At 35.6% G+C, this 143,421-nt stretch overlaps 7 protein-coding genes across 21 annotated transcripts in view; 4 read left to right on the top strand and 3 right to left on the bottom strand.

The window, feature by feature from the left end:
* The window catches only part of LOC144978189 (uncharacterized), a 17,457-nt gene extending 248 nt beyond the window's left edge, over window positions 1-17,209 (top strand). The window contains exons 2-10 of the mRNA XM_078923929.1: window positions 3,042-3,374; window positions 8,512-8,757; window positions 9,856-9,996; window positions 10,886-11,060; window positions 12,154-12,298; window positions 13,256-13,440; window positions 14,632-14,743; window positions 15,236-15,302; window positions 16,972-17,209. Of these exons, the coding sequence (XP_078780055.1) occupies window positions 3,042-3,374; window positions 8,512-8,757; window positions 9,856-9,996; window positions 10,886-11,060; window positions 12,154-12,298; window positions 13,256-13,440; window positions 14,632-14,743; window positions 15,236-15,302; window positions 16,972-17,063 (1,496 nt within the window). The 3' untranslated portion in view covers window positions 17,064-17,209. The remainder of the gene's footprint in view (window positions 1-3,041; window positions 3,375-8,511; window positions 8,758-9,855; window positions 9,997-10,885; window positions 11,061-12,153; window positions 12,299-13,255; window positions 13,441-14,631; window positions 14,744-15,235; window positions 15,303-16,971) is intronic.
* Window positions 17,210-24,286: 7,077 nt separating this feature from the next.
* LOC144978188 (protein arginine N-methyltransferase 1-like) lies at window positions 24,287-50,024 on the top strand. 2 transcript variants are annotated; one of them, XR_013646479.1, is made up of 11 exons: window positions 24,287-24,358; window positions 37,585-37,746; window positions 39,984-40,139; window positions 40,409-40,472; window positions 41,254-41,402; window positions 41,924-42,011; window positions 42,953-43,068; window positions 43,985-44,135; window positions 44,604-44,728; window positions 46,016-47,396; window positions 48,352-50,024. XR_013646479.1 is itself a non-coding variant. In XM_078923928.1 (10 exons), exons 1-10 carry the CDS (start codon window positions 24,341-24,343, stop codon window positions 46,100-46,102), a joined length of 1,116 nt encoding a protein of 371 aa, XP_078780054.1. In that variant the 5' UTR covers window positions 24,287-24,340; the 3' UTR covers window positions 46,103-50,024. The 2 variants fall into 2 exon arrangements, 1 of the variants encoding a protein (XP_078780054.1); XM_078923928.1 differs by having other exon boundaries at window positions 46,016-50,024.
* LOC144977914 (uncharacterized) lies at window positions 27,672-32,316 on the bottom strand. The gene is made up of 4 exons (XM_078923328.1): window positions 32,227-32,316; window positions 29,989-31,473; window positions 29,335-29,499; window positions 27,672-28,879 (listed from the first exon to the last, which is right to left on the bottom strand). The coding sequence occupies exons 2-4, from the start codon at window positions 31,458-31,460 to the stop codon at window positions 27,808-27,810; spliced, it is 2,709 nt and encodes a 902-aa protein (XP_078779454.1). The 5' UTR covers window positions 31,461-31,473; window positions 32,227-32,316; the 3' UTR covers window positions 27,672-27,807.
* An 8,084-nt stretch (window positions 50,025-58,108) lies between the features above and the next one.
* LOC144978187 (tetraspanin-18B-like) lies at window positions 58,109-88,576 on the top strand. 7 transcript variants are annotated; one of them, XM_078923926.1, is made up of 7 exons: window positions 58,109-58,272; window positions 75,851-75,991; window positions 76,452-76,832; window positions 78,763-78,828; window positions 80,084-80,173; window positions 82,021-82,104; window positions 83,720-88,576. In XM_078923926.1, the coding sequence occupies exons 2-7, from the start codon at window positions 75,932-75,934 to the stop codon at window positions 83,783-83,785; spliced, it is 747 nt and encodes a 248-aa protein (XP_078780052.1). In that variant the 5' UTR covers window positions 58,109-58,272; window positions 75,851-75,931; the 3' UTR covers window positions 83,786-88,576. The 7 variants fall into 7 exon arrangements, with proteins under 7 accessions (XP_078780052.1, XP_078780047.1, XP_078780046.1 ...); XM_078923921.1 differs by lacking the exon at window positions 58,109-58,272 and adding an exon at window positions 59,604-60,378 and having other exon boundaries at window positions 75,894-75,991; XM_078923920.1 differs by lacking the exon at window positions 58,109-58,272 and adding an exon at window positions 67,870-68,097 and having other exon boundaries at window positions 75,894-75,991.
* Window positions 88,577-96,039: 7,463 nt separating this feature from the next.
* Window positions 96,040-108,975, bottom strand: LOC144978185 (ferredoxin-fold anticodon-binding domain-containing protein 1 homolog). Of its 7 annotated transcripts, none has more exons than XM_078923918.1 (6): window positions 108,897-108,975; window positions 105,885-106,141; window positions 103,999-104,152; window positions 101,775-101,978; window positions 100,304-100,459; window positions 96,040-98,033 (listed from the first exon to the last, which is right to left on the bottom strand). In XM_078923918.1, the coding sequence occupies exons 2-6, from the start codon at window positions 106,072-106,074 to the stop codon at window positions 96,332-96,334; spliced, it is 2,406 nt and encodes an 801-aa protein (XP_078780044.1). In that variant the 5' UTR covers window positions 106,075-106,141; window positions 108,897-108,975; the 3' UTR covers window positions 96,040-96,331. The 7 variants fall into 7 exon arrangements, with proteins under 7 accessions (XP_078780044.1, XP_078780040.1, XP_078780038.1 ...); XM_078923914.1 differs by lacking the exon at window positions 108,897-108,975 and adding an exon at window positions 108,366-108,515; XM_078923912.1 differs by lacking the exon at window positions 108,897-108,975 and adding an exon at window positions 108,415-108,515.
* LOC144978186 (uncharacterized) lies at window positions 108,796-119,999 on the top strand. The gene is made up of 3 exons (XM_078923919.1): window positions 108,796-108,967; window positions 116,583-119,253; window positions 119,371-119,999. The coding sequence occupies exon 2, from the start codon at window positions 116,665-116,667 to the stop codon at window positions 117,796-117,798; it is 1,134 nt and encodes a 377-aa protein (XP_078780045.1). The 5' UTR covers window positions 108,796-108,967; window positions 116,583-116,664; the 3' UTR covers window positions 117,799-119,253; window positions 119,371-119,999.
* Window positions 120,000-136,576: 16,577 nt separating this feature from the next.
* LOC144978183 (SH3 domain-containing YSC84-like protein 1) overlaps window positions 136,577-143,421 on the bottom strand; it is a 9,316-nt gene continuing 2,471 nt past the window's right edge. Inside the window, exons 4-8 of one of the 2 annotated variants that reach the window (XM_078923905.1) lie at window positions 142,754-142,818; window positions 141,410-141,651; window positions 139,771-140,267; window positions 139,067-139,222; window positions 136,577-138,447 (exon numbers count right to left, since the gene is read on the bottom strand). In XM_078923905.1, coding sequence (XP_078780031.1) covers window positions 138,329-138,447; window positions 139,067-139,222; window positions 139,771-140,267; window positions 141,410-141,651; window positions 142,754-142,818 — 1,079 coding nt within the window. In that variant the 3' untranslated portion in view covers window positions 136,577-138,328. The remainder of the gene's footprint in view (window positions 138,448-139,066; window positions 139,223-139,770; window positions 140,268-141,409; window positions 141,652-142,753; window positions 142,819-143,421) is intronic. The other variant, XM_078923907.1, reaches the window with a different exon arrangement.

Genomic DNA, 143,421 nt, shown 5'->3' with positions numbered 1-143,421 from the left:
GCTGGGGGAATGTAGAATGGGAAGGAATTGATGAATAGACTATAGACTTAGCTTACTTAGACGGTCTAGATTTAGTTTATGATTTATATTTTTTCAAACATAAAAATTAATAATTATTCACGTTAATTATACATAGACAGATAGGTCAAAATATGATACCTTACTTTTTTAAACTATTCCAAAGTTATAATGATTTTACTACTCAACCTACTGACTACTGACTATTGCTGCATTGCCATTTCAATTCAGAATGCTAAAAATCAAAATCTGTGACTGGGAATTCCCCCACTGGACAGCCTCCCGATAAGCTGACTACAGATTGAAACATGACTTTATCATGGAGAAAAGAGGATTGGTCAATGGCGGTCAAAATTAAACATACTTACTACTGCACTGTCTTCAATCTTGATTAAATTTGGCATAGGTAGACATAGATAGATGATGCCTTTTTCTTTTCTTTTCTTTTTTTTTTCTCCTCATTTGCTCTCTCAAAAATATTACAAATGTTTTAAAATTTCGTCATTTTTATCAAATTATACGTTTTTGACTTTGACATAAATTGTCTTCATTGATTTCAATCACGTAGTTAAAGTAAGTGTATATAAATCCTGATCTCTGCTTTTTAAAATGATAACAGAGCCATTCAGTCATTCAGATGATACTGTGGCTGTGAAAAATAATGACAATGATTATGTGAAATTCTGTTTTTCATATTTTAACCCAAACTAGCACTTTACTTTTCCAATGGCTAATCGGCACCTGTCTATAGGCTGGAATCAGATTACCTAGTAGTAGTAGAAAAGAGAAGCTAGAGTCGAGTCACAGTGGACATATTACTTATTTACTTTACAATTAATTATAATTTTAATTTATACAAGTCTTAACTTCCGAACGCAATTATGAGCTTGATTGGGGAAAATTCTGTAAGCTCCTCGGGGTATCATATCTTTCAATTACTATTTTCACTGTGGATCTTTTGTCAGGCGTTTATTTAGATTTAATCGATTTGTCAATATATAGTAGCATTTTAAAAGGAAGTGTCTAAGGAGATCAAGATTTTGGTTTCACTAGCCAAAATTGGCCAGTTTGTCTAGAGAGACCAAGATTTTGTAACTGAATGTCTAGAGAGACCAAGATTTTGTAAATGAAACAAGAGAGATTGTAAGAATTGTCTCGTTTTGTCTTGTTTTTTTAAAAAGAATTGGTCCCTTCAGAGTGACGCAATCTTGGTGTTTTTAGAGTTATTTTCATTGGAGCAGGGGAGAAGAAAAAAATAGGTGGGGTATTTTATTATTTGTTTCATGGAGAGAAAACAATTGCAGAATTGCATGATATCTAATTGCTTCCCTTTTATTTTTTGGCAATGTGTAAAAACCATATAATATAGTCCTTTTGATATTGGCTTTTATATAACTTGACTTTCCTCTTTGGCAACTTAAAGCATCCGGCTAGCAAATCATATGTAAAATAATGTAACTTGGCAGGGAACAGTTCTTTTCTTAAGTGCTGAACACTAAACTCTGGTCTGGGTCCACTACTCTGCACTCTGCCCCTATAGTATCGTAGTAATATAAAAATATATGAAAGATGACATTAGGCTGTTATTTGCAAATGGTTGGAAATAATTTGGTCCACCCTAGCTGTTAAGAGGGGAGGGGGGCTATTTCGAAAAATATTCTGTCAAATGACGCAATCTTTCCCAGAACCAGTTTGCTGAATTGAATGATTGTGGGAAGAGAAAAAAGTGGGAAAGTTTGTTTTTTAAATTTTTGTTTTATTTTAATAAGACGAGGACTCAAAATTTTTATTACATCTAGGAGAATGAGCATTTTATATGACTGAGAAGTCATTGTTTGGGGGACATTTCTATGATAAGATTCTGGGTGGTTAAGGATTATCGGGGCATTGGGGGGATGGGGGGAGGGTCAGGCGTCTCCTCTCTGGAAAATCAAGTAAAGAATGAATGGCCATTCTTTCTTGGCAGCATGTATAAATTTCTTTTGTGATTTATTTTTGATATTGGCTCTCTTATTTTCTTTAGCTAAATAACCCATCTAGCTAACAAAGGCAAAGGTTGTGTCACTCAACAGAGACCAATTGTTTCATAAGGTATTTTAAAGGGCACCAAATGAGCAGTCCCAGCTGTCTCCATCCATTTCAAATGCGAATGATGCTGCCTTTTTGTAATTAAAAGCTCTTTAAGGATAAGTCTTTAAGTTATGCTGCAAAGATTTTGTTAAAAGTAATAAACAAAAATAAATATAACAGCTTAAAAAAAAAGAACAAAATACTTTGTTGAAAATTTGTTATTCATATTTTGATGCTTTTCCACCCTTCCAAAAATACTAATACACTGGTCACTGAAGCACTCTGGTTTTAAACACGCCCGAAACTGATTGGTTTACTACTAATAATAAACATATTTATATAGCACCTTTCGTCAAAACCTCAAAGCGTTTTTTAAAAATTCAAATACAATTCAACCAAAGTATCAAGACAATTAAGAACATAAAAGGTCATCAATACATCATCAATATAAATGTCACATACAATACATTTAAAATTCAATTTAGAAAATATTTTCTGAAAAGATATACTACATAAATTTATCCCCTTATAAAATAAGCATGTCCACCTGAAAAGATGCACTCACTATTATAACCATGTTTTGAAAAATGGTATGTAGCTTAAATTCCTGAAATAAAAAGCAAACTGACAAAAATAGTGTGGGTAATAGTAATAGAAAATGAAATAAAATGCCATGCATCTAATTCTCTCCATTTATTTTCTTATCTTATCATTATCTAATACTTATTTCAAACATTTGACTTCGTTGTGTATAGTTTACAATGTAAGATTAGATCTGTAACATTTATACTTTTGGATGTATTTGATGGACTGAGACAAGGATGCCATTGGAATCTGAATCAATTAATGTGAATACTTCCCTCTTCCAAAGAAAAATAAAAATGAATGTGAGTTTCTGTCATTTGATTTTGTGTTACTTAAACAGCTTTTTTTTTTTTAAATCTCACTCAAAGGAGGATTCAACTTCACACCAACTGCATCGTCAACTGGAAATGCCCCTGCCACAGGTTTCTCATTTGGAGCTCCAAACACAACAGGAACGTCAGGAGCTCCAACGACAGGATTTTCATTTGGTGCTCCTGCTGCCACAACAGCAGCTGCCACAGCGCCTGGTGCTGGTGGTGGATTCTCTTTTGGAGGTATTGGCAATGCTGCTGGTAGCACTGGTGGAGGGTTGGGTGGTTTCGGATTGTTAGGCTCTGCTCCAGCATCGACAATAACAACAGCAGCTCCAGCAACTGGTGGATTGTCTGGATTCAATGTTGGTGCCACCGCAGGCAGTAAACGTGAGTAAAAACACATATTACTTGTCTTTATATAAATGGTGATGGTCCTAATAGTAGTAATAGCTCAGTTGGTAGAGCACTTGCTTCACATGCAAAAGGACAGATCGATCCCGGGTGGTGCAGTCAAGATGTTTTTCCTAACCCCTCTGTCCATCCAGCAGGGATGGCGTCATTAGTTATTTTAGATCTAGTGAAAAGTACTTTGCAATAGATATGCATCCTATCCAAAGGGTAGCAAGAAATTGCAATTGTCCATTTCACACTATAGATACTGGGATAATATCCAACTATAATTGGTGGGGCATTTTTTTTCCCACATTAGTTTTAATCAATTTTCATTCAGTTGAGCTTTGTTTCCATTCATATAACTAGCTAAACAGTCTCTCGATGTTAAGGGGGGATTTGTTACATGATGATTTTAGAGAGGAAATAATAATAGTAATAATATTTGTTTTTTATATAGTGCCTCGCCCCATATCTTAACAAGCTCAAAGCCTTTAAGAGCAATTTAACAATCACAAGCATGCCCACCATCCCAGAATTTCCGGATTTGTCCCAGAAATTTGAAAAAAATTCAACTATTATACTATCACCACATCATCATCCCTACCACCACTACAACAACTACCACTGCATCATCATCCCTACCACCATTACAATAAATACCGCCACATCATCATCCCTATCACAACTACTACAACTACTACTACCACATCATCATCTCTACCACCCCTATACTACAACTTCTACCACATCATCATTCCTACCACCACTACTACAACAACTCATCATCCCTGCCACCACTACCATAACAACTACCACCACATCATTCCTACCACCACTACTACAACTACAACAACCACCACATCATCATTCCTACCACCACTACTACAACTACAACAACCACCACATCACCATTCCTACCACCACTACCACAACCATCAGCACCGCCACACCATCACCCAACCACCACTACTACAACCACCCTCACCACCAGATCATCATCCATCAACAAACCATGTAATTTGGAAATTGTAAGCTATTCTCTCTCACACTGCTTGGAGAAAAATGTCCTCCTTTTTTTTGTGGTCAGTCATTCTCACCAGTGTTGGTGTTATTTTGATGAGTTATCCAAGTACTATTAGTATTCTCATCTCATGTAGTTCCATATCTGAAGCAGACGTCGGAGGTCATCTTCCGCCAAGCTGATCTATCTCTTGCCAATTCTATTAAAGCAGCGCCACCTTTCTCAGCTTCACCTGTCCAAGTTCTTATCCCTTTCAAATACGTTATTCTTTGTCTTCCTCTTATTCTTTTTCCATTCATCTTTCCAGTCAAGGCGAGTATTTCCAAACCAGGGTGGCGGATAATGTGTCCTAAAAATTCCATTTGGCGTTTGATGATTTTTGTTATCAGTGATCTTTTTCTGTTTGCCATTTCTAAAATTTCTTCATTTCTTTTCCTTTCCATCCATGACACCCTCATCATTCTTCTGTAAAACCACATTTCCACTGCCTCCAGTCTTTTAACCATGGTCTTGTTTATGGTCCAGCTCTCACAACCATATAGCAGCACAGACAGTACATAGCAATCCAGGACTTTGATTTTTGTTTTCATGCTAATATTCCTGTTTTTCATAATTGTATGCAGCTGGTTGAATGCATTCTTCGCCATACCTATTCTTTTCTTTATTTCACAATCTGATTTTCCATTGGATGTTACATTGAAGCCTAAATATTTGAAACATTCAACTTGTTGTATTGTTTGTCCTCTGCTTGTTATTACACAGGCTGGTGGGTTATTATTTTTAGATACCGTCATACATTCTGTTTTAGATATATTCAGTTCCAGTCCCATATTTTCACTACTCCTGACTACAACATCCAGTAATTCTTGTAGTTCATGTTCAGATTCTGCCAGTAGAACCGTATCATCTGCATACCTCAGATTTGTTACATTTTTTCCTCCAATACACACCCCCTTCTTATGTTCGATATCTCTTAATATCATTTCACTATAGAGGTTGAATAAATCTGGAGACAAAACACACCCCTGCCTAACTCCTCTTCTAATAGGTGTAAAACTGCTTAGTTCGTTGTCAACACGCATTGCTGCTTCTTGTTCCCAGTACAAATTCCGTAATATTCTTAAATCTTTACCATCAATGTCCAAGGATGATAGAATTTTGAATAGTTTTTCGTGTTGTACTTTATCAAAGGCTTTTGAATAGTCGATGAAACACATATACAGATCTTTATTTACTTCAATACATCTTTCCATCAGCATTGATAATGTGAATATTCCATTTCTGGTACCCTTGTCCTCAACAAAACCAAATTGCATCTCCCCAATTTCAGGTCGTATTTTATTTCTTATTCTTAGTAAAATTATCTTCAAAAGAATTTTTGTGAGGTGGCTCATTAGGCTAATAGTTCTGTGTTGTTTCACAATCAACTGCCCCTGGCTTTTTTGGTAGTGCTATAAAAATGGATCGTTTCATATCAGTTGGCATTTTTCCTGTGTCATACACTTGATTTAGAAGGTTTGTGATGAATTCAATCCCCCATTCACCCAGGCCAGTCAAGGCTTCAATTGTTATGGCATCAGGTCCTGCAGCTTTTCCATTTTTCATGCTTTTCATGACGTTCCTAACTTCATCTTTCATTATAGAAGGCCCTTCCAGTTCTTTTATCATAGGCATTTCTCCTCGATTATCAAAAAAAGTTCTTCAATATATTCTGACCATCTGTTTAGAATGCAGTCTTTGTCCATGATGGTGTTTCCACGCTTGTCTTTGATGCATCCACTTTTAGCACCTGATTTAGTTTTGTTTGTCACTTCTTTGATTTTCTGATGGAAGAATTTGCCATTTTTTTCTTTGCAGGACATTATATAGTGACATTGTTCATTTATCCAGTCTTCTTTAGCTTCGTTGCATTTTCTTTTTATCTGCCTGTTCAGAGTCTTGTATTTTTCTTCCTGATTTTTGGCCTTTCTTCTCTCATTCATTAGTTCTAATATCTCTGGAGTAATCCATTTCTTCTTCTGCAACTTAAGTGTGGTTGGAACATTTTCTTCTAATGATGCAGCAACACTGTCTTTAAACTGCTCATATTTCTCTTCTATATCTGTTAGTTCTCCAAGCACTTCAAACTTGTTTCTTACTGATAGTTCAAATTTTTCTTGTATCTTCTGTTCCTCCCGGAGAATGTCTAGTTGGTATTTAGGTTTAGCCTTTGCTCTTTTGCAGATTTTCAATTTAACTCGTATGGGGCATAGCACAGGTATATGATCGCTGTTACAGTCAGCCCCCGGCATAGCACAGGTATATGATGGCTGTTACAGTCAGCCCCCGGCATAGATTTGGCATACAAAACTGAGTTTCGGAAACGTTTGCTGATGAGTATGTAATCTATTTGGTTTATCACTCCATCTCCAGGACTTTTCCATGTCCACTTCCTTCTATTGTGGTTTGTTGACCAAGTATTTGTGATTGTCAGATCATGTTGACGGCACCATTGAATAAGACGATCACCTCTGTCATTTTTGTCTCCCAGACCATGTGGGCCCACAATATCTTCTATTCTTTCTCGGCCCACCTTGGCATTAAAATCGCCCATGATGAGTTTTATGTCTGAAGACTTAAACTGATGCATTGCTTTATCTATTTGTTGATAGAAATTTTCCACTTCTTCATCATCGTGACTGGTGGTTGGGGCGTATATTTGTAAAATATCAAAATCAAAAGGTTTTGCTTGTAGTTTGATTGCCATTACTCTGTCTGATATGGGCCAGAATCCTTTGACTGCTCGCGCCGTTTTATTATCTAGTATAATTCCAACTCCCCTTTGGTGTTCTCCTCCTCCTGAGTATATAATTTTACAGTCATCATAATTAAGTTCTCCTGCTCCTTTCCATCTAACTTCTGATAATCCTAAAACATTGATATTCAATCTCTTCATTTCCATAACTACATTTGCTAATTTTCCTTTCTGGTACAGACTTCTTACATTCCATGTTGCTGTTCGTAATGTTTGGTGGTGCACAGTAGCTGGATGACGGTCGAGAGTCACCTGTTCACCTGCATGACTATCTCTACCGGACGAGGCTGTAATACTATTAGTATTATATTATTAAAACAGTGAATGAAGATACCCTTTTTGTTGCAAGCAGATTAGTAACTACACCATATCTACTACTAATAACCTCTAGCACCATTGTAACCATTTATGCTCTTGATATCAGATGCCTGACTGTCTTTTAAGACATTACTATTGTGCATCGTATTGTTACTGAAATTTGAGGTTTTATCTGTAAAATGGCCCTTAAACTTGAAATTGAGGATAGTCATGCCTGCAATCAATCGTGCAGTCAGTCAAACATACAGCATAAAACAAAGCAATGTAATTAATTATACAGTGTTACTTATTAAAAGGAAACATTTTAAGATGTTATTTAAAGACTTCTATATAATAATAATAATACTCTTATAGTTATAGAGCGCACGGTATCCTCAACAATGACGCTCTTGGCATTTATCATCACTGCCTCTGATATGTCCTGGAATGGAGTCCCAGATATGGGATGCTAAATATTCAAGCGTATGCTCGTCGATTTTGCGAGTCATTTTGGCTTCAGATTTTGATCTCAGGTTTCTGGCTGGGACGTAAAATGTAAGCATTTCATTAATGTATCCAGGACAATCAGGATGCAATGATTTAAAAACAATAGTACAGATCTTGTAGTCTATACTTTTCTCTACAGGGAGCCCGTGGAGTTCTCTTAGCAAACTCGATGCAGATTGATTTTTCCTCTTTCCATAAACAATCCCGGCAGCATCATTCTGGGCTACCTTAAGGGATTTTATCTTGTCTTTATTTATGGAAGAGAGTAGCCAATTACAATTTTCTAGCTTTGACAGAATGAGTCAATTGATTAACAAGGTTGAGATTTCCCTTGTAATGAGATGTCTAACACTACGTATAATTGTCACCCGATGAGATGAATTATATTATAAAATTTTACATCTAAAAGGAGGGATGAACTGTAGTTAAAATATAAACAAAGACAGGACAGGATCAATCTCAAATGCATTTCTGCAATAAAATGTTGTTTTTTTGTTTTTATTCATTAATAGCAACCACTATGGCAACAGGAGGTGCTCCAGCTGCTGGATTCAATCTTGGCACTTCGACAACAACAGCAGCAGCAGCTCCTGCAGCAGGTACAGGATTCAATTTTGGTGGAGGGACAGGCTCCTCAGGGTTTACTGGACTTGGTGGTAATGTCAGCGCCAATGCCAAAACGACAACATTACCTGGTGTTACCCCTGCTGCTAGCACTGCCCCTGGAGGGATCAATTTTGGAAGCACCGCTGCAAAATGTAAATAATTACCTTTTTTTTTTTCTTTCAAAATTATCTCTAGCAGACTGGAAATTGGTATTATGACAATGCATAATTTATAATGGAGTTTGTAATGGAAGTCTCTGTCGCTCTCCCTTTTTTTTTTTTTTTGTTAAATTCTCTTCCCTTTTTTGTTGTTGTTTTAAGTAATTTCTACTTTACAGGTTAGGGGATTCCTTTAGCTCAGGAGAGGATTCACTCACAATCAAAGGGACCAGTGGTGGAAGTTAATAGTGTCACATCTGAAGGGTCTTCTTGTTCTTTAACGCAGGTCCGTGTTGGATGTGACCTCAAACTCCTTTCTGGATTTTGACTGTGCCATGTGTTACGTGTGGTATCTTTGACAATGCATTTACCGCATGCTTAGTCATCGGCCTTACCCCCAATCTAAGAATAGCACTGAGTCAACTTAGTTGACAATGAACTAATGTGTGTGTTAAGTCGCATATTAAAGTTATCTGTATTTTTACCATCATCTCCATTCATTTATTTATTTGTTGTTCACTATTATATGGTAAACAGAAAGAACCCGATACATAACGTAACACCATGTATCCTTTATATGTGGTTGTTCTTCCCATCCAAAATGTTATGTCTTGAAACCACCTTCTACTTAGCCTCCCTCTGCTCCTCTTGTCCAAGCAGGTATCTTCCATGCAGATCTCTTAGGGTTTCTATCATCGTGTGGTCAAAGGTCAAAAGATTAGATGGAGAAAAAAAATTGATATAGAGTATACTAGACACAGGTCGGTTTCAGTCAATACAAAGTCCTAATATTTCTCTAATACTGTTGATAAAAAATACGGAGAGGCCAATAGTAATATGCACATGTTTTTTCATCCACTTCTCAAAAGATTTTGGCCGTGCCATCTGAAGAAGAGCAATAATTATTATTGTCGGATTTACACCATTGAAGTACAGAGAAACCCTGGCTCCATGGGCCCGATGACTTTGAAGGACTTTTTAAAAATGTTTACTTGTGCGTTGATGTTTGCTAAATCGGTAGAAATGCGCTATGTAAATCATGTTTTTTTTGGTTTTTTTTTGTTTTTTAAAAATTCATTTTGTTTTATGCAGCCACTGCAGCAGCGGCACCATTGTTGGGTGGATTATTGAACAGTACGCAGCCCTCGACCCTGTCCATTGCCAGCACCACCGCAGCCCCTGCTGGGTTCTCACTGGGTGGCACATCCACGGGCGGCACTGCTGCTCCAACTGGTAAGAATGATGTGTTTCCTGTTTGTGGATTAGGGGTAAATTAGGGAGATTTCAAAGTGAAAAAAAACAACTTTTGCTTGACAATACAGAAAAGAGAAAAAAGGAATAGAACAAGTCACATATGTCACTCATCCTCTCAAATAAGTACCGAGTTGGTGTGGAACACAAACCCAACCAAAAATTTGAATTTAGTGTTAAGTTAATCAACAATTTGAGATTATAGTTTGTTTTTTTGGGGTTTTTTTTGTTTTGTTTTTTTTTTTTTTTGGTTTTTAGTTTTTACCTTTTAAAATTATGAACTAATCCTCCTTCTCATTAAAAAAATGAAAACTTTGCCAAGTCTTATATTTTAAACAATAAATTCAAATAGTCGCGTCTCACCAATCCGAACACCTCCGTTCCCAGCATTTTGTCCCGATTACAGAGACATCAGGTTTGTGGAATCAGTCTCTAGTGTACCAAAAAGAAGGAAATACCCATAATGTGTCTAGTGGTTTGACATTCGCTTTCAGATAGGAAGGTCCTGTGTTCAAGCCTTGCTCAGCGCATAATTAAGTCCTTTGAAAAGGCTCGTTACTCACATTCTCTCACCATACTCGGGTGTAAAATGAGTACCTGGCCATTAACAGCATTGTCTCTGTCCAAAAATAAATTATAATATCGCCTAACAGACATAATGTCTCGTCGTGTTAAGTGTTGCTGTTGGCCAGGGACTCCTTGTGAAGCGCTTTGAGCACATTTAGTGGATATTGCGCTATATAGATCTTTTTTTTTATGCAGTATATTCTTCATGAATGAGAGGTCAGTCCTTTTATGTCTCTTCCTTTATTTATTTATTTATTTATTTATGTGTTTATTTATTTATTTTGTCTTGTTGTTTTCCTTCCAGGCTTTTCATTTGGACCACCATCAGTCAGCCAGCCACCATCCACAGCCGCAACAACGGCGGCTACCAGTTTGGGTGGGGGTTTAGGCTTGAGTGGATTTGCAGCAACTACATCAACAACTACCAGCGTGGCTGGCACGACGACAACAGCTCCTGGTGCAGGCCTTTCCTTGCCAGGGTAGGGAGAATATAAATGACAAATTATAGTGGAGAGCCAACTTATATTGAGGACACTTGTAACAAACAGTGTCTAGATTGTATTATGTGTTTTGGTTGCGTTTTTTTCTTTCTTATTATTTCATTAAAATTAAAACACATACAGTGAACAAGTTATAATGTAATTTAATTCATGGCTATGCCCACTATGTTGGGTTTTTTTTTTTGGTTTGTTTTGTTTTAAGTTAGGGGAGAGGGGAGAAATGGATAAAGAAAAGAAAATTCATCCATTTAAATTTCATCTAATTGACTGTAAGAAAATAAAACCTTACTTTACACTAATGAAATATTACGAATCCTTTGAACCATCTGAAAAGCATTATGTATTTGGGTGTTCAAATCTGTGTTCAGTTTGATTTTTCAGTTCTTGTATTTTTTTTTCTTCCCACTCAGTTTCATTCGCTCAATTGTGATTGTGTAGTTGGGTCTTATTTTGATCAATCAAAAGTATTTCTGAACAGACCATTATCCTAACTAAAGAGTACCAATTAATTGTCACTGTCGATTTCACTCTACAGGGTTAATCTCTCCCTCTCTCTCTCTCTCTCTCTCTCTCTCTCTCTCTCTCTCTCTCTCTCTCTCTCTCTCTCTCTCTCTCTCTCTCTCTCTCTCTCTCTCTCTCTCTCTCTATCTATCTCTTTCTCAGCCCCCCCCCCCACTACCCCATGGGTTTCATGGCCGTATAGACAACCATTCTCTTTTTAAAGCTTGGAACAGAGGGGAAAAAAAACATATTAAATATTTTGTCTATTTCTTTCAGGGACTGATTACAAAGGCTGACCTGCCACTTGAATTTCTTTTATAAAATATTATAGGACTTTCAAGATTTTCTTCTACAAAGAGGACCTACCAAAATGTCTCTGTCGTCGATCTGGAATTTAGAAATGTATTTATGTCTTTATTAGGTTTTTTTTTGTTTTTTTTGGCTGAAGAAGGGTTTTGAGCCCGAAACGTTCCATGTTTGGTATTTTCTTCTTTGTTTTGGAGCTGTTATATTCATTTTTGTTTATAAATGTTTGTTTGACGTCGTTTTGATTATTTCCTTTTTCTTGCAGTGGACAGAAGCAAATGACATTTCGTCAGCTGGAGGACACCATAAATAAATGGACAACAGAACTGGAAGAGCAAGAGAAATGTTTTCTGGACCAGGCTACTCAAGTCAATGCTTGGGATAGGATTGTCATGGAGAATGGAGAGAAGGTGGGTGGGATCAGTAAAAGAAGGATGCAGTCATTTTAGCATTGGTTTTATTGATATTAAAAGCTTTTTACTGGGTGGGGTTCCTGACCTCCCATAGTGGGCAGGGGGGTACATAGTGTGTCTTCCATCCCCTTATAACAGTTTTTCAACATGCTTTCTGTCTTTGTCTTGGAATGAGATTACTTTTTTTTTTTTTCAAGGCCCTGGCCGGAGTCCTGGCTGGGAGGGAAAGTCAAATGCATAGTTATTGTTTTGGGAGATGATATTTTTTTTCCTTGTAAATCATCTCTCTGTTATGATTATATTTATTTTCAATGTATAATGTAAGCATTTTGAGTGTATTCCTCCTTGTTGGATTTTGTACCTTTGTCTGGATGAGACTTATAGGTGATCTCAAACTAAGTACATTGGTGGTATGCTCTTGGAATCTACATCTGATCCGTATTTGTTCCCAGTTCCCCTTTGTCTTACTTTTTTCTTGGATGCTTTAATTGTATTTCTAGAACTTTTTACTATCCCATTTTCATCCTTTTTACTGGCGCTGATATAACCTAAATGTGTTGCAAGCGCCGTAAAACCCTTAAAAACAAAAACAAACAAAAGCTTTTTATCAAGTCGCCCACTTATGCAGTTTAACTGGTGTATGCCTAATGTTGTGGTCGCCAAAAATGGTCAAATTCTGATTATTATATTTTCTTCAACTTCGCATTTTTAAATCAAAAGTTTAGGAGAGAATGAAAAGTGAAAATAATATTTTTGTAAGATATGAATGTATGTTCAACTTTAACTACACAACACATAGGCGAGATAGAAGATGTGGTGACTCAAACTGAGTCCAAATTTCAGTAAAAATGCATTTTATTTATCTCAATTATGGGCAATTCCCTCGCCCCCTTTTTTTTTTCATCAGCCTGTAAATGATAAACCCAGACAACAAAATTCTTGAAATTGTTTCAGATTATTCAACTTAACAAAGACCTGGAGCGGGTCAAACTCGACCAGCAGAAGCTTGACCATGAACTGGACTTTGTCCACAGTCAGCAAAGGGAGCTAGAAGAACTCCTCACTCCACTGGAGTCAGCTCTTGATGAATTGCCTCCAATAAGCCACACACAGCACGCACAACTTGAGAGGGAACATACGTAAGTTCCATCTTGCAAGCAAACTTGTCTCTGACAATCCTAGTTGATCTAAGATCCTTCTGTTCAATAGTCACATGTTTTTGTTTTTTTTGGGGGGGGGGGGGGGGGTTGGGTTGTTTTGTTTATTTTTTTTTTTGGGGGGGGGGGGGCTATAGAATTTTTATCCATGGTTCCTGCTCCATTTTAGGAAGCTCATTTGAGATTTTATTGTTGAATTTTGTTGTACAGATTTAATCGGAATATCCTGATTATTTCAAACTATACACATTTTATATTGACACGTGTACAAGTAATTTAACAGAATACTTAAATGCTTTAAATAAATAGGTCAAGTATGCCCAAAATGCATTTGGTTTGCATTGGATTTTTTTTTTTTTTAGCTCATTCTTGAGAAATAAATCCATAGAGTCTCATTATTTCCTTTTTTATTTTTTTATTTACTTTTTTTAAGAATATAATTAAGGTTAGAGTTAGGGTTAGGGTTATTAGATGGTTCTAGATTGTTTTCTTAATTTTTAATTTAAGACTGTTTCCTTAAATTAAAATCAGAGTTGGTAACTCTGGTGGTTTAAAAATTGATTGCTACTGCTATTTTAGCATCGATGTCATCTGATAAGGGCACAATCTCTGTTCAGCCACATCCAGAAGTTGACTGATTCTCCATCTGTTGTAAGTTAATTTGAGATGCATCGTAAATACTTAAGTCAGTGCAACTTGCGTTGTCTTTTGTATAAATCTCTCAATGCCGTGTTTGTCTTATTGGTATGATAACTGGTTGGTGTCTTCTGACCTTCCATGGTGGGCAAAGAGGTCACCTTTGCCTTTCTGTGACTACTATCCCCATGTTGCTCTTAAGTTAAATAATTGGACTGTTTATGTGTATGGAAATGACTCTTGCATGACCCAGGATTGTCCCTTTTTGTTTAGCAAATTAAAGCAAGGAATAGAAAAAGCTCTAAATCTATATTATTTCATAGATTAGTCAAAATATACTGTTGTTTGGGTCATGGCTGTATTGTGAGTAAGAGTGTTTGTTTTAGCTCTTTGAAAAGTTGGCCGCTATGGAATAGTGTTGCAAAACGCCTAAAAGCATTGAAAAGCAAAAACATAAGCATGATAAGCCTCCTTGGTTATCCAGATCTTGTCATCATTGCATTTCATTCCTTTGAACTTTTATTTTCCTCTATGCAGATACACCCTTGCTGAGAGCTTGGATTCCCAGCTGAAACGGATGAGCCAGGACTTGAAAGAAATAGTGGAAAGGCTCAACTCAACCAATATCAAACCTGATGACAATGATCCTGTGAGCATTTTTATCTTGATGTGTGTTTTATCTATCTTCTTCTTTGAAGTCTCATGTTTCTGGGTGGGGTTTCTGACCTCCCATAGTGGCACTTACTGTGTCTTCTATCCCCCTATATCTGTTTTCCAACTTTCTTTCTGTCTTTGTCCTGGCCCTGGTCCATGCCTTGATTATTTTTTTTCTTTCTGATTTTGTGCTGTTTACTCACGTAATATGACTAATTGATGGATGTTAAGTGTTGTTTATAGCTTATTTCTATTGGACTTCAATAAAAAGACTTGCAGTTCTTAATGTTTTATTATTTTAATGGGCCTGATTAGATTAAAAGTTTTTGGGCTTTTGGCCACGAGGAAAATAAAAGGTTTTTTTGCTTATGGCTTCGGGGGGGGGGGGGTCTGATTTTTATTTAAATCTTATCCTGTTTTACAGGAAGATAGATGTTTTAAAATGTTTAGATGTTTATTATTTGATCCTTTCCTGATTTTCTTCCAGCTTCAACAGATTACCAAGATCCTCAATGCTCATGTTGTTTCTCTGATGTGGGTGGATCGCAATTCATGTAAGACCTGACAAATTTATGATAATAATAATAATAATACCATTTCTAAAGCGCATAACCGTGATGATGTCGTGCTCTATGCACTTTACATTGGTATGCACTTTACATTTGCAATGATATATTATAACATAAAATCAAACATTTGTAATGATAATCTAATAACACACATACTATCAATTGACACATTCAAATAAACTAAGATAATACAATACAATACAAGGCACAATTCAAGATATTTGTTATAAAATAAGGGATGTTTCAATCTAGATTTTAAAATGGTGATGTTTGGTGCATGTCTTGCAGTTTTGGGGAGAGAATTCCAAACTTTAGGCCCTGATTTATATAATGATCTTTCTCTACACGTTTTAAATCGTTGTTTATTGGTACAGAGTTTAGAATTTAGAAGTATCCATTTGTGAAATTATATAATGAGTGAGATTCACTTTGATTGAAGGAGACACAATAATGTTCATACAGCACTGTCAAAATTGACAGGGGATTAAATGCTTCAAGTACACAACAGTAAGGAAATATAAAATTCCTTCATTAAGGAGAGAAACTTATAATTCTTATCGTGTCGTTTAATAGCTAATAGGCTTTAGAAGTCTTTAAATGCTCTTTCTTTGTATCTTAAATACATTGATAATATTTTTCAAATTTTTAAAAACAACATTCACTTGTAAATTCGACAAATTTTGGTCCATATCGCTGTTTCAAATTATGAAATATCAAACACGCAATCAAGATCAAGAATCGTTGTACAGTTTTCCCATATCAATACTCATTTGGCATGTCAACTTTCATTAATATGCAAAATGCAAATAATATCCAATGTCATGATACAGTATTACCAAATGCCTTAGTCATAAACATGAGTGTATAGCAGAGTGTCATTGTTTTGTTTTTAAAAATAGTATTATGAATTTAATCTTCAAAATGGAATGAAATTATCTTTGATGATTTGACTAATGAAATGGATTGCATGATAAACGACTTACAAAGCAATTGTTTCAAATACAAAGAAAATGAACAGAATAATGAGATAAATACTCCCTTCTATTGATTTTTTATGAGTTGTCAGATGGTTTTATTTTTGGTAACAAAAAACCCTTTCGCAGTTATTGATGAATTCCATGTCAATAAGGAAACATGACCAACTTTCATTTCTTGCACTGACTTCATAATAAATCAAAGCTAACATTGTTGCCTATTATTGTTTGGAAGTTTTCATAGTAAAAGTTAATTTTAATTATCTGACATGTTAAATGTACAAATCACTTCTGACTAGGATCTTCCAAACCATGCTATGTTTGCAGACTTGTCAGCTTGAAATGTTAAAAATTTGCAGACGTCACAAAACCCAACTTTGGAATTACCATTTTTGCCCTCTGTGAGCTTCATGTAACTGATAAAGGTCATGGAAATATGTGTATTTTGGCATCATATTTTCCTTTCATTTAATTAGAGAGGCTAATATGTGTCGGTAACTGGAGAAGAAAATTTGTACTCCTCCTCTTATTAAGCTTATTCTTATTGAGTTTTTACCATAGCGCAATATCCACTAAACATGCTCAAAGCGCTTTTCTCCTCCTCTGCCTCCATCTTCTTTTTTTTTTTTGGACACGATATGAATTCAATCTGATTTCCAAATTTATTTATTTATTTGCAGCCAATCTTCAACGCCGAGCAGAAGAGATTGCCAAAATGATGGATTTAGAGAAAAAAGAACAAGAAAGAAATTTCAGAATGGCTTATAGTTGATGCAATTGTTTGACAAAGCATTTCGTATAATTCATGCATACGTCATTTTTGAATTGTTTTGTTTATTTTTTAAAAATCTACAATGTATAAAATACATCAATTACAATGTTGTGTTCATGCCAAGATTAAAGATGAATCAGTCTTTATATTGATTGCTTCTGTTTTGTTACTTATTTTTTATACACATTCACCATTTCCCTATGTGCACATATAGCAGGTCTGGTTACTAGAGCTGTGACTATTGTCCACTCAGAACCGGTTATCCGCGGATAAAACCTGGATGACTGCTTAACGGATAAAACAGACCCGTTCAACAGAAAATCATTTTTATTCATGCAACGAATAATCATCATGAATGAATCATTGAATCACTGATCCACTGATCACTCAGCTGAGTTGGGTTGTTTTGCGTCGTCGTGTGTCGTGTGATGACGTAGACCTAGACGGTGTTGGCGACACTGATGATGTTGTGGCGGTGTAATCAGAGGGTTATTGCGTTGCTTACAGTTGCCAATTGTAGTATTTTGAAAAATAAAAATTAGATTTAAAAATTTAATGACCATTTATTATACGATCTCATTTCCATAGGTGTGTATTACTTTGAAAAATTTCAAGTTGGCTTCCCCCAACTCTCACTAATGTTATTATTATTATCCTATCCCGATGAGCAGTCTATGCTTCCAACTGTTACTATATTACTATTACTAGATTGTTTGAGGATTATCCATTTATCCATGGATAATTTTGATGATTATTCATTAATTTGATGGTCAGCAAATGTACGGATAAGATCCAAGTGAACTGATTAAGGAAAGTATTATTATGAATTGTTTTAACATTGTTGCAATGGATAATATTTATTGTTGGTTTAAGAGTGTTACCATTATAACAATTTAGGTTATTAAAAAAAAAAATTCTCGATTAATAAATAATAAAAGATAATATAAAAAGTTTATCCCCTACAGAATAGTAGAAATTACTTCTCAAGGTAGGTGAAGGATTTGCATACCTGCCAACCCGTCCGCTTTTGGTGGAATCATTCCTATTTTCATTCTTCCTTTTCCTCAATTCCGCCATTGTCTCTGAAATTAATGATGATGGGTAAGAGTAAGAAGAAAAAAATGGAGGGGGAGCGGGGTTAAAAAGGTGAATTTTTAAATACAAGAACTAGAAGTAGAAGGGAGCTAAGTAGGAAACTTTCCAAGATTTTTCTACAAGAGAAGACCTACCAGTTATCTCTGTCGTCTATCTGGAATTTAGTAATTTATTTATGTCTTTATAATTTATGATGATCCAAAAATGCTCCAAAGTCCTTTTAAAACAATCCAAGGAACTACACTTTCCTTTTTAAAAAGATTTATTGAGGCAAATGCAGTCCTGTAGCTGGAGCCAAAATTCGTATTTCTACGAATCTTTTGTAGTACTAGGCAGGTATGGATAATAGAGAGGCTTGGGATGGGAACATTATAGGAACATTCTTTAGAATACACAGATGGCATCTTAACAAATCAATGAAGGCGATTGGTTCAGAATGTTTTATTGTCCCTTGGTTACTATTAGTCCATGAACTGCAATCGCAGGTGATTGGTTGGTAACTGAATCAATTAATGTTAAAAATCAGATACACGATCCTGTGGCAGTATTCAGTGGCGTGGCATGCTTACAGTATAAGGTGGTGCCAGAACCAACCCAAAAAAAAATGACTTAAAACATGCTATATTTGTAAATACTAAAGAAAGAACAAAAATTAAAGAAAAGACTTAGACCTACTCAAATAATTAAGAGGCGATATATAGGTACAATTTCTCAGTTTAATTTTTTTTTTTTTAATGCTGTAATCCATTTATAAAATAGGGATGTGGTTCCAGGCACCAAATCAAACAATACAGCCACGCCCCTGGCAGTATCAATATCTATCTCTTTTTTTTTTTTTTTTACAACTTTGGGATGCATCATAGGCACCCATAGAAAATGTTAGAAGAAATGGGCTTTAATAAAGTGTATTTTACAACTTTGGGATGCATCATAGGCACCCATAGAAAATGTTAGAAGAAATGGGCTTTAATAAAGTGTAACATCCACAAATTCCACAACAACAGCAACAAAACAAAGACAAACAAACAACAAAAAAAAAAAGATTGTAAATTAAATAGATCCACGTGTTTTTGTATTAGTATTAGGTTTGATGATTAAATATTTATAACGCTCCGCAGTGACTAGTGGCTAAGACCGGTCCATCGGACGGCTATTTTGGATACACCATTTAATCTTGTATGGCTATGTAGTCTTGTGGTATGACACTCGCCTTCGGAACAATAACAACAACAAAAAACAGCACGGCCGAGGAAGCGTCTCCCTTTTGGGAGCCCGTGACGTGGGCTGGTGAAAGTCTTTTGGAAGCCAGTGCGCCGACGACCAACGGGAACATCAGAACCATACTCGAGTCGGGCAAGAGCCCAAATGAACAGGGAGATGCATATAAATATATATAATCTAAAGATACTGGACTTGTGTGAGACAAGATGGACAGGAACAGGCCGTACAAGTCTCACAAGTAGAGACACCATAATACATTCTGGGCGGGAGGAAGGTCAAAGTCAACTGCATTACATGTATGCAAGGAGTGGCATTGCTGATGTCACTTTGGACAACGTGTGGGATTATTGTTGGCACCTGACGTTTGTTACACGGGTTATCTACATACCACTAAGCGTCTCAACCCTAGATAGCTCTTCATTGAATGCCCTGCGGAATTTCCAAATTTATATTTTTATTTTTACACGAGATATGAGCATTTTTATGGCTCAGATGGTGGTCTTGTTGGATGACCTGTGCGGCTATGTGGTCTAGGGGTATGACTCACCTTCAGATCGGAAATTCCATGGTTCGAGACCCGCTCTGAGCTGCATATATTTGAGTCCTTTTCAGGTGTAAAATGAGTACCTGGTCGTTAACAGTGTTGTCTCTGTCGGAAGAAAAAAACTGTAATGTCACCTAACAGGCGTCATGGCTCTTCTTACATGTTGAGTGTTGCTGTTGGCGAGAGACTGTGTAAAGCGCTTATCCCAGATAATTTTTTTTTTAAAGGGCGTTGATAGTCAACTCAGCGGCATAAATCCAATTTTCTTAAAATATCGTTGTGTTCCGAATTTATCATCTAAGGCTCAGGAAATCACATTTTCTTGCACCAAAAAAGAGGACTGATGATGACTGGTAGTGAAAGATGATAGAATAATACTGTTTTGTGCGGCTACGTGGTCTAGTGGTATGACACTCGCTTTCGGATCGGAAGGTCCTGAGTTCGAGCCTCTCGCTCGGCGCATAGTTGAGTCCTTGGAAAAGGCTTTTTACTCTTTTTCTCTCACCGTACTTAGGTGTAAAATGAGTACCTGGCCGTTAACAGCGCTGTCTTTGTCCGAAAAATGGTAATATCGCCTAACAGGCGTTATGATGTCCTACATGTTAAATGTTGCTGTTGACCAGGGACCCCTTGTAAAGCGCTTTGAGCACTTTTAGTGGATATTGCGCTATATAAAGCTCAATTTTTTTAATTATTTTAATTTAATTTTTTTGTCTAGTCATGGAGAGAGAGACTACTTCTACTACTACTGTCAATATTACAGTAAGACATCAGTGTTCGAAATAAGGGGCGCATTAAAAACAAGGAGAAAGAGAGAGAGAGGTGGGGGGGGGGGGGGGGGGGGGGGGGGGGGACTGAATATTTTATTGAAAAGGACAATGGCCCGAATCAATATAAAGCAAAATGAACAACAATCAAGAATGACTAGAAAATAACGCATGGAAAACTATTGATGCTATGCGTTTAGGTCAAATACTCACGACATACGCCAGCGTACTTAGGTGTAAAATGAGTACCTGGCCGTTAACAGCGCTGTCTTTGTCCGAAAAATGGTAATATCGCCTAACAGGCGTTATGATGTCCTACATGTTAAATGTTGCTGTTGACCAGGGACCCCTTGTAAAGCGCTTTGAGCACTTTTAGTGGATATTGCGCTATATAAAGCTCAATTTTTTTTATTATTTTAATTTAATTTTTTTGTCTAGTCATGGAGGAGAGAGACTACTTCTACTACTACTGTCAATATTACAGTAAGACATCAGTGTTCGAAATAAGGGGCGCATTAAAAACAAGGAGAAAGAGAGAGAGAGGGGGGGGGGGGGGGGGGGGGGGGGACTGAATATTTTATTGAAAAGGACAATGGCCCGAATCAATATAAAGCAAAATGAACAACAATCAAGAATGACTAGAAAATAACGCATGGAAAACTATTGATGCTATGCGTTTAGGTCAAATACTCACGACATACGCCAGCACATCTTATCAATTTAACATATCAAGACACAAAACTGTGTGTAACCTTACACGTTATTGTCTGCTGGTAACTTATCCGTAACAGACTGTTTAAAAATGGTAACTCAGAGCGAGTGACGTCAAAACAATGTTCGACAGAAATATTTAACAATTATAACTATATTAGTGGTCGTCGTCGTCGTCGTCGTCGTCGTCGTCGTAGTAGTAGTAGTAGTAGTAGTAGTAGTAGTAGTAGTAGTAGTAGTAGTAGTAGTAGTAGTAGTAGTAGTAGTAGTAGAATGATAACTATATTAGTGGTCGTCGTCGTTGTCGTCGTCGTCGTCGTCGTCGTAGTAGTAGTAGTAGTAGTAGTAGTAGTAGTAGTAGTAGTAGTAGTAGTAGTAGTAGTAGTAGTAGTAGTAGTAGTGGTAGTACCTAGTAGTAGTAGTAGTAGTAGTAGTTGTTGTTGTAGTAGTAGTAGTAGTAGTAGTAGTAGTAGTAGTAGTAGTAGTAGTAGTAGTAGTAGTAGTAGTTGTAGTAGTAGAAGTAGTAGTAGTAGTAGTAGTAGTAGTAGTAGTAGTAGTAGTAGTAGTTGTAGTTGTAGTAGTAGTAGTAGTACTAGTAGTAGTAGTAGTAGTAGTAGTAGTAGTAGTAGTAGTAGTAGTAGTACCTAGTAGTAGTAGTAGTAGTTGTTGTTGTAGTAGTAGTAGTAGTAGTAGTAGTAGTAGTAGTAGTAGTAGTAGTAGTAGTAGTAGTAGTACCTAGTAGTAGTTGTAGTAGTAGTTGTTGTAGTAGTAGTAGTAGTAGTAGTAGTAGTAGTAGTAGTAGTAGTAGTAGTAGTAGTAGTAGTAGTAGTAGTAGTACCTAGTAGTAGTTGTAGTAGTAGTAGTAGTTGTTGTTGTAGTAGTAGTAGTAGTAGTAGTAGTAGTAGTAGTAGTAGTAGTAGTAGTAGTAGTAGTAGTAGTAGTAGTAGAAGAAGAAGTAGTAGAAGTAGTAGTAGTAGGAGTACTAGTAGTAGTAGTGGTAGTAGTAGTAGTAGTAGTAGTAGTAGTAGTAGTAGTAGTAGTAGTAGTAGTAGTAGTAGTAGTAGTAGTAGTAGTAGTAGTAGAATGATAACTATATTAGTCGTCGTCGTAATAGTAGTAGTAGTAGTAGTAGTAGTAGTAGTAGTAGTAGTAGTAGTAGTAGTAGTAGTAGTAGTAGTAGTAGTAGTAGTAGAATGAGCATGTATTAGCAGCAGGTCTGATAACTGAATTCATTATGCGCTCATTGTTGTAATGGAAATCTAAAAAAGTGACGCAAAATATTAGGCTATCCTCCATTACAACAATGTTAAGTTAGGCCCATAATTAGGTTCGGATATCAGACCTGTATATATATATATATAGTAGTAGTAGTAGTAGTAGTAGTAGTAGTAGTAGTAGTAGTAGTAGTAGTAGTAGTAGTAGTAGTAGTTTAGTAGTAGTAGTAGTAGTAGTAGTAGTAGTAGTAGTAGTAGTAGTAGTAGTAGTAGTAGTAGTAGTAGTAGTAGTGGAAGAAGAAGAAAGAAGAGTCATTAATTCCTCAAAATTTGTTTGTTACGCAGAGAAAGTTTGAAAGAGTTTTTAAATAGGAACTGTGTTTTCCGTCCTCCAGTGGGCAGAATACACAGTTGTGTTTTCCGTCCACCAGTGGACTGAATACACAGCTGTGTATTCAGTACACCAGAAGAGATTTTAAGGGCTAAACTGTTTGACAGAGAGCGAAAAGGCGAAGTGGCCGGCTGTTTTTGCACAGCGTAACTGTAACCGGTATAAATTGGTACATAGGATAGATATATATATATATATATATATATATATATATATATATATATATATATATATATATATATATATATATATATATAGCTTAAAGAAGTAGACAACTTTTTCTTTCTGTTGATGTTGTACATGCCTTTATTTAATCGTACCTTATTAAATACTTGATTTATATAATTATAGATCACCCATGTCTTATTTACTAAGAGCGCTTTAGAGCATGAATTCATGGAAGTTGCACGCTATACAAATGATTTATTATTATTATCATTATTCAATGACGCAAATGAGAAGTAGCAGCGGACCGCCAAACAGGTCGATATAAAAGGTACATGTTGTAAATACGTACCAAAAGTATTCGGATAATATTTATTCCACATAAGCGTTGCTCCGTAATTGCCACACCACATATTCACTCTCCGTGAGCAGATTTTGAAATATCACAAACCCGTAATTCAGACCAAAGCGGACACTTTTGCACAAAGTTGCTCGACTGAGGTGAACACATGAACTCCAGGCCTTGCATTAGAATATGGGTTGGCATTTTTGTTTACAGACAAATTGCTTTTTTAAGTGGATTCCAGAGACAAACAGACTTCGTGCTATCGATGTTAAGGTGAATGTTTCAAAGACGAAACCATAAGTGAAATGAAAAATCGAGAATATGGATATGTAATGGTGTGGGGAGTGGTGGTTGGTGGCAGAAAAACTGATCTAATAGGAATTAACCAATGACTCAGCTCAGCGATATTCCTGGACTAATTATTCTCCCGTCTATTCGGATTGTGCAATTAATTGGTGTTTTTTTTTTAAGTAAAGAAGATTTCCCATCTTTAAATTATGTCAGATTGAATTAGAACAGAAAGAAAGAAAATATTATGCCTAGAAAGGAGCTCGAACCCCAAATTCACCCCTCCCTGGTTACAGTTACGCTGTGCTAAAACAGCCGGCCACATCGCCTTCTCGCTCTCGGTAAAACAGTTTAGCCATTATAATCTCTTCCGGTGTATTGAATACACAGCTGTGTAGCCTATTCAGTCCACTGGTCGACGGGAAACACAGCTGTGTATTCAGTCCATTGGTGGACGGAAAACACAGTTCCTTTTAAATACCATGCGGGAATCTCTTTCTTTCTTTCTCCCAAGCACTTCCTGTTTCTCATCAACATGGCCGATCAACTGGAGGTAAAAGCATGGGAATTTAATTTTTATTAAATGGTTGATTTATTGTAGTTTTGAAATTAAGTTTTGATTGGAGTAGATGAAGACGGATCTGTTTATTTTCTCAAAAAGATTCATTATCATACATACTTTGATTAAGATTGTCTGAGAATGCATGCGCTCCCTTTTTTTTTTTTTGCGAGTCGAGTGAAGAGAGGAGCGTGAATTAAGAAAACGAAGTTGCGGCGGGCATTTAGAGACCCGACACCAACTGGAAAGTATGTCAAAGAAAAAAAAAGGAACCAAGTGAAGCTATTCTTTCAATATTTTTGTGATATTTTTAACATTGACATTTTTAATTAGGTAAAATTAACATTAAAATTAGGTTAAAATACATTGTTTCAGTCACGACTTGCACCCCCCACTCCCATTCTCACACTCACTCTCACTCTCTTTCACACTACACCGCCCTACGCCAGGGCTGTTTTTCCGCAAGTTCCCAACACTGACTTCGATTTGTTATTTAGTTTTACTTATGATTAATATTATATTATTTATATCAAGGACGGAATTCGGTAAGAGGGGGGGGGGGGGGGGCTTTTACTTTTTGTATTTTTTTCCATTGCCAATGAAATGGCACAGGTAGGTAGTTGCATGAAAATTTGAGATTGCAGCAATTGTTTTCAAAACAGTCTCATGCTATTCTGCAAGAAATACACTTTTCAATGGTACCAAAATTATGACAATGTGACAATTAGAACCAAAGTTACGGGATTATTAGTCCGCAAAAGTGGACCAAAATACTTAATATAATTTAAGAGGAAAAAAGAAACTAAAACTGTGACCAGAGAGCAACCGAAAAGCGGGGGGAAATGGAAAATCATGGTTATTTGGGGTGGAATACATATAAAACCATATATCAAAATGATCGCAAAGGAAAGACGAAGCATATTTTTTAAAAATTAAATGATTATTATGCAATATTATGCAACGTCATGCAATTACATAACCCTAGAAAATGAAAAAAAAGGCGCGAGGAACGGATAATAACTTTAAAAACAGGTTTGAGGGTGGTCTTCTTCCAGAGCATGCTTACAATACTATGGCTATGATTAATTTTGAACACAAAATTTGTTAAAACAAGAGGAAAGGAGCGTAAACGTATGAATTTAGACACTAAAGTTGTGTCCTTGGGGAAGGCACTTAATATTTGGCATTGGCAAATGAGCAACAGACGAAAGATGACTGGTATTCGGAGAGAAGAAAAAAAACAAAAAAACAATGAACAGGGCTAGAAATAAAGTTGAACAAGTGTCAGTAAATGCAACTTGCAAATTTACTGCCCAATGTTTTTGCATCCTTGGACAAGACATTTGGGCACCAACAGTACTCGGGAGAAACAACAAGCTTGCCGCTTTATATATGCAAACATGGTCAGTGATAAAAATGCAAAATTAAAAACAAGAACTACATAAGAGTGGTAGAGAAAACTTAACCTGAAAATGCAAAATTGAATATTACGTAACATATTACATAATAACAAACAATAAGCCGATAAATACCGACACTTTGCAAACTTTCTGCAACATAGGCATGTCATATATCAAACTGAACATCTCGAAGAGATGTATCATATGACTAACTATTAAACTACATTAAAATTGAAATGAACTTTAGAAAATATGATAATTGCTTTGCATTCAACATCACTAAGAGAACAGATAATTAAAGGGTACTCACGTACTGACTCGCTTAAATCCATAAGATGGCTGAGATGTGGCAAAAGACAGAAGACAACAAAATCTAGACACTCTGGGTTGTTGGCTGCATGGAATGTAGACACAGGCAATATCCAGGTAATGATACTGAATAAATACATCGAAGTCCAAGCAATGATACAGAAGTAGTTGGGGAGACTGACGATCAAATTCATGTTGTTACTTCAATTTCATATTTAAAAATACAAGGCAGATTATTGGAGCTGGAGGCGGCAGACGACGGGAGTTGGAGGTGGCAGACAATCAAATTCAAGTTGTTATTACAATTTCATATTTAAAAATACAAGACAGACGACTGGAGTTCGAGGTGGCAGACGACTGGAGTTGGAGGTGGCAGACGATCAAATTCATGTTGTTATTTCAATTTCATATTTAAAAATACAAGGCAGATTATTGGAGCTGGAGGAGGCAGACGACGGGAGTTGGAGGTGGCAGACAATCAAATTCATGTTGTTATTTCAATCTCATATTTAAAAATACAAGACAGACGACTGGAGTTGGAGGCGGCAGACGACTGGAGTTGGAGGCGGCAGACAATCAAATTCATGTTGTTATTTCAATTTCATATTTAAAAATACAAGGCAGATTATTGGAGCTGGAGGAGGCAGATGACGGGAGTTGGAGGTGGCAGACAATCAAATTCATGTTGTTATTTCAATCTCATATATAAAAATACAAGACAGACGACTGGAGTTGGAGGCGGCAGACGACTGGAGTTGGAGGTGGCAGACAATCAAATTCATGTTGTTATTACAATTTCATATTTAAAAATACAAGGCAGATTATTGGAGCTGGAGGCGGCAGACGACGGGAGTTGGAGGTGGCAGACAATCAAATTCAAGTTGTTATTACAATTTCATATATTCAAAAATACAAGGCAGATCATAGGAGCTGGAGGTGGCAGACAATCAAATTCATGTTGTTATTTCAATCTCATATTTAAAAATACAAGACAGACGACTGGAGTTGGAGGTGGCAGACAATCAAATTCATGTTGTTATTTCAATTTCATATTTAAAAATACAAGGCAGATTATTGGAGCTGGAGGAGGCAGATGACGGGAGTTGGAGGTGGCAGACAATCAAATTCATGTTGTTATTTCAATCTCATATTTAAAAATACAAGACAGACGACTGGAGTTCGAGGCGGTAGACGACTGGAGTTGGAGGTGGCAGACAATCAAATTCATGTTGTTATTTCAATTTCATATTTAAAAATACAAGGCAGATTATTGGAGCTGGAGGAGGCAGATGACGGGAGTTGGAGGTGGCAGACAATCAAATTCATGTTGTTATTTCAATTTCATATTTAAAAATACAAGGCAGATTATTGGAGCTGGAGGAGGCAGATGACGGGAGTTGGAGGTGGCAGACAATCAAATTCATGTTGTTATTTCAATTTCATATTTAAAAATACAAGACAGACGACTGGAGTTCGAGGCGGCAGACGACTGGAGTTGGAGGTGGCAGACGATCAAATTCATGCTGTTATTTCAATTTCATAGTTAAAAATACATTTCAAACGACTGGATATCGAGTCGGCAGACGACTGGAGTTGGAAGTGGCAGACGATAAAATTCATGTTGTTATTTCAATCTCATATTTAAAAATACAAGACAGACGAACAAATTCACAAGGTGAGTACAATACCAAACTTGAAAACATCAAATAAAAAGGAATCAATAAACATATCCAATCAAAAAAATGAAAGGTCAGCTGTGACCATGTCAGCCAGTACAGCACTCACGTCCATGTCATAGTCCTCAGAAGAGGACTCGGCAGCATCCAAGTCCCAATAACCTAACGTGAACTTTGATGGTCGAGACTTGGTAGCAGGAATGACTGCACGAATCCTCCCCCAGTAAGTTACATCAACTCCCTCTTCCGATTCCCAAGTATGTTGAAAAAGGGAGCCGAGAACATCCTCGCGGTGAATTATTTTATTTATAAAGCCCTTCTGTGTCAAGCTGAGTCCCTCATATATTGAATTTGTAGGATCCTGCTTTATGAGGGACTCCTTGACTTCTTTCTCCAGTGCCCGCCTCATCTTCTTGTCTCGTGCCTGCCCCACCAACAACTGCCTCTCCTGCTTAGCAGCACCAATGTTTTTGGACCACCTAGAATGAGCTGCCCTTAAATAAGAGCCCCTCTTGACAGCATACTTTATTAGTCGTTCCTGTGTGTTGCTGTCATGAGTGTCAAGCCAAGGAAGGGTCCTGTTGGTTCTTGCCTTGACTTTTGCATCCAGGAACCCTAATGAAGCATTTGGGGCACGCCTCCATAAAGCATCTGTCATCCCCAAACTCCTCTCTGCCCAAATATTATTTGGTGAAGCAGACTTCGTTGACTGAAGGTCAGCATCTGATGGCATCGATAATATGCCAGTAATGTATTTTCCCAGCTGATTGCAGGTCACCTTCTTAAATGCTGCAAGAATGGCAGTTAGATATTTCTGCAACAAAGCTGGGTCCTCTGTGTTTCGCAGGGATGTCAATACATTACTCGCAGGAACAGCATTATCAAATACATCCGAAGATGAGGTGAGCATATTTAGAGGTTGCTCAATGAAGGCTGTCAAGTTCTTATCAAAGAGCCTGATATACTCACCCATCTCCAGATTGCTCAGTCTATGGCTATTCCCATAAAAGAGGGTCATCCAAGGGCCTGTTATCAACTTCCCACACAGTCCAAGAGCTTGGAACTGGGCAACCATTCGATTGTCATTCAAATCCCTGAGCAAGGTCCGACGGGCTTCAAGTCGACAAAATCTGTTGACAAAAATGGGTAAAGGTAAACTTGTTTGTCAATTGGTTATCAATCACCACAAAGGCAGATAAGATAATTAACTCAAACACACAAACAATAGGTCTATTAGAAAAAATAAAGAATTGAAGCGAAACAGCTTTTAAAAGACAAAAACTATTTAGGCTTCTTCAAAGCACTATAAATTATAAATTTAAAAAATGTGGTGAGAAAATGTGAGTCAAGAGCCTTTTGCACGGACTAAACTTTGTCATCCACAGTGGTACTCAAAACAGGGATATACCGTCGGAAGGCCAGCGAGCTACCATAAGACCACGAAGCCGTACAAATAGTATAATTTGATTTATCTGGGATCTTACTATTATTAAAATGAATGTGAATCATTACAGAGAGAGAAAAAAGTTTGTAATGGACATAGGCTTAAAAAAAAATGAAATACAAGATAAAAAGAGTAAAGTACCTCTCAAGGTATTCAAGTAGTTCTGATTTGTACGCTACTATGCTGCCAGCCATTCTGAACATTACATGCAGTCTGTTGCCCACATAACGGACAAATACATCCGAGGGGATGTCCTTTCTTGCCATGAAAGACTTGAACCCAGACGGATCCCCAGTCTGCTTGTATCTGTAGAGGATCAAAAATGAATGTAAAAATAAATATGATTTGTTAAAGAACCAAGGTGACAAACAAGTGATAGTGTCCTGAAAAAAAGGATGGTAAATAAATTTCGCAAGCAAGTTCAAAATGTAAAGAGCCATTAAATTGTATATATTTTTTCCCCTCAAATATATTAAATTCTCTTTAACACCTCTCTTCATAAACTGTAACACTATTTCCTTGTTTCCTCATCAAGAATATGTGCATTGGAAATTCACTTTAAAAATAGGAGCAACGATGAAATCAACAATGAAAACTGTCATCAGCCGATTTATGATCAGATATGGCCCTTCGTTATTTAAAACAATGCAATGATTCAAATTTGAACCTTTTGATCCAAAGGCAAGTGTCTTGCCACTTAGACCTAAAGCCTAGAAGTAATAGAAGAGATAATATTTGTACAAAACAAGTGCATTAAATCTGACAATGAAACTAGGGGAAAAAAATCATGCCTACCTGATCTTAGAAATGGCATAGATGAAGTTGGCAGCACAGCTGTCACCTCGACCATTGCTTGGAAGCCCGTTTTCCTTGTCCAGAGCTGAACGTGTGTGGGAAGCAAAGCCATCCAGGGGATGAACATTACAATTCAGCTCCATAATGTCCACCTCCAACTCCTCTTTCAACTGTTCCACAACACAGTGGTTGACTGGAGCACGATCACTCACTGTGCTGGAAATCTTAGACAGGAAATCATTCTTTATTGAAATGAAGTCCTGTCCACTGTAGATGGAATAGCTTGTGGCTATCTCATCGATAACCGAGATGATGTGACGAGTGTAATCCTTTGCTGATCCACTAGCCAACTCGGCTATCGATAAAGTAAAAGTTGCACTCTCTGTTGAGATGTGAATTTGATTGGCATGCTGAGCTGCATAGGTTGTTGCATCCCAACAAAGAGTGGCACATTCACATTTAAGTACAGCCTCAGCAACCTGAAGATGTGACAGAGCAGATAATTCATAAGCCATCCTGGCAACAGTAGACTTATGAGGCACCTTCACCTCATTTGAATTCCCAAGCTCCTGTAAAACATAACTCACAACGCCTCCAGAATGAGCTACAGGAACCTGAGAAATCAAAGTTTTATATATCACCTTCCTCATTTTAGAAGAATAATGCCTCCCTCCTACAGGCTCAAAATCATCCACCTCCTCAGCTTCCTCAGTTGAACTTACAAGATAGTCATTTGCTATCTGTAAGTTCTTTACCTCCTGACTTAGGTTTGTCAGCTCCTTGTTCACAGCATTCAATTGGTCATCCAACTCTCCAACTGTTTGTTGTTTCCCATCCAATGCCCGCCTCAACCTACGGTTTTCTTTCTCCAGCTCAGTAGTTGAGGGTCTGGCCTCCAATGATCTAATTTTTCGTTTTAAAAAACGCCGCTCTCTCCTCAGGACTTTCTCAGTGCTGCACTTTCTGGCAAGCGCCTGAGAAAGACGTTTGTTTTTCAGGGAAAATGTTCGTGCCCGTCGAACCTCAGCTCTCAAGCGTCGACATTTAGACAATGCCTCCTCCAACTCAACTCTCTTCTGTCTACAGCGGTCACAGTCCTTTCGTAGATTTATTGAATGGCAGACTGATGTTGTAGTAGTAGTAGTAGTAGTGGTAGAAGTAGTCGTAGAAGTAGTCGGCAGCACATAAGGTGTCTGCATCAAATCCTCTGCCTTCCTCCAGACTCTCTCATACTTAAGACTTTTTACACAATTTTTCATTGTGTTCAGCAATTTCCCTAGATGAACTTGGAGAGCAGCTTTGTTTAGGGCTGCCTCCATTTCCAGAAAAAAAGAAATTGTCTTGGGTATGCTTTTCCCATTCTTCTGGAAAGCATATAGTAAATGCCCATTCTTCAGTGATGTACTGTTGAATGAGCAAAAGTTTTGAAATATAAAGCTATTGAGCTCATTGATGTTTCTTGGAGTAGACATTCTGGAGTATGATCTGTCAGTTAAAAAAAAAAGGGGTGGAAGAGACAAAAAAATAATAATTACAACAATATCCTAGAAAAAGGAAATGAAACATGAAAATGTGGTGTCATAATGAACGTCTGACTCTGAAAACAAAAAAAGTACTTCGATTATGATTAAATCAACAAAATTAAAAGTTATATAATAATTTTTGTTGTGGTAGTAAAGAGTAAAGTAATGAATGAAATATACTTTCACTTGAATTGACTCTATCATGCTATTCTGTATTATTTGTATTGAAATTAACCACATTAAATTAAACCAACACTTAACCTGCAGAACAAACAAAAATAAAAGATAAAAAATAATATCAATGGAACATCATAATTTTTAGTTGTCCGGTATCATCCCAGTTAAAAAGTCATTTCAGTTTCAACATTCATTCATAAAATAAAACTAAAATTATGGATGGGACTATTTTCAGTCTTTTTACAGCAATTATTCAGCTTGAAATTATTTATACAAGTCACAAAAGCAAACGCAGTCGATAGTTTACAGACTGCACTGTACACAGGAGACTCGGGGATACATCGAGAGGCAATCCTGGTTGGCCGTCGCCAACTTCATGAACACGCGTCGTATTTAAAGTCACTAAAAGACGCTTTCGCCAGCATCAATCACCACCAAAATTCACACAAATAGAGAAAAATGGTTGGCGAATAATATAACATTAATTAAAAATAGGTAATATAATGAAAAATGTATTTAAAATGAAGTTAAAACTTACCAAATTTTCAAACAGCTGGCATCAGAACAAAGAATGAACGGATTAAAAATCTGAAAACGCCGCCTGACGCGCTGGCTTCTCCTCTTTAAAATGAGACCGGAAGTGACGAAATTAGTGCACAGGAAGCGATTCCACGGCAATGGAAGTAAAACTATGTTCACCGGTTAACACAATTTTCACTCCAGAGCCGTAACATCGATATCGGGGCTCGATCAGCGGCTCAGCCACGGGCGATGCGACTACCTACACAGGCTCAGGACTAGGACCTTTACTTTTACTTTTGCTATTCACCTTCAGTGGCCTTTAATGTAAATGTAAAGGAACTTGTGGGAAAGACTCCCAAAATTTTATGCCGAACTTGCCTTCAGAATCAGAAATTGCCCTCGTGCTGAAACCCCGTCTAAAAATATTTTAAAATTTATAACGCAGCAGTGGATGTTCTTTTTTCAGCTCAGTCTCAGATTCATGAAGCCGATGGTTTTACTAATTACTAAAACTAAAATAATAGGGTTTTCAGCCTAGCTCGGTACCTGGGTGGGGTTCCTGACCTCCCATAGCGGGCAGGGAGGTACATACTGTGTCCTCTATCCCCTTATATCTGTTTTCCAACATGCTTTCTGTCTGTGTCTCAGAATGAGATTACTTGGTTTTGTCCTGGCACTGGCCGGAGTCCTAGGGGAGGGAAACAGTCGAATGCATAGTTATTGTTTTGGGAGATGATATTTTTTTCCTTGTAAATCATTTCTCTGTTATAAGTTATGTATTATTATTTTTATTTTGAATGTATAATGTAAGCATTTGAGTGTGTTCCTCTTTGTTGGGATTTGTGCTTGTGTCTGGATGAGACTTATAGGTGATCTCAAACTAAGTACATTGGTGTAGGCACTTTGATAAAATTTTCAAACTCAAAATATCTTGATTTGACTCAGTCAGGGGGATGGGACTTGAAAAAACATAAAATTTGATACCTTATTTGTTTCTCTACGACCTACGGTTCCAGAGTTATTTATATTTTTCTACTGAAATTGTTTGCCAATTTTACAGAGAGAATCTGTGATCTCACTGCTGCCTCAAAACCAGCATCTCGCGGCTATCGGGAAATTTTGAGTCTTGCAGTCAACATGGCCCACTTATTGTTTTCAGTGATTTTGTTTCAATTAAAAAATAAATGGCAAGTGTTAGATAGCATTTTAAAGTTTAAAGGTCAGAAAAATAAGCTTTATTTTCATATAAATCATTTTCATGTATGGATAGTATGGAAAAAATTAAGGATAAATGAAAATGGAAAAAAATATGAGGTTTTTGTCCTAAAAGTGGGGTTGGTAGCGGGAAAAATAAAATAATGAGCGAGTGTATTAATTTTGATGAAATTTGGCAGATATTCTTCAATTAATTGTCTATCGATGTATAGGGAAATTCCACAGGTAACGGACTGACAAATCAGACCAAAAATGCTTACATTTCGTGCTCTGAAATGCAATGTATTTATTGTATGGAGCTAATATTTCCCATGGACATGTATCATGTCCGTCCTTATCATATATCAAAAGGATAAAGATGAATCTTTATCAACTTGAATTTTTTTGACATTATAATGTTGGTAACGGACTGACATCAGAAAATCCATCTTTTTCAATTTGATATGTAGATGGATCAAACTTTCTGAAGTTAAACCTTCCAGTAACAAATAAGTTCTTTTACAGTAACCACGAGATGTTGTTCTACAACCCACTAGCAATATTTAAAAGATTGTCCAAAATTTGAATCTGCAGTCTTTGAAAAAGTGTCGGTAACGGACTGACAAATGGATGGTAACGGACTGACACCTCTGAATTTTATTACCCAGAATAACGGTTACTACATAAAATCCAGAGCAAAGAACACATTATGTAATTATGAGCAACACTGAATACCCAGTGTGATTGATCAAACCAATACTCTTCTTTATATGGATGTCAAGCTACATTGGGCATGATGAGTAACTCGATGGGTGACATCTGATTACCTCAATCCCAACTTTGCTTTTGAAAAAATTAAATAATGAAATAATGATTCGTGGAGCTGAAATCTATTCTGTCAAAGTCAAACAGGAATTTTATTTCAACTATGAAATTAAATTATCCAAAAAAAAAAATGTAGATAAGAAAGGACTTTAAAACTGGGGAAGGTTTAACATTCTTATGGTACTTATTTTTGAAGCTTAACTTTTATTCTGTATTTCATCTTGATTCCTCAAGATTAGGAATTGTCAATAGGCCATGACCGTCACTGCAAACTGGTCGATAGTATTGGCAGTCAATCTCTTCCTCATCTGCACTTGACCAGAAAGCCAGTTATAAGATCTGAGAAAGATCTTCAAAAATTTCATTTGGACCATTTTATCCTTGATTGTTACAATTTTCCTATGCAGATTGTGGGATTTCTCTTAGAAGTACATTCTGAGATTCTGGGGGAGCAAAATAATCTTAAGCCAATTTTGATTCCTGGATGTAATTCACTAACAATCGACAACCTCTTTTTCAGGGTTTTTTACAGGAAACCTTTTTTGAATTTTCGTCCTCTCTTTTTTCATCTCTCACAATTATGAAATCTTTTTCCCTTGGTGCTCGCCAAGAGTACTTCTTGTCCAAATAGAAATTTTCGATCAACTTATTTTATTTCATCTTGAAACCCCATTTCCATGATAAAAACATTTCAAAAACCTTTGGCTGATGTATTGGGTGCCCTTAGCAGTACAGGCATAGTTTAATATTTTTTTTTTAATTTTTGGGAGGATTGTAGACACTCAAAGTTGAATTCAGTATTTTACTTTCCTGTGCTGAAATGTGAGGCAAATGTGGATTAACGTGTGCTTGGTTTACACTTTCTTTTGGAGTTGAAGATTGATCGGCTTTTCTCTTCTTTTTTTTTCCATTTTGCTTGAAAAATCCTGTTATTTCTTTTAAGCGTCCTTTACAATCACTTTCAAGTTTTCTTTGAGACTCCTGCTTTTGTTGCCTATCTTTTTCCTAAACAATGTAATGCCCATCAGTTTTCAGTCTTTCTTGATTATTTGAACCATGGATAGAGTAGGCATCTTGAACCTGTGAATAAAGAAATTGAGCGAAATTACATCATAAGCTATGAAAGTCAAATCGGAATAAAAAGCAAATCTTGTTTTCAATATAGCAAAACTAAGAAAATAAAACTCATTTCTAACTTGTATCACATTACTTTGTAACAACTAAAATATTGACATTATACACAGCTAAACAGCTTGCTGACCCACTACATTTAAAGCCTCAGTGACTCAAAAGTTTTTTCCACATTAATTTAAATGTTTGATTTTTTTTTTTTTTCTCCCAGGGCTTCTTGCCCCTTTAACAGAAGACTACTACTGGCTCCATTGTCATAAGGATATTATAGAACAATAAACAGTGTTTTTCCCTCAATTCAAACATAGCAAAAATCTTCAAGTGATCAAAAGATTCATAAGCTTTAAAAGATTCAACTTACCTATTGCAAAATAGCAGGCTTGATGTTGAAGACCAGTGTTTGAAATTTTATGATCCAAATGTTTATAAAATGGCTGCCTCATCAGGTGAAACACATTGGAGTGGACATTACTCCTGAGACTTAAAAAACAACTTTTATATATTGTTTTTGAATTAAAATAGAATTAGTCTGTTACTGTCAGTCCGTCACCCTAAAAAATGTCAGTCCGTTACCCAACAAAAGTACCTTAAATGATAAATTTCTTGAAAAATTATCTTACAGTGCTAAAGCCATTCATGTAAGAACAGAAAATCTGAAATAGTGAGTCTGTACAACAATGACATCTTTCGTAGATGAAAAAATACTGTTTTAATGGTAATGGACTGACATACAATTTCCCAAGGTCATTAAAACAACCGATGAGGACAACATTTCATTAAAATCGTAAATTTGAATGTTTATATAGGTTCCTGATACTTATAATTGTTTTAATATCAATAAACAACAGCAAAGGTGACTATAATTTTGTAGAAGTTGCAAGATTTATAATATTGAGAAAATATTCTTTTCGTTCTTCAAATAGGGGATACCCTTATATAAAGCTATAACAAGCATCCTGTATCACAAATATGCACGAAATATCCTTATATTCATAACCCTGAATGATTTTCCAACAAATTGGTACCAAATTTTAATATGTTCTTAAGAATTTGTAAAACACCCCTTCGGTTGACATTTTCGTGGAATTTCCCTATAATTAAAATGTATCCATAATTTAAAAAGTTCTTGTAATTCAAAAATTTATAAATCTTTATTACATAAGCTTTCTGAGAAATACAATCAGGAATTAAGAATGAAATACACCGTTAGAAAGCTTGTTTTGTGCCCTTTATAATGATACCAAAATTAGTCACATAGGTTCACAAATAACGCCATGGTGACCAACACAGTAAAGGGTCAAAAATAAAGTTCCAAAAAACGAGTTTCACCTTACAGTGAGCCTATCGGCGGCCACTGGACTGGAGTTATCAAAGTGCCTACATTGGTGGTATGCTCTTGGCATCTACATCTGATCCCTATTTGTTCTCAGTTCCCCTTTGTCTTACTTTTTCTTGGGCGCTTTAATTGTAATTCTATAACTTTTTACTATCCGATTTTCTTCCTTTTTACTGGCGCTGATATAACCTAAATGTGTTGCAAGCGCCGTAAAACCCTTAAAAACATTTAAAAAAACATAAACAACTATCTCTGTACGTCTTTGGAAAAGGCTCATTACTCACATTCTCTCACCTTACTTGGGTGTAAAATGAGTTCCTGGTCGTTAACCGCATTAACAGGCGGGCGTGTCTTATTCTACGTGTTACGAGTTGCTGTTGGTCATGGACCATTTGTAAAGCACTTTGAGCACTTCGTTTGTGGATACTGTACTATATTTTAAAAAAGCTGAAGTACTCTATTGATATGCTTTACTGTTACTGTAATGAAAATGAAAACTATAGGAGAAAAGATTGGCCCCATTTTATCTTCTGCTTGACTTTATTGATCTTATGTGACCAAGCATTTCATTTATACAACTAAAATGACTGCTGTGTATGTAGGTTAGAAAGAAAAAAAATATATATATATATCTGGCAAACACATGTCTTTGGAGGTGTTTGCAAGTAATGATTTTCTTCGTTTCATTTTTTCCCCTGTTTAGATCTATAGAAAAGAAACCTCATTTTACCCAGAAAAAAAACTGCTGTACATAGCTAAATCAACATCAATTATTCCTATTTCTTTACTCTTGGTTGGTTCAGGCCACCACACAAATGTTGATTTGAGAGGAGATAGAATTCCTTGTAGAATATTCAGTTGACCTGTCTTCCAATTTTTAAATTTCAGTCCACACCAAGCAGTTCTACAATGGCGATGGAAAACAAAAATATGAACAATGCACAGACAGCCAGTGCTCCTGCTGTAAATGGACACCAAGAGACAAATCCAGCTGAAATGACATCTAAAGATTATTACTTTGATTCCTACGCTCATTTTGGTATCCATGAGGTAATTTTTCATTTTCTTTTTTAAAAAACAATGCGATGCTTTAAAAGATATGCTGTTGATGATTTAGAGTCCTTCTCGTGACTGCAGCTGATGCCTGTTTTATTTCAATATTCCCCAGGAATAGACTAAATAATAATTTTATCTTGAGTTAAGAATATAAAGTTTTTGTTTTTTTATGGGTTATGGTGTAAAATTTAGAATTTTAATCCAATTTTTTTTTTGTTATTTAGGGTAATTTCCTATGCATTTACAGTCGTTTCAATTGATTTTGCCACCTCTCATCGAAGCCATGGTCTTCATGATAGGAGTCTTGTGGTCAAAGTTGAGGCAACATTAATTTGGCATATGACGGTCGCATCTTTTTCTGTGGTGGGAAAGCTGCATACAAATCTGTGCCAACATTTGTATGATGACAATTTAAAAAAAAAAATCTAAGTTAAACTTATGGTACATATATTATACATCATTCTATGGTCTTTGTCTCCGAATTTTGTCATTTTCAAGACATCACAAAATCTCACATCACATCATTCATTGTTTAGCACCTTCATGCCCATGGAACGCATTTAATTTGATTCACCATTCTTTATTATTTGAATTACCGGCCATTTGCCATTCATTGAATCGTCTACTGAAAGTGCTTTTAAGTTCATTTTGTGCCATGGTAATAAAATCAGCCAAACAGCATACCAGAATAAAACACGAGTTTGGGAGGAGTTTATTCCTCTCTTCATCTCATGTGTCTTGTTATATATTGGAAAGAGTTATGGCCCATGCTCCAATTGTGTATTTATCAGAGATTGTTTTCTGGTAATATAATGACATTTATTGTCATAGGGTTATATATTTTATGCTTAAGTGTAAATTTTCTATGCTGGTGGGTATATTGTAGTTTGAATTAACAATGGATTATCGCCATTTTATGTAAAATTATACTTATTAATTTATACTAGGCTTTATTGAAATTGAAACTGCCTCATATCGAAGCCACTTCTTCTTAAATTATAAGTTATTGTGGTCAATCATGAGGCAAAATAAATTTGCATATGACGGTCGCATCTTTTTCTTTCATGAGAAAGTTGCATACAATTATATGTAGACATAGTTGTCAGACCAAGTGTAGACATGCCAACTTTCTTGAGAAATTCCAGAGTTGTTGGATTGTTTGTTTTTATTCTTTACTGTTCCAGAGAAGAAAAAAATCATTATTATTATCTTTATTTTCATTATCTTATTGGTGCAAGATTTTCGGCTTTTTAAAACATGGATTTTACTTTATATTCAGTTCTGAATCATCTCAACTTATTACCAATAGATCACATTTCAAAATAAGTTTCAGGCTTTTTAAAATTTGTTAGTAGAAGTGGATTTCAGGCTTTTTTCACCTTACCCACTTGCACCCGTGCTATCGTGTCTTCAATATATCTCGAGATTTGGCCAAGAATTTTCCATTGTTGGCAGGTCCTGCTGAAAGCATGTGACATTGTTTTGTTCCATCTTTTTTTATTTTTTTTATTTTGCCAGCGGCCTTTTAGATCCACAGGGCTCATGGAGCAAGAGTTTATCCCTGTTTCTTTAACAAAATATTTGTTACTATTTAGGTAGGCCGTTTGTCTATTGCAAAGTCTTTTCTGTCCAGCTTTCACTAATAGGTGGGACAGAGGGGTCAGGAAAAAACCTAGACTGCAAATGAGACTGATGACAGCCTCTTTGCTTGTGAGTTGAGTACTCCGTCAATTGAGTTAACAAGACCCTTGCTTCCATAAATTTAATGGCAATTTGTGTTATTTTAACAGCTTTTGGTTGACTCAAATTTAATATTTGAACATCTGAATGTTTTAAATTCCAGATTATTGACTTTCCTCAGACTTGGAGGGAACTATCTTTTGTGATGCAATGTCTCAATTTTTAAAAGTAGAAAAGTTTTCAACCTCATATCGAAGCCATGTCTTCTTTTGTTATAAGAGCATCGTGGTCAAAATTGAGGTGACATTAAATGGTATACGACGGTCGCACCTTTTTCTCTGTGGAAAAGTTGCATACAAATCTATACCAACAGGTTATTTGCATTTTAAAATTAGTAATTTTTTTTTTTTAATTACTTCATTTATTGGGATTAATTTCTCTAGTCATTTTTATTTAAAAAATTAAAACAAATTTTTATGTGTCATCTGAATTTTGTTGATTCTTTGGTTCATCCATTTTATAATTGTCTTTTGTTTTTTACTATTTACCAGGAAATGTTGAAGGACGAGGTAAGGACTTTGACCTACAGAAATTCAATGTACTACAACAAACATTTGTTTAAAGACAAAGTAGTCCTTGATGTTGGATGTGGAACCGGCATTCTTTGCATGTTTGCTGCCAAAGCAGGGGCCAAAAGAGTTATTGGGGTGAGTTATCAATGTGCAAGTGACAAAGAGTCTCGTTTTCTATGCATTTGTTTATTTGCTTTGTCTATGTGTATGTAAATGATTGTAGTATTATATATTTTTTAATGCTTAAGGTTAAAGTTTATATCTATAATTAGTTCATTTTATTACTCAAATTGCCTGTTGTTTGGTAGATATATGAAAATGATTTAGGAATTGCTTGTATTTCAAATTCAATTTTGATCATTGAATCGTGTTGCATTTGAATAATATATTTTTCTTTTCCACAGATTGAATGTTCCAGTATCATTGAGTATGCAGAGAAAATTACTAAAGCAAATAACTTTGATAATGGTAAGAAGCCTTGACGTTATCCTTTATGCTTTACTTATAAAACTTTACGTTACTTTGGGCACTTGAATCATTTTTATTTAAAAGGCTTGTTCTTTGACAGTTGACCACATCAAGTATAATTTCTCTTCAAGTTGGTATGATTATGCAAGTAAAATCAGTACCTTGAACATTTTCTCTCCAATGGATTGGGATGATCAATTTAAGATTAGTTTTCCATTTGTGTCACCGGTTGATCCTCAGATTTTTTATCAACCTTTTTTGTTCCGGTCCATGTAATTTTATTCTGCTCTTGCAATTCGAAGTTACTTCCCTACTTACAGTCATATAGAGATATAAAAAGTGATTTTAGTTTATCTTTTGTAGAAAAAATTTCGGCTATTTGTTTGAATCGAGTCTCTCTGCAAATGTTTTTAGAGGGTCGACCAGACACTTGGAATAGTTTTTTCTTGGGATCAACTTCTTTTCACTGAACTCAAGCCTTTGTGTCTTTGCATTGTTATTATTATTTTATCTTGTTATCCTCTCCCTTTAAAAAATCTAGTCTTTGTCTGTGCTTTTTGGGAGGGAAACAATGCAAAAACTCAAAATACAGGCTATATTTTATCTTGAAAAAAATGTTCTCTTCGGTTTGTTCCATTTCTTTGTCATATAGGTTTTTAAGATTTTTTGACTCCAGCCACAGAGTTGCATTCGCCTCTTTGACTCAGTAAATCTTTTTAAAAAGTAAGATTTAGTTCCTTAGTTCAGTACAATAAATGTGTTACACGTTGTTTTGTTTCAGTGATTACTCTTGTCCGCGGCAAAGTTGAAGAGGTTGAGTTACCTCCAGATATCGGCAAAGTAGATATCATCATCTCAGAGTGGATGGGATACTGCTTGTTTTACGAGTCAATGCTTAACACAATCATCTTTGCCCGAGACAAATGGCTGGTAAGTGAAGTCATCCTTTTTAAAATTTTAATAAATTTTTTTGTCTGTTATTACAGCCAAGTATTTATTATGGGACCCTGGCACTTTTAAGTAGATAATTTTTCATATTTTAAAATATCTATTACCTATAAGGAATTTTGTGTCGTTGTAGCAGAGTATGGTGAACATTTTATATTAACTGCATAACTGCCAACCCTCTCAGAACCTGCAGGTGTCTCCCGGAAATTTATAGATTAAAATTTTGTTGAAAATTCAGTTTCAGCATTAGGATGGGACATTACAAGCAGGAGATTGATAGTGCTGGCTATAAAGTAATCATGCATTGGCGCTATAGATGCTTTCCTGAAAAAGTATTGGCCTAAAATTGATATGAGAACTTGTTTTTGCATGCTTGTGTATATATTTGGTTATCTGTTGTTTTTTTTTATTGTTGGGATTGTATTTATTATTTACAATTAATCCAGTCCAATCCATACTGAAATTGGACTCGACATAATATTGGATGTTTTTTGCCATTCCAGGCTCCAGGGGGTCTCATTTTCCCAGACAGAGCTACCCTATACATCACTGCTATAGAAGACAGACAATACAAAGATGAGAAGATCAATTGTGAGTGTTTTTTTATATTTTTTTTTAATTATTATTTTTTGTTGTGTGTTTTTTTTTGTTTGTTTGATTTTAAATATATTTTTTAAAAACCAGAATTCTTTTTCAATCATTGGAAGTTGCAGCTTCGCTTAGTGCAGATAATCACAAGTTGATGTCTTGTTGTTTTTTACAAGACGAATATAGGCATACACACAGACATACAATCGCTCTCACACAAACCCTATTTTTAAAGACTCACATTCACCTTTTTCTCTTTCATTGTATTAAAACATATATTAATTTGTGGCTTTTTAAAAATGTGTCATCGTTGGTGTATTATATTTTACTTCAATATTGATTGAGTGGTGCTCGGGGGATAGCACTAATAGTGAAAATTGTCTTTATGTTGTTAGACATGCTTAAACATGTTTAAGTATGAGGTCACCAGATCATTGGATTATTTGACTCATTCTAGATTGTAGCTGTACACCATCATAATGTTTGGAAAAGAAAAACGTATTGGTGATCATAAATTACATAGAGAAATTTATAATTTCATTGGCCTCAGTCTTATTACTATATATATTGTTTCGTTTTTTGGGGTTTTTTTGTTCTTTTTTTATTAAGTTGTGAAATAGTTACGCAGATCTTGGATCCTTAAGCGTTTAATTGTACTTGATGTTGATGGTGGACACGCTAAAACATGTTTGAGTGTCGGGTCACCAGATGAATAAAGAGGAAGAGGAAAAATATAAGGAGAAGGAGAAGAGTATTATACAACATTAAAATCCTTGCGTGATAATTATTTGATGTTGGGTTTTTATAGTATAATTCAGTTGATCCCCTTTTTTATTTATTTATTTTTGGTTTATCTTGTCATGGACATCTGGGATTTTAGAATAGCTAGGATAGTATAAATTAAGAGATAAAGCATTTTTTTAAAAATCTCTTACACCTTTCAGGGTGGGACAATGTGTACGGCTTTGACATGAGTTGTATACGAGATGTAGCCATCAGAGAACCCCTAGTCGATGTTGTGGATCCTAAACAAGTTGTCACCAATTCTGTTTTGGTCAAGGTAATTAAAATATCTCTCTTTCTCCTTCTGCCCCCCCCCCCCCCCCCCCCCCAACCTGCCAATCCTTTCAATGAAAGTAATGAGTGCACGTGTGGGCCACCATATGATTAGCATGCACAGTCCCCTGATCTATGATTGGTTATTGATCAAAGCCATACAGCACAAAATGTGTGACTCAACTAGCTATAATTTGGTTACCTGGGTGAGGTTTAGGGTCTTTAAATTATTCTGCCAGGATATTTCATCTTCGGCATATTCCTAATGTAGAAATGTTTTACGCTGCTCAGATTGATATGTTATTTTGTCAATGACATCGATTGGATTGAATAACAAAGACTTTTTGATCTTAATGTACCATTGTTTAAGTGATTGAGATATGATTATCGATCTCACATGAAAGTGTTTATAGTATTATTCCTTCAATTTGAGTATAATATGAAAATTTAGCTGTTTAATATTTACATTAAGATGTGATTATCAAACTCATTAAAGCATTTATACTATTGTTTCTCAAAAGTAAAATGAAAATTATATATTGAACTTAACAGGGCTGCCAAGTGCCCCGCATTTGGGACTACTGTCCTGCTGTCCCATATCACAACCTCATGTCCCGCATTTCAGCCTAGTTGATAGTTATTAGTGTTAGGAGAATATGTTATTTTATGTGTTTATGTGCGTGTGTGCATTTATCTAGAGGCAGAAATACCGGATAAAATATGCAAAATGGAAAAATATGTTTGAATAGTTTAAGTTATGGTCTATTTTGTTATCATCTATGATGGTCAATCAATACACATGTGTGTCTGATTAATCCCTTTGAATTGTTTGAAGTTGATGTTACGTATTATATTTGGGGGGGGGGGGGGTCAATGGCCGGGGTATTAATATCTACAGTCTACAATTCTTGTTTTATTAGGAGGTGGATATGTACACAGTCAAAGAAGATGACATTGCCTTCAGTTGTCCATTCCGTCTGACTTGCAGGCGTAATGATTATGTCCACGCTTTGGTCACTTTCTTCAACATTGAGTTCACCAAATGTCACAAACGCACAGGTTTCTCCACATGTAAGTATTTAGAATATAAATATAATATAGAGTTGAACATTTATATAATGTGGTTAGTTAAAATGAAATTAGAATTCAAATCAATCTTTCAAAATGGAGCAATGGAATGTGCAACAGGTTTTGCCAAACAAATTTTATTTTGTTTACATTTGGTTGACTGCTTTAGAATCCCAGATTTGATTACACTATGCTGGGCATTTTAAAGTGATGTTTCATGGAAGTGATGGAAGAAATTGCGCATTTTCATTTAGGTTATTGTAGATTTTTATTTTAAGATTTAGAATTATTTATTGATGTATATATTTATATTTTTTGTTTTTGCTTGTGACCGTTGTCCATTGTTTGTTACATAAACATTTCATCTGATTTTTTTCTTCTTTTTTGGTCAAAATATTGCTACAATGCCTGGAGACCTATGAATAGTTTTCGTTGTTTTGATTAGTTTTTCTGAATTCTCTTTGTCAACAGCTCCAGATGCCCCATACACACATTGGAAACAGACAGTATTTTATTTGGGGGATAATGACCTCACTGTCAAGAAAGGTGAAGAAGTTGACGGCGTTCTCACCATGACACCAAATAAGTCGAATAAGGTAAGTTGTAGTTTTAACATGTTTTTTATGTTGCGATGGAAAGTATGTTTACTAAGGTCTTAGAAGCGTTTTCAGTCCAGCAGAGAGCAAAATAGATTAGTTTATATCGGCAATTACTTGTTCCCTTGAAACTCGTTATTTTTAGAATTTTAAACAGGCTTTTTGTTTTAGTCGCTTATATCAAAGCCCTGCTCCACCACCGAGTGAAAATCAGTTTTGAATTTTGAAAATCCATTCGTAAATAAAGAAAAGTTGTGCAGTTTCAAAGGTGTCATTTATTTGGATGACCCCAAAGGGAGGGAAAAAATGGAAAATATGGGACGTCTTTTCTGCATTATTATTTTTTTTTTCTAGTTTGTGGCTGTATCTCGTTTAATACATGGAATTAGAGATTGACACTTGGCAATTTTATGGCATTTTTACCAGAAAATATGGTGGAGACATCAGAAGAGTTCTAACTTGTATAATTTTGTATGGCTAGGGTCAACTGTAATTTGTTTTAAAATATACATACTGATCATTTGGAACATTTCCGAAGTGTAATTGTGTGTCTACAACCCATACATATGATATGAAAAATGCCTGCTAAATTATTATCAATCAAAAACGTCCTGTGAGACCATGACTTCTGTTATTTTTTGGTATTTATTTGAGAGAGTGTGTGTCAAATCTACTGTGAAGAAAAGAGAAATTGGAAAATTATATTTCAAAGGGGAAAGAGTTAAAAAGTCAAATTATCAACTGATTTTTAAAACAAAATGCGATAGCTGACAAGGTCAGCACTATGACGTAACAATGAAAAAAAAATACCTTGAAAAGCGTGCAAGAGTTTGTGTCCTCGGATTTTCGCACACACGACTGCCAATTTTGTTGGGGGGGGGGGGGGGGTTTGCTTAAATTTTATTCATTGTTTTTCTTTCTCGGTGACATTAATCCAATTCTGTTCAATTTTTGTTTGTTTGTTAAATTCAATTAGTTTTTTAAGGGGGTCAGTGGTGAAAGCCATGTGAGTTTCTATTCAGCCACTTTTGAAGATGAATTTGGTCAGGTGGGAAGTCTGGCCATCTGGCACCCTTGCCTCGCTGACGTCATTTTCGTGTAGAGCGATCTGTCTCCTCTTCTCACTCATTGAAGTGCAAATTGGGTTGATGTTTTGTGATAATACATGCCTTGAATTTGAGCCATTTCGGGACCCAAATTGAGGCCCAAGGATTTCCGTAAGATCGACATTGCTAGATAATGAGCTTTTATTGTCATTCAATATTGTTTACTTTCTCCTTTTTCCAGAGAGATTTGGACTTCACCATCAGTGTTGATTTCAAAGGGGAAGTGTGTGAAGTTTCAGACACCCTGCTGACTTACAAGATGAGATAATCAGGAGGTTTTTGAAGTCTTGTTGATTACATTTTTTTTTGTTAATTTTTTTTTTTTTTTTTTGTTAACATTTTTTTATTACACAATTATCAATGAAATGTTTTAAGAAGGCTAGCTTGGAGGTTGGTGTTTTTATACAAAGTGGGTGTTCAATTCGCTAATTGTACAGGATTGTCTTCCTCTGTTACATGTGAATGTTAGGAAGGCAGTCTCTTGCTGAGTGGAACTGACGGGGCTCCTGGCCAAGAAACTTAACAATTTTCTCGGGGCTGGATGAACCCACATAAAACTTCTATTGACATTCACATGAAATATGATCATGTCTTTGTATTAATAGTGTATCGTGTGGTTAGCTGGAACAGTGTTTGTCTCAATATAAGTCTATAGTTATATATCTTGGGGTTATTTTTAAAATATCAGTTTATGCTTGAATCTTGGGGGGGGGGGGGGAGAGGTTGTCATTTCCTTTACTCCATCAATGTTTACTTATGTGTAACTCACACAGGGGAAAAGCATAAAGAGGATAAATTTGTGTGGAACTTTTCTCCCCCTCCCTCTAATGTTGAATTTCCCTAGACTTGCTTGAGATAGATGCATGTTTCAGTTGCCTTCATGTGGCAAAAAGCCCAAGTTTTAATTGTAAGCTTGTTACCATCGTGTTTGGTTACATCTGAGAAGGGAAGGGTATGTTGTTGTGAACCGTTGGATTAAAAATGTATTGTAAGGATAGAATTAACAGATTGAAATCAAAGCATACTCTCAAATAAATTTTTCTAGTTTTCAATGCTGTCTCCCATAGCATTAGCAAAGGCAAATTTTGTTTCTACACAGAAAAATATGATTCTATTTGAGGGTATTCGAGGTTGTGACAGAGGATTTTTAAATTAACAATCCTACACCAAAGGACAAAAGAATAATGTTAAAATCGAAAAAACAATCAGATTCACGGGATTAAATTATATAAAATGCCTTAAAATGTGCGGGCAACTTTCTGTAAATTTTTAAGACACTTCCTGCTATTATTCCGTCATTTTCTTTTAAGTAAATTTTAAATTATTTGACCCAAAGAAATTGGTGAAGTTTCATCAATTATATAAATCTTGTATCGATATGTTATGTTACAGGCCCTCTGACAAAGTCTCATTTATTGGTTTGTGCAAAGAAAAATTCAATTTTTTTAAAATTTTTTTTTTAAGCTGGGATTATCGGTAGACCTGCCACTCTTACAGCTTTTTTCGATGTTTATCGGGATCTAAAATTTGCAAAGTTCTGATTTTTTTCTCTCTCTCTCTCAGTGGGGTATTTTTTTTTTTTTAATGGATAGGTTTTCAAATTGAACCAAACTGCATCAACTTTAAATCATTTCAAATCAACAATTCATATAATTAAGATTGGAAATCCTGCATTTTGTTGTCATTTCCTTTACTCCATCAATGTTTACTTATGTGTAGCTCACACAAGGGAAAAGCATAAAGAGGATAAATTTGTGTGGAACTTTTCTCCCCCTCCCTCTAATGTTGAATTTCCCTAGACTTGCTTGAGATAGATGCATGTTTCAGTTGCCTTCATGTGGCAAAAAGCCCAAGTTTTAATTGTAAGCTTGTTACCATCGTGTTTGGTTACATCTGAGAAGGGAAGGGTATGTTGTTGTGAACCGTTGGATTAAAAATGTATTGTAAGGATAGAATTAACAGATTGAAATCAAAGCATACTCTCAAATAAATTTTTCTAGTTTTCAATGCTGTCTCCCATAGCATTAGCAAAGGCAAATTTTGTTTCTACACAGAAAAATATGATTCTATTTGAGGGTATTCGAGGTTGTGACAGAGGATTTTTAAATTAACAATCCTACACCAAAGGACAAAAGAATAATGTTAAAATCGAAAAACAATCAGATTCACGGGATTAAATTATATAAAATGCCTTAAAATGTGCGGGCAACTTTCTGTAAATTTTTAAGACACTTCCTGCTATTATTCCGTCATTTTCTTTTAAGTAAATTTTAAATTATTTGACCCAAAGAAATTGGTGAAGTTTCATCAATTATATAAATCTTGTATCGATATGTTATGTTACAGGCCCTCTGACAAAGTCTCATTTATTGGTTTGTGCAAAGAAAAATTCAATTTTTTTTAAATTTTTTTTTTAAGCTGGGATTATCGGTAGACCTGCCACTCTTACAGCTTTTTTCGATGTTTATCGGGATCTAAAATTTGCAAAGTTCTGATTTTTTTCTCTCTCTCTCTCAGTGGGGTATTTTTTTTTTAATGGATAGGTTATCAAATTGAACCAAACTGCATCAACTTTAAATCATTTCAAATCAACAATTCATATAATTAAGATTGGAAATCCTGCATTTTTTATCAATGCAGATTTTTTTCATTAAATGTTAGATTTTAGCCCATATAAGATTGTTTTTGTTTTTGTTTTTTTCTTTGTATAGCAGGTCGTCTTCTTGACAAGAGGTTAAATTTTTTGTTGTTGCCATGACACAAGATCGTCATCATCCATCGGTTGCTTTGTACATAGATAATGATCTGTTGTTTTTTTTTCTGGAGATGACGATATGTTGTGTATTCTTTATCTTCAATGTTACTTCTACTAGATGGCTGGTTAAGGTTGATATTGTATAAATTAATGCTCAGCATCGTCCATAATTTAGTCCAAGTTATTGTATAGATCATCTTGTTGGCTTCATGTTATATTTTATCTAGGTTTTTTTGTTTGTTTGTTTTTTTTGCTTAATAAGCTTTCTTTTTTTAAAGGATCATCCCAAAGGGAGGCACTTACTGTGTCTTCTATCTCCCTATATCTGTTTTCCAACATGCTTTCTGTCTTTGTCTTGGAATGAGATTACTCGGTTTTGTCCTGGCCCTGGCCGGATACCCTAACTGGGAGGGAAACAGTCGAATGTTTAGTTATGGTTTTGGGAGATGATTTTTTTTTTTCCTTGTTAAACATCTCTGTTGCTTACTGTAATTTTTAAAATTTAATATTTTTTAAAATTTAAACATTTGAATTTGGGTGTATTCTTCTTAGTGGGGATCTGTGCTTTTGTCAGCTATACACAATGGGAGTATACTCTTGGAATCTACATCTGTTCTGTTCTATATTTGAACCCTTCCCCTTTGTCTTACCTTTCTTGTGTGCTTTCATTTGTAAATCTATAACCTTTTTGACTATCATTTTCTTCCTGGTGCTGAAATGACGCAAATGTATCGCAAGCGCCGTAAAACCCTTAAAAACAAACAAAAAAAATTTTTTTTTAAGGGTCAAATTTTTTTTTTTTTAAATTTTTGGATGATTGTCAGGATTTATATAGAGTGTAAGTTATTTTATTTCATTGTTTAAAAGTTCGATTATCTAAAGATCAGTGTTTTCACATTCATCCTTAAATATTCATCTTTCAATGTTTTTACCAGCCGAAAGAGACAGTCGTCTATTGTTTTTGTTTTAATTTTTGGCTTACTGCTGAATGAATTCAATAGTATAGAGCCCTTTATATGTCTTGTGTGTAGATTGGGGGGCAAGGGAAGAATTGAAACGAAGAAGAAATAATATTTTGGGGGGAGGGGGTTGGGGTCGTGCGGTTAGGGCAGCATACATTTACAATTATAAAGAGATATTTAGAAATATTGCAATTGTGTAATGTGATTTGAACATCAAATTGTAATATAAAAGCGTAATTTTTATTATAGATTGAGATATTGTTTTGCAAAACTTCAATCATTATCATTATCATCATCATCATCGTCATTCATCAATGCATGCTTGTCCTTAAGCCCTCTGTTCGTTGAGTTATATGAATTCTGTTCTGAAAAACCAGTTTTGTACATTCATGCATATTATTGATCATTTCTGTTGCACATACAAAATGATTGAATTTGGAAAACAAAATAAAAAAATGATTTGTATTATTTTACATTGAGAGTTTGTTTTTTTAACTTAAATTTATCCCAGAAGCAGATCTGCCTCCTATTGCGAAAATTTAGTCGAATTACGACATTTTTGCTCCAATTTTCGAACTTCATGAGCTTCTCTAAGTCATAGAAAGCTTATTGAATATGAAAGTTGATGTCAGACAACATAATTTTATGGATTTTGAAGGGTTATTTAATCATTGTGAGGGTAAATTGTTGATCATTAAAGTTAACTGCAGCGCCTACAATTTTTTATCCCCCAAAAATTACGAATTTTCAAATAGGCAGGTCTGAAGAAGTAGAGTTTATGTATTTGTGATGGTTATCAACGGTTGATAAATTGGATTTCTGGATGGGGTTCCTCGCCTCCCATAGTGGGCAGGGAGATACTTACTGTATTGTCTGTTGTCCAACTTTTCTGTCTTTGTCTTGGGACCAGGTTTCGTCCTGGCTGTAAGGTGGGTGGGGTTCCTGACCTCCCATAGTGGGCAGGGAGGTACATACTGTGTCTTATATTCCCCTATATCTGTTTTCCAACATACTTTCTGTCTTTGTCTTGGAATGAGATTACTTGGTTTTGTCCTGGCCTTGGCTGGGAGGGAAACAGTCAAATGTATAGTTTGTTTCGGGAGATGATATTTTTTTCCTTGTAAATCCTCTCTGTTATGTGATGTATTATTTTTCCTTTTACATATGTATGATTTGTAAACAATTGTGTTCCTCTTGGTGGAGACCTGTGCTTATGTCTAGATGAGACATTTAGTGATCTCAAACTAAGTACACTGGTAGTGTGCTCTTGGAATCTACATCTGTTCCCGATTTGAACCAATTCCCCTTTGCCTTATTCTTGGATGCTTGAATTTGGTTTTGCTCAGGCACAGGCAGGGGACTTCTGTGAGACGTATAGTCAGACGTGAGTGTTTGTTTTTTTTTCTATGGGAGTATTAGCGAGAATTCCATGCCTTTGTCTATGAAAGTATTAAGAACTATTTTGAAGATTGTATGAAAGTACAGTGAAACTCGGATACAATGGGATAGTGAGAAGAGCAAAAGATCCCTGTTATGGCCGAGTCCCTTATATATTCATATTCAGGCATATGGTAATTCAAAGGAGGCAATATTGGAAGATTTTAATGCAAGGAACACTTTTCGTGTTATCTCCCTTGGTAAATAGATCAAATGACAGACTGTGACTTCCATTCCTTTAATTCCCACCCCTCACCATTAACATCCTTCACTCCCGGTTATACCAGTTACTTCAGAACAAAAGATGAGTTGGAACAATCCCAACGGCTAAACTCTACCATCCTATTTTTCTCTGCTTTCCCTGGGTGGGGTTCCTGATCTCCCATAGTGGGCAGGGAGGCACTTACTGTCTTCTATCCCCCTATGTTTTCCAACATGCTCTCTGTCTTTGACTTGGAATGAGATTACTTGGTTTTGTCCTGGCCCTGGCTGGGAGGGAAAGTCAGATGTATGTTGTTAAGAGTTATGGGAGATATTTTCTGTCTTGTAAATCATCTCTCTGTTATGCTCTGTATTGTTTTGTTTACATATATATGATTTGTAAACATTTGAGTGTATCCCTCTTACTTGGGACCTGTGCTTGTGTCTGGATCTCAAACTATAAGTACTTTGATAGTGTGCTCTTTGAATCTACATCTGTTTCCTATTTGGACAAATTCCCCTTTGTCTTACCTTTTCTTGAGTGCTTTAATTGTAATTCTATAACTTTTTACTATCCCATTTTCTTCCTTTTACTTGCGCTGATATGACCTTAATGTGTTGCAAGCGCCGTAAAACCATTAAAAAACAAACAACCCTTAAAAACTTCACATCTATCCAACACAAAAATCGAATTTTCTTCCTCAAATAGAAAACCAACAAGTGCATTTTATACACTGTAGCTACATAATATTGTTTAGCAAAATGAGCTCTACAATACAATGTCAAGTTTTTATAGTTATAACAACTACAAGAAATTCTTGAAATTTTGTGATGTACAAAAGAAATGAGAATGATACAATCGTTGGTGACACCGTGAACAAATGTGACGATTTTCCTATGGTTGGTAAGGATAGGGTTAAATTAACATTTTATTGAAATAAAAATAAAATTTAAACAAAAAAAAAACAAACAAAAAAAAAAAAAGGGGGGGGGGGGGGGGGGGGGGGGGGGGGGGGGCATGGACAAGCGTTCTTGATACCTGCAGAATCCTCCAGTTAAAAAATAAATAAATAATCGTTGGGTGATTTAATGCCATGGCACTGACCAGTAACCTCCCAATAAAAGTCAAAGCAAAGACCTACCGAAGACGATGATGAAAAACAGAACAAAACTGACAGTTCCAAACCCGGTAAGTATGTATTACATGGTCTCATAATCATAAGTATATTATAAGCAATACAGAACAGAAGAAGCAAGATTGCATGTTCCTCTTTAACAAACATACACACATAAAAAAAAAACTGAAATTGTACTAGAGATAGCAGAAAAGAAAACAAAAATACAAGTGTTGTGCGGCTATTTGGTGTGGTATGACACTCGCTTTCGGATCGGAAGGTCCTGAGTTCGAGCCTCGATCGGGGCATAGTTGAGTCCTTGGAAAAGCTCTTTACTCACACTTTCTCATCGTACTCCGGTGTAAAATGAGTACATGACCTTAACAGTGTTGTCTCTGTTTGAAAAATTGTAATATCGCCTAACAGGCGTCATGTCCCGTCCTACATGTTAAATGTTGCTGTTGGCCAGGACCCCTTGTAAAGCGCTTTGAGCACATTTTGTGGATATTGCGCTATATAAAAGCTCAAAAAAAGTAAAAAGCCTTACAAAAAACAATCAGCCTGTCTCGACCGGGGATCGAACCCCAGACCTCCTGCGTGCTACCATTACATCACACTGGTACTGGTACTCTTGTATTTTTTAGTGCCGCGCTGAGGACCGGACCGAGGACCGGTCCCACGGTCTTTTAGCTGTGAACCGTGGTCCAGTCCCAAAGAGGAAGACCGCCGGCGGTCCTCACTTCTTATCACATTTCAACGGTCTCGCGCCATACTACTTCCCCAGCGATTCGTTGCCTCGGTCCTTTGCCTATCTTCCACCAATCACCACCCATCCCACTTAATTAATCGCACCCACCCCCCTTTGCCATACACTAAACGACACAGACGACCATAGAGGCAGACGACCACCTCCCTCCACTCCGCAAACCGCCCTTTCGTGTGTGAGATGGGGGGGAACAGGAGGCGCACGCCTTGGACGATTCCATTATACGGGGTAAATTTCAAAATTTACTACACCATAATGATCGCAATGACAATGATCTATGATGAAGGCATGACCCCTCTTCTCTAATGGGTTATTGTTTGAAATGTATGTGACTACTAAAGATGTGTGTGTGTGTGTGTGTGTGTGTGTGTGTGTGTGTGTCGAACCTAGCAAGTTGCAAGTCTGATTTTTTGTTTTCTTTTGTCCATCTCTTGTCGCCACTCCTTTCTATCGCATTGTTGTCATTTAAAATAATACAATAATATTAAAATTTCGTTTGGTGTTTTAACTAATCAAGTAATATGAGTTTCATTAGTTTCTTCCGTCCAAAAAAACCAGTTATAACGTCTGTATTTTTAAAAGGTCCAATAGAATATTTGGGGACCCCGATAGCTCAGTTGATAGAGCACTCTCTTTCTACGCAAAGGGCCAGAGATCGATCCGGGTGCAGTCGATTTTTTTCTGAATCCCTGTCTACTCAGCAATGAATGGGTAGCTGAGTTTGTTAGATCTGGCGAAAAGTCACCATCGACCCCTCTTATCACCTAATCCACCCCCTCTTATTATAACTTCACGTCTCTCTCTTACTCTTCAATGCTCGCTGCCCTCTAATGTGTGTGTGTGTGTGGGGGGGGGGGGGAGGGGGGGGTAGGAGTTGCGTGTGTGTATCAACGCCACGAACAACTCGATCAACGCCTTGGGCGATGCCATTATCTCCGTTAATGGGGATAAATTTCAAATTTTATTAAATTATCGAAGTAACAATGAAGTACGGTGAGCAAATAAAGAAGGCATCACCCCTCTTCTCTAATTAGGTTACAATTTGAAATGAGTGTGACTACTCCGTGTGTTTTACTCCTGTAGGCCACGGTTTTCATCGTGTAGCGGTCTTTAACGGTTCAAGAATGAACGGACCGGTCTAGAGACCGGTCCTTGCGGTCTTCATTTCCCAAGGACCGTAGGACCGTGGTCCTTAAGCTTGCCAAGGACCGCCCCGCACTAGTATTTTTCTTTCTGCTTTGTCTGGCACTGTTTCATACACACTTTGTCCAGATCTTTATCTTATACCATTGCCTGCTCCATAATTTGTCACTCTACCATTGCGTGACAATGTTATGTATCCCGCAAATATTCGTTATGCCTATTGGTAGGTACTATGATATCATCATCATCATCATTGCCTTTTTCACCCTGGGTCAGGGTATAGGCCACAGACAAACAGTTTCCATCCTTCTCTATCCTTAGCTAACTTTTTTTTTTTAATCTCATTCCATGTCTTACCACTTCTCTGTATATCAGCTTCTTTAATTCTTCTCCATGTTCCTCGTGGCCTTTCCCTTGATCTTCTGCCCTGAGGGTTCCAGTCCAATACTTTCTTTGTTATACTATGATATACCGTTGTAATATTCTATTGCAGGAAAAACAAGTAACAGTGCAAAGTTACACATACGAGCATGAGCTTTAAAAAGAAAAATCGTACTTATTTTCTACTCCGGTTTAGTCTGCCCCAAAAGCACAGAACGTTATTGCTTCGAAAAAGAACAAAATACAAAACACAGACCGTTTCGGGCCCAAAACCCATTTTCAGCCAATCACAAATAAATAAATCAAACCAAAAAAATAAATAAAAACAAAACCCCAAAACATATACATCACTTAAAATCCAGACAGGGGGGTCAAAAAAATTTTTTTTTTTATCTCGCTTGCACCCGGGACCGATCTCGTCTCCCTTCGATTGCGAAGCCAGTGGTCTACCACTACCAACTGAGCTATCGGGACCCTCGAGTAGGGATTGGGGTGGCTGGATCTGTTAGATCTAGCGGAAAGTACTTTGCGATAGACTAGCGTCCAATATAAAGGATAGCAAGCAATTGCTATTGTCCGTTTCAGGCTCTAGAAACCGGGATTTAAAAAATAAAAAATAACAAAATTCCGGGTCCGTGGGCCAAATAGCTCTGAAGCACAACTTTTTTTTATATATATATAATCCAGATAGATGGCCGGGAAAGTCATGGTACGATCTCCGGGTCTGTGCTTCGTACCAGAAAGGTACCGAGTTCGATCACCTGCAGCTGCGCTGTGTGGCCTTGAGCAAGTCACCTCGTCTTAGCTCAATTTGCGGCGCTTGGAATAGACCCGAGAGACACATTTCCACTATGGGCTGAATAAAGGGAATTTTTATTATTTTCGTTTTAAATCTCGAAATGTCGACAAGACTTGCCAAATACTTTCCTGCGGTCTGCCTGGAATTTAAGTGATGCATTCATTATTGTTTTTATTATGCGGCTATGTGGTCCAGTGGTATGACACTGGCTTTTGGATCGGAAGGTCCTGGGTTCGAGTCACTTTCGGCGCATAGTTGAGTCCTTTGAAAAGGCTCTTTACTCACATTCTCTCACCGTAGGTACTCAGGTGTAAAATGATAACCTGGCCATTAACAGCGTTGTCTCTGTCCGAAAAATTTAAAAAAAAAAAAAATTGCAATATCGCCTAATTGGCGTCATGTATCGTTCTATATGTTACGTGTTGCTGTTGGTCAGGGGGGGGGGGGGGGGGGGGGGGGGGGGGGTAATAGAGTGTTTTGAGCACGTCTAGTGGATATTGATCTATATATATGACCAAGTTTTAAAAAATTGTTTTAGCTATTGTCTGAAGAAGCGTTTGAGTCCGAAAAGTTCCGAGTTTGTTTTGTTTTTTTAATTGAGCTTTATAGCGCAATATCCACTAAATGTGCTCAAAGCACTTTATAAGGGGTCCCTGGTCAACAGCAACATTTAACATGTAGGATGGAACATAACGCCTGTTAGGCGATATTACAATATTTCGGACAAAGACAGCGCTGTTAACGGCCATGTACTCATTTTACACCTGAGTACGGTGAGAGAAAGTGAGTAAAGAGCCTTTTCCAAGGACTCAACTATGTGCCGAGTGCGAGGCTCGAACCCAGGACCTTCCAATCCGAAAGCGAGTGTCATACCACTAGACCACATTTGGGATTGTTTATTTTTGTCGAAGCTGTTATGATTCGTGTTTTGAGAATGAATTTTTACACTCCACATCTTCTATCAGTAGCAGCCTTGTGTTAATTACTCTACACTAATGTTGGGGTTTTTTTTCAGTTGGAGTCTCTACTGTTATGTTAATAACTAAATTTGTTTTGATGAGGAAGGGTCAGTAACCGAAACGCTCAGTAAGTAGTCCTTCAGAGTCATAGGCCCATAGATAGAGCCGGAGTTTATCTCGGTTTCCATAGCGTGAAACGGACGATAGCAATTGCTTGCTATCCTTTGGATAAAGTAAAAAGTACTTTCCGTCAGATCTGTCAGAAAAAAATCTAGACTGCACCCGGGATCGAAATCGGCTCCTTCGGTTGGTGAAGCGAGTGCTCTACCAATTGAACTATCGGGACCCCCGAAACGCTCAGTAACTTACTTATTTAAAAAAAAAATCCTCATAGCCGCTTGGCTTTTTATCATCGGATTCATTTGGAAATTTACTCGCCAAGTTCACTATTGTGGTACATAATGTACTTAAGGTTTGTTTGTTTGTTTTTAAGGGTTTTACGGCGCTTGCAACGCATTAAGATCATATCAGCGCCAGTAAAAAGGAAGAAAATGGGATAGTAAAAAGTTCTAGAATTACAATTAAAACCATATTTTCATACTTGGGGGCCAAAAAGACCCCAGGGTGTGTTTTTAATTCATAAAACACTCAATTTTTTGACACAGAGACCTGAAATTTGGTGACTTTTCCTAAAATGATGAGGTCCATGACCATGCCAAATTTCATGCTTGTCACGTGCATAGTTTACTCACATTGAGCATGCTCATCTCATCATTTGAGATTTTCTGATCTGGGGGCCAAATGGCCCCCATGACTTTCAAAGAGAAAAATACAGAAAGTTCGATTTTCTGATTTGGGGGTCATTTGGCCCCCATGACTTTATAGAGAAAACTGAGTGATATTTTTTTGTCAGTACTGACCCACGAGCGCTGGCACTGGCACTTGTTGGTGGTTTTCCCATGCCAGGGACGAGTATGAGACCAATGCACATTTGACCCGTGATTCCTCGAAGTCTTGGGCTAGGGACTTGAAGTTTATCTATGGTTGTCATTCGTATTATAGGGTGGGAATGGGAGGGGGGGGGGGGGTCAATCTTGTTGTTTATTCTATCCCCCTTGTTGTCCTTTTTAAGCTCTGCTCTCAACTTGTTAGTTCTCTCATGTTAAAATCCACTCGACATCTATCATCTTTTGTCATTTGTTTTTCTGGCACGAAATATTTAAAACTGATCTATGGGAACACTTTCTGTCAAGATTTTAGGATGAACTAGAACTGGAAGGAGAGGGGGAGTTGGTCCCTGTGCTAAATGAATATCCACCTATCGTGTGATAGTGATAATATGTCGTTGCAATATATATTGGTGGTGGAGGCAGTAATGAGAAGTACAGAAAGTATAGTTGCGATCGTAATAGGGCAGAGAAATGGTGACTTCACATCTTCTACTCTTCCGGTTCCAAACTCCTGGGATTTGACCAGTCCTTTGGAGGACTTATAATGAAAAGGTTACATATTGAATCATAAGGTGCATAACTTTATTAATTTCAGTTAGTAGCAGGATGTATATCGTAGGCAGATTCTTAAGATTATGGGACGTATAAGAGCGAGGAAAGAGGACCTTTGATAGACGACCAGCATTTATTTAGACTAGAAAATAAGATGCCATCAATCTGAAACCAGAAGATCAATTCCACAAGGCATCCAGTCCTTCGGAAGACTGGTTTTACACTTGCATTGAGATCGGAACCAGTTTTTTTTAACATCACACCTGTGTTTCCTCTAATGATGATGTAGTTGTGGTGATGATGAAGAGATCAAATGTTAGTGACGGGAATAGATGCTGTGCGATTGGCTAAGAAGCTCACAAGATCGCCATCCGGAAATAAAACGGACCAACACACAAAACTATGTGTAACCTTGAACGTAGACAGTGGGTAAACTTCAAGAATAATGATAGTTACTAGTTCATCTCACGTCATAGAATCTAGGATCAACCCCGGCTTATTGACCCGTATGGCTTTTAGAACTTGATTCAAGAACTGTAACTCATAACAAACAGTTTATCTCATCTTACCAATGCTTTGATTCTAATTTGTCCAGATCAAAATTCAAAATCTCTGGTCTTAGTTACAACAATCTTGTTTCCAAGACAAAGTCAATAAATTCAATCCTAACTTCAATTGCCCAAAATATAGTAAACTAAAAGCTTGTCTGTCGCTCCCATTTGTCGAAAATCTGTGGTACTGGTCAAGGATAAATGAAGACGTGTATAAACCAGGAAGTTCGAGCGATGTGTAGGTCGCCATGCTCTCCAAACTGTGCGTGATATTATTATCATTATTATGTCGTCTCCAAACCATAACAATCTATATTCGCGGAACCCAATTCATAACATTACCAAACGATTCATGTCTAAGCCGTTCTGCCCTCCAAACTATAGATAGTTCGAAGATAACGTCACTCAGGTGTTATTGTTTTTTGCCATCCGCGTTTATGAGTAATGCTCACTGAACTGTATTAACCAGACTATAAACTATAGATAGAATGCGCTTGGCCAAGGAGTTCACAACATTGCCATCCGGAAGTATAACGAACCTACACACAAACTCTGTGTTACCATGAACTTTTATAGTCTGATTAATACAGTTTAGTGAGAACAACTCACAAACGCGGATGGCAAAAACAATAACAAAGGCCTGAGTGACGTCATCTGCATACTATCTATAGATAGTTCGAAGATGACGTCACTCAGGTCTTTGTTGATGTTTTTTGCCATCCGCGTTTATGAGTACTTCTCACTAAACTGTATTAACCAGACTATAAACGTTCATGGTTACACACAGTTTTGTGTGTTGGTCCGTTATACTTCCGGATGGCAATGTTATGAGCTTCTTAGCCAAGCGCATACTATCTATACAAGATATTATCGTATCCAAACCGCAACCATCGATATTCTGGGAACTCTTTTCACAACATATGTCACCTATAACTTCCAAACGGTATTATATCTGAATTATCCAAATAGCAAAATGGATTTAACAGTAAAACGATTGGTCATTAGGTTGTGAAATTATAGATTTTGTCAGTTTAACCAATTTTAATCATTCTCTTTAATAAAACACAAAAACTCAACATAAGTTTTATAGATTTTGTGCATAAAATCGATTTTGAACATGTTCAATCAGCCCGATATGAGGAAATAAGTAACACATTTTCATGACTTTCAAACCGGATGTTTTTCTTACGCTTGAACTATTGTCATTGTGTTCCCTAACTCTTATGTATAGATTCAAAATCTTCACTCCTCACGGATTCTTTTACAGTAATTCATTCCAAATAGACGATTCTGGGAAATTGTCGAGACATGCCAATACCAGTGTTAGAATAATTTACAATAATGTCATAAAATAATAAATCTGCTCTGCTCTTTCTTGGGTCGTCACAGTTTTGATTATGAATTGGATTCCATAGCCTGATGTCACGTCGCCCAGCAACGGCGGCCATAATGGTTCTAAACAAAAAAAATCCGTACTTTTTATTCTTCATGCTGGCTAGAACTTTTCATATGTCTTGTGTAAAAGTAAAAACATGATCAGATTTATATTGTTTTTTCCTTTTTTTACTCTGGATACGCTTTTAGCTCGGAGGAGAAATATTTCATAAGGCTGTCTGCCATTGTTCCGATAGTTTAGAGCCAGTTACTCCCTGAGGACAGAAACAAGGGGCAATTCTAAGAAACTTTTCACACAAAGGGCCAGACTGGATGTGCGCAAGCATAGTTTCGGTGTTAGAGTGGTTCAAGTGTGGAACAGTCTACCAGAGAAAGTTGTCAGTGCTGATTCAATTAACACATTCAACAACAGACTGGATAGCTATTGGAAAAACCAAGAAATCTACTATGATTACAAGGCTAGCATCACATTCTGTCTTCACGGTAATCGGCAACCGGAAGAAACAAAGATGACACCTGAGTCCAGCGAAGAGGATCTTTGAGAACCTGTGCTGGAAATCATCTCTAAGTATCTCTAAGTAAGTATAAGTTACTATGCGTCATAATGAGGGAAGTGACGTTACGACTGTTGAAGCGTATTTAGAACTGAAACCAGCAATAAGCTGGCGTGGGCTGAATGAGCAAACAAAAAAAAAACAAATAAAAAAACAACGAAAAACTAAAAAACAAACAAAAAAACAAACAAAAAAACAAAAACAAAAAACAAAAACAAAACCAAAAAACCAAACGAATACATAAATACAATGGACAACATAAAATAATAATAATCTTATGGCGGCATTAAACAACGAGAGTCAATCCGTTGCCCCACGCGTTAAACTTAAATCAAATTTGTCTAAGTGTTACTAACAGTCATGGGATAAGCTGGCTTGGGGTTTTTAATATAATTTTATTACTAATGAAATAATCCAGTAGTGACCAATAAGTTCGAAAAGGTCTTTGTCAGCCCTTACGAACAGGCCTTGAATTCGTCAGTACTGATCAATGCCGATGGCACTTCTTATTTAGTACTGACCAACAGGCGCTGGTACTTATTGGTCAGTACTGACCAATAGCCCTAGCCTAGAGAAAAATACTAAAGATTTCAACAGAGGAAGCTCTTTCTTTCATTTCATTTCACAATTTTCAATAATAATAATAATAATAATAATAATAATAATAATAATAATAATAATAATAATAATAATAATAATAATAATAATAATAATAATAATAATAAAAAAAAAAAATAATAATAATAATAATAATAATAATAATAATAATAATAATAATAATAATAACAATGATAATAATAATAATAATAATAATAATAATAATAATAATAATAATAATAATAATAATAATAATAATAATGATAATGATAATAATAATAATAATAATAATAATAATAATAATAATAATAATATAATAATAATAATAATAATAATAATAATAATAATAATGATAATAATAATAGTTTTTATTAGGTCCAATGCAGTATAATTTAGACCACACAACGGATGGCTGATTTTAAAAAAACAAACATACAAACTATTTAGTTAGCAAATTCATTACAATATGACTGAGACATAATGTAGACATTCGAAATATTAATTTAGTTCACCTAGAGATTGAAAAACAGTACGAGAAAATAAATCACTTTTCATATAAGAAGTTACAAACAAATATGTGGGAAGGATTTATATATGACTAATGATGCTTGTTTGTACTGCTGTTGACATGCCTTTCAATCTTGTATGTAAATATCATGCATTGTTATCTTATTATGGTCATCTTCTATATGTATGGATGTATGTATGTAAATTTTAAAATTTAAGTATGGATTTTCCAAAGTCGAACATAGTTTTAAACTGCTATTTGTTTACAGCCATATTGGAAACTTTATTCACTGTGCTATATTTTACAACTTTTAACAACTACCGTGTACATCGATCTATTTATAATACTAATTTTGTGAACAGACTCAGAGGGGGTAGACGAAAACAACGCCCTATAACCACCGTCATTGGTCATCGGCCAACCCCACGCCCCTACGACCTCGATCCTCGCTTCAATTTATCAACACTCGTCCCCCATCCAATCTAATCACTTCAATGAGTAATCCTCACCGTTCCTTGTCAAATGTCAACACTGTCCGTGACAGTCAGTATGAAATTAACGACCACCATGACAACAACTCGCAGCAACAGCACCGTCTTGAGCAACAACAACAACAACAACAACAACAACAACAACAACAACAACCTGCACGTAGTGATCATACCAGTTTAAAAATTGGATTACTAAATGTTAGATCGTGTCGTAATAAAACTCAAGACATAATCGACATTATTGAAGATCATAAAATTAATATTTTTGTCATCTTGGAAACATGGCTTAATCATTCATATGATGATCCAATTATGAAAGCAATTACACCCGAAGGCTTTTGTATTAAATCATTTCCACGCATTGGGAGGAAAGGAGGTGGTATTGCAATTATTTACAACTTGTCACTCTTTGACAAGATATCATTTCACCATGATAATTTTAGAAGTTTTGAATACGCTGGATTTGCCATTCATGAAAATAATTTTAAAAAGTCGTTTCACTGTGTCTACCGCCCACCACCAAGCCAACAAAACAAAATATCAACAATTGATTTTTTATCTGAGTTCGGAGAATTTATGTCTATGCAATCCATTAACAAAAAGCATAATATTTTTATGGGTGATTTTAACATTGATTATTTCGGAAACAAAAATGAATCGAAAGTATTTCGGGAGATTATTGACACAAACAACTATATTCAACTTGTAAGCGGTCCTACAAACAACCATGGCCACACAATAGATCATGTCATTACAGACATTGAACATTCTCTCTCTTCACCTGTCTCAAATATTGATAAATTAATCTCTGACCATCATTTAATTGTGTTTTGCGTTTTATTTCCAATGAAGCACGAAGTAAAAAAGATGATAACATCTCGTAATTTGAAGAATATAAACATGAACATTTTTAAACAAGACCTTGACCATAACGTTAAAAATAAACATGATGCGAATGGTCTCCACGAGTCAATTGTTGGTACGGTGGACAAGCATGCTCCCTTAACAACTAGAGCAGTAAAAGTGAGACGTCAAGCACCCTGGTATAATACCGAAATAAAATTGAATGGATTAGCCAGGAGGAGGGCAGAAAGAAAATGGCTCAAGTCCAGGATGCTGTCGATAAGAAGCGATACATCGCGGCTAGAAATGATGCAAAAGCCGTCAATTTCAGGGCCAAAAAGAAATTCTATGAAGAAAGCCTCAAAAACGTGGGACGTTCGAGACAATTCTTTGCCTTGACCAAGGAACTGCTGGGACAACAGACGCAACCAGCTCTCCCATCTTTAATCGATCGTGCATATCTACCAACTCGCTTTGGTCAATATTTTAAAGAAAAAACGGATACCATCAGGAAGGAACTCTCGTCTGAATCGATCCCTACAACATTTGACAAGTTTCATGGTGATTCGTTAACACATTTTTCAAAGATTACTGAAGCTGACTTACGTGATTGCATTATGTCGTCTCCAACTAAAAGTTGTGATTTAGACCCCTTAAATACTGCCATTAAAAAAAAAATGCATAGATGTAATTTTAACACCATTTACATGTATTGTTAATAATTCGTTGCAGTCAGGTGCTGTACCAGACATTTACAAAGTTGCTCATGTCAAACCCCTTTTGAAAAAACCTGATCTCGATAAAGAGAACTTAAAAAACTATCGCCCTGTCTCTAATCTTCCTTTTCTCTCTAAGATCTTAGAAAAGCTTGTTTTGAAACAATTACTGTCTCATCTTAAAAATAATTGTCTTGAAGAAAAATTTCAGTCTGCTTATAGGCAACATCATTCGACGGAAACCGCACTTGTTAGGGTTGTTAATGATCTCCTCTCTGTTATAGACAATGGTTCATGTTCTTTGCTGAATTTGCTTGACCTATCGTCTGCTTTTGATACTATTGATCACAATCTTCTTCTCAAACGTCTTGAAATTACTTATGGCGTGTCTGGTGCAGCGCTTGGTTGGTTTAGGTCATATTTGTTTAATCGTAAACAGATTATTACGGTGGATGAATATAGATCGGAGGAAATCTTTCTTGATTGTGGGGTTCCCCAGGGTTCAGTACTTGGACCCGTTCTTTTTGTTTTGTACGTTGGCCCTCTGTCTAAAATCATCAGAAGTTTTGGTCTGTCTTACCATCAATACGCTGATGATACGCAATTGTACTGCGTTTCCAATATGAGAAATTTACAAGAAGTATCAGCCAATAGTAAAAATTGTATCCAAAGTGTTAAGAAATGGATGAATGAGAACAGACTGAAACTGAATGATGATAAGACGGAGATGCTGTATGTGGGGAACAGGAAGTGGAAAAGTGAAACAGATTTGAAGTTGGGGGATGCCTCTATTCAAATTGTTGACAAAGTGAAAAACCTTGGCACATTCTTAGACTCTGGACTGTCGATGGAGCATCAGGTTAATAATTTGGTTAGATCTCTCTTTTTCCAACTAAAAAAGATTGCTTCCATTAGACGGTTCATATCTGAGGATGTGACCAAGCACCTGGTTGTGTCCCTCGTACTATCGAAATTGGATTATTGTAATGCTCTGTTGTTTGGCGTTTCGCAATACAATCTGAAACGTCTTCAGATTGTCCAAAACAGCGCTGCCAGACTAGTATTTATGAAGCGTAGGTGCGACTCTGCCGGACCTCTACTTCATGACCTGCATTGGCTGCCTGTTGAGAAAAGAATTAAATTCAAAGCTTGTGTTTTAGTGTATCGTTGTCTTGAAGGTACTGCCCCTTCCTACCTTTCAGAACTAATTGAAAGATATTCAAAACCCCGCCCCTTACGTTCGGCCAGTGATTCCACAAAACTAGTTGTCCCTCGAATTCGGAAAAATGCTGGAATGAGATCCTTTTCTCATTTCGGACCCTCTATTTGGAACGCCTTACCGCAGAGCATTCGTGAAAAAGAATCTTTGTCTATTTTTAAACGTTCGCTTAAAACATATTTGTTTCGATTTTAGTAGATGGTATGAGAAGCAAGATAGGTTTGGTTTGTGTTGTGTGTTGTGTTGTGTGTGTATGTGTGTGTGTGTGTGTGTGTGTGTGCTTGTGTGTGTGAATGAGTATGTTTCAGCCAAAGTAATTTGTAATTTAAGCGCTTAGAGTCTGGTGTCTCGGAGTTATAGCGCTATATAAGTTTTCAGCATTATTATTATTATTATTATGTGTGTGTGTGTGTGTGTGTGTGTGTGTGTGTGTTTTGCATGTCAAGGTTAAAGGTATATATTTGTACATCACACATACATGAGTGCAATTAAGTTGTTATACTATCTTTACCGCGTGTATCATTATTGTAATCTTTCAATCAATTAATATTAAGGGCATTCAAGGGATTTTATCCTATTTTGCCCTATACCAATATATAGGTTGTGTTAAGATAGGGTACACACAATAAGAAAAGATAAGCAAGACACGAAAGTAAGGCAAGTATTGGAAGAAACATTAAATTGAATATTATCTGGTTCATATATCCATTATTGTTTCATAATTTCATATTTGGCGATTCATTCTAGCTAGTACTACAATCATAACATTAATGATACCATCAATTCATTTTTATTACATAGGATAAGCATAAGAATCACCTTCATTCGTAACATTTCTAATGAAAAAAAAGTAAAGAATTGATACTTAATTGGATGTTTATTGAATAGAGTTGATGAAAAAGTAGGTAACTGAAACTGACGCCCATCATATTGGACAGCAAACAGGAAACAAAATTGCCTAAGTCAATTATTGTAGATGCCAACTACCAGTAAGTTGTGGATCATAATATTGACACGATTATGTCACTAAATAAATAGACGTAATGATGTAAAATCAAAAACAACAAAATGATTTAACCCCATACATTTAATGAGAAAATAATATTTTAACTGAATTTTCCATAGTAAAATCATGGGGGTCAAATGGCCCCCCAAATAAGAAAATAGGACTTTCTAGTATTTTTCTCTTTGCAAGTCATGGGGGCCAAATGGACCCCAAATCAGGAAATAGGACTTTCTATTTTAGTATGAAAATAGGGTTAAAGCACCCAAGAAAAGGTAAGACAAAGGGGAATTGGTTCAAATAGGGAACAGATGTACAGATGTAGATTCCAAGAGCACACCGTCAAAGTACTTAGTCTGAGATCACCTGCCTAAAAGTCTCATCCAGACACAAGCACAGGTCCCAACTAAGAGGAATACACTCAAATGTTTACAAATAATATAATATAATATGTAAACGAAACGTAATACAATGCATAACAGAGAGATTATTTACAAGGAAAAAAATATCATCTCCCAAAACTATAACTATACATTCGACTGTTTCCCTCCAAGCCAAGGACTCCGGCCAGGGTCAGGACAAAACTAAGTAATCTTTCACCAAGACAACGACAGGAAACGGGTATGGGGAGACAGAAGACACAGCATGTACCTCCCTGCCCACTATGGGAGGTCAGGATCCCCACCCAGTACTTAAGGTTAAAATTAAAATGAAAACAATACCCCTCCCACCGCAAAAAGACAACCCCCCCCCCCCCCCCCAAAAAAAAAAAAAATAAAAAAAAACAAAAAAATAAAAAAAAAAAAAAAAACAAAAAAAAAAAAAAAAAACTGTTCTCTTCGCAAAAGAAACAAGTACGTGTAGTTATTTTAAAGGGCGTTGGAAAGTATATTAAAATCCTTTAACTTTAAAGGAGTGCCAAGGCACACTCGGGTGCCAATAATTTGCCAATGTGTACAAGTAATCCTGTTTACACCCTCATTGCTTCATGCATGAATGGATGAATGAAACTTTTATGGGCGTGGTTACTTTATGACATAATACAAATACAAGTGTGTGTCGTCGAACACTCGGTTCCTAAATTAAACATTCGTTAAAAAAAATCAGCTCCTGACATCATCACACCAGGAGAAGTAATTACTTATTATATTATGTAGTCTATTTCTTTTGAAAATGAAGCTCTATCGGCAAGAGAAATGCTTGTTTGTAAAGAAAATCAACTTGCCTGTGTCGCAAGCGCAAATATTTTATTCTCTATTGTCTTCTGGCACTTTTCTATTCACTTCATGTCTTGTTGTTACCAACATAGGTGCCTGCTCCACTCACTTTTCTGAATTGGAAATTCACCCCATACACCGGAGCATACTCGATGTCTCAATCGTTTCTATGTTATATGTTTGTGTTGAGAATGTTGGCTATTAAGCTTAACTGCTGGTCAAAATTATTCGCGATGGTGGTGTACGAATGAATCGGTGGTCTCAAGAAGTGGGTGAGAGAGGGATCTGGTAATGACTTTGAGTTTGAAGCGAATATTTTGTGTTCGTGGATAGCTCACACGGTAGAGCCACGCTCTCACCTGCCAGGCGGAGTTGTCGTACCAATAAGGTCGCAGGTTCAAACCCCACCACCGCCGCGAACAAATTTTTATTCTCTATTGTCTTCTGGCACTTTTCTATTCACTTCATATCTTGTTGTTACCAACATAAGTGCCTGCTCCACTCACTTTTCTGAATTAAAAATTCACCCCATACACCGGAGCATACTCGATGTCTCAATCGTTTCTATGTTATATGTTTGTGTTGAGAATGTTGGCTATTAAGCTTAACTGCTGGTCAAAATTATTCGCGATGGTGGTGTACGAATGAATCGGTGGTCTCAAGAAGTGGGTGAGAGAGGGATCTAGTAATGACTTTGAGTTTGAAACGAATATTTTGTGTTCGTGGATAGCTCACACGGTAGAGCCACGCTCTCACCTGCCAGGCGGAGTTGTCGTACCAATAAGGTCGCAGGTTCAAACCCCACCACCGCCGCGAATAAATTTTTAAAAAATTTTTAAAAAATTTTTATTCTCTATTGTCTTCTGGCACTTTTCTATTCACTTCATATCTTGTTGCTAAATATTTTATCTACTACGTCAGCGATCGGTAGGATACCTCCTGATTATTCTAAAATTAGATACAAAGTAGTTTCTAGACACCAGCCAATGGAAAGGCTGAAAATATAAATATTCTCCAATCAAAAGCAACATTGTAGCAGGTGGCGCTCATGTCAGGTCAAAAATGTTTTGTTGTAGACCAACTTGATGCTTCCGGATTAATTGGTGGTTTGCCGAATTTCCTGATCTTCTTTCGTCGATCACTTAACAGGTAAATATAGTTATCAGTTATTGAATCCTCGTGTTTTTTTTTTTTTTACTCATTGCATCTTTAACTGGATGCACATATACAGAGATTGCTCATTTCTATATAGTATAGACGTATAGACCAAGGGTAGTTTGGATCAATGGAATCGAGAACGCTAAGAAGATGCAGCGAATCGTATTATTATTGAACAGTAGGACAACCAGTGGTGATAACGAGTTAGGCACCTCACAGCCAGTAGCCCAACACCTTAGCCTTACGAGTAATTAGACAGGCAAAAGACAAAAGTAAAAGGTGTGGTGACGTTTTCATTTCTGGTTGGAAGCAATACTGTTTCATTTCTTTACACCCTTTGTAACTTTGTTTTGCACCTCAGAAGAAACTGGATAGGAGGAGGATAGTGAGATAGTGATTGACAGCAGTGAGTGAGAGTGTGAGCAAATGAAATGTGTGCAATGAAAATATCTGTTGAAAATGAAAAAAAATATGTCCCAACAGTCAGTAAGGTCATATAATATAATGTGATGTGTGTTACCAAGATGAGCTTGGAGTGGAGGCTTGACATTCCATAAAATCGATAGAATCAATATGAAAAATAATCAATAAATGATGTCGGATGTCGGCACCGATATTAATTTCTTTGCATTGACACTTTAAATTTAGAGAGCCTACAAATACAAAGGTATTATTTATCTAGACGTCTAGCATTTGTATTGGAAAATTATGATGGTAAGAGATTTATTATTATTATTATTATTATTATTATTATTATTATTATTATTATTATTATTATTATTATTATTATTATTATTATTATTGTTGCTGTTGTTGTTGTTGTTGTTGTTGTTGTTATTATTATTATCTACTCATTTTTTAAACTCTCGGGTCTTAGACTTTGTATTATTCCCTAGTTCTAGAGTTGATAGATAGATGTAGTTATAGTTATAGACCTTGTATTGTATATATAGATGTAGTTATAGTTATAGACCTTGTATTGTATTTTGTACCTTTAGAAACGGCTTCATAAGCTTTTAGAAAGTTAAAAATTTTGAGAAAACGAGTGGGAGATGCCTGGCCATTGAAAAGTCCACAACGATTTTTAAAGTGAGTTGTCCTTTACAGTACAGCCATGTTGTTGTTTCCTTTTTACCACTTATATATTATTCTTTTCCTTATCCTTATTCTTATAGTGTACATTTTGAATTTGTAACGTTGGCAACGAACCGCTTTTTCCAATTAAAAAAAAACAACAACAGTTAACTAGAACTGCCATATCCCAACCTCTTGCCCCCAAACAACTTAAAATTATCTTTTTGGCAGGGAACAATAAATGATTGGAGCAACAGCTCTAAAGAAGTTTCATCCTCAATTACTTTCTATTCTTTCATAAAGCCTGTCATTTACTTCAAGTTCTAAGTAGTTCACAATTTTATGAGAGGTTTTTTATTTTATTTAATTTTTTAAAAATTCAAAGCAGGCACATTTTATTGCAGTCTTCAAGAGTGAAGATTGACATTAAAGGGAAGAAGAAAAAGAAAAAAAATTGATAAATCCTGTTTGTGGTCTGCTCTTTTCTTTTTATGGCAACCGCTCCATAGAAATAGGGGCAGCCTTGCTCAGTAGTATGATCTTTGCTTGGACCCAAAAGGTACAGAGTTCAACCACTTATTGCGATGTGAAGCCTTGAGCAAATCATCTTGCCCTAGCTCACTTTGTGGTGCTGCATTGCAGCTGATGCCTTGGTTTAATCTCCAGTATTCCCTCAGAAGACAATTTTCCCTTTGGGGATGAATAAAGACAATTTGAAAAAGTGAGTGGGGGCATATCTTATTTACACCCATTTTTATTGATACAGGATACAGGGGAATATATTATAAAATATGGCTCGATTGTCAGGCCATTGATTCCCTAAATTAGGGACACTGGGTGGGGTTCCTGACCTCCCATAGTGGAGTGGGCAGGGAGGTACATTACATACTGTGTCTTCTATCCCCCTATATCTGTTTTCCAATTGCTTTTTTTCTTTGACTTGGAATGAGATTATTTGGTTTTGTCCTGGCCGTGGTTGGATACCCTAGCTGGGAGGGAAACAGTCAAATGTATAGTTATTGTTTTGGGAGATAATATAAATCTACCTTTGAAAGTGACCAATTTACCCTCCAGCAAAATTGGATAACGTTTTTAAGTCCTTATACTCGGCGATTTTTTTTTTAGCCATTTTACATTTTTGACATAGTTTTATTGAATTTGATTAGGCTTATTTTGCTCAGCAGATGGAACCAAAATTTGTAGTTTTACGAATTTTTTGTAGAAGAAGGCAGTTCTTCACACGAAATACTAAGTGTTGTAACAAAATGTAATAAATCAGAGGATGTTTTGAATAACAATACAGCTACTACTACTACTATAGACATATATGTCGACATGATAGGTTGTTCCAATCATTGAGGCCACTCATGAAATCACTTGATTGGAACATCTCTTAATTGGAAAGATTTCTGCGTTATGCAAATAGTTTGCACTGTTCCTTTATTTAGTGCTCTTCCTAGGTTTTGCTCATTGCGCTTAACACTTCAACTTTGATTTTTAAAGTGGACCTTATTAAACCACTTTTTTATATGATACAGTACATGCAGCCTGTTAGGCACGCCTTCTGTACAAGCAATCAGACATTACCAATATCTGTCACTGTCAATGCCCAAAGCCACTTAAGTTGAGTAGGTCAGTAAATGGTTTTAATCACTGAGTTCAATTCAATGCTACTTGGCTTTGTTACTAGACGAAACAAAGTACTGGCCTGACATTCTCTGAATAGCAGTTTCTTATAAAATGTAAAACTCAGGTCTGAATATGCTTGTGCAAATGGTTAACCAGTTAAGATATTAACCAACTAGGATGATTTTATTTTGACTTGTTTATGATTTTTTATCTATCCAATATATATATATATATATATATATATATATATATATAATATATATATATATATATATATATATATATATATATATATAAAACATTTCAAGTATAATTATGATCAACTTCTACAATATTGTTTCAAGCGTTAGCTCTCATATACATCCATACATACATACATATATCCTCGAGCCAGATGGCCAGTGGAGCTTAAATTTATCTTGATTTAATTAGTTTAAATGGCCTGGATCAGAACTAATCTACACAGCTATCCACTAGTCAGTGTTATTGTTAGATGGACAGAAGAGGGATGGGGATGGGGGTATGGAAACCTCCCATTTCATCCAAGACTGACATTGGTCCTTTTGCTTGTAGGACAAGTGCTCTACTACTTTACTACTGAGCTTTTGGGATGCATTTATTAGATATATTTTGATAAAAGTTTATAATCCTATCTCCATAGTTTTTTTATTAACCCTCTCCTTACCAACAATAGGAAAATCATCACATTCGTTACGATACAACCAACATTTGTCTTATTCAAATTGCTCTTGTAAAATTTAAATACAATGAACAGTGTGTTATAGAGCATGTCTTGCTAAAGACATTTATCACAAGATATTTTTTGCTATTGTGTTTGAGTGATAAAAAATCTATTTTTGTGTTAGTTGGGTGTGGTGTGAAGTTTTGGGGAAAATCCTGAAAATGGCTGGTAAGGAGAGAGTTAAAACAAGCAATCTTTTGGTGTATCACGAAAACAAACTTCCAGGTAAACCCCCCCCCCCCCCCCCTTTCAAAAACCAAAAAACCATAGCTTGAAATAATTTTAATCTCTTATTTTTTCATTTTAAACATTTTTATTGTAACTGTGTTTCATGACCAACTTTGCGTGAAGCAACAGCCTGTGATTTTATCTTTATTAATCTGGTCAGGTTTTTTTCCTCATAATCAATATTGTGACAGATGTTCTTTGTGAACGCTGTCATCACCAGGTAAAATGTATCTCTACAATTACAAACAGTTATCAGGATATTGACTAGGGATGGTCACAAACAGTACGTCATGGAGTGAATATTGGAAAAGCCAATTTCAAAAATTAATAGCGATCAAAATAGATCTTAATATAGAAATGAAGAAGACAAACAAACCCCACCTTGGCTTGTTGCCAGACTTGAAACATAACTACTTTATTTACAAACAGATTATGTACTAGATCGCACAATGTTAAATAGATGAAATACGTCATAGCTTCTTCTCCTTTACCCTGATGTCATGCAGATACCAATACGTCTTTCTTTTTCTTTTTTCTTTGGTTTGATTTTTTTTCGCGTGCTCTTTGACATGTGTGCTAAAGATTTAACTGCTAATGTGTGGATGTGCCTGGGTCTGTGTGAAAGATCTTGAATAAAATGATGACGGTCCTAATTTGGATTGAGTTGTGTAAATAATAATATTGGAACAATAAAGGTTTATAATAGTATTCAAATTCGTTTATCTCTTTGATACTTATTTGCTCAAAGTTATTATGTAAATAGTCAAAAGTAACAGTGGTGCTTACACTGCATTATACTGACAAATCGGTTTGTCTTTGTTATTAATTACAATATAAGGGAGTGTAGGGGGAGGGGAACGAATACAAAATTAACAATTTTTTCAGCTTACAGCTATATTTGTCCGACTAAGCTTGGGGGAGTGTCTCTAATCCTGTATTTTGATTGGTCAAATATCTACTGGATAGCATTCTATAGTTTTTCCCCATCTCCCTCCCATCTCTCTTGTGTTTTTTGTTTTGTTTTGTTGTTATTTTTACAATACTAATGATAAAAACAGACAAAAATCGTTTCTATTTTACTGTTACCTGTCACTTTCTCGCATTAATTTAGTTTGGCCTATTAAATAGGAAATTAAGATTGTTGGATTGATTACGATAAGGGGAGTGGTTGCTTGTGTATAAAAACTAAATAAAACTTGTATTGATCCTATCATGTGTATGTAACTGGAAGCGGATGTGAATGATATGCCATGTCAATGTCTCTCTATCCAATGTGTGTCAAATCTAACCGTCAATCAACACCCGGATGAAATCTGATTCCTGTGTCATAATACTCTGTATTGCACGAATTGCCAACCCTGTATGAATAAGCTTTTCAACATTAGAATTCGAGGATATGATGCCGGTTTGAAGCGATGGGTAACATTTAGGCAAGGGTAGCTGAACTTGTTTTTATATGCTCCAGTAAGACAGCAGAAGGGATAAAAGATTTATTTAAATGTAAATTTAGTAAATTACAGTTCCATTGATTTCACAAGTTAACTTTAACCCTAAACGCCTTCTAAGCCATAGCGTTATATCATGCCTTGAGACTGGGCGTTAACACATTTCTTTTTTTCTAAAGATGACAGCTGAATAATGCTTTCTTTCAGGTAATTTTTTTTTGGTCTCTAGTACAATAGGTACATGAGTTCATGGTTGGCTTGTGTTGTGTGTGTAACATTGAAAAATAAAAAGCCAACAAAATCTTTGCTTTCCACAATCAGTACTCAGGTGTGTAAGAGATCCTTGATTAGTACCATAAGAATAAAGGGGAGAAGAGAGAGAGAGAGAGAGAGAGAGAGAGAGAGAGAGAGAGAGAGAGAGAGAGAGAGAGAGAGAGAGAGAGAGAGAGAGAGAGAGAGAGAGAGAGAGAGTGTGTGTGTGTGTGTCTGAGTGGATGGGTGGGTTGGTGGGTTGGTGGGTTGGTTGTATGTTTGTGTGGGTATGTGTGTGTGTGTGCTGTGGACCGTTGCCATATGCATCAGTGGATGCTGTCTCCATTCTTTTCTTTTCTTTTCTTTTTTTTTCTGTGTGTGTGTGTGTTGGGGGACGGGTTGACGTGGATGGTAAGTTGTTTCTTTGCGAGATGTTTTTTGACTGTAGAAGAAGGTTCAAAATTAACATTTATCTATGTATGTCAAATTATTCGTGTCAAGCTTAACAATAGGAGGATGGATGAATAATATTTGATATTTAGGTAGCTAAACAGTATAGGGTTGTAAATGGGTAGGCGTGCTGTCTATATGTCAGTATATGGGTATATTGTGTGTGTGTGTCAGAGAGAGAGAGAGAGAGGGGGGGGGGGGGGGGCTTTGTTTAATTTAATAACTACCATCATCAAAATTAGTATCATTCATCATATATTATGCTATATTCATCATCTGTTTGCATTGTATTGCAAGGATAAGTCCCCCCCCCCCCCCCCCCCCAAAAAAAAAAAAAACCTTTTTGCACCTTGTCCTCTTAAAACGAACTGGAGTTAAATATTCAACTCATTTTTTTTCCTGCTTCAACTTCAAGTCTTTTTCTATCAATATTACACACACACACACACAAACCCCTCAATCCACCCCAGCCCCCCCCCCCCCCTCCCCCTGAACAAAACAAACAACACACATTGAAAGTGTGTAATTATTACTGTCAGTATAAAAAAAACCCCAACCTAGCTTTTTAACAGGCTTGGCACATGTTTTCTATTTCAATATTTTCTTAGACAGATCTTCAGTAATCCAGCTACAATTCATTGAGAAACGTTCAGAGTGTGGTGTTTTTTAGTTGTCAGAATACCCTAAGGATATTGGCTGTATCAGTTAATTTTATCACCAGTAAGCGAGAAGGGCTGAGCAGGTCTGTCTCCAACTCAGAAAATATCATAAAAATTGACCTTTTTTTTTTGTGTGGTCGAAATTTGCCAAATTCAGATTTTCCGAACCAGAATTGTAGAAAATAGAAATAATTAAATTAATTTACATCCACGAGTGCTTGATTTTTATTTGAAAAGGCTCTTTATGCTCTCTTGCCAAAATGTACTGGAGGGACAAAACAAATTGTTTTTTTTTTTTTTTTTTGCGACTATGTGGTCTTGTGGTATGACGCTCACTTTCGAATGGATCGGAAGGCCCTTGGTTTGAGCCTCGCTCAGCGCATAGTTGAGCCCGTGGAAAAGGCTCTTTACTCACATTCTCTCACCATACTTGGGTGTAAAATGAGCACCTGGCCATTGACAACGTTGACTCTGTCGGAAAAAAAATTGTATTATCGCCTAACAGCGGCGTGTCTCGTTCTTTATGTTACCTGTCGCTGTTGGTCAGGGACCCTTTGTAAAATGCTTTGAGCATGTTTGTGGATATTGCGCTATATAAAAGCTCAATTTTTTTTTTTCTTATGGAAGGCCCAATTGGATCATTTACTAAATCAGAAACGAGTCTTGTGTTGAGTGTACAAAAATAAAAAGTGTAAAGACTTAGAGCACAACTTTTACTGTTTATTATTATTATTATTAATAACAAGAAATGAAGTGAGTAGGAGAGTGCCAGAAGACAACAGAGAATAAAAACTTTGGTCGTGGATAGCTCATACGGTAGAGTCAGGCGGAGTTGTCATACCAGTAAGGTCGCGGGTTCGAGCCCCCATCGCCGATGCGAAGTTTTTATTCTCTGTTGTCTTCTGGCACTTTCCTACTCACCTCATTTCTTGTTATTATCAACATAAATGCTTGCTCCAATCACTTTTCTGACTTATTATTATTGATCAGTGCTTATGATAAAAGAGATGGCTGGTTTGATAACTTGAAAGTAGATTTTATTCCAAGAACGTGTGCAATACCACTTTTATTTATATTATGTTTATGAATGTATCATCGCGGGCATTTTATACGTCTGTAAAAAAAAATATCCTTTTTGGATGAATAAAGTGCGTTATTATTATTATTATTATTATTATTATTATTATTATTATTATTATTATTATTATTATTATTATTATTATTATTATTATTATTATTATTATTATTATTATTATTTAATATAGACTTTTGTTTAAAGTTTTCTTCAATATTCTTCTGTATTTTCAGATAGTTTTGCTTTAAGATAATCTCAGACAACAGTCACAATGGGTTGCTGTACAGGGTTTGCTAGGCTTTTGCTCATCATTTTCAACTTCGTCTTTTGGGTAAGTCTTATTTTAAAAGACTATTCTAATTGATGTTATCATCATCTTCATCATTGTCATTGCCATTATTATCATCATCATCCCTCATCGTCGTCACCATTGCTTGCTGTTTGGAAGGCAACACTTTCAATCCTTTATCAAAGAGAATAAATGACATAATAACGGGGTTCCCTGTTGTTTCAGCAATGATCTTTGTTACTATTTTAATACGTAGGTGATACTAATCTGCTAGAAACTGTGGACTTAAAAACAAAAATGAATATAACAGCATCAAAAAATAACAAAATACCAAACACAGAACATTTCAGGCTCAAAACCTTTCTTCAGCAAAAAAAAAAAAAAAAATAATCAATGACAGCAAATATATTACTAAAAAACCTGGATTCTACTTGTTTTCATTGGTTTCTGTTGTTATGTTATATTATCATCAGCTACATTATCCCTCGTTTTTTCCCCCCAGCTTTCAGGAGCTGCCCTTCTTGGAATCGGCATTTGGATATTGGTAGACCCCGAAATCGAAGATTACCAGAAAGTTCTTGAGGATGCTTCTGCTGATGGCGACTTCCTCAAAACGGCTGCCTACATTCTCATTGGATTCGGCGTTCTCGTTCTCCTCGTCGGTTTCAGCGGCTGCTGTGGTGCCATCAGGAAGTCCAAATGCCTGCTGGGATTCTACATTTTCTTCCTGGTCATCGTCTTTGCTGGAGAGCTCGCTGCTGTGATTTATGTGGCTATCAACAAATCGGAGGTTGAGGATGATCTGACCAAAGGTTTGAAGGAGTCCATTGAGAAGCATTACAATGAAGGTCTTGGAGCCGCTTGGGATAAAGTCCAAGAAGGGGTCAGTCTATTTTTTGTTTTTGATTTTGAAAACAGATTTATATATATAATGGGTGTGTTTGTGTGTCAGTGGATGACATAATCAGTCGGGAAGTGAACAGTTTGGATATTTTAATCTGTAGTTGAAGTAAATCGGGTGATTTTTCATGAAATTATGGTCAGATGTATGGGAAAGGTATCCAGCAACTTTTCTTAAATTTCATACTTTTTCAATTTGACTATCTGTAAAATAATATTTAGAAGTGAAATTGAGCTTTGATATTTCCCAAAGATGTACAAATAGGGTTGATTTAATTATATATGACAAGAACTCAGTTTTGAAAAAAAATTGACCTTCTAACTAAAAATGGTAATATCTCAGTTCAAACCTTTTCTCCATCTGACTGATTATGTCATTCACTGTAACATATACACATATATTATGAATATGTGTATTTCCTTTATAACTATAGGGGGTCCCGATCGCTCAATTGGTAGAGCACTCACTTCACACCTAAAAAAGGGACCAAGTAATAACTTAGAGTTGCCCAAATGAGTCAATAAAATGGAGATAAAGGGAGTAAACTGGATTCATGAATGAACAACACAAAACAAGCGACGTTTCGGCCTTTGGCCTTTTTCAAGTAAACACAAAAAATACATATATATTTATAAATAATTATAAATATATATATGTATTTTGTGTTTACTTGAAAAAGGCCAGAGGCTGCTGAAACGTCGCATGTTTTGTGTTGTTCATTCATGAGTCAGATTAACTCCCTTTATATTTATCTCCATCTCCACAGAGGGACCAAGGTCTATCTCGGGTGCAATCGAGATTTTTCTGACACCCCCCCCCCCCCCCCCCCCCCCCCGCTGGCCACTCAACAGTGAATGGGTAGCTGAGTCTGTTAGATTTGGCAGAGAGACCAGGGTCCTATCCAAAGGATAGCAAGCAATTGCTGTTGTCTATAATTTCACGCTATGGAAATCAGTATAAATTCCAGTTCCATGGGCTCAATGGCTCTGAAGAACTACTTTTTTTAATTCTTTTTTTTTTTTTTTGTAATACTATAACGACCATGGAGCCAGAGTTTAAAATTAACTCTTTATCAACTCTCTCTCATATTCATATGAATGGGCTATTTAAGAAATTTGTTAAATTTTCATTTAAGTTGAACAAGAGAGAGTTTGGGGGGCAGCGTGGTTCAGCAGTCCAGTCTTTGCTTCGTACCCAAAGGTACCGAGGTCGATTACCCTCTACGCTGTGCGGCCTTGCAAGTCACCTTGCCCTAGCTCAATTTGCAGCGCTGTACTGCGGCTGACACCAGTCTTCACCTTGGAAAAGACCAGAGAGACAAATTTCCCCTAAGGGATGAAGAAAGGGAATTTTATTTTATTTATTTTTTAAATTATTGCGTATTGTAAGTCATGTGGTTTCAGGAATTGGTCTTATTTTATTTTCTCATTTTTGTCAATGTCTATAAAGTTGGCATCCCACTGTATCCTCTATCACTACATCTCAAAAGGTGCTCATTCATACATTGTAAACGCTCTGATAACAATATGCAATATTTTGCACAGAGATATATGCTAATTGTTGGGTCCCAATAGCTCAGTTGGTAGAGCACTCGCTTCACAATAAAGGGACTGAGATCAATCCCGGGTGCAGTCGAGATTTTTTTCTGACCCCCCTGTCCACCCAAGTGATTGGGTAGCTGGGTCGGTTAGATTTGGCAGAAAGTACTTTGTTATTGACTAGGGTTCTATCTGAAGGGTAGGAAGCAATTGCTATTGTCCGTTTCACTCTACAGAAACCGGGATAAATCCGAATGGCTCTGAAGGACTTTATTATTTTTTTTTTAATATGCTAATTAGATTTGGAAAATGTCTTCAATTTTACAGTAATATCTGCCAATGTAACTAATCATTAATTCCTTTTATTTCCATAGTTGGACTGTTGTGGTGGAACTGGTCCCAGTGACTATGACGGGAGCACTTGGGCCACTGCCAACCCAGTGAGTATTTCATTGTGATTGTGTCTGTTGTCCTCATTTGATTGTTATCCAACTTTTTTGCATATAAAAAAAAATCCCCAAAAAGCAAATCTTAATCCCATTATCATAAGATCATCTTTATTTATATTTATCATTATTGTCATCGTAATTTTATTTTTATTAATATTTATAATTATTTGTGCGGCTATGTGGTCTAGTGGTATGACACTCACTTTCGGATCGGGAGGTTCTGGGTTGGAGCCTCGTTTCCGGCGCAGAGTTGAGTCCTTGGAAAAGGCTCTTTATTCACATTCTCTCAACGTACTCAGGTGTAAAATGAGTACCTGGTCGTTAACAGCGTTGTCTCTCTCGGGGAAAAAAATGTAATATCGCCTAACAAACGTCGTGCCTTGTTATACATAAATGTTACGTGTTGCTGTTGGTCAGGGACCCCTTGTAAATGCATGTTTAGTGGATATTGCGGTATATAAAAGCTCAGGCTCAAGAATTTTCCGACATCATGTTTTGTTTTGTCCCATTCCTTACAGCATCTTTCAGATGTCACGTCTCGTCCTACATGTTAAATGTCGCTGTTGGTTTGATACCCATTGTAAAGTACCTTGGAGGGGAGATTGTGTGGTATAAAAATAAAACTTTTAAGTTTTAAAGAAAAAGCTAAATCCTTTTTTTTTATTTATTTATTTATTTATTTTTTTTTTTTCCAGAAATTATCACATGTTTTCTTCTTGACTGGTCAATTATTTGTTTTATTTTTAGTTCTCATTTACCGATTATCACTTTTCATATTATTTAGCAAAATATTAGGCTGCTCGAAGCTGTGGACTGTAAAGAGTAATAAACGAAAATTTATATAACAGATTAAAAAAAGAACAAAGTACCAAACACGGAATGTTTCAGGTGCAAAACCCTTTGTCAGCCAACAACATAAAACAATCAAGACATAAATACATTACTAAATTCCAGATAGACGACTCAGGTGTAAAACGAGTACCTGACCGTCAACAGCGTTGTCTCTGTCGGAAAAATTGTAATATCGCCTAACAGGCGTCATGTCTCGTTCTTCATGTTACGTGTTGCTGTTGGTCAGGGTCCCCATGTAAAGCGCTTTGAGCACATTTAGTGGATATTGCGCTATATAAAAGCTCTATTTACGACAGAGATATTTTGTAGGTCTTCTCCGTAGAAAAATCTTGGAAATATTTGTTTAAATGGGTTACACTAAAAAAATTTTTTTTTCTCTCTTCAATAATTACAGGGGAAGAAAATTCCTACAAGTTGCTGTAGCTCATCTGGGACTGCAGAAATTACAGCTTGTCAAGCCATGACAGATCACTACCACACAAAGGTAAGTGTGTCTTTGTGTGTGTGTGTGTGTGTGAGAGAGAGTGTGCGTGTGTGCTTGTGTCCCTGTGTGTGTGTCCATGTGTTAGAGAGTGTTGGACTTTATGAGATAGTGTACATAGGGATGTGTGTGTTTTTTTTAATTTTTTTTTTTTTTGTTTTTTTTTGTTTGTATGCGAGGGTGTATGTGTGCCTGTTTGTGCGTGAGATAGTACAATGTATGGGTATATTATGTGGATATGTTGTTTATTTTGCATGTGTACATGTGTGCTGCATACTTTTATATTTTTGTGTATGTTTTGTGTCAGTGGTTATGTCTTTCAGAGGATAAAAAGAAGGTGGTCCTTTTGATCAATAGGAAAACTTATGGAGCTGGAGTTTATTCCAGTGTCTGTCATGTTAGTAGTAGCGTATGGCTACTCCTCCAAATGTATTTCGTCAACCCAGCTTCTAAAGTCTTCCTCTGCCCTAAGGATGGTTTCGTAGCCACCTTCAAGTTTAGTGACTGGACAGTGGAGGACGATGTGATCGCTGGTCTCTGGGGCTGCCTGTTAAATGGACATTAACAATTGTGTGCTACTTTATAGATAAGATTCTTGTATAACACAAGCACTTTTTGCCAGGTGGAGTAGACCCAGCAACCTAGTCTCTATAGATGGTGGGTTTAGAAAAATTAAAACATGAAATATAAAAAAAAAAAGTGAACCTGGATTGAAATCAGGATCAATGATGGTCCCTTTGCTTGTACAGGAGTTTTTGAGACTCCTACATGTTGCATTATGTATTTCTACTACTATTGCCACTACTACTACTACTACTACTACTACTACTACTACTACTACTACTACTACTACTACTACTACTACTACTACTACTACCACTACTACCACTACTACTACTACTACTACTACTACTACTACTACTACTACTACTACTACTACTGCCACTACTACTACAACTACTACTACTACTACTACTACTACTATCAAACAATCTGCTTTATTTCCCTGCACGGCACAAACTTCTTTAATTACGCATTTGTTGATAATTTCGTATAAAAGTTTAATGCAAGTTGGAATGACTATTATTTTGTATTACAGTTTAATGCAGTTTGTAAGGTATTTTGTGATCCACTGCCCCACTGTATTACGTTAGGATGATTGACATGCTAAAAATAGAATTTATAATTTAAAATGCATAACATGCATATAATAATAATAATAATAATATAATAATAATGTAATGAATTTATATAGCGCCTAATTCCAATTAAGAATTGCTCACTGGCGCTTTACATCAACACATCGTGTATCATACACAAATATAGAACTGGTATGTTAAAAACCATATAAATTCGATTATAACATAATATATTATAATAAAATATACGTCATATGGCTTATTGAAGACATTACATCTAGTTTCTTAAAGTGACAATAATTGAATATAGTTGAACGTTTATGTTCATTTTCATTTCAACATCGGTTTTTTGGCACTTGGGTAAAAAATTTAAAAAGAGCCATTCGGCTCATGAAGCCGGAGTTTATCCTGGTTTATATAGTGTAAAACAGACAATAGGACGATAGATAGTCTATCACAGAGTACTTTCCACTAGCTCTAACAGACCCAGTTACCCATGCATGGCTGGGTAGACAAGGGGATCAGAAAAAAATCTCGACTGCACCAGGGATCGATCTCTGCCCTTTTGGGTGTGAAGCGAGTGCTCTACCAACTGAGCGATTTGGACCCCGGCACTTGGGTAACTCAGACTTGAAATTATTTTGAGATGATGGGTCATGTACATACATATATGGAGAATGAATTTATATTGTTGCTATTTTTATATTTCAGGGTTGTAAAACAGCGTTGTCTGATTGGATTGACGACAATGGCTATGTGGTCATTGGGGTTGGTGCCGGTATCGCTGCTCTGCAGGTCAGTAAGATAATTGCAAGTTAAAGGATTACGTTCACAACCTACAATGATCAATCAATGATGTGGAAGAAAATGAAGATCTGACCTACGACTTTGAGGACAGATCTTTGGGTTGTTTTTTTTCTCGACATCTTGCTAGTAACATGTTTGCCTGATAAAAATAAGATAAAATGACACTTTGTTCAACCTTTCTTTAGATTCTGTCGCTAGAAAACAGTGGGATCTTTTGACCTCCCAAAGTGGGCTGAGAGATCACTATTGCGGTGTCTTCTACTTCCCGATGTCTATTTTCCTTTTCCAGGTTGCTTTTTTTCTCTGTCATGGAATTAGATTACTTGGTGTTATCCTGGCTCTGGTCGGAGTCCATAAACTGAGAAGGAGATAATCAAAATGTCTTTTGAGAGATGATAATTTTTTCCCCAGTAAACCATCTCTATCTCTCTTGTGTTCTGTTAAATAGTTTTTGCTTTAAATGTATTTGTAAACATTTGTGTGTAATCCTCTTAGTTGGGTCTTGTGCCTGTGTCTGGATGAGACTTTTTTTGTGATCTCAAACTGTATGCTCATTGAAATCTTTTCTGTTCCATATTTAAGCCAGTTTGTTACTTTTTCTTGGATGCTTTTAATCGTAAATTTGGAATTTTATTGATTATACCATTTTTTTTTTTGCTGGTGCTGATTTGACCTAAATGTGTGGTAAGTGCTGTAAAACCTTTAAAATACCAAAACAAAACAAAAAAAACAATACCCAGGTATCAGCTGCAATGCAGGCAGCTCTGCAAAATGAGCAATATGGGCGAAACTTCTCGTTCCAAGAACCCGCCTGGTGGCCTTGTCACAACACGCTTGACTAGATGCTCTGCGGTTTCAGGTTCTCATCCACCCAGTGCCTCCTCCTTGCTGGTACAGAACCCTGGCGACTTCTCTCCCAGTTTTAATGATTATATGTCCCCACCCGGCACGAGAGACCGAATTTGTCCAAGTCGACTTCCCTCTCATTATTGGTTTTGCAGTCAGAAGAATGTGTTTTTGCAAAATTGATTTTTTCCTGTCCGTCTCTGAGAATGTAAATACGTCTGATCCATAACCCCCTTCAGTCCGTTCCTATCAGCTGGATCAGGTGGCCTTTCAGTTTATGAGCACTGAGCAAAATGTCTTGCTTGATACAGTAATGCTTGAAATTGCTTCGTAACACAGTACAATCCTGCGTATTTTTAAGTCACTTAGTGGAGGGCTCACAATGAAAATGCCCTTTGACACAGTACAATGCTGTGTATTTTTAACTCACTTAGTGGAGGACTCACAGTGAAATTGCCCTGTGACACAGTACAATGCTGTGCAATTTTAACTCAAAGGAAAAAAGAAAATATATATTCTTATTGTTAACGGTAGCTGAATGAAATGTGTTGAAAATTAGACACCAGGGTCTAACTAAACAAGTACTGTTGAGAACTTCATTCTCATGATCTAAACTCTACTAGACAGTAAGGGTCCATCACAAGGTTAGCTAGGATGGTAGCCATTTGAATTTAGAGGCTGGGTTAACAAAAAATGTCTGCCTTTGTTTATTTAAAATATTTAAATATTTTGTCTTCATTGTCTTATCTATTTTCAGATCATTGTTTTCATCTGCGCCATCTGTTTCTGCCGTCATATGGATGATGAGAAATATACCAACTAGAGTAACTTCCCCATGTTTTCAGCCAGAGGGATAAATTATTTTTTTTACCGCACTTAAGATTGTAGGATTTCGACTTTTCAAAACATCTACGTATTTATTGAAGCAGGAGACTTGAATTTTGAAACTGTTCTCTGGTTAATTTTAGGTGTTCAGAATTTTTATCAATTACTTCCTTGCTTCTCACCCTTTTCCTTTTTTTTATGTCAGAAAATTTTTAAGACCTCAAAAAGTTGGTAATACTTTTACACTAAATTTCTTAAAAGTAAAGAAAATTGTTAATATAGATAAAAGCATATGAATATAAATACAGAAAAATCATGAGATAATTGATCTGCTACCACTTTAACTCACTCAATCCTAGAGAATTTTGGTACTTTACAAAATTGGAAAAGAAAAATGTTTAAAAAATCAAGCATGTACATAGATAGAGGTCAAGTTTTATTCAACTACCATTAACATGTAAACATTAAAAACATTAGCCTTGATATTATGCATAAATTTTTTCTCAGAAAAAATGTATAAAAAGGCATGGGGGTAAAAGTAACCCGGGTAAACCACGGATATAGTCAGTGTTAGGGTTGAGTGAGTTAAACTGATATATTCTTATTATATTCCTACTTGTGGATCATCCATTTCGAAGACATTATTTTTTTTCCACCCATTCATCCATTGAAAAATAAAATGTCTTTTTTTTTGTTGTGAATATAAATTTTCTGTCTACACCAAGATAGTTTTGTGGTTTTCTATAACGAATCTCTAGATTTGTCTTTTAAAAAATTTTATTTTATTTATTTTCTTTTGTTAATTCATGTTTGACAGCTTCATTTATAAAAATTTATAAAACATTGGTATTTAGGATTCACCTGTGCAATTTTCCGTTGCTTCAGATATGTTTTGAGATGGTTTGATTTTTTTTCTTTTCTTTATCTCATGACATTATTTGAAGTGGTGCTTTTTTATTTTTTTTTTCTTTCTTCGTCATAATGTTTATCTGTACTTTTCTTTAATTAATTTTTTTTCTCAATTTATTGTTAATGAATGGAAAGATGATAGTTTTTATTCTTAGTGTCACAATACTTTACAAGAAACAACCAATATCAATTTTTAAATTTATTTTTTGTGTGTGTAAACTTTGCTTCCTTATTTCCATCTCAGTAGATTTTTTAAATTATTGAACAAAATTGTTCATTCTATAGGCAGCTGTACACTGCTAACGCCGCTAACACACTTTGTCAATTTTATCAGTCACAGTTTTAAAACTCGAGCTCAGATCTGCCAATTCCTCTTAAATAAGAAATTTTTCTCTCTCTGTTTTAATACACAGAAAGAGGTTTTTTGTTGAAATTCCAGGATTCAGACACCTGGTCTTATCACAAGATCGTTGGACTACATGTTTAAAATGTGTTTTAAGAAATTTATTTATATATTTTTTTTTCTCTCAAGACTTTCACTATATTTCATCATTTTACCAAAGTGATTTGATGTTATACCTGGACATAGCCTTTGACACCATCACCAAAACATTTAAAGAGGCTCTTAATAAGGTTTTAAATTACTTCCTTGACAAAAATCATGTTGTCTTGAAAGCGAATATGACGAGGCTTGGTGGGTTTTCTTGTCTGTTGATTTCATCGTTATATTATTGATTAATCTTAAATGGCATCTAACTCTACTTGGCAAGCGAGGGCAAAAACTATTACTACAAAATCTGATTTCACTTTTGAAAAAGATAAAAGAATATCTTAAAAGAAAAAAAATAATTTATGTGTATTCCTTTGCGATATCCGATATCCGTAATGCTTTGTATTCAAAGTTAATTCATACCTTAAGGTACATTAAAAATCATATGATATTCTTATTTTATGCTAAAAGCCTTATATGCGTCGCATATTTATGACCATTCGTCTCAAGCTGGTATTATGTCAAGGTGAATTTGTTTGGCTTGGAAAATGGAAATTTAGTAGAATTTGAATTAAAAGGATTGCTTTTATTGCACAGACTGAATGAAGTTTGCTTAACCTCAGAATCTGTATCTCTCAAAATTTTTACTGTATAGAGTTTAAATTGAATTCCTTCTATCTGAATTATTTCGATATAATACCAGATTGATTTTGTTGGTCACATTTTGTAAATTCAGACTAGAAAGTTATGGGTTTTTACAGTATAAATTTTTTTGTGTGACTTATTACAAATTTGATATCTTTGATGTATTTTTAGAACGAATCTCTACTTACTCTCTACTTTAGCTAAATATCTATGTACCGTCAACTGGGGTGACTTTTCTGCTATGAATTTGGATCATTTTGAGTCATCTCAGCTTGATGGTAGTAATTCTCCTAGTTAAATGACTTGACTTTTTATTAAAGGAAAAAATTACCACAAAACGAAATATAGAATATTAACAATATTGAAGGAGCAAAGTTTCCCCTTAAGGCAAAGTTATCCCAGTTGACGGTAAATGAAATGAAATCTCTTGTCTAGTTTTGAATGTTATGATGTTGACTATGAATGCCATAATTTTTCTCTATTTTTTTTTCCCATGGAACTTACTTACTTACTGTTGTTGGTGTTTTATATATTTGATAATCATAAAATACTATACTATGTACATCTATGTCATATATTTGTGTATGGTTTAGTTTTTAGACATTTCCATGCTTCGTTATTTATGCATGTTTACATATTTATTAAAAAATAATTTTCCCCCCATAATTTTTTTACAAAACAAATTGATGTGTCACAAGAGTTGTTTAAAAACAAAAAACAAATCCTTTATGGTTAGTGTTATTAATTTTCTCACTTTCATTTTAAGGAAAGCGCAAAACAAAAAGGACAAGCCCAAAGGTATATGAAATTGAGTTTCAGTATTCGATTGGTGCTGTCTTAGTTTAATTTATTTTGGACAAATGAACGTATTGGGATTGGGGGCGAACTTGTCCTCGGTAAACAAAATATCAAACACTGATATCATAGCCCAAAATTGAGGATCATCATTTAGTCTTTAATAAAAATAGATGGTATTTGCATAATTTTGTTTTGTTACCGTTCTGGCCCGTACAACTTGCTCTCTCACATGATTGAAAACTGTTGTGTTCGTGATTAAACAAAATCCTAAAAACAAGCTACCTGCTTCGACTTATATTCTTATTCTGGATTCTCGTATATAATACTGTACCCTTTTACATCAGTTGTCAGGGTTTGAATATGTAATCAAAATATTCAACTTAAAAACAAAAAGGCCTGAACAACTAACTGTATTTTTGTTTACTCTCCGTCTCCCCTCCTTTTCTATTCAAGCTTCTGGTCTTTTATCTCAAGAAATAATACTCTAAAATATTCAGTAAATTGCAGCTTTTTCCCAGAAGTGTTAACTGTTTCAGTTTCATTGGTTTGTATATGCAACGCTGTCACAGACATATATAGACCGCTGAATTGCCTTTTGTGAAGTAAAACAATTAACAATTTTGGCCAGACAACTTGGCCTCCAAATATTGATCAATTAAAATGTCCATCATATTGTAAAAAAATCTCGAAACATGGGACTTTCCTGGGTTTTTTTTTTTACAAGACTTTTACAAAATTTGATCGATAAATGAAGGAAACATTTTCTGGCCAAAATTTTTAATTAATTTTTTTTTTCAGAGTACGGCTGCATACTTGATACTCATATGACATTGATGAGGTGAAATGGGAAGAAAAGATATTGTGAAATCACAATCAATTGCGTCTGCACTCGGCTTTGTATGGACAGGATATCAATATGAAATTTGGTCTGTAAAAGGCATGAGTAACAGCAATTATTGTGTATTTGTTTCTTGACAAGTTATATTACCAGATTTTGTTTACACACACATACACTTGCAATCATACAAACACAAAAGAAAATATGAAATATTTCCTGCTATTTTATACTTGGCACACACACAAGTGGAAAGCATTTGTATGATTTATATTTTTACCTACACAATGGAAATAATAAATTTATTAAACACAGGACTAAATCTTGGTATAGTTTTCTATGATTAAGATAGAACAATAGAAATGATCATGGTTTTTATTTTCTTGTGCTCTGGCACAATGCTTAAACAACAAAATATTAATGTTCCCCTCTCCCCAAACAGAATTCGAAAGTGGAGTAGGATAATTCTAACAGGGGATTCTTGCGATTTCTCTTGATCAACAAGAAATGAATTAGACTTTGAGCTTTGAGAAAGTTAGGAAACAATGGATGGTGGTGATTTGTGTCCATTAGATGAAAATTCCTTTCTACAGTTAAATGTTGCTGCTTTGGCTTCTCCACTTCATCAATTGATGAGGACGTTGACAAATTCATTGTTTTAAGTTCGGTCATACTGAAACCAATCTGGGTTGTGAGTTTATGTAACCTTGTTTCAAAGTACATAGATGGCAGCAAGACAGCATAATTCTTGCATTTTTTCTCTCCAATTTTCTAGCATCGTTCTGTAGTTATTGTGTTGAGACCTTTGTAAACACTGTACAGATGGTGCTTTACTTATGTTTACTTTCAGTTGCTCTTTCGGACTCTCTTTTATCAAAAGAATAAAATATAATTAAAGGCTTTTGCGTTTATATATAGTTCAATTGCTGGTCTTCATGGAAATATTATGAGAACAACGTGTCAGTGTCCGTGTTTTATTACTGTTGTTACTGTATATTTATTGGACTTATCTATTCTTGCATGTTTAAATATAACTGTAGATTACAAAAAAAGTGTCTTTTGATTCATATATTTTATTTCCTGTTTTCATATTAAAAACCAGAGGAAAGGTTTTATCGTGTTCTGTTGTAATTCTTTATCTTTATTGTGGTTTTTAATTTGTCTCTGATCTTTTTTATTGCGTGTATGAAAGAAAACATTGCAAGTGAAATCTCAGGGGAGGATTATTGTGCTTTACCTGGAGTGATGGAATATTCAAGTTTCCTCACTCAGAACAGCGCAGCGTTTTTTCTAGATTTTTGCCATAACAGCATGTCATAACAGTACAATCAGGATGAATTTTGAACCCTATGCGTCTAACTCTTTTTAAAAAAGATAACATCTATTCATTTCTGAGATAAGTTTATGACCCCTATTTTAAAAAATACGTTTGGGGTAACGTTTGAAACAATCGTCAAGATATAATAAGATAATTTTTGTTACCTGATCCTTGAGATTTTGTCCAAGTAGACTGCAGTGTACACACATAAAGAAACAAAAACTAGAGGTGCCTAAATAAGCAAATAAGATGGAGAGAAAGATAAAATGAGTAAATGTGACTCGTATATAAGGGAACAACACAAAACAAACGACGTTTCGGCCTTTGGCCTTCTTCAGGTAAATATATATTTACCTGAAGAAGGCTAAAGGCCGAAATGTAAATTGTTTGATGTTGTTCCTTTATATATGAGTCACATTTACTCATTTTATCTCCATAAAGAAACTAGATTTTAAGTTGTTATTTTTTCATTTGAAAATTTACAAAAATGATGGTTGAGCTGTTTTATTTTGTTTTAAACAATCCTAGGGTTTGAATCTCACGTCACATAACAGGCCGAAATGCATCATATAAAATGTGCAGAATTGGATGGTAAAAAAAGTAAGATAAGCTGTACTACCTTTAACCATTCGCTATGCTTTGTATTGTCCATCACTTTCTCACTGCAAAATCAATTGATTGAGAGCGGGTGGTTGGATGGGAGCATCACCCTTGAATCATATACCTATGATGTTCGCATGGGTGTACGATCCGATAGTGATGTCGTTTCTTCTTCTCTTTACTAGCCTATCCTGCTTCTTTGGTTTGTGATTGTATTTTTGACAGGGGATATTTTTTTTCCTGTAAATCCTCTGCCTGTTTGTTCTTGGTTATTTATAATTTAGCTTATGATATCTTTAGGTTATGATTTTGATTGACATTTGTACTATTTTTGTTAGATTGCTTGTTTTTTTGTTTCAGCGGTCTCTCATATAACCTCAATTGTGTTGGAAGAGACCTAAAGCAACAAACAAACAAAAAAAAAAAATTGATTGAGAAATGTTTTCAGCAAGCAAACAGCAGCTATAGTTGTCGAATATTTTCTCCAATATTACATGCTTTTTTTCGTGATTTAGAATAATCAAATGTTCTATTTTAACGTGTGTTAATTAACATTAACTGTGACACTTTCACTGTTTTGTTTTTTTTCTTTTTGGCAATCAAGTTTTTATGTATTTGTATTTTGTAAAAAATAAAACAATTGTCATATTCAAAATGCTTGTGATATAGGGTAACAGGGCCAGCGTATTTACATATATCGTGTTATCTATTTCATGTCCACAAGTTATAAATCTTATGATAAATTTGTATAGATATCATTCCATACTCTTTTAATTTTTGTGTTATTTTCACAGTCATTAACTTGAAAACATATAACTTAATTATAATTCACATTGTCAACTGCCTCATTACATTTTTACCTCACATTATATTATTACGAATAACGTCTTTTCTACATCCAAATTGTTTCATAAATAAGAATCTCTTTTTATCAACTAAAAAGCTCTACTAATACGCTTTAAAAAAACAAAACAAACATATATATATATATATATATATATATATATATATATATATATATATATATATATATATATATATATATATATATATATATATATATATATATATATATATATATATATATATATACACACACGCACACATAAAAATTGCCCTTTTTCTTATTTGGCATCGCTCTGACTAAATGCCATTTGTATTCAAACCTGTGCTTACATTTATGTGACCAGTTGGTATCATTTTATAATATTAAAAGCTTTTGAGATTATTAGCGCTTAATATTTGACAAGTTTGTTTGCAAAGCAACACTAAAAATGTGAATGAATAAAGATAAGGATTTGAATTACTTTTCTAACTTCATAATCAGCGTCAGTTGCAGAAAACTAATCCAGCTTAATTTCAGTTTTGTTCGACAATTTTCGCAAATTCTTTTGGTTTATTTCCAGAAGAATGACATTATGTTCATCTTACTTTGCAGACAAACTCTTCATCGGATCTTTAAAGAATTCCAGTTTAGTCTATTGTAACAATCATGACACATTATAATGGACGTTTAAACTCTTATACTTAAATTTTTACATGTTGACAACGCGCATAATGGCTTGATAGCTTTAAACAGTCAATTTAAAGGAACTGCATATTAGTTTTTAGTAGTTTACATTATAATAGTGAAGATACCATAATTATATTAAACAGTGTAAAATAGATGATTAATACAGATTTATATATAAACTCTTGCCAACTCCAAAAACCCCCCAAAAAACGTTAAATGTTACAATCACAACTTTTTGAAGTTTTAAAATATATCAGGGCTGAGGCTGTTTCCCTTTAAAGGGAGAAATCCACTTAAAAATCCAATTTCATCTCATTAACAGAAGAGACCTGAAATCATTTACAATAATGTCTTATTATAAATCAGTATCATTGTTATCCCCAAATATACGCCCTAAGGCTTAGATCAAGATTGAAAAAAAAAAGAATATGTATGCCAGTATGGATTAATTTGTAGGTGAAATCACAATATTTCTTAAAATACAGCCTGAAACCTAGAGGCCTATTCCTCACCATCATAATTGCTGACACAGAAAGATTTGGATTAGAATGAAATGAATTACATTTGATAATCATCATTATTATCAACAAAGAATTTTAAAAAAATTATTTTTGAAAGTTATCATGTAAAACTAACTTTTAAGATAAGAATGGGAAAATAATTTATGGATGAGGAAAATTAATCGGGTTGTTACGCTCTTCTTTGTGTGTATTCTTGTGGAACCCAATTTCGATACCTTATAGCTAAATATACCTTTTTTTGTGACCTACTGTTTCAAAGCAGTATTATGTCAGGGTAAACCATGTGATAAAAATAGAATTTACAGCGACTAATACGAATCTCAGGGTTAATTTCGATATGGCGGAGAGTAAATATACAATTTAATACTTTGTAGAGAGCACAAAGTTCGTATTTGTTGATATTTTGATTCAAAATTCAATTTTAGGAGTCCGTTTTTGAGATATTGGGTCTCATTTTATAACATAAAGATATTTGTACTAAAAAAACCCCCAAAAAACAAAAACAAACGGAAAAAAAATAAATTACGTGTTGGAAGATTGTGGTACATTCATATTATATTGTATTCAAATGGTATTTGTGATTGTTCTGGCAACTGTTTTCTTTGTGCTAAATAAACATCTCGCTTCATTAAAATTTCCAACCTTTTTATTTCTGTTTTATTTGTCTCAGAGAATTTGGAGATGTCAATAAAAAATTTAAAAAATAGACATTAGAAGCAGTTGAGACATCAAGAGTTCTCATTTTCAAACGGTTTTCAGGTGTGAAAGTTTGCTTGTGATTCTTTTTCTGACTCATTTGTCCAGCATGGCTGGGCAGCTGTGTCTTATTCAATAGTAAATAAGCAATTGTTACTTTCCGTTGAAAACCCCAACAGAAATCGGAATAAAACTCACTCCATGAGCCTCCTGGATCAGTACAGTTCATCACCAAGAAACATGGATGTGGTGAGAATCAAGAGATTATATATGAGATGAGGTTATTAGTGAATAGTTATATCTACAATTTATGCATAATGAATATAACGACATCATCAGGGCCGGTGGTTTTATGTCGTTATAATCAAATGTCGCCGTGTCTAATACTAATACACAGAAAATAAAGAGTGAGGGTAAAATGCAAGGCAATACATGGCAATGGAAGGCAGTCGATCAAGAGATTTTGCTGGTCCCTAAAAGAGCCATTTTAAAGACACAAGTTTTTGGTTGCCACTAAAAGAGACGTTAGCCATTAAATGAGCCGCTGTAGAGCCTCTTGTTTTTCATTGCCCTTTAAAGAGCTGTTTTAGAGACACAAATTTTTGGTGGACATTAAAGGAGCCGCTATAGAGACGGGAGTTTTTGGTGGCCATTAAAAGAGCCGCTATAGAGATGAGAGTTTTTGGTGGCCATTAAAAGAGCTGCTATAGAGATGAGAGTTTTTGGTGGCAATTAAAAGAGCCGCTATAGAGACGCGAGATTTGGTGGCCATTCGAAGAGCCGCGATAGAGATGCAAGTTTTTGGTGGCCATTATAAGGCTGTTTTAGAGGCTAGGACCTGTAATGCTGGTGATGACATTAAGTTGATGATGTGAATAAATCCTTAATTATGGACTGTCTTTTTATTGACCATTATGTCAAACATCTCGGCTTGAGCAATGACGTCAAACAATGCTTCTCCATTCGTGTGCAACTCTGAAACTGAAAAGCGCCAAGTACAATGTTTCAATGGCTGCTTTTGCTTTGATGCTGGAATCCAATGGAATTGACACAATTTTATCATCATCGTCATCCTCAGTTAAGGCATCTCTCTCACATCCAAATGCCTCTGGTGAAATAACACAAGCTTTCCTTTTCACATAACAGCAGAGTCCATACATTGAGGCAACATTACTTATAACTGTACTGAGATGAAATTATACTTTTGCCCGGATTTTATTTTTGCTTTTTGTGTGGGTGTGTTAAGGATTAAACGGCGCTTGTGACCCATTTTGGGACATTTCAGCGTCAGTGAAAAGAAAAGAAAATGGGATAGACAAAAAAAAAAAAATAATCTAGATTTACAATTAAAGCAAACAAGTAAGAGTAAGACAAAGGGGGATGTTTCAAATAGGGAACAGATGTAGATTCCCCGAGCACGCTTTCATTGTTTTGTTGTTTTTAATGGTTTTACGGCGCTTGCAACACATTCAGGTCATATCAGTGCCAGTAAAAAAGGAAGAAAATGGGATTGTACTAGTTCTCGAATTACAATTAAAGCACCCAAGAAAAGGTAAGACAAAGGGGAATTGGTTCAAATAGGAAACGGGTGTAGATTCTAAGAAAGTACTTTGAGATCACCTAAATGTCTCATCCTGACACAAGGACAGGGTCCCCACTAAGAGCAACATATTCAATGTTTACAAATCATATATAAAATGTAAACAAAACATAATACAGTGCATAACAGAAAGATAATTTACAAGACAAAAAATATCATCTCCCAAAACTTTACATTTGACTGTATCCCTCCCAGATAGGGTATCCGACCAGGGCCAGGATAAAACCAAGTACTGTAATCTCATTCCAAGACAAAGACAGAAAGCATGTTGGAAAACATAGAGGGATAGAAGACAATAAATGCCTCCCTGCCATTATGGGAGGTCAAGGAACCCCACCCAAATCCAAATTGTGGTCAAGAGCAAACATTTATGACTCAATCAAAAACAAGGACAGAGAGCTAACTGGAAGGGGACTGCAGATATTTAAAAGCTACAAGTTTGTTTTTATGTTTTATGTTTTTAAGGGTTTTACGGCGCTTGCAACACATTTAATCATTTAGGTCATATCAGCGCCAGTAAAAAGGAAGAAAATTGGATTGTGGAAAGATTCTAGATGTATAGTATAATAAAAAGGATTTGGGGGAAAAAAGTAAGACAAATGGGAGTGCTTCAAATAGGGAACAGATGTAGATTCCAAGAGCACACCATCAATGCACTTTGTTTGAGATCACCTAAATGTCCCACCCATACACCAGCGCAAGATTCCACCAAGAGGAATACAATCAAATGCTTACATTATACATTCAAAATAACAATACATAACAGAGAGATGATTTACAAGGAAAAAAAAAAATCATATCCCAAAACAATTAACTATGCATTTGACTGTTTCCCTCCCAACTAAGCACTACGGCCAGGGCCAGGACAAAACCAAGTAATCTCATTCCAAGACAAAGACAGAAAGCAAATTGGAAAACAGATATACGGGGATAGAAGACACAGTAAGTGCCACCCTGCCCACTATGGGAAGCCAGGAACCCCAACCAGGCTACCAGTTTCACTCCTATCAAGCCTTTTAAATTGATACCGATTTTTTTCTTTTCAAATTATAAATGATTCCGTTACTTATCTGGTTACAATTAACAACAATCGTTTTTACTGACAGAGCAGTATCTTATGTGACTTCCCGTAACTCGTGACTTCATTAAGGCCCAAGTCACATCTTTGTTATTATTGGTCTGTTGGTGAAAATTGGCGCTTGGGAACAACTTAAGGTCATTTCAGCGCCAGTAAAAACAAAAAAACTAGAGCTTTTATATAGCGCAATATCCACTAAATGTGCTCAAAGCCCTTTACAAAGGGTCCCTGACCAACAGCAACACAAGAGACAATTCATGTTAAGCGATATTACATTTTTTCCCCTGACAGAGAGAACGCTGTTGACGGCCAGGTACTCATTTTACACCTGAGTACGGTGAGAGAATGAGTAAAGAGTGTATTCTAAGGACTGAGCAAGGCTCGAACCCAGGACCTTCCGATCTGAAAGTGAGTGTTATACCACTAGACCACATAGCCGTACAAATGGGGAAGTCGTCATAAAGTTCCAGATTTACAAACAAAAGCACAAAAGGAAAATAAGACAAAGGTTAATGGTATTTGTTTGTTTGTTGCTTTAGGTCTCTTCCAACACAATTGAGGTTATATGAGAGACCGCTGAAACAAAAAAAACAAGCAATCTAACAAAAATAGTACAAATGTAAATCAAAATCGTAACCTAAAGATATCATAAGCTAAATTATAAATAACCAAGAAAAAACAGGCAGAAGATTTACAGGAAAAAAAATATCCCCTGTCAAAAATACAATCACAAACCAAAGAAGCAGGATAGGCTAGTAAAGAGAAGAAACGACATCACTATCGGATCGTACACCCATGCGAAGTTAATGGTACAAATAGGGAACATATGTAGATTTCAAGAGCGCACTATCATTGTGCATAGTTTGAGATCACCTAAAAGTCTCATCCAAACACAAGCACAGGATCCCACTGAGGAACACACTCGAATATTTACACCATACATTCCAAACAACAAATATAACAATATATAACAGAGAGATGATTTACATACAAGGAAAAAAACATCATCTTCCAAAACTATACATTTGACTGTTTCCCTCTCAGCCGAGGACTCTGACAAGGGAAAGGACAAAACCAAGAAATCCCATTCCAAGACAAAAACATAAAGCAACTCAGAAAACAGATATAAGGGGATAGAAGACATAGCAAGTGACCTCTTGCACCATGGGAGGTCTAAGGACCCCGTCCAGATATTGAAACAAACAATGTCACGAAAAAATGTTCAATTGACACAAGATTTCTCAAACAATTTTGGTACAAATGTGAAAAAATTAATTTATTTATAACTTTATTCCATTGTAACATTTAAGAGATTCGTTCTGATATCAGCATGATTATTTTTCTTGTTCCTCTAACACTGAAATCACCACTGATCAATCCTACTAAACAAAATATCATGTATTGATAGATTGTAAATATGTCAACGGATCAAGCTATTGCATATTATTATTATATCCAGTTACTAATATATCAAATACATTTTGAATTTTAACAAAGTTTGCAACTGATATGCATTAGCAAGGGTTATTATTAGCCGTAGTCTACCTTAGCTGAACACCTAAACTCCTGGCTACTTCCATTCTGATCTTACTCTGAATCTTCCAGGAGGTGACATAAGGCAGGCATTTATCAGATGACAGAAAGTGAAGACGGTAACAACGACTCCTTTGCTTCGTTTCAGGATCTTCATAAACATCGATCAAGGAGACATTGATGACTAAATCCCCTGCTATAGTACGTATGGCTTCGTACAAGGCATAAATGTCGAAAGTGGAGACTGATTCTTCGCCTATTTTCTGCTTCTGTTCCCAAAAACTGAGATCGTGCACAAATTTCATCGGGTAAAGGCTAAAAGGATGAAATTGACAAAGGGAAAATTCTGTAGTGGTAGTAGTTGATTGAAATTGTTTAAGAAATTTGTCGTTAACAGACCACAGAAGTCTCCAGTCATCAATCTTACACAACCGACACACTATTGCTTGTAAATCGATGACAGTTACATGAAAAGAGCAGTGTTCTAATTCAGCATAGAGTACAAATCCTACAACATCAGAATAACTGTAGATGTTATCATTCGGAACTGTATCCGATTCGTTTACTGAGTTTGTCAGATAAATTTGTCCAACCACAGTTGGGTCATTGATCCCTTCAATTTTAACACAAAATGATGGAGAATCCTGAGGCATTTTTGCAAGTGAGAGGCTACCGGGTAGGGAGGCATGCAGAGGTTGAAGAAGGGAAATGACCTTGGAAGAAATTAAATCAAAATGAGATTTGTTCAACTCTGCTGAAGCTGAGTTTTTCACCTGAGTTGTCGATTGAGCAGAGCTAGTTTGGGTATTGTCAATTTTATGAAGGATGAGCATTTCATGTTTCATTGGACTTGAGTTGTGAAGAGTGTGACGCGGTCGCATACACTGACCAGATGTCAGAATACAGGGGAAGGAAATCTGCTGAGGGTGAGGGTTCTGAGACCCAGAGACATGCCTGCCCAATTCAGATTTTGGAACATTCTCCACATCAACTGCTTTTAACATTGAACCAGATTCATTTGAATTACTGCCTTTCATTATCCCAGAGTTATCAGTGATCACTCTGCATAGATATGGTAAATTTTCAAGCAAAGATGTCCGACAATGATAAATGGATGAGGATGATTCAGTAGCATCACCGGCAAAGCTCATCAATGATGCCTGTGAACACATTTGAAATCCATCACCTTCATTTTTATTTTCCAAATCACTACAATCACGGGGCGAATCATAAGGTTTGGGAGCAGAATTACTTTCTGCTTTTTCACTGCAATCAAATTTCATTTCTTCTTCACCTCTGCCAGGTTTTGTAGTTTCCACAGAATCTTTTGATTTCACTAGAATGTATACGTTGTCTTTGTTATCTGGGAGAAAACAAGAGCCATCATTTCCAGAGCAAATGGAGCCCTCTGCCTTCATCTCACTAACCCCCGACATAACTCCATGAGCCAGTTGAGTTTTGGCCATTCTTTTCAAGTTCTCATTGTTTTTTCGAGCCTTCTCTGACATCATTTCTGGTGGACAAGTGGAATCATCAGTTAAGCTTGAGTCTACTATTTCAGCATCTTCATTACAAATATATGCCATTGACTTGTGAGAGGGAATAATCGGACTGCAAGTACTTTCACATGTAGTGCTATTATTCTTGAATCTCTCTTCCAAGTTTTGTTTCAAAATACAGAGAGGGTTTCTTGGTTCCTCCAACAGGTTACTGAAAAAGAATTAAAACAGTAGAAAGGCTAAAAATTAAATGAAGACTTAATCACTACATAAAGACATTATATACAGCACTGAATGTGTAATGAAAACTCAGGGTGCAATCATCAATTAAAGGTCTACCACAAACATTCAATTTCAATGCATAATGCATTTATCAACTCAAGGAGAAAAAAATAAGGAATAGATATTACAAATTAGAACTGACTGTGATGGTCAGGTCCATAATATGTTTCATATTGTAATGTAATCATGGGGGTCCTTATAGCTCAGTTGATAGAATACACGCTTCAGACGCAGAGACTGGAATCGATCCTGTGTGAAGTCGAGATTTTTTCTGAACCCCCTTGTCCACCCAGTGGTGATTGAGTAACTGACTCTCATTGACCTGGTGTAAAAGTACTTTGCAATAGACTAGCATCATATTAAAAGGGTAGCAAGCAATTCTTATTGTCAGCTTAATGTTATAGAAACCGGGATAAACTCTGGTACCATGGTCTTATGGCTTTGAAAGACTTGTTTTTGGTGATAATGAGAAATAAGGGTATAGAGATATGCCAGATGAAGACAAGGTAATGATGAGAAATAAGGGTATAGAGAAGTGCCAGATGAAGACAAGGTAATGATGAGAAATAAGAGTATAGAGAAGTGGCAGATGAAGACAAGGTAATGATGAGAAATAAGGGTATAGAGAAGTGCCAGATGAAGACAAGGTAATGATGAGAAATAAGGGTATAGAGAAGTGCCAGATGAAGACAAGGTAATGATGAGAAATAAGGGTATAGAGAAGTGCCAGATGAAGACAAGGTAATGATGAGAAATAAGGGTATAGAGAAGTGCCAGATGAAGACAAGGTAATGATGAGAAATAAGGGGTATAGAGAAGTGGCAGATGAAGACAAGGTAATGATGAGAAATAAGGGGTATAAAGAGGCAGATGAAAACAAGGTAATGATGAGAAATAAGGGGTATAGAGAAGTGTCAGATGAAAACAAGGTAATGATGAGAAATAAGGGTATAGAGAAGTGCCAGATGAAAACAAAGTAATGATGAGAAATAAGGGTATAGAGAAGTGCCAGATGAAAACAAGGTAATGATGAGAAATAAGGGGTATAGAGAATGCCAGATGAAAAAAAGGTAATGATGAGAAATAAGGGGTATAGAGAAGTGGCAGATGAAAAAAAGGTAATGATGAGAAATAAGGGGTATAGAGAAGTGCCAGATGAAAACAAGGTAATGATGAGAAATAAGGGTATAGAGAAGTGCAGATGAAAAGGTAATGATGAGAAATAAGGTGTATAGAGAAGTGCCAGATGAAAACAAGGTAATGATCAGAAATAAGGGGTATAAAGAATGCCAGATGAAAACAAGGTAATGATGAGAATAAGGGTATAGAAAAGTGCCAGATGAAGAGCAGAGGTAATGATGAGAAATAAGGGTATAGAGAAGTGCCAGATGAAGACAGAGAATAAAAATATCCCAGTGTCTGAGAGACAAACTTGTCATCCTATTGATATGACAACCTCCGTCTGGCAGAGAGAGAGAGAGAGAGAGAGAGAGAGAGAGAGAGAGAGAGAGAGAGAGAGCGAGAGAGAGAGAGAGAGAGAGAGAGAGAGCGAGAGAGAGAGAGAGAGAGAGAGAGAGAGAGAGAGAGAGAGAAGATTGGCAAACAGTCAATTGCGTTCAATATGGAAAAATCAGAACATCTAGTGGAGCACTGCATGGTGATGCAGCTTGACGTGAATATCAAGACTGTATGTGAATGTTGTGAATCAGATTTTATGTGTGGAGGAATCATCCTCATTTCATTGTGTAAACCAACAGAACCTCCTCCTCCTTCTAAAACCCTCGACACTGGCTAAAAGAGAACTCTGGAACTTTCTCTTACATTCAAGGCAAACAAGATGTGTTACCACTTCACAAAAGTGATAGGGAGTCTGTATAGCTCAGTTGGTAGAGCACTCGCTTCACATGGAATGAGACAAAGCTCAAATTGGGTAAAATCAAGATTTTTTTCTGATCCTCCTGTCTATCCAGCAGTGATTGAGTAGCTGGGTCTGTAAGATCTGGTGGAAAGTACTTTGCGATAGATTAGTGCCCTATCCATAGAGTAGCAAGCAATTGCTATTGTCCGTCTCATGTTATAGAAACCAGAATAAATTCCAACTCCATTGGCTTTATGGCTCTGAAGGACTAATTATTATTATTTTTTTTTCACAACAGTGGTATCTATTTCAATCTAAATACTGAAGATCAATCAACATACCGTTTAAGATGTGATGCTACATAACTGCTGCATGAATAAGATATCCCATCTCTGAGCACCACGCCCCTTATCTTGACATCTCCGTCCTCGACTAAAGTTCCTTCCTCGAATACATGCGTCAATGCACCTGTTACATTAAAGCTTTTGTCCTGAAATCTGAAGAAATAAAGACAATTTTTTAAGGGATAATAATATTGTTTAAAACTGAAAAGGTGAGAATGAAAAAGAAAAGTTCTTTTGCAATGTTGTTGATTGTTAGGATGATTTACTCTTTGTTAATAACAAAAATATAAGAAACCCCCCCCCCCCCCCCCCCCCCAAAAAAAAAAAAGCTTGCCTCAAGTTGGGATCAAACCTCAGACCTCCTACTTACTAGTCAGGCATGATACTATCACACCAAAGGAACTTGATAGGACAATTTAATCCATATTTTCTTCAAAAGAGTAAACGTTTTTACTGATTTTTTGGGATAATTTTTTTTTTCTTGTATGTTTATTTTTGCTTTGTCTGGCTCTATTTCATTAACATCTTTTCAGATTTTTATCTTTACTCTTTGTCAAGTAAAAAGTTTTCTCAGATAAAATATGCTGCAAATTATTTTCATTGTGATATTTATAAATAAGGTTATTCTCCTGGGCTATTTTTGTCAACTCTGCTCTGAAATTTTTTTTAGTGTTTTCAATATTGTGCAGCGGTTCTTCAATATTGCAAGCTCTAAACGGTTTACAATTTTATTGCACTATAGATGGTCCTCCTCTTAGTGTCTTTCTCTAAATGCTTCTTCAGATTTGACCAGAAAAAAAAAAAGGATGAAATGGTATTATTTGCTTGGATGTTTTTGTCTTATCTTGATTGAGTAGTGTTGAATGTTGAGCAGAGCAGTCTCTCATCTTGTAAGAAAAGTCAAACAGTATTGGTCATGACCAATGAATGGACAAGTATTTCAAAATGGTGACCCCGATGCTATGTTCTTCAGAAAAACACTTTAGACATATCGGTCCTTTAGACTAAGGTTTAGATAAGTACATAAGCAATGACAGATATTTCAGGAGTGCTAATACAAAAAGGTGGGGATCCCAATAGCTCAGTTGGTAGAGCACTCGCTTCACGCACAAAGGAACCAAGATCGAAAACGGATGCAGTCGAAATTTTTTTCTGACCCCCCCCCCCCCCTGTCCTCCCAGCAGTAAATGGGTAGCTGGGTCTGTAAAGTCTGGTGGAAAATACTTTGCGATAGACTACTATCCAAAGGGTAGCAAGCAATTGCTATTGTCCATTTCATACTATAAAAACCAGGATAAACTCTGGCTCCTATGAGTCTAAAGGCTCTGAAAGACTACTTTTTAAATACAAAATGTAAGCTTAACAAGCTTTGTAGTAATTAAAAAACAAATCAAACCAAGTACAGTTGTATACGAGAGAGGTGCTCAGGGCCCCCAGCCATAAGAGAAAAGAGACATAAAAAACCTACCTGAATCCAACACTGTGGTACTCTGGAAAATCAGCTGGATCGAACGGTAACACCTCACGTAACAGGAAACTGGCATTGGTTGCCATAGCGACAACCTGCCAACTATCATGCCATGATCTTATTGGTTGATCAGCTGGTGTTCCTCCTTGACCCTTGCACAGAGTCACTAGCACACAACCCCCAGGAGCTAGAATCGACCGACAGCTGAATTCGTATGTGAGATAGACAGTAGAGAGACAAATGAATAAATTTAGTGGTAAATTTTAAAAGGCTGTAATCAAGGCCTCTTTCCCTTTATTCTTCAAATGCGAGGGTGTAGGCATTTTTTATAACAATCTGAATAACAAATTGAATAAAAATACCCTAGATTTAATCACAGTAAAGCCTCTCGTTAAATACGTAATAATAATAATAACGATGATGATGATATTACTATTACAACTCCTACTACTACTACTACTACTACTACTTATAATAATAATAATAATAATAATAATAATAATAATAATAATAATAATAATAATAATAATAATAATCATAATAATAATAATAACAATAATAATAATAATATCACAATGACAAGAAACAATCAATAAGACTTTTATAACAAAACATTTATCAAAGCATACTTAATGCCCTAAGGGGACTTTACAATATACCAATTCAGATTCACACCAAAACAATGTTACAAATTACAAATGATCTCAATCTGATAGCCACATACTCAGTACAGTGTAACCTCATCACACACCCACTACTCGTTACATAGTTGGAGAACGGACTGGATCACTTTCGCAATAAATCTTGAGTTTATCACGCATTTGCCATACTGCGATTTTGCTCAGGTCAAAAGTGTGGCTGTATAACAAGTTTTCACTATAATTACGTAATGTGTAAAAACAAAGGACCAATTCTCGTATTGGCTTTATTTTAGAAATGTTTGAATAACATTATAATATGATTTATATATATATATATATATATATATATATTATATATATATATATATATATATATATATATACAGTAGAACATGAAAGTAACGTACTCGGAAATAGCGAGAACTCGGAAATAGCGAGTAAAATCTAAATCCCCGTTTTTTTCTCTTATTTGAGTCAATAAAATTAACATGAAAGTAGCGAGTATGAAAAAGAGGTCAACTCGGAAATAACGAGCATTTCCTGCCCCAGCCTAGGACTTCGAACGAAGTAAAGCAAAACAACAGACAAGGGTGATTTAAATATTTTTTGCCTAGCTTCTTTCCTTTTTTATTTCTCGTTACGAGTAATATTACATAGTAGCCTAGTCTGTAGTAGTACATAGGAGGAGAAACAAATTTGGGTGGGGGTTGGGTGCGTGTGTTTGTGTGCGTGTGTGTGTATTGGGGGTGGGGGTCAATTATTCACTCAATGTGGTGCCACGCGACGCGCGAGGTAAGCACAGGCAGCCAACATGTCAACATGCCTCACTTAGCAGCATCGGTCAGCGACGAACGACAAGATCAGCGAGAGAAGGGAGCGTGGAACCATCATTTCAGTGGGTCAGTGATTGAGTGATGCGCTTGATTACCTCATCAAACATGCCTAGTGCATACAAACACTCGCACACACACACACACACACACACACACACACACACACACACACACACATGAAATCTTGATGGAAATGGAAGGGGTGGGTTTTAGGGGTGGATCAACTTCAACCCGTGGCCATCATTACGTAGTTAACGAAGGCCGTGTTCAACCCCACCCCCACCCCACTTTATCCACACACAGTCATTTGCGGTACACACGCACAAACACACATACACACACACACACACACACATTGTCTTTCCATCTTTTTGTACGGCCGAGTGACCTTTTCTGGCAACTCGGGAATAGCGAGAACTAGGAAATAGCGAGTAATCAGGAGTGAACCCGTCGAACTCGCTATTTCCGAGTTCTACTGTATATATATATAGAGGGTGATATATATATATAATATATTATGACTAAATTTCCTCAGACATTTAAGCCACAAAATAAAACAATTTGAAACTGAAGTGAAAATATCTGAATTTGTCCAGATCAGATTGGAAAAATATTGAATGCAAGACAAGTCTTCTTATGTATCTTTTTCTCTTTATCTGTATTTCTAAGATAAGAAAAAAAAAAGCCAACCCCCCTCCTATAAAATAACAAAATCGGCCAACCCAAATTTAACAAAAAGGCAAATCTTACCTGGAAAAGAAATCAGCAAGAAGTGATCTATTCTTTTTAATGTTATGTCTGTCAGCAAGGGGAAAGTTGAATATGACTCGTTCAAAACTTTCTTTACTGATTAGAGGGTGATTGTGGAAATCTGTTGCATCGGTTTCTAAGAAAACAGATACACCTGCAAAAAGAGCAACAAAAATGCTTTCCATAAAATTCCTTGAATTGCCTAAAATATCAACAAACAAAACACTTTTTTTTTCTCTTTTTATTCTCCAAGCAAGCCATATGAAATCTAACTTTCCCATGGAGAACAAGCCATCTATTATGCATCATCACAGGCACTCTTCAGTAACCTCTCACAGCCCTTAGCCAGGTATTCATTCATACTCGAGATGATCAGGATAATATTCCTACAGTGTCTGACATGAAGACCAGGCCAGGGCCTAAGATTTAAATTTGTATTTAGATTAATCCTCTTCTGGCCTTGAGGCACATAGGGCATCCACTTGGTCACATGACTCAGTCAATGCCACCTTGTTCTTTTTATGTGGCTCTCAATGCTAGTTCAGTCAGTCTTATTTAAAGAACCACTGTTTTTATTTTTGTTGGCCAAAATATGTTGAAAATTCTTTTTATACACTTGTTTTGAAAGGTTTCTAATTTCTGTATTATGGAAAATGTCATTTTCCAGCTTTCACTTCCGTAAAGCAGTACACATAAGACATTGCTTTTGTATATTTTCAGTTTAGTCTTTCTCATAATTTGCCTCGATTCACAAAAGTTTTTCATCATGCCGAAAGCCTGGTTTGCCTTTTATATTCTGTGCTTGATGTCATGTTCTGGTTTCCTGTCATTTGGTATTTTGGATCCAAGGCAGGAGAACTCTGTTATCTCATCAATTACATGCTCATCTATCTTCATTTCACTATCATGGGCCTATAATTTTCGACAAATTGTCTGCAATCCAATCTATACAGTCACAGCTTAAACAATGAAGACAAATGCAACATAAATGTGGTGTGGGATGGTGTGAATGCATTCACCGACCACATTTACCACTGCTTGACTTTTACTTGTCCTCTTATGATTAAGTGATTAAGAATTATTTTTCTTTTCCTTTTTTTTTTTATGGAGTCAGGATAAAAGACAATATTGCCACAAATTTAAGGTCATTACCCCCCTTCATCTTTACAAATAGAAGTATAATCGCCTTCATATAATTGATTTCAAACTTATCAAGGTGGCTTTTTATATTCCAAGAATGCTATCCACAAAACTGAAGGGTTAATAAATATTGTGCTGCTATTTTTGGCAGCAGCCAATAATCGTTTGCACTATACAATTTAAAAAAAAAAGAAACAAAAAAAGAGAAGAAAAATCACCAACAAAAAAGACAAAACAACAATACTACTAAAATGTTGTGATGACAAACTATGCATTCAGCAAAAGGAAATCCATCCCCGTGTGCTATCTGAAATATGTCAAGACCGTGTCACAATGCAGCCTTGACACTTTGTCTTTAGAAACACATTTTCTACATTACCCTCATAATAATTTTAAGCTTGAAGACTGCAAAGGAAAAGTGAATAATAAGCTTGGGCATAATCTATATTAGATATGTATGAAAAACTAGCTGGGAAAAGTCAGTGATAAATATAGACATAAGCATAACAAATATGACAACCAGTGATTTCTTTTCTAGGAGATAGGATTTTGGTCTATATAGTTTGCTAGAAAATACAATGCACAATTCAGGCGCTTTCAAATTGTCTCTCCACGTTTCTTACAAAGGAAAATTCTTGTACAAATGGAAGAGAGTTGGGGGGTGGCCGAACTCTTGCTTTATTTTTTTCTCTTCTTGTATTTTTTTTCAAAATAGAATACCGTGCATATATAGAATGAATCCGTACCTAAAGCTTTCAAGCTCCTCATGTTGTCTGATGCCTGTGCATGGTGTAAAATTGAGGTTTCTGTTTCAAGATTTGAGGTGAAGACCTGTCCAGGTACCACATCCGAATGTTTGACAAGGGAAACAGTAAAAGAGAAGTCACCATCGCCAACAATCAGGATGTTACCACCACATATGATTGTCGATTTCATCTAGCTTGATTTATGCGTCCCAGTCACAGCAAGTGAAGCCCTTCACGAGTTAAATAAATTGTTTCACCTATGGAAAGAAGAGGAAAAGGGAATGAAATTGTCTTAATTATCTAGGGATGGTGTAAAATGAACCTCGCCTACAGCGAACACTAACTTAATCTGTAAACAGATTTTTAATACAATGCTTAGTACTGAGTACTCTCGATTTTGTATCCACCTTTTGTGGATGTACATCCATCAGTCAATTCAGATTAAAAATAGCCCTTCAGAGCAATTAAAGCCCAAGGTAGATGGGTCTGTTATATCTGGTGGAAAGTACTTTGTAATAGAGTAGCAAGCAATTGTTATTGTCAGTTTCACATAGAAACCGGGGTAACCTCCAGCCCCGTGGGTCTAATGGCTCTGAAGGACTACATATTTATTCTCTATCCGATCTCTAATATGGGGAAGCAAAAAGCCCCATCTTTTAACAAGGGAAAACTTATTGGCCCTCATCACCAGACAAAATTCACACATCAAATTCAAGCCAAAACATAACCCATTAACCTCTTTATAAAAACATTACTTGTCTTTTGAAGCCATGAAGTCGAATTTTAGTCTGGTTTCTGTAGCATTAAAAGGGCAGGAAAAATTGCTTGCTACCCTTACAGGATAGGATGCTAATCTATCGCAATGAATGTACCCAATCAAAGCTGGGTGAACAGATGCATGCAAGATGCCCTTCTTGAAAGCAAACTATCAATACTATCAAGGTGTCAAACCTGATCCAACTCTTGGATCTTATTTAGTTATAGGCATACATCTTATTTCCAAGCAAAACTGTAGACTACACGTGTGTGGACAAGAACTATGTGTGAGAATTCTATGATTATGTGCGGCGATGTATGACACTCGCTTTTGGATCAGAAGGTCCTGGGTTCGAGCCTCGCTCAGCGCATAGTTGAGTCCTTGGAAAAGGATCTTTACTCACATTCTCTCACTGTACTTAGGTGTAAAATGAGTACCTGGCCGTTAACAGTGTTGTGTCTGACCGAAAAAAATTGTAATATTGCCTAACAAGCATCATGTCTCGTTCTTCATGTTACAAGTTGCTGTTGGTCAGGACCCTTTGTAAAGTGCTTTGAGCATGTTTAGTGGATATTGCACTCTCAATATAAACTCAAGTTTTTATTAGCTCCAAACTGATGAAACAAGAATATCATGAGATAAAGGCAAGAATCAGAAAGACCACGGATTGAAAAAGATGAGGTCAGACAAGCTTTCAAGTGAAACTAGAACTGTGTAAGTCACTAGTTTTGTCTAGATTAATATACTGTACAGCTTTGTTGGCTTGCTGTATGGCATTTTGATTTTTTTCCCCGATGACTACGATGTGACTAGTGTGCATCTGTGTGAGTGTGTCTATGTCAATATTGTATTGTTATAAATGTGTAACCAAATGACAAATTGCCACTTTTTGAGGACAATAAAGATTTATTATTATTATTATTATTATTTGCTTTCAGACAAATAGGTCCCTGGTTCAAGTCCCACTCTAGGTGGTGCAAATTAAGTCCTTGAATATATAAGTAAGGCTATTAATTGTATTCTTTTAGTATACTTAGACTTAGGTGTAAAATGTACCTAATAAGTACTGACTGGTTACAGCATTGAGTTGTAAGCATTTGATTATCATCAGTATTCGTTAACCACATTTTTTTGTCGTTTTTAACAAACTTTGTATTATGTTTTACTTTTACAAAACTTCTATTTTAAATTTAAAAAAATATTTATCTATCTATTTATATTTTTGGTCATTGTGTACCGTGATCTTTTAAAATTATTATTTAATTACTATCATAATATGAAGTTCACCGGCAATCGCAAAACAGTGTGATAAACTCTATTCTAGACTCTACAATTACATTACAATCTAAAACTCATATTCATGGACGTTAATTGTCTTTTCACAGAAATAAAAACAGAAGAGAAGCCTCTATTTCTGTGGGTCTACTTTTACACCGCACGTCTACACTCACATGGCGGTGCATAAAAACGGCGTGTTAACCTGCACCTCCAACGGAGGTGCATAAAAATGGTGTTATTTTAGGCCTTACACCTCGAACGGAACGGAGGCGGTGGTGCATAAAAACTTCACCCGTTGTTGACAAAACATAATGGATTTTTATAACGGGAAACTGAATACTGTCTGTCAGTCAGCGTGTAAGACCTCAATGCTGTCTGTTCACCTTCAATCAATCAGTGTTATGAGAAGTCAAAGACCAAAAGCATTTTACTGTTTTTAGATGCACTTATTTTAATTTGCCAATTTGTATGTCCCTGTCCCTTTTTCCCCCTCACTCTCGCCTCGCACTCTGTGGCCTCAGTAGGGGTGTACCTAGCTTCAGAGAGTCTGGTAGCCTCAATGAAAGAATTCCTATTTCGGCACGATTTCCGAGAAGAGTTTTACTTTTACTTTCAATGTTCAGTTAGCTGGTGTATTAGATAATTTCAACTATTTTTGTTTCTCTCAACCAAACTTATTTTTGAAAAGGACAACATATTCTACCATCAGGAAATTTTAGCTGCAATACGATCACAAATATATTATATGATTTTGGTATATGTATTTATAATAAATCAACATTTAACACCAAATTACATAAATATATATTATGATTACAATCACTTTTACAATCTGACAAATTGTATGAACTTTTTCATAGCTGGTCAAGGCCATTTGGACATTTTCCATATTTTTTACGTTAGACATTAGCACTCATCTACGATCCTGCCTTTGGTGCGAAATAAGTGGAGCAAGATATAATTATATAATTAACTACCCAGGAAGGCGATATGAACGATGGCATTTTGACAAGCTAACGACTAACGGACCTTCCACTACAGTGTCAACGTGAGTGTGTTTAAATGAAAAGATTTAATGAGGAAGTTGGTCTATAATTGTCATAATACTCAAATTGCTCATACTCATACTCATTTTTTTTTTTACATCCTATTTATAACTTAACTTCTAGATAGATTAAAAGTACCAATTTTCTCTCCTTAACTTGTGATGGAAATCGTGTGACTAATTGATTTATGATGGTCCGCGTGCACAACTTAACTAGAAAATCCGTCGTACCTATTTTTAATCCATATGGCCTTTGCCTTTATTACTTTATTTATGAGACAAATAAGTATGAGTGAGGTGATTTATTTTATTTCATTTTTAATTACTTAGAGTTTTAGTAGATTGTTCATTGGGATACATTGTTTTATTGTAGTAGCACTTGTTATTTTGCAACTATTATTGTGACTGAATGAATTGCGTTTGAATTGAAAAATAGATGGATAGGTAGAGAATAAGTTGGTTGACTTCACTAAAAGGGAAACAAAATTAAAGAGTTTGTGTGACTGCCAGTTTATTAGTATTAGTATTAGATACATACAAAATAAGGATAAAGACTTTTAGGTGAGTCAGTGGATATACTTTCTTGTTTAGCTATCTTATTTTGTGTGTGTATGCATGCAGGTGTATTACAGTGAATCGCTTGCCAGTCAGAAAAAAGGGAAACGGTAAGCTGTTTAACAAAAAAAAAAAAAAAAAGACCCCAACAATTTAACTTTTCAAAGGCAATATTCAATCTTACTTATACTCGGAAGTAATAGACGATCTTACGGTTTTCATCAAATGACAAGTAACAGCAATGCAATTATAGTTTAATTGAAGCCCAAGTCACGATATTCTTACTGCTCTCATGGTGGAAATGGTTTATTCTGCATTAGAAATAATATAAAGGGAAACTATTATTTGAAAACAAAATATATGTGTGATTGTTAAGGGGTTAAATTACTGCATCCTCTGTGACACTTCTACCTGGAACCTGTCTTTCATCTACATAGGATCGTCGCCATAAATTATTAACTTATATTTATACATTTTTATGCATGCCATGTCGGTACTGTAAACGAATTTCCATTTTTTGGTGAATAAAATAAAATATATTATATTATTATTATTATTATTATTATTATTATTATTATTATTATTATTATTATTATTATTATTATTATTATTATTGTTATTATTATTATTTTATTATTTGTACGTCTGTCTTTAGATGACCCACCGTTTCTTTTATCTTCCCTTCATGCCCTCTCCTTTGCACATTAACTAATCTAACTCATGGTAAAATGAAAACTTCCTGTTCAGTTGGTGAATTATTTCAATTTCTCGTTCAATTTCAATTCAAACCAAGACATCAGGAAATTGAGTGTCTTAGTCTTATGCGAAACGAAACATGTGCCGTGAAATGAATAGACTCATAGAAGCAAGTGTTTGATGAAAATCGATACACAACAAATGGCACTGTATCATAGATAAGTGTCCATTGAGCAATATGTGTTATAAGAATGGCTAGCATAATAATTGGAGTATTAGTAGTAGTAGTAGTAAGCCTTGTAGTCGGAATGATGCTTGCTGAGAATTGTGTGATTCAGTCATAGTCGATGAGTATATCTGCTCTCTCCATACATGTTGTTAATTGTTTCCATTGGTCACGGTCCTGGGCAAGAGTTTTGAGGCTGTCGAGATCTTGTTGTGGAGTATTAGTCACAATTAATTGTTTTAAACTTTAGGCAAAGCAGGCATTTTCAATGTTGATAGGTTATAAGCTTTATTTTGTTGTTTACTTTTTGTTTGAAAGTGATACAGTTCAATTCAATACTCTGTGTATCGTTTTGCAGCAAGGGTGTCATGGACACTGAGCTGTCCCGGTGTCCAGTTAAATGTCTACTTTTAACTAGGTGTAGCAAAGATTTGCTGTGCTCTCACCACAGGTCAAAAATACTTTGATGATGGAGACTTGTTGGTTATTATGTGTAATGTAACATGACATTAACAGACCTGTCAATCCCCCTAGTTTTATAGGAAAATTCTCAATACTTTTTCTCTTTCCTGATTTCCCTAATTACCAGCTATGGCTGTTTTCCCTATTTTGGTTGCAATTTATTATTATCATCATCATCATCATTATTAACCAGCACCACCATCTTTATTTTCATCATCATCATCACCATTACTACCACCGTCGTCATCACTATCACCACCTTCATCATCAACATCATAATCATAAACATAACTTCACCATCATCATTACCACCACCACCATTATCATTATCATCATCACCACAATATCCACCACCACCTCAAACATCATCATCATCATCATCATTATCTACTACTTCCACCACCACTATCACTACTGTATGATCATCATCATCTTCCTCAAGTGGCCTCCCTGATTTGAAAGAGTGTCCATTTGATACCAATGGAGAAATCCCCAAGATTGGAAAATATATACAGCGTACCATTCTTGAATATAAATACATGCACATCATGATATCAGTACATGCACAAGTGTGTGTGTGTGCGTGTGTGTGTATGTGTGTTTGGGGGTGTTTTACATGTGATATTTGAAAGTATTATGTGATGTAAATCGCTTAGCGGTTTCGACAGGCGGCATTGATAATAAGAAATATTGTTGTTGTTGTTATTTTTGTTGTTATTATTATTAGTTGTTATTATTATTATTATTATTATTATTATTATTATCGTTCTTATACACATCTGCATTCAATCTTTCCATTTGAATTCAATAGTCTGATGTCACGTCGCCCAGCAACGGCGGTTATCGTGGTTCTAACCAAAGAAAATCAGTACTTTTTATTCTTCATGCTGGCTAGAACTTTTCATATGTCTTGTGATCAGTATGTGTAAAAGTCAATACATGATCAGATTTATAATTACTTTTTTTTTTCTCCTTTGGATACGCTTTTATGCTTGTCGGAGAAATATTTCATAAGGGCGTCCGCCATTGTTCCGATAGTTTAAAGCCAGTTACTAAGTTACCATACGTCATTACGAGAGAAGTGATGTTACGACTGTTGAAGCGTATTGTGAGTTGGATGTGGAATTCACTCCATTGTGAATTTAGGGATTTACATATTACTGATAGTAGCTCTGAATTGTTATTAAACTTCTAGAAATGTAAACGCTAAAACAATTGACATCTACAGAATCAGAATGTTTCTTTTACCTTCACACTGAAGCAGCAACAGGGGAGGTACTTACTGTGTCTTCTATCCCCCTGTCTTTGTCTCGGATTGGGATTAATTGGTTTTGTCCAGGCCCTGGCCAGATACCCTGATTGGGGGGGGGGGGGGGGGGGGGGGGGGGGGGGAAACAGCCAAATGTATAGTTATTTTTTGGGAGATGGTGTTTTTTTGGCTGTAAATAATCTCTCGTTATGCACTGTATTATGTTTTACTTACATATTATATATGATTTGTGAACATTTGAGTGTAGTCCTCTTAGTAGGGACCTGTGCTTGTGTCTGGAGGCGACGTTTAGGTGATCTCAAACTAAGTGCTTTGATCGTGTTATCTTTGAATCTACATCTGTTTCCTATTTACCAATTCCCCTTTGTCTTACCTTTTCTTGAGTTCTTTAATTGTAATTCTAGAACTTTTTACTAACCCATTTTCTTCCTTTTTACTGGCGCTGATATAACCTTAATGTGTTGCAAGCGCCATAAAACCCTTTAAATGAAACAAGAACGAAGCAGCAACAGTAGTGGCTTGGACTTTGGACTGAATCGGTGTGCTATGGTAATGAATCCTTCTTGAAGTAAAAAATAAAGTCAGCATTTTGTAGATTCTAATTCTGTTTAAGCAGCAGTCATAGTCGATCAATATTCAATAAATGGTAACTGGATGGCTCAATGATGTGGTTTGAAATATGGGTGTCGTTTTTTTTCTGTTTTTTTTGTTTTGGTTTCTGGGTGATATTTTGTGAAAGATTAAGTCCTGTTTACTTATTGTTAAGAAATATTGATGATCTGGTTCAATAAAAATAGCAATACCAAATACATTTCCAGTAACAGCACCCATATTAGTAGTAGTAATGGTAATAACTATAACAACAACAACAACAATAATAATAATAATAATAATAATAATAATAATAATAATAATAATAATAATAATAATAATAATAATAATAATAATAATAATGGGGTTTGATACTGGAGGCAAAAATTCTGAAAATTTTCACTGGTTCGAGTGGGATCCCTGATTCGGTCAATCCACTGAAAGAGTGTCCATTTGATACCAATGGAGAAATCCCCAAGATTGGAAAATATATACAGAGGACCATTCTTGCAGGAAAATTACACATCTGTATATCTGTGCACTTGCACAAGTGTGTGTGTTAGTGTGAGTGTATGTAAAACACAACGTCTGGCTACCTAACTGTTAAGAAATATCGATGATCAGGTTCAATTAAAAAACAAAAACAATACTGGTAACAGCACCCATGTTAGTAGTGGTAATTGATAATGGTTATAATAGTAATAGTAATAATAATAGTACTAGTAATAATAATAGAAATAATTATAATAATTATAATAATAATGATAGTGATAATAATGATGATGATGATGAATGGATAATAGGGATAATGATCAACGATTCCCCTAAGAAAGGAAATATTACATTAGATGTTCATAGCGGAAAGAAATTACTCTTCCTCCAGTCATCATCATCCTCTTGTCACCACCGTATTGATTTCGGATAATTAAAAGATTGAAGAAACCAAGCAATCCAGATTTTGTTGTTGTTTGTTTGTTTGTTTGTTTGTTGTTGTTCCCTGATCTCATACATATAGAATGTCTGCAGTCATTACCAGAATCAAGAATGTAATGAGATTATAATCAGATTAGGAACTGTTTTACTGTTATTACCTCTAGTCTTAATAGGGTTAATAAGAACAGTTGTGCTTATATTTTTAATGTACATTACACTTATTATCTTAAGTTCCTGTAACTGTAGATGGTTAAGATGTTACGGCATTGCACTAATACTCTAAGAGCCTGGCTCAAGTCTCTATGTTTGCTTTTTGTATTATTGTTGAGCTGGAAACTTAAGTGCTAAGAGCCTCAGTGTTGAGGATACTGTACGCTCTATAAGAGTCTATTATTATTATTATTATTATTATTATTATTATTATTATTATTATTATTATTATTATTATTATTATTATTATTATTATTATTATTATTATTATTATTATTATTATTATTATTATTATTATTATTATTATTATACAAGTGTTCTCTTTGTGGCATTTAAGGAATAGGAGACAAGAGTTGTGGTTGCTCTTCTGAATTATTAATATGGTTGTCACAACTTTCTGAGACATATTGACTTACATTCTCTCACTGAACTCGGGTGTAAAATGGGTACTTGGTTATCAACAGCATTGTCTCTTTTGGGAAAAAAAATTTGTAATATTGCACCTTACAGGTGTCACTCAAAAATTGGTAATTTTTAGGAGAAAAAACTTGTAGTAGCTATAATTATATTTTAAATCAACAATAGGATTCAATAGTCGTACCGTCACTTCCTTCCTAATGACGCATGTTTTAATTCAGAAAAGTGAGTGGAGCAGGCACTTATGTTGGTAACAACAAGATATGAAGTGAATAGAAAAGTGCCAGAAGACAATAGAGAATAAAAAAATTTTTCGCGGCGGTGGTGGGGTTTGAACCTGCGACCTTATTGGTACGACAACTCCGCCTGGCAGGTGAGAGCGTGGCTCTACCGTGTGAGCTATCCACGAACACAAAAATATTCGTTTCAAACCCAAAGTCATTTCTAGATCCCTCTCTCACCCACTTCTTGAGACCGCCGATTCGTTCACCACCATCGCGAAGTAATTTTGACCAGCAGTTAAGCTTAATAGCCAATATTCTCATCACAAACATATAACACAGAAACGATTGAGACATTGAGTATGCTCCGGTGTATGGGGTGAATTTTTAATTCAGAAAAGTGAGTGGAGCAGGCACTTATGTTGGTAACAACAAGATATGAAGTGAGTAGACTTCTGGCACTTTTCTACTCACTTCATATCTTGTTGTTACCAACATAAGTGCCTGCTCCACTCACTTTTCTGAATTAAAAATTCACCCCATACACCGGAGCATACTCAATGTCTCAATCGTTTCTGTGTTATATATTTGTGATGAGAATATTGGCTATTAAGCTTAACTGCTGGTCAAAATTACTTCGCGATGGTGGTGAACGAATCGGCGGTCTCAAGAAGTGGGTGAGAGAGGGATCTAGAAATGACTTTGGGTTTGAAACGAATATTTTTGTGTTCGTGGATAGCTCACACGGTAGAGCCACGCTCTCACCTGCCAGGCGGAGTTGTCGTACCAATAAGGTCGCAGGTTCAAACCCCACCACCGCCGCGAAAAAATTTTTTATTCTCTATTGTCTTCTGGCACTTTTCTACTCACTTCATATCCTAATGACGCATGGTAACTTAGTAACACTGGCTCTAAACTATCGGAACAATGGCGGACGCCCGTATGAAATATTTCTCCGGCGAGCATAAAAACGTATCCAGAGAAAAAAAAAACACATAAATTTGATCATGTTTTGACTTTTACACATTCTGATCAAAAGGCATATGAAAAGGGAATGAAAAGTTCTAGCCAGCATGAAGAATAAAAAGTAATGATTTTCTTTGTTTAGAACCAAGATGGCCGCCGTTGCTGGGCGACGTGACATCAGACTATTGAATCCAATTGACCCTCACAAGAATTGAATAACACTTCAAAATCCGTAAATTATGTAGTCTGACATCAAATTTCATTTCCAATAAGTTTTAATGACTTAGAGCGTTCTGAAATTGGAGCCAATAATTCGTAAATCTACTAATTTTTAGTGATAATGGGTGGGTCTACATGTCTTGTCCTAAGACTAAATGTAATGTGTTGCTGTTGGCGAGTGGAAATGTTGCTGCTTGAAGCTCCAAAGAATAAATATCAATGTGAAATTGAATGTAAGCTTCAATTTAATTACGAAAACAGATGAAATGGACGTTTCGGGTTTCCCCTTTATCAACAAAGAGGATGAATGAAACACTACAGATGAATGAGATAATGTGGTAGTGGCATTGTTAAGATGAATAAGATGGCGTTGTTAAGATGAAAACATTGTTTTGTTTATTCATCTAAACAACGTAACTACCACATTATCTCATTCATCTGTAGTGTTTCATTCATCCTGTTTGGTGATAAAGGGGAAACTTAAAACGTCCATATCTGTTCTCATAATTATATTGAAGCTTACATTCAATTACACATTGTTATTTATGGCTAGGGACTCCAAAGCGCTTTGATTACGTTTAGTGGGTATTGTGCTATTAAATACTCAAGTTTGTTGTGTGTGTTTTTTTTCTACTACTTAAAAGGTGATAATGGAAAAGCCTTGTATAAAACTAGTACAAAACAACACATGGTACACTGGATATAAACTCTGTTTAAATGAGTTTCTTATGGTATCATGTTCATTATTATCTCGTAATGATCCAGACTCATTTCTGCATTTTTAAAATCTTTACTTCACCTCCACCATCTTCTTAAATCATTAAATTTTCATTTTTCTTTTCTTTTTCACAGGTTATAGTTCAAATATTTGTCTTGTTCACATTACTAGTTCCATCAAACAAGTCCAGAAAGAATCTCATCATTACCAATCAAGATGCGACCTTTTCTATACTTTATATTCGTCTTTAAGTTGGGTATATTTGCTATTGATGTCGTTGATGGCAAGACAGACTATGTTTATCTCAACTCGTTTCAGCACTGCAATCGTCACGAGGTGTTTCCAGTCAGTCTGTTTAAAGACTACATTGTAAAACCGGACGCTTCGCCAAACACAAAATCGCACAGTTTTATGGATTGTGAAATGAGCTTTCACTCTGTAAGGGAATACGGCCACATTTGTTTGGTGCTTGTCGGTCATGAAGGAACAATCACCGACCCTAATGCGCAACTCGAAGCAAAAGATGGTTTGGGAGAGTCTGATGACAAACTGATTGATGATTTAAAACCCTTCACCCACTCGTGGTCTCTCAAAGAGTACTGCTCCAAAGGTCAATACATCACTTTGTTTTTGAGAAGAATACGAAAGACAGAGAGCGCTCATATTAGGAAAGTGAACATTGAATTTAAAGTACTAGATATTGAAAGCAAGGACAGAGCTCTGTATTTGGATGGAAGCTACTGCGATCATACTTACTATCTAGAAAATAGTATGGTTACTTTATGGAACAGACCTCAGTTTGATGGAATGCCCACCACAATTTTGACCTCAGAATGCGGCATTCGCTTTGATAAAATGGAACAAAATCATAACAAGAGCATCTGTTTTGCTTATGTTCCATCGGATGATATCACATGCAACAGTAACTGGAAATTTGTCATTTCCACCGCGGATTTTGACTTGGATGAGAAATACTTTGTGTACAGTATGACATGTAACCAAACAGAAGCTAAAGACATTCATGTCTGGTGCGCTGAACGTACTCGTAATTTTGTTACAGTTATTTTTTGGCGGGATGAGAATATCTTATCCAATTCTACGATTGAACCCTTCAAGGATTTTCGATATGTCGTTATGGATTATGAGGGAACTAAGGACAGTTTGCTTGCAAAAGTGAGCAGCTTGTACAGAACAGATAAATCTAAAGATTCAAGTCTGGCAGACAAGTGGATAATTTACACCATAGCTGCTGTAGCTTTTGTCATTGTTGTAGCCATTATTGTCTTTTGTTGTAAACGGAGTTTGAGTTATAAACCGGTCAGTAGGGAAGACAGTTCAAAAGCCATATAGATCACGATGATCTATTATTATAATTAGAACCCCTAACTAAATGAATACATTATTTTGTACTGAAACTTCAAAAAAATGTTGACACTTTTGACAGATTTTTGTGTAGTCTTCTTTTTATTTTTTTTTTTAAAGAGAAGGTACAAGATAGTCCTGAAAACTGAAAGAAAAGGAAGAGAGAAGGTGACTTATGTAGCATATATTTAGAGAGAGAGAGAGAGAGAGAGAGAGAGAGAGAGAGAGAGAGAGACACGTTTGCACAATCCTAATTTATCTCATTAAAGAATTTTTTTACAAATTGTTTTCGGTGGTGATGCATTAGAGTCTCCACAAAATGACAAGTTTACATTTGACTTTGATTATGAAATGTCCTCATTATCATGCTACTTATTACATCTAGTCCCATTCAAAACTAAATTTAAATGTTATTTATTTTATTTTGTTTACATTGCATTATTTATTTTTAAAAATATTCCTCTCAGTGTGAGGACAGGATGCATAAGTAGCTCAAACTGTGAAGCAAGAAAATAATTAAGGGTAGATGCCCATTGTTCTAAATGTCCTGAAAGAGATATTGTGCTCTAGACTTTCAATAGAATTCAGGTTTTAGCATACAAAAATCTTTCCTTTACATTGACCCGGATCTTTCACTATCTAATTTTCCCCCCTCTATTTTATCATAAAGACGAATAAGAAATTTAACTGAACCGGAGTAACAGCATTCATGTTTACTAACACATGTCTTGTCCCTCCCCCTACCAGCAATCTGTCTCCTGTTTAAAATTAAATTTTAGCTCAATGCCTTTATCAGAGAGAATATGATTTATTTTAATTGTAAATCAACGGTTTTGGTTGCAAATCATTCAACTCGAGAAACCTAAACTATGCAAAAGGGACTTTTTTAGAAATCTAATGATAATTAAACGGTCCAATGGAAATATAGTTTTTTTTGACATGACTGAATTTAAGCATTTTCATTGGATGGTTGTTTTCCAAACATTTATAGACATAATACATCATTGGTTGAATAGTGATCTTGGCCCTATGTTAGAAAACTGCAAATTCTTGGAGTTGAATTGTTTGTGTCTGAAGCATCAATATAATCAATATTATTATCTGCATGTGCCAGTCCCTTGCAAATGTTTCAAGTATTAAGAAATTTAATAAAATGTTATGTCATGTTACGGTAATGTTATGATTGAAATCCATAATTATAGTGAGTAAATATCTACTGTCTATGAAAATTAATACATCTTCTATACAAGTCCACATATGTCATAATGACTGTAGTTTTTAAAAATATGTTAATAGTTCATAAAGACCCCGATGAATTCAGTATTTATCTTTAAGATCTTGGAGATAGTGTTTGTCATGTTATGTAACAGTGTTAATTATCAGTAATGCATGAAGTCTTTTGAACACTATTACTTTCCTTTGTATCAATCTATTTCTTAATAGGTACAATTTGTGATCGCTATAGTGTTTGTCATGTTATGTAACAGTGTTAATTATCAGTAATGCATGAAGTCTTTTGAACACTATTACTTTCCTTTGTATCAATCTATTTCTTAATAGCTACAATTTGTGATCGCTGTGCTTTTGATTTAAATCTTGCACTTTCTATACCACACTTTTCGGATTATTTTACTTTGAATTAGATTTGCATAATATCAAAGTGGTCATCAACTTATGAAATGATCAATTGGAAGTGATGAAAAAGCGCTTTCTGTGTTTGTTTTTTGGGGGGTTAAAAAAATTTTTCTATTCTTTAAATGTTTGCCTTGATAAATAGTTGTTCAGTTCAGGCACAATTAACAATATATGGATATTCTTTTGTGACCATGACCTTTGACATTTTACCACAATGCCATAAAGGTAGAACACCTAAAGTGCTAAGCCAAAATAAAAGGTGCTCAGAATCTTAATTATTTCCTTATCTTATGTTTCATATTGTTTATATATTTATTTTTATATGTTAAATTATTTTTTGGCCCACAAGAGATTAATGGTGCATGCAACTATTTTATATCTTTTCAGTCCACCCCCCCCCCCCAATCCAATAAAAAATGAAAAGAAACTTCACTCTTTTTCATTCTGGCTTGATCTTACATGCATGCACTATTTACGCATTTACACAACTGCTAAAACTAAAAGACATGAGTTTTAAAAGTTCAGATAATTTTTTATAAAAAGAAATAAAGAAATAATATGAAATGAAACAGAAGGAAATACTATGATTCATTAGCAGTGATGCTCTTCAATCTATAATAATTTCTTTTTATCCTTAGCTATGCTTTTTTAATGACTGTCATGATAAATAAATGTTTTATTTTTTTGTATTAGGATATATATATATAAATGTTGTCATTTAGAGCCATACCACAGGCAGGAAAGTCGTTGAAAACATAAATAAATGAATTAATATTAATTATTATTATTTTTATTATTGTTAATGTTGTTGCTGTTATTATTATTATTATTATTATTATTATTATTATTATTATTATTATTATTATTAAGATTACTATAATGAATATTTTACAAATATAAACAGCAGCAACAAAGCAAGTCTCTTTAGTCAAAGTAAAAGCCATTACATTACTGCTGATTCCTCATATACTCGTATATCTGAATCATTGTCTAGTTTCCACCAAGGCGAGTGTCATGTGTGTTTGGCTCTCAGCGTACACTGATGGTTGATAATGAGATCGATATGTGGAATTTAGCCATCAGAATACTATTATATATTGTCTGAGAATAGTGAAATTTGAAGATTAAATGTGTTGCACTTTGATATCTTTTTAAATTAAAAAAAAATTATTGTTATATAACTATGCATAGAGGAGGAGGGGGGGGGGGGGTTTATCCTAGTAAATGTTGTAAATCTCCATAAAAGAAGTTATATTTGAATTGTAGATAGATAAATAAAGTATATAGTCGTTTGTTCAAGAGTCATTTTTATTTATACCATATGAAATATGAGATAGTAATCAAACACATTTATCTCTGTGTGCCATTGAGTAACTTGATCACATGGTTTCATTGCATTATCTCTTACTCTAGTCATTATTATCTTAAAATTGATGATCGTTGTTATGTTAAAGATGTTGTATAAGGTAAATTCATTTAATTCATTCCTCATTATTAATCATACGAATCCTTAAATGCATATAATATAGTTTTTTGGTAGTTGTTTAAGTTTAAACCTTATGGTGGTTGGTACAGTTGACTGTCTGATGTTTAAGAAGAAAAATGTGATGGATATTTGTGTTTGTAGTATATATATATATATATATAATATATATATATATATATATATATATATATATATATATATATATATATATATATATATATATATAATATATATATATTGGTAAAACGTGCCTTCAAGTACTTTGTACGTCCTATTAGAATCATTCTGTCGTTTAGAACATCTTCAACCTATCATGTCCGTTTTAATCAATGAATTTCAAATTGTGGCTTGCAAAGCAAAGAAGAAGATAAAAACCAATCATTATGTTATAATTTGAATTTGCCTTGCAGGCCAAATACGAGAATTTTTGCAGCCTTCATCATCTGATGCCAATGAACCGTCTTGTTCTAGGCTCTGATTGTATGCTGGCTGTTCTTCAAAACATTAACCGATTGAATAAAATTGATTTTTTTGTTGTTGCGGACAAGACAGAACTCTTTCATGATTGTCACATCGACTAAGTGTCTAATAGCCAAAAAGTGAAATTAATGCGAACAATCTAAATATTTTTTTTAAAGTATAAGAATTGGTTGTCATGACAAATAGATATGGATGACTTGGATAGAGTGACAATTGGGTGGGGTTCATGACCTCCCATAGTGGGCAGGGAGGTACTTACTGTGTCTTCTATCCCCCTGTATCTGTTTTCCAACATGCTTTCTGTCTTCGTCTTGAAATGAGATTACTTGGGTTTTGTTCTAGCCAGATACCCTGGCTGAGAGGGAAACAGTCAAATGTATAGTTAAGGTTTTGGGAGATGATTTTTTTTTCCCTTGTAAATCATCTCTCTGTTATGCACTGTATTATGTTTGTTTACATGTGATGTTTGATTTGTAAACATTTTAGTGTATGCCTCTCAGTGGGGGGCCTGTGCTTGTGTCTGGATTAGACTTTTAGGTGATCTCAAATTGGGACTTTGACTTTTGCTCTTGGAATATACATCTGTTTCCTATATGAACCAATTCCCCTTTGTCTTAACTTTTCTTGAGTGCTTTAATTGTAATTCTAGAATTTTTACTTTCCCATTTAATTCCTATTTACTGGCGCTGAAATGACCTAAATGTGTTGTAAGCGTGGAAAAACCCTTAAAAACAAACAAACAAACAAAACTATTTTAAACCACAAAGGAAAATTCTGTTGAAATAATTCATTGTTGTGTTTAAAGAAGGATGACAGCAACTGTTACTGCTGGAAGCTGAGGACTTTGAATGGGCGATAATTTCTGCATTTTGGTGAGGAGCGCTCAAATTTATTGTGGTCTTCATTCTAGAATGCTTAGAAAACAAAGAAAAGAAAAAGAAATGCCTTACTTGATCTCCCCATGGTGTGAAAGGGGGGTGGGGGATCTTCTATTTCCCTATATTTCCTTTTTCAGGTAGCTTTCTGTCTTTGTCCTAGCCCTGGCTGAAATCCTTAACCGAAGATGAAACTGTCAAATACATAGTGTTTGTTTTGGGAGATATATTTTTTTCCTTGTAAATCATCTCTCTGTTGTGCATTGTTATTGTTTTTGTTTTGTAAATATTTTGAGTGTATTTGGATGAGACTTTTAGGTGATATCAAACTAAGTACACTGATCGTATGTTTTGAACCAATTCCCTTTATCATACTTTCTCTTGGGCGCTTTTAATTGAATTTCTCGATTATCCCAATTTTCTTCCTATTTACTCGCGTTGATATGACCAAAAATCATTACAAACACCATTATAAAACCCTTTAAAGATGACATATAATCTCAGAATGTCTGAAAATTGCATCGAGGTAAACAGAAGAGAAATGTCTTGATTCTTTGTTAGATATTACTACAACATCGAGCAGCCAACTGTTCTGGTAAATTTGGAACTGTCGCGATTTGGCAATCTTTGAAAAAAAATTTAAAGGAAAAAAAAAATTGGACATTAAATGTATGGGGAAATGTCCCTTGCATGTCCCAGGATTATTTTTTTTTTTTGACTAGCAAATTAGAACAAGGTACTGAAAAAGCTCTAAATCTAGATTATATTATACAATAGTCCAAACATACTGCTATTCTGGGTCATGACGGTATTGTGCATTAGGATGTCCCATTAAGCTCTTTCTGACATGGCGGTTTTTTGCAAAAAAAAAAAAAGATCACAAATTTTGCAAGCTAAAAACAGCAAAATTTGCGATTAATTTTCCTAACAATTAGTTCATGAAAGAGAAAGGTATTTGTTGTTAAAGGTTTCATGGTGCTTGCAACAAATGTAAGGTCATATCAGTGCCAGTAAAAAGGAGGAGAATGGGATAGTAAAAAAGAAACTACTCTTGATTATTTATCTTTCACGTTCTGCATGAGCTATGAAATTAGAAGAAGAAAAAAATTCGTCTTTTAAAAAAATTGTTTTTTTTTTTTGGCCATTAAAAATTTTTGTTTTTTTTTTTGTTTTTTTTTTCTTTCCAAAATCTCGAAAATTTGCCAAAAATTGCAGATTTTGCGGCCGCAATGCAAATCAGTGATATTTTTTTATATTCCAGCCTTTAAAAAGTTGGCCGCTATGCTACATTTTCAGCTGGTCATAATTTTTTGTGTAGGAATGGATGTTTATGTATGTGTGTTTGTGTCTGTTCTTTTGTTATCTCTTCAAAAAAATAAAAAAGGAAAAGTACCCGCCCTTAGTTTTTGTGATTGAGATGCATGCAATATTGTAAATATTTAACGAAAGAGATAGCATTAAGTATGAAATTTATTTTTGAGGTTTAATTAACAAAGAGTCCTGTTTATGGTATACTTTTTTCAATAAATTCCTATCTGTACTTATCAATCATTTGTTAATCCCACCTTAATAATTACATCTTGCTCTCGAGGGTAGCCCCCCCCCCCCTTTTTTTTTTCTTGTTGTTGTTGTTGATATTGTTAATTGTTAATAATATGTTCTTGTTGGTTAATGGTTAAAATACCATTTAAATGATTCCATTGTTCAATGGTGTAAGAAATAGATCTGGGTGGGGTTCCTGGCCTCCCATAGTTGGCAGGGAGGCACTTACTTGACTTCTATCTCCCTATATGTTTTCCAATTTGCTTTCTGTCTTTGTTTCGGAATGAGATTACTTTGTTTTGCCCTGGCCCAGATACTGTGCACATTTCGGGTTTCCCCTTGATCAACAAAACAAAATGAATGAAACACTACAGACGAATTAGATATTGTGATTGTGATAGTGGTGTTGTTAAGGTGAATAAACAAAAACATTATGTAAAGTGTCACAACTTAAATGTCGGTGCCCCGTTTTTTCCCCCTCCGATGTAATATTTTTCTGATTTGAATCATTTAAAAAAGATCTGATCTTTGAATTTGATACTGATATATAATTTTCCCATTCTTTTAAAACAACTAAAAACAGCTTTTCAACGGGAGTTGCAAGGCCCTTCGAGTGTCTAAATCTGAATTACACCTTGACTCGTATGATTTTCTTTCAATCCAATCCAAAAATCTGGGTGGAGTTCCTGGCCTCCCATAGTGGACAGGGGTGACACTTACTGTGTTTTCTATCCCCTTATAGCTGTTTTCCAATGTGCTTTCTGTCTCTGACTTGGAATGAGATTACTTGGTTTTGTCCTGGCCCTGGTCAGAGTCCTTGGCTAGGAGGGAAACAGTCAAATGCATAGTTATTGTTTTGGGAGATGATATTATTTTCCTTGTAAATCAGCTCTCTGTTAAGTATTATTAATATTTGTTATTTTGAGTGTATAATGTAAGCATTTGAGTGTATTCCTCTTTGTTGGATCTTGTGATTGTGTCTTGATGAGACGTATAGATAATCTCAAACTAAGAACATTGATGGTATGCTCTTGGAATCTACATCTGATCCCTTATTTGTTCCCAGTTCCCCTTTGTCCTACTTTTTCTTGGGTGCTTTAGTTGTAATTCTAGAATTTGACTATCCCATTTTCTTCCTTATGTGTTGAAAGCGCCGTAAAACCCTTAAAAACAAACACACAAACAATCCAATCCAATTCAATCCAAAAATAGTTGCAGCTTCATGTGATGAAGATTGACGCAACTAGTTGTGGGGTGGGATGGCATTGGCGTAATATCTATCTATTTATTTTAAACTGGTCAATATAACTATAGAATATTGTCAGGTTATTGATTGCTCTGACATTTTCAGGGATGCTGTTCCATACGCGAATGGTACTGGGGAAGAACGAATTTAATTCATTTCATACTTTAATTGCTTCCTAATATTCTTTGCAATGGGTGTTGTTTTAATTAACAAATGATGTGGTTTTTAAGTTAATTGATATGAAAATGTCTTAGTTTGATACTTTTTTTATAATTACAACGTGAACATGGTTATTCGAATTATTTTTTTAAACTTTACTCTTTTGAATTGTCATTTTACAATTGGCTTTCATTAGCGAATGCTGTATGGCTTTCATGTTTTATTTTTTGTTTAAATTTACATTGAATACCAGACTGGTGGATGGTTGCAATAGGGCTATTGGAAGATTCTCTTCTCTCCCTTTTATGACTGTTGTTGTCCTCTCTAAACGCTTTTCTGTCTTTGTTCTTGATTGAATATTTTGTGTTACATGAAGTGCCAGATCATCTTGAATCTCGTTTCTTATCAACTAACAGTTGCTGGGTTGGGTTCCTGACCTCCCATATTGGGCAGAGAGGTACTTGCTGTGTCATTTCCCCTTCTTTCTCATTGGGGTCGGTTTAACCTCTTCTAAATGTGTTGCAAATGGGTGGTTGAAAACAATCAACAAACATTGAATGTCATAAAGGCCATTCTCTTTCTCTCTCTCTCTCTCTCTCTCTCTCTCTCTCTCTCTCTCTCTCTCTCTCTCTCTCTCTCTCTCTCTCTCTCTCTCTCTCCTGCTCCTTCTCTCTCTTTCTCTCTCTCTCTCTCTATCTCTCTCTCTCTCTCTCTCTCTCTCTCTCTCTCTCTCTCTCTCTCTCTCTCTCCTTTCTCCTCTCCATACAATCATCATAAGCATCATCATCATCATCATCTAATTCTTCTTCTTCTTCTTCTTCTTTTCATCAGCGACAACATCATCATATTAACTGATTGACATGGTCATACTGAGTGCATATCGTGTATGTGTTTCTGTGTGTGTATGTTTGGGAGGGTTGGTGGTATCTATATATTCTATAAATTTCTCTCCTATAAATAATGTAAATAACCTAAATTCACTGCATTGATTTTCTTTGATTTGTTTTACTTATTTTAAACCACAGTTTAATTTATTGAAAGTGGCAGCTCTTATGTTTCATTACTTTTTTCATTTTTTTTTTCACAAAGGTATAGATTTATTATTGGATCGTATTAACAATTTATAAATTAACCATTAATAATTATTACTAATTTACAGGTTCTCCATATTTTCTTTGGTATTTTTATTTTCCCTTTTTTCACATGCATTTTTTTATTTGTTTCTCCTTTTTAAAAAAAATAATCTTAACATGCATGAAAATATTTTTGAATCTAATTTTAATTATTGAGGAATGTATGTGACTATTATGATATGAAACAACACCTTTTTGTGTGTAAGGGATGTGTTCTGTATTACATCAGTGCCATACTCTGAAGAAAGAAGAAAAAAAAAACCATTAAAATTTTGGACAGAAAACTTGTTCTTCAAATAAAGATTGATTATGATAACCCTCATCATGCCAAAAACTCAAGGGACTCAGTGTGGTTGGATGGCTCAGTGGCTAGTGCAACTGATCGCTGATCTCTCTCTCTCAGCCAGTTTGGAAGGTGCCGTGTCAGTCGTATCCCAAATTTGGCTCTGACACAGCGATATGTTTATTCTCTGTTTTCATCTGGCACTTCTCCTTACCCGATATTTCTCATCATTAAGAGACGTCTGTGAAGTTTTTGGCAAGATGAGAGTCATCTTGATAGATATTTGAAAGACAAGTTTTTTTTTTTGGCCAAAATTTGAAAAAAGTTGAGTTTTTTTTTTCTCATAGTACAGCGGACAGGTGGTACAGCTTGCTTGATCATTAGCCCCTCTAGTCTAAGCCATTCAAACCCTGGGTAACTCAAACCAGCCCGTAAAGTTTGATGGCCTTGTTTTTATATTTTATTTCATTTTGACTTTTTCATAATATGAACATGGTTTGGGATTTCTCCATCTTGGTCCACCTGCATGTTTCTGTTGTAAGGACTAAGAAAACCTGTTTGGGCTATTAACTACAGTACATATTTTAAACACGTATATTGATTTATGCATGATAAGTCTATATAAAAGTTGAGGAGTTGTGCATTAGATTTATTGTTACATTTCAACCGTTGTCGGATTTTCAGGTCATTTGTGCCTCACAGGTCTAGACCAGAGCCACAAGAGTTCTGATGTCCTTTCGACTCACACATACTGGATGGGGTCTTTTGACCTCCCATGGTTGGCAAGATGTTACTAGAGGTGTGTGTGTGTGTGTGTGTGTGTGTGTGTGTGTGTGTATGTATGTGTGTTCTATCCCTCTATATCTGTTTTCTGAGTTGCTTTCTGTCTTTGTATTGCAATGGTTTTGTTTTGGCCCTTGTCAGATTCCTTGGTTGACAGAGTTCTTTGAATCTACATCTGTTCCCTATTTGAACCATTCCCCTTTGTCTTACTTTTTTCCTCAAGTCCTTTTAGAATGTCTTCAATATCCAATTTTCTTCCCTTTTACTGGCGCTGATATGACCTAAATGTCTTGCAAGCGCCGTAAAACCCTTTTAAAAAAACAAAACATGAGTCTACTTTCTTTAGGTGTTTATGAGCCAATGTTTTGTTTGCAAGCAAAGATCAACTCAACTCAGTCTATCTGTTTGTTGTGTACCATAGACCTGTTCTTAGCATTGATATGACATAACGTTATGCGAGCACTGCTAAACTAAAAATTACTGATTTAGTGCACAAATACGATCATATGGTATGTATATATAAATATATAAATGTTTATGAAATATTTACAGCTACTATTTACAATTTATTACAGAATTATGCAATCATCTGTTTACCTCCATTTGGTTTCATTTACTATATTTCCCTCGATTCTATTTTAGATACACTCTGGGTGGGGTTCCTGACCTCAGATAGTGGGCTGGGAGGCACTTACTGTTTCTTCTATCCCCTTATATCAGTTTTCCAACATGCTTTCTGAATTTGTCTTGGGATGAGATTACTTGGTTTTGTCCTGGCTTTGGCCGGATACCCTAGCTGTGAGGGAAACAGTCAAATGTATATTTAGAGTTTTGGGAGATGATATTTTTTGTCTTGTAAATCATCTCTCCGTTATGCTCTGTATTATGTTATGTTTACATATCATATATGATTTGTAAACATTTGAGTGTATTCCTCTTAGTGGGGACCCGTGCTTGTGTCTGTATGAGACTTTTAGGTGATCTCAAACTAAGTACTTCGATAGTGTGCTCTTGGAGTCTACATCTGTTTCCTATTTGAACCAATTCCCCTTGGTCTTATCTTTTCTTGGGTGCTTTAATTGTAATTCTAGAGATTTTTACTATCCCATTTTCTTCCTTTTTACTGGTGCTGATATGACCTAAATGTGTTGCAAGCACGTAAAACCCTTAAAAACAAACAATCAAACAGATACACACAATACTTGGTTTTCTTCAAACTGTAGTGCTCCCATTATTTGTCTCATTATAGCTTCACGGTCTAACTGCATATTTTCACCAAGGGCAGTTACAAAGGCAATGTGATTCGGGCTTCAATAAGGCCCGAATACCATTGCTTTTATACCGCTGTTTTGGAAGTTGTTTTTTTTTACCTCTCATAGTAGGCCTGAGGTTACTAGCTGTGTCTTCTCTGCCCCTATATCTGTTTTCCGAGTTTGCTTTCTGTCTTTGTCTTGGAATGGGATTACTTGGTTTTGTCCTGGCCCTGGCTGAAGTCGTTGGCTGGGAGGGAAAATCAAATTTATAGTTATAGTTTTGCAAGATGATATTTTTTTCCTTGTAAATCAACTCTCTGTTATGTAGTGTTATATTTTCTGGTTTGAAAATAGAACAATTTGTAAACATTTGAGTGTGTTCCTCTTAGTGGGACTCTGTGCTTAAGTTTGGATAAGATTTATTTTAGGTGATCTCACTCACAGTACATTTTTATTCCCATTAGGTGTGCAAAACAAAACCTTTATTATATAAAAAAAAGTTTTATCTGTTGATAACGAAAAGTTGAGAGCAACAGGGTTTGTGAAGTACAATCTGTTTTTTCTTCATTTTTGAATTGTTGATAATATATTGTTTTGAGTCCTAGATTAGTATTATATTTTGTAATGACCACACCACGTCTGTTCCGATTTCATTGCAATCATTTATTATCACTGATGAGCTTATTTTGCATTTTTATGATGTTTTACCATGTATGCATTAAAAAATTGTTTTACTTTGATCAGTCTTTGATTAAATATTAGAGATTTTGTAAATTATAAATTTAACCAGCGATGCCAATAGGAAACAAGTTTGTCCACTCTTGTTGTCTCTTATATTCCCTTTTATTATCTGTTGTCTCTTTCCTTCGGTTTTCTTTCCCTGTCTATAATTAATATGAGACCACTTTACTGCATTTGTGACACAATGCATGGCTTTGGTCCTATGTTGGGTATAACTAAACGTCGAAATAAAACGGTTTTTCGTGTATTATAAACGTTTAAATTTGACATATTTTGTTAGTTGTTGATGAGAACGTATGTAGTTTTCAAACTGCAAAAAGCTCTTTATTTCATAATTATGACCCACAGTCTCATAATAGTATTATATCGGGATGGCTGGGTGGGGATCTTGACCTCCCATAGCGGGCAGGGAGGTACATACTGTGACTTCTATCCCCTTATATCTGTTATCCAACATGCTTTCTGTCTTTGTCTTGGAATGAGATAACTTGTTTTTTTTCCTGGCCCTCGTCGGAGTCCTGGCTGGGAGGGAAACAGTCGAATGCATAGTTATTGTTTTGGGAGATGATATTTTTTTCCTTGTAAATCATCTCTCTGTTATGTATTATTATATATTATTTTTAATGTATAATGTAGGCATTTGAGTGTATTCCTCTTTGTTGGATTTTGTACTTGTGTCCAGATGAGACTTATAGGTGATCTCAAACTAAATACATTGGTGGTATGCTCTTGGAATCTACATCTGATCCCTATTTGTTCCCAGTTCCCCTATGTATTACTTTCTCTTGGGTTATTTAATTGTAATTCTAGAACTTTTTACTCTCCCATTTTCTTCCTTTTTACCGGTGCTGATATAACCTAAATGTGTTGCAAGCGCCGTAAAACCCTTAAAAACAAAACAAACAAATATATCGGGATGGAGTAAGTGTAGGACATTGAGTTTATAGCCACAAATATTGATGGTCGGTGGATCAAAACTCTTCAGTCCATATACGAGTTTTGCACACCATGTTTTATTTAATTTTGGGCAGATCAGACCTCTGCAGACCAAAATTTAATAAAACATGGTGCACAAAGCTCATATGTAGACTTCAGAGGTTTGATCCACCAGTCGTGAAAATCGAGACCTCAGAGGTTTGATCCGTGGACCATTGATATGAAACTGGTGTTAATTTCTATTCGATATGATGGAGAATAAATACAATTGCTTACATTGCATTCCTATAGTGGGCAGGGAGGTACATACCGTGTCGTCTACCCCCCTATATCTGTTTTTCAACTTGCTTTTTTTGTCGGGATGAGATTACTTGGTTTCGTCCTGATCCTGGCCTGATACCCTGGCTGGGAGGGAAATAGTCAAATGTATGGTTAGTTATGGGAGATAATATTTTTTTCCTTGTAAATCATCTCTCTGTTTTGCACTGTATTATTTTTCCTTTTACATTTGTATGTCCGTAAACAATCAAGTTGTTCCTCTTGGCGGGGACCTGTGCTTGTGTCTGGATGAGACATTTAGTGATCTCAAACTAAGGACACTGATAGTGTGCTCTTGGAATTTACATCTTTTCCTTATTTAAATCGATTCCCCTTTGTCTTACTTTTCTTGGTGCTTTAATTGTAATTCTAGAACTTTTTACTATCCCATTTTCTTCCTTTTTACTGGCGCTGATATAACCTAAATGTGTTGCAAGCGCCGTACAACCCTTAAAAACAAAACAAAAACAAAACCCTTAAAAACTAAAACAAAACTGTAACCATAAAAAGTAATAAACAAAAATGAATATAACAGCTTAAAAAAAGAACAAAATACCAAACACGGAACGTTTTCATGTTTGGTATTTTGTTCTTTTTACAGTCCACAGCTTCTAGCCGCCTAGTATAATTCTAACACCACAATATGGTCTATCACTATTGGAAATGCTGTTTTTGAATTGACTTAAAATAGTAAAACTAGAAATCGATTGATCGTTTATAATTTAATTTATCATTGATGTCGGCATTCTCTCAGCGATGTTTATTTTGAAATGCTATTTATATTCTAGTCTTGGGTCGGATTCCTGACCTCCCATAGTGGGCAAGGGGGTTACTTACTGACATCTTCTATACCTCTATATCTGCTTTCCAACATGCTTTCTGTCTTTGTCTTGGAATGAGATTACTTGGTTTTGTCTTGGTCCTGGCTGGGAGGAAAAAAGGCAAATGTAAAGTTTTGGGAGATGATATTTTATGTCTTGTAAATCATCTCTCTGTTATGCAGTGTATTATGTTTTGTTTACATGTTATATATGATTTATGAACATTTGAGTGTTTTCTTCTTAGTGGGGACCTGTGCTTAACGTCAGGATGAGACATTTAGGTGATCTCGAACTGTATTTTGATAGTGTGCTTTTGGAATCTACATCTGTTTCCTATTTGAACCAATTCCCCTTTGTCTTACCTTTTCTTGGGTGCTTTAATTGTGATTCTAGAACTTATCATTTTCTTCCTTTTTACTGGCGCTGATATGACCTTAATGTGTCGCAAGCGCTGTCAATCTCTTTTAAAAAAACAAAACAAAACCAAAAACTTGATCCGATTGGTCCATTGTATGTACTTATTTTATTTGTTTATGTTTATTTTGAAATGCTATTTACTTCTATTCTAGTCCCAATGTGCGTTGCATTTTTTGTTTTTGTACTATTCTTTGCAGAAGGATCACATATCCATGACAACAAATTTATATCCACAATGACAAATTCTTAAATGAGCTGTTTGTAAAACATTTTTTGAACAGAAAAGTTATGACCAACAGGAGGTGTTGACTTAAAGCAGAAGTTGACTTCTATCCATTACAAATGGAACACACTGACTTAGAGATAAAGAACAGAAAATTTAGGACCAACAAGAGGTGTTGACTTAAAGCAGAAGTTGACTTTATTGGATTCCACTGTATTCCAGTCACAACAGGCAGTATGTCTTTTACTTTTAGGGCCAAACGAATGATAATAATAAATACGAACACCACATAAACAATAATGGTCTCTGTTTGAGACTGACTGTTACTAAAAAAAAGATGTACGCCTCATCAGCGAGGCAGGTACAAATTCATTCTGCCTTGTTGGGTGGGGTCTTCTGATCTCCCACGGTATGCAGAGGTCACTTGCTGTGCCTTCTATCCACCATATTATGTTTTCCTTTTCCATGTGCTCTCTGTCTTTGTTCGGGATCAAGATTACTCAGTTATTTCCTGGTCATGGCAGGGATCCTTAGCTGGGATTGAGACAGAAAAATGAACACCTTTTTTTTTTTTTCGAGAGAGATAATATTTTTCTTTATCATCTTTCTGTTAATTAGTTTTGAATATGTAAATATTTGAGTGCATGTCATAATGAGAACCCTTGCTCGTGTGTCTGGGTGTGGCTTTTAGTTAATGTCAAAATAGGGACAATAATGGATTGCTCATGGAATCTTCTGTTTCCTATTTAACCCTCCCCATACCAACTATAGGAAAATCGTCACATTCGTTACGATACAACCAATATTTTTCTTATTCAAATTTCTTTTGTACATCATAAAATTTAAAGAAAATGAAGAGTATGTTGTAGAGCATGTTTTGCTACAGAAATTATTTATCGCAAGAACTTACTGCTGTTGTGTTCGAGTGATAAAAAATATTTTTTTGTGTTAGTTGGATGTGAAGTTTTGGGGAAAATCCTGAAAATGCCTGGTAAGGAGAGAGTTAAACCAGTCCACTTTGTCTTTTTTTTTTTAGCGCTTTAGCTTCAGATCTAGAACCTTTCCCATATCATCTTTCTTTGTAATGGCGCTGGAATGACCTACAAGTATCACAACCGCGGTAAAACCCCTAAAAACAAAAACACACAAACAGCAATATACTTTACTTACTTATGCCCGTCACTCCTAGTGGAGCATAGGCCATCGACAACAGTCCTCCATCTTCCTCTGTCCTGGGCCATCTTCTCCAACTCTCCCCAGGTGTGTCCCATCCTCTTCATGTCCGCCTCCAGGTCTCGCCGCCAGGTGTTTCTAGGCCGCCCTCTCTTCCGTTTTCCCTGGGGGTTCCATCTCAGCGCCTGCCTAGCGGTGTTATTGGTTGGCTTCCTCAGGGTGTGCCCAATCCATCTCCATCGGCGGCGTCTGATTTCGTCTTCTGCTGGCATTTGAGATGTTCTCTGCCACAGGTCTGCGTTGTTGATCCTGTCTGGCCAGTGAATCTTGAGGATCCTTCTGAGGCAGCTATTGATGAAGGTCTGTACTTTTCCGGTGGTGGTCTTCGTGGTCCTCCAGGTCTCCGCTCCATACAAAAGGACTGACTTGACATTTGAATTGAAGAGTCTTATTTTGGTTCGGGTTGACACCACCTTGGAGCTCCAGATGTTTTTAAGCTGCAAGTATGCTACCCTCGCCTTGCCAATTCTTGCCTTTACGTCTGCATCTGTGCCACCCTGTTTATCTAATATGCTGCCTAAATACGTGAAGTGGTCAACCTCATCCAGTTCGCTCTCGTGCAGTTTGATTGGTTCTTTACTATTTGTGTTTATTTTGAGGACCTTTGTTTTACCCTCATGGGCCCTGAGTCCGATTTGTGATGACTTTGCTGTTATCTCTGTTGTCTTGTCCTGCATTTGTTGGTGATTGTGGGACAGCAAGGCCAAGTCATCTGCAAAGTCCAAATCGTCGAGCTGGTCGAACAATGTCCACTGAATCCCATTTCTCCTACCTGCCACTGCTGACCTCATTGTCCAGTCAATCGCCAAAAGGAAGAGAAAGGGTGACAGAAGACATCCCTGTCTGACTCCAGTGTTCACATTGAAGCTATCTGTCAGTTGTCCCCCATGGATTACTCGACAGGTCACTCCCTCGTAGGAACTTTGGATCAGGCTGACTATTTTTGTTAAACAGCAATATAGACAGACAAAAAAAAATATATTTAAAAATTTAAAATTGTTACATAATATTGTTTCCATTGGCATCTCTCGTTGATCACCATGATTCTCGAATCATACCTTTCAGTTTTACTAATTTATAATTTAATGTCTTTGATTTTGCCCTGATTTTATTTTCTTTTGTTGATATTGATTGAACGCATGCAAATATGAAATTAAAATATATTTATATTTATCCCTTGTTTCATTTATACTATACAATACACATCCCACGCATTGTGAAACTTTTAATTTTATTTCACTGCATTTCACATTAAAGTTTTTAATATTCTGGTTACACTGGTTTCATTTTGTTTTATTCCAACATTTCTTATGTATAAATATCATCTATGGTCATTAGCAGATTTCTGGGTGGTGTCTTTTGTCCTCCCATAGCGGGCAGAGGGGCTCTTATTGTGCCTTCTATCGTCTTGGAATGAGATTACTTGGTTTTGTCTTGGCCCTGGCCAGAGTCCTTGGCTGGAAGGGAAACAGTCAAATGTATAGTTTTAGTTTGGGGAAATAATATTTTTTCCTCTTGTAAATCATCTTTCTGTTATATTTTTTGTTTATAATATATAATGGTTTGTAAATATTTTAGTGTATTCATCATAGTGAGAACCTATGCTTGTGTCTGGATTAGACTTTTAATCTAAGTACACTGAAAATGTGCTCTTGGAATCTACATCTGTTTCCTATTTGATCCATTCCCTTTTGTCTTACTTTTTTCTCAGTGTCTGTCTGGTTAAAATATATTGTACTCCCAAAAAACAAAAACAAAACAACAAACAAACAAAACAAAACATGTAAGCTACCAAATGACAAAACTATGCATGAAACTGAAACGAAACATTGACAGTCGTAACTCCATTTTCACGAAGAGGGGAGGCTACTGGACCCTTCACTCATTTCGAATTAGATGTGAGAGGTTGTTTCTCTTGAAAATGGATAACATAAACCTTGCTTAAGATTAACTTGTTTTATGGTCTCAATAAGTTGTCTTAAGCAAACTTCACTGCATATTCTTTCCTATTCGTGGAATAATTTTGCTCTTTCTTATGTGTGACTTTGTGGGCTTTTGATATGGCAATCGCTTAGTTTGAAATTACCCAAAGGTTCCATCAAGAGACAAGAACAGGATCCCTCTACAAGGGATACACTCTGGGTGGGGTTCCTGACCTCCCATAGTGGGCAGGGAGGTACATACTGTGTCCTCTATCCCCCTATATCTATTTTCCAACATGCTTTCTGTCTTTGTCTTGGAATGAGATAACTTGGTTTTGTCCTGGCCCTGGCTTGGAGGGAAACAGTCAAATGCATCGTTATTGTTTTGGGAGATGATAATTTTTTCCTTGTAATCATCTCTCTGTTATGTATTATTATAGTTGTTATTTTGAATGTATAATGTAAGCATTTGAGTGTATTCCTCTTTGTTAGATTTTGTGCTTGTGTCAGGATGAGACTTATAGGTGATCTCAAACTAAGTACATTGGTGATATGCTCTTGGAATCTACATCTGATCCCTATTTGTTCCCAGTTCGCCTTTGTCTTACTTTCTCTTGGGTGCTTTAATTGTAATTCTATTACTTTTTACTATTCCATTTTCTTCCTTTTTACTGGCGCTGATATAACCTAAACATCAAGGAACACACTCAAGTGCTTACAAAATATTCTCTTTGAAGATGAAACAAAAAACAAACAAACAAACAAAAACCAAAACAAATATAGTACTTAACAGAGAGATGATGTGCACAGGAAAAAATATAATCTCCCGAAAATAATACTATACATTTGACTGTTTCCCTTCCAGCCAAGGACTCCAATCAGGGCCATGACAAAACCAATTGATCTCAATCCAAGACAAAGACGGAGAGTAATCTGAAAAGGGAAAACAGATATAGAGGGATAGAAGACACAGGAAGAGTGATCTCCCTGTCACCATTCCTGACTAATGGGTTAGGAATGGAATGGTATGTAGAACTATCAAAGACGAACATTTATGAGGACAAAAAAAGCTCTTGTTTAATATATAACAAAAGCAAATAATGCTATAATCACATATGCCTCGGATTGATTGAACTTGTGACCTTGAATCTATGGCATTGCTATTATACTTTTTTTTTTCTTTATCACAATGATGTTTCAACATATTAAACAATAAATTGTCAAAATATAACATTGTTAAAATATATTTTTTTTTAAATATGCAAACAAGAAAAAAAGGGTAGATTTCTATTTTTTATTACAATTTACAGTGTTGCAAAAGAAAAAAAACCAACAAATCTCTCCCCCCAAAATTTAGCTTTATTATAGCGCAATATCCACTAAACATGCTGAAAAGCGCTTTACAAGTCGTCCCTAGCCAACAGCAATTCTTAACACAAGGACGAAATGTGACGCCTATTAGGCAAAATTACAATTTTTCAGAGTGAGACAACATTATTAACAGCCAGGTATTCACTTTAAACCTGAGTATGGTGAGAGAATGTGAGTAAAAAGCCTTTTCCAAGGACTCAACTATGCACCGCTCAGAGTGGGATACGAACCCAGGAAGTTCTGATCCAAAGGTGAGTGTCATACTACTAGATCACATAGCCACATAAAAGAAACAGACTAGAATTGATAATATAGTTATGGCTATAATTATACAGGTAAAATGATGAGGTGGTGAAGTGGCAAAGTGGTTACGGCATTGCACTGTTTGTTTGTTGCTTTAGGTCTCTTCCAACACAATTGAGGTTATATGAGAGACCGCTAAAACAAGCAATCTAACAAAAATAGTACAAATGTAAATCAAAATCATAACCTAAAGATATCATAAGCTAAATTATAAATAACCAAGAACAAACAGGCAGAAGATTTACAGAAAAAAAAAAATATCCCCTGTCAAAAATACAATCACAAACCAAAGAAGCAGGATAGGCTAGTAAAGAGAAGAAGAAACGACATCACTATCGGATCATACACCCATGCGAACATCATAGGTATATGATTCAAGGGTGATGCTCCCATCCAACCACCCGCTCATTGCACTGTGATCCAGAAGGTCCTGGGTTCAAGCCCCGCTTCAGGCACTTTCGTTTTCTCCTTTAGTTAAGATTATTAACCCCCAATTTGATCACCTGGAGAACATGGGTGATTCCTGTTGACACCAGACATCCCCTTTGATGGATTATATATATTCCTTCATGGAATGTCTAGGTGACGATATCTTCTGATACCATGCGGAAGGGCGTGATTTTTTAAAGCGATGAGGCCCTTTGAGATAAAGGTCATACTAACTTGTTTTTGCTGTCTGAAAACGATTGTAACTATTCATGTCTCTTTACTTTATGAATATCCTACGCAAGGAAATTACACACCCAGTCTGTCTCTAAAATTGCAAAATATGAGAAGTGTTGCCGACCATGATACAATATCAATTATCATAATCATTATTATAAAAAATCATTCATTATTATCATTGTTGTAGTTGTATTCTTATCATCATTAGCTTCATTTCTACAACTAAAAAAAAAAAGCTATTGTAATGTATAATTATTGTTTATTTCACATTTTCCTTATATTTTGCTGGAATGCTCTTGTACCCAAAACCATCACTTATTTTGTTTTAATTTGAAAACTTCAAAATTTATCTCATATTTTAGACAGGACTATTATACGAAAAAGGTATGGCATTTAAGGTTGAACCAAAAATGATCCAAATTGCTATTTATATATTTGACTAGATCATTGGGAAACAATTCCTCTTATTTCTTTTTTAAACCATGTGACTCAAAAAAAACAACAAAACAAACAAGAAAAAATAATTTTAAAATAAATAAATAAATAAAATGAAATGAGGTAAATAAACCAAAACATTTAGCAAATAAATAAGTAATAACTATAAAAATTAATATATAAATGAATAAAAATAATAACCAATAAATTAATAAAAATAAAAATAAATGAATGATTTGTCTTATCAAGTCAATCGATCAAGAATTCATAACGTGACAGTAATTTGCTGGAAATATTCCTTGTCGTCCGTCCCTTGTAATTCCTTCCCACCAGTCTTCTTGACTGTTGGAGTTCCAAGTCACCAAAAGCTTGTCACCTGGAAGGAACAAAACAAGATCAAAACTCACTCAATCCGAGAGATTTTTGCTACTTTTCAAAATTGGAAAAACAATGCATTAAAAATGAGCATGTACATAGTTTTATTCAACTACCACTACCATCAACATGCAAAAACTAAAAACATTAGCTTTGATACTATGCCTATAATTTGTCTCAGAAAAATGTAATAAATAGGCATGGGGTATAAGTAATCCGGGTAAACTACGGATATAGTCGATGTGAGGGTTGAGTGAGACAAACATTAGGAACCATATGTTGAAGGAAAAATAATAAAAAATAAACAGTAGTTGTTGATAATTCTTCAGAGTCAAAATGAAGAGCCATAAAAAAAGATCGATAGTGGCTAAGTTTCTTGCTCAAGGAAAAAAACCCCCCAAAAAGCCAATAGTGGGACTCCAACAATAGTCTTCCAGATATTACACTAAGGCCTTATCAAGTCAACCATCTCCCAACATTGATAAAACGAGCATTCCATCGGTTCAAGGTTTTCATGAATTTTTCCCAACCATTCTATTGAAATCAAAATGGTCTGAAAATCAAATCAACATCGCCCGTAAATCAGGTTTTGATAGTTTAAAACTCATATTTTATCTCACCTGCTTGGAATGATAAATCGCATGACAGCTGTGCTTGATATGGAAAGTCTGCTACAACCCACAATCCATCTGTATCAAGATCCTTTCCTTTGTCAATGTCAGCCCAAGGGTCATGCATGGCAGAGGAACTACCTGATATTTTTCTGCTCTCATAGTCTGAATCAAACATGGAATCGTGATAAAATGTGTAGTGATTTTAAATTTCATTTATTTTGCTTAATACAACCCCCGCCCCCCCCCCCCCCCCCCCCCCCCCCCAACAAAAAAACAAAAACAAAATGTAAACTGAAAATGAAATGATTTGAGTGAATTACTCACATGCTCAAAAAGCAACACTCTCCAAAAGTTCAATATTTCATTTTTCTCATTATTAACAGCGATATTTATTGATAGATTAAAAACATATTTAAAAAATAATAAGAGAGAGAGAGAGAGAGAGAGGGGGGGGGGGAGAGAAAAAAAAGACATAATAAACAAACAAACAACAACAAAAATTGATGTAATATGTGAGAAACATCAAAAGTATTGACAGTAAGTAGTAACCTGTTAATCATCAGAGAGTCGTGGGTTTTAAGATATCAGTTTATTCTATGAGTTCACTCATCATAAAATAAATGAATTTTGAAATATCATTTTCATGTTTACAAAAATATGATTTTAATAGTGAAGGAACGTTTAATAAAGAGACATAAAAAACACTTTACTTTTGGGTTTAGCTGAGATTCCATCAGAACTCCTTCTTTGTCTGGTTGGATGTGATGTGGACGGTTTTGGCATGGAATAGTTTGAGCTCCTACTGGGTGAATCTGAATCCCTTCTCTGCCTACTGGATGAATCTGAATCCCTTCTCTGCCTTGTGAAAGAAGAGAGGGATGAGAAACTGCCCCTCTTGGTTGAAGTAGAAGACTTAGTTGGTGACTTGGTCGATGAAGATTTTGCTGAAGATTGACTGTGATGATGGGAGGATGATTTGGAGGAAGAAGCTGACGACGATGAAGAAAATGGAATCCTTGAAGAGAGATTCCACTCTGACTGAGATTTAGCTATACCTTCCTTCATTTTGTTTTTGGCCATTTTAAGAGCAGCTCTCGCTGCCATTTCTTGGTGCTCACGCATGACCAGGTACAAAGCTTCACATTCTTCTGGGATTTCAACTTCTCCCTGCAGGATCTGATGGGCTCTGATGCTCTTACCATAGAATCTGTATGATTAATAATGTCAATAAAAAATGTCTGGCTGAAAATTTGCACTAAATGCACTATGTATATGAGTCAGATTTTAGAACCTAAATGGCTTGCAAGGTTTAAAATCAAGGACTCTCTAGAAAGAAATTTAATATTGCAGGGGTGAGTAAGATTGTTTAGTTTGTTTTTAAGGGTTTTACGGCACTTGAGACACATTTAGGTCATATCAGCGCCAGTAAAAAGGAAGAAAATGGAATAATAAAAAGTTTTAGAATTACAATGAAGTACTAAAAAAAAAAAACAAGGGATTAGTTCAAATAGGGAATATGTGTAGATTTCAAGAGCACACCACCAATATGCTTGGTTTAAGATACCCAAATGTCTCATCCTGACAAAGTACAGGAATGCACTCAAATGTTTACAAATCATACATACGTAAAACAAAAATAATAAAGTGCATAAAAGAGAAATGATTTACAAGACTAAAAATATCATCACCCAAAACTATACATTTGACTGTTTCCCTCCCAGCCAGGATAAAACCAAGTAGGTAATCTCATTCTAAGACAAAGACAGAAAGCATGTTGGAAAGCAGATACAGGGGGATAGAAGACACATAAGTGCCTCCCTGCCACTATGGAGGTCAGGAACCCCAACCAGTGAGTAAGAGCCTTGGGGTGGTATATATACAAAATACAAAATATTAGATGGGACTAACGGCTGGAAATGTGGTCTGAAAATCTAACCAAATATGATATAATGGGAAACAGTAGGAAACTTTGTCCACAAAGGGCACGGATAGATATCAGAAAGTCTTATTTTAATGTGAGAGTTGAAGGTTGATACTACAGACACACACACACACACACACACACACGCACACACACACACATACAGAGAGAGAGAGAGAGAGAGAGAAAGAGAGAGAGAGAGAGAGAGAGAAAGAGTCAGAGAGAGAGAAAGAGATAGCCACAGAGAGAGAGAGAGAGGGGGGGTGTTGTGTGTATGTGTGTGTGATTGAGAGAGAGAGAGAGAGAGAGAGAGATAGAGAGAGAGAGAGAGAGAGAGAGAGAGAGAGAGAGAGAGAGAGAGAGGGGGATGGAGGGGTTGAAGGTGAAGAAGAAAGAATAATAAATATGACAAGTTAAAAACTAATTACTTTCTGTTGGCATCTTTTCTTTCGATCAAAGCACTGCCCTCAACTGAAATGCCAGCAAAAATTCCTTTAGTCTTTGAGTAGGTATAAATTGCTGCTGGACTTCTCACAGCAATGTCTCCTTCAACATTACGACCTAAAGGACCTGCGGCAATGGTGAAGTTCCCACCCAGAGTCAAATTACCTCCCTTGGAAAACGCTTCAACAGCAGATTTTGAGTTGAGAATGATTACAAAGTCAGTCACCTTAAAAAAAAACCCAAAAAAACCCCATTAATTTCATAAGTTGCTAAGAGAATAAATAAAGTTGAAGTCATTAGGCTCTTTGTCATTGTTCTAGGCTCCAGAAGAGGTGATCAGACTAAACTTTTAACTCGTTACATTTTTTTGTATGTTGGCTATGACTGTTTTGGCATTTTACTTGAATGCATGCTACAATACGATGTACAAGCACAAAACTGCCAATTCTCTAAAGCCATGAAAAGCAGAGCTAAGGGTATAGTCTTCAACTCATAACCAAGAGGCATCGGGTCAAAAAAAAAAAAAAACCAACAAAACAATGTAAGAACTTGGTGCAGAAGGAGTCCTTCAAAACCATAAACCCTGTAGAGCCAGAGTATATCCCGGTTTCTATAATGTTCAATGGACTGCAACAATTGCTTGCTACCCTTTGGATAGGATGCAATTCATTCGCAAAGTACTTTTGGTCAGATTTAACAGACCCAGCTACCCAATCACTGCTGAGTGGACAGGGGCATCTGAAAAAAATCTCAACCATCACCTGGGTTAAATCCAGGTCCCTTTGCGTGTGAAGTGAGTGCTCTACCAACTGAGCTATCGTGACCTCATGGTGCAAAGGAAGTGATTTAAAAAAAAAAACAAGAACTCAAATTTCTGCAATAAGCTTGATTTTGATAAACAGCCATAGCCACTAGTTAGTCTTACCAAAATACTTTATTCTTTAAAACTTGAAATGAATTACATGAAAAATCGAAAGGTCCTATCTACATTGGTCAATTTTATTCTCTTTTTTGGACAGGTGGGAAATACATAGAAGAAAATTGCGTAAATTGAGCTTTGTAAAAACCTTGGTAAGGTGCCATAATAAATAACAACAGTCAAATGGAATAGAAGTCAAATCATTCGCCTTAACAACGCCCTCCTCTCATCTCTCATTCATCTTAAATGAATCATTCATCATGTTTTGTTGACAAAGGGGAAACCCGAAACATCTATTTCGTGTCTCTGTTAATTAAATTGAAGTTTCCATTCCATTAGACTGTTATTTTTTATTTCTTTGAACTTTAAGCAGCAACATTTGTATTTTATAAAAGAAACCAAAACTGACCTCTGCACCAATTTCAAACCCTCCTCCAAGTCCTGCCATGCCAATGGCCGAGGGAGCTGACCAACCTGAAAAATACATTATCATTACAACCCTATTCTTTTTTTTTTTTTTTATCATTCCCTTTGGGACAAAAACATGCATTAAAAATTCATCAATCATGGTTTATGATCAGCACTAAAACTGATGACATAATTACACAATGAGAGAGAGAGAGAGAGAGAGAGAGAGAGAGAGAGAGAGAGAGAGAGAGAGAGAGAGAGAGAGAGAGAGAGAGAGAGAGAGAGAGAGAGAGAGAGAGAGAGAGAGAGAGAGAGAGAGAGAGAGAGAGAGAGAGAGAGAGAGAGAGAGAGAGAGAGAGAGAGAGAGAGAGAGAGGGCGAGTAAAATTTATTTGCTTTCTAAGTTATTTCTTTAGATTCCCCCTTTTATAAAAAGAAAAACCAAAATTAAATATCAAAATTCTCTTTAATCATCCCATAGGGAAAATTTGTCTTTAGGGTCTACTCCAAGGGAAGACTGGAATAACCCAGGCATCAGCCGCAGTGCAGTGCCGCAAACTGAGCGAGAGCAATGTGACTTGCTTAAGGCCACACAGCGCAGTAAGTAATCAAACTCAGTACCTTTTGGGTACGAAGCAAAGACTGTACCGCTGAGCCACGCTGCCCCCAC

This window comes from Berghia stephanieae, chromosome 8 (assembly GCF_034508935.2).
Source record: "Berghia stephanieae isolate SIO BIC M18660-M18661 chromosome 8, UCSD_Bste_1.3, whole genome shotgun sequence".
NCBI classification, from domain to species: domain Eukaryota; kingdom Metazoa; phylum Mollusca; class Gastropoda; order Nudibranchia; family Aeolidiidae; genus Berghia; species Berghia stephanieae.
The sequence above is the reverse complement of the archived record's forward strand: the minus strand, read 5'-3'. Positions and strand labels throughout refer to the sequence as shown.

Coding starts and splice junctions, on each gene's coding strand:
- LOC144978188 (XM_078923928.1), top strand. Junction 40,140..40,408: donor GGGCCAAAAGAGTTATTGGG/GTGAGTTATCAA, acceptor TCTTTTCCACAG/ATTGAATGTTCCAGTATCAT. Junction 43,069..43,984: donor CCAATTCTGTTTTGGTCAAG/GTAATTAAAATA, acceptor TTGTTTTATTAG/GAGGTGGATATGTACACAGT.
- LOC144977914 (XM_078923328.1), bottom strand. CDS start 31,460: ATGTCTACTCCAAGAAACATCAATGAGCTCAATAGCTTTATATTTCAA. Junction 29,500..29,988: donor TATGCCATTTCTAAGATCAG/GTAGGCATGATT, acceptor GATCCTCTACAG/ATACAAGCAGACTGGGGATC. Junction 28,880..29,334: donor CTACTTGAATACCTTGAGAG/GTACTTTACTCT, acceptor TTTTGTCAACAG/ATTTTGTCGACTTGAAGCCC.
- LOC144978187 (XM_078923926.1), top strand. CDS start 75,932: ATGGGTTGCTGTACAGGGTTTGCTAGGCTTTTGCTCATCATTTTCAAC. Junction 75,992..76,451: donor TTTTCAACTTCGTCTTTTGG/GTAAGTCTTATT, acceptor TTTTCCCCCCAG/CTTTCAGGAGCTGCCCTTCT. Junction 80,174..82,020: donor CAGATCACTACCACACAAAG/GTAAGTGTGTCT, acceptor TTTATATTTCAG/GGTTGTAAAACAGCGTTGTC.
- LOC144978185 (XM_078923918.1), bottom strand. CDS start 106,074: ATGAAATCGACAATCATATGTGGTGGTAACATCCTGATTGTTGGCGAT. Junction 100,460..101,774: donor TACCACAGTGTTGGATTCAG/GTAGGTTTTTTA, acceptor TTATTTCTTCAG/ATTTCAGGACAAAAGCTTTA. Junction 98,034..100,303: donor GTAGCATCACATCTTAAACG/GTATGTTGATTG, acceptor ATTCTTTTTCAG/TAACCTGTTGGAGGAACCAA.
- LOC144978186 (XM_078923919.1), top strand. CDS start 116,665: ATGCGACCTTTTCTATACTTTATATTCGTCTTTAAGTTGGGTATATTT.